At 35.6% G+C, this 144,179-nt stretch overlaps 3 protein-coding genes across 7 annotated transcripts in view; all 3 read right to left on the bottom strand.

The window, feature by feature from the left end:
* Positions 1-50,527, bottom strand: part of LOC131930693 (microtubule-actin cross-linking factor 1, isoforms 1/2/3/4/5) — a gene marked incomplete at its 3' end in the record, with an annotated part of 54,045 nt that extends 3,518 nt beyond the window's left edge. Inside the window, exons 1-39 of the mRNA XM_059287278.1 lie at positions 50,402-50,527; positions 46,467-46,550; positions 30,284-30,412; positions 29,494-29,544; positions 28,233-28,304; positions 26,417-26,527; positions 25,612-25,707; positions 25,245-25,367; positions 24,813-24,959; positions 24,572-24,634; positions 24,346-24,437; positions 23,789-23,894; positions 22,931-23,090; positions 22,409-22,479; positions 21,934-22,055; positions 20,999-21,558; positions 18,179-19,938; positions 17,664-17,771; positions 17,159-17,338; positions 16,109-16,282; positions 15,528-15,611; positions 14,981-15,186; positions 14,553-14,701; positions 13,315-13,497; positions 12,624-12,780; positions 11,651-11,876; positions 10,584-10,769; positions 9,977-10,096; positions 9,206-9,532; positions 8,467-8,676; positions 7,977-8,096; positions 7,518-7,617; positions 6,974-7,206; positions 5,743-5,967; positions 2,763-2,864; positions 1,823-1,990; positions 1,484-1,639; positions 991-1,191; positions 1-53 (exon numbers count right to left, since the gene is read on the bottom strand). The exon at positions 1-53 is cut by the window's left edge and continues 76 nt beyond it. Coding sequence (XP_059143261.1) covers positions 1-53; positions 991-1,191; positions 1,484-1,639; positions 1,823-1,990; positions 2,763-2,864; positions 5,743-5,967; positions 6,974-7,206; positions 7,518-7,617; positions 7,977-8,096; positions 8,467-8,676; positions 9,206-9,532; positions 9,977-10,096; positions 10,584-10,769; positions 11,651-11,876; positions 12,624-12,780; positions 13,315-13,497; positions 14,553-14,701; positions 14,981-15,186; positions 15,528-15,611; positions 16,109-16,282; positions 17,159-17,338; positions 17,664-17,771; positions 18,179-19,938; positions 20,999-21,558; positions 21,934-22,055; positions 22,409-22,479; positions 22,931-23,090; positions 23,789-23,894; positions 24,346-24,437; positions 24,572-24,634; positions 24,813-24,959; positions 25,245-25,367; positions 25,612-25,707; positions 26,417-26,527; positions 28,233-28,304; positions 29,494-29,544; positions 30,284-30,412; positions 46,467-46,529 — 7,394 coding nt within the window. The remainder of the gene's footprint in view (positions 54-990; positions 1,192-1,483; positions 1,640-1,822; positions 1,991-2,762; positions 2,865-5,742; positions 5,968-6,973; positions 7,207-7,517; positions 7,618-7,976; positions 8,097-8,466; positions 8,677-9,205; positions 9,533-9,976; positions 10,097-10,583; positions 10,770-11,650; positions 11,877-12,623; positions 12,781-13,314; positions 13,498-14,552; positions 14,702-14,980; positions 15,187-15,527; positions 15,612-16,108; positions 16,283-17,158; positions 17,339-17,663; positions 17,772-18,178; positions 19,939-20,998; positions 21,559-21,933; positions 22,056-22,408; positions 22,480-22,930; positions 23,091-23,788; positions 23,895-24,345; positions 24,438-24,571; positions 24,635-24,812; positions 24,960-25,244; positions 25,368-25,611; positions 25,708-26,416; positions 26,528-28,232; positions 28,305-29,493; positions 29,545-30,283; positions 30,413-46,466; positions 46,551-50,401) is intronic.
* A 16,411-nt stretch (positions 50,528-66,938) lies between these two features.
* LOC131930695 (serine/threonine-protein phosphatase 6 catalytic subunit) lies at positions 66,939-75,175 on the bottom strand. The gene is made up of 10 exons (XM_059287279.1): positions 75,065-75,175; positions 72,119-72,214; positions 71,694-71,759; positions 71,506-71,573; positions 71,313-71,386; positions 71,079-71,158; positions 70,738-70,855; positions 70,229-70,320; positions 69,169-69,226; positions 66,939-68,004 (listed from the first exon to the last, which is right to left on the bottom strand). The coding sequence occupies exons 1-10, from the start codon at positions 75,131-75,133 to the stop codon at positions 67,814-67,816; spliced, it is 912 nt and encodes a 303-aa protein (XP_059143262.1). The 5' UTR covers positions 75,134-75,175; the 3' UTR covers positions 66,939-67,813.
* Positions 75,176-79,688: 4,513 nt separating this feature from the next.
* On the bottom strand, positions 79,689-141,901 carry LOC131930696 (sodium bicarbonate cotransporter 3). 5 transcript variants are annotated; one of them, XR_009384156.1, is made up of 26 exons: positions 141,877-141,901; positions 119,963-120,015; positions 111,304-111,568; positions 110,778-110,918; positions 109,935-109,961; positions 105,401-105,536; positions 104,320-104,480; positions 103,086-103,340; positions 101,712-101,878; positions 101,269-101,301; positions 96,355-96,597; positions 95,494-95,640; positions 94,963-95,069; positions 94,504-94,678; positions 93,916-94,049; positions 93,249-93,426; positions 90,948-91,307; positions 90,567-90,680; positions 89,982-90,143; positions 89,446-89,624; positions 89,211-89,283; positions 88,693-88,938; positions 88,118-88,249; positions 87,514-87,743; positions 85,707-86,948; positions 82,778-82,889 (listed from the first exon to the last, which is right to left on the bottom strand). XR_009384156.1 is itself a non-coding variant. In XM_059287280.1 (25 exons), the coding sequence occupies exons 3-25, from the start codon at positions 111,410-111,412 to the stop codon at positions 82,619-82,621; spliced, it is 3,780 nt and encodes a 1,259-aa protein (XP_059143263.1). In that variant the 5' UTR covers positions 111,413-111,568; positions 119,963-120,015; positions 141,877-141,901; the 3' UTR covers positions 79,689-82,618. The 5 variants fall into 5 exon arrangements, 4 of the variants coding, with proteins under 4 accessions (XP_059143263.1, XP_059143266.1, XP_059143265.1 ...); XM_059287280.1 differs by lacking the exon at positions 85,707-86,948 and having other exon boundaries at positions 79,689-82,889; XM_059287283.1 differs by lacking the exon at positions 85,707-86,948 and having other exon boundaries at positions 79,689-82,889; positions 103,134-103,340.
* Positions 141,902-144,179: the final 2,278 nt, after the last annotated feature.

Below are 144,179 nucleotides of genomic sequence, written 5' to 3'. Positions count from 1 at the left end.
AACTCATTGACTTTGGCCAGCTGGTCATCTACCTCTCCCAGGAACTTTTTCACCTAGAGATAAAGACATTCATTTTAACAAGCGATCAATCAATAAGCATTGTTTTTATCACAATCCCAACTATTTAAATCACCCAACTCATCCAGGAACTTTTTCAACTAGAGATAAAGGCATTTATTTTTACGCCCGATGAATCATAATGCATTATTTTAATCAAAATACTAGCTATTAAAATTATCCACCTCATTCAGGAACTTTTTCACCTAGAGATAAAGACATTCATTTTACTAAGCGATGAATCATAATGCATTATTTTAATCAAAATACTAGCTATTAAAATTATCCACCTCATTCAGGAACTTTTTCACCTTAAGATAAAGACATTCATTTTTAAGAGTGATGAATCTCTTTATTTTAAACACAGTCTTAGCTATTTAAATTATGAAGAAGAATTTTATAGGATTATTAGTTCTGTTGAAAACAAAGGTATTTATAAAGAAGATGGAAAAAAAAAAAATTCAAAACGAATCAAAATAGGAGCTTGAAGAAGGCCTCTAGCTGAAATTATCTAAAGACCCCAATTACTTTATCCCTAGGCTGATTATATTTAGTTCAATCTTGTTATCCCTCATAGAATATGACCTGCAACAAACAACATAGTGCCCCTGACAGTAGATTTTTGAAAGGCATTCTGCAATAAACCTCTGCCACCCTTGTTAAAAAAAAAACTGTCAAGTCCACGTTTCCCTGAGTAGATTATCAGAAGCCAATTACTATTACGCAGGTTAAAATACAGCATTCAATGGAGTTTGGTAAGAAAATTTAGGTAATATTGTAACCCTGCCAGACTCCTGGTGAAATCACCCATATAAATCCTAGAACACAACAGCCCAGCCAACCTCTCCTGAACACAGCAGCCCAAGAAGCCTTTCTCCATAACAGCAGCCCATCCAACTCCTCTCTACCAGCAGATCAAAGGTCATCACCAACCTGTATCATGGTGTCCTGGAGCTTGTTCTCCTTCTCCCTGGCCGTGGCCTGGGTGCTGCGGATCTTCTCCCTCATCTCCTGTCTCTTGTGGCTCAGTGGCGAGCTCTCGGGGTCAGCTCCCGTCTGCTGGAGGATCTCATCCACGGCTTTGGTCAGTTTACGTGCAGTTTTGTCTTTGTTCCTGATGTCTGCTTGCATCAGCTAGCAAACAAAATAAATAATTTAATCTTACAATTAATATTGAAAATATTACCATAAAAGAAATATGAACTAAGGAGAGTCACTTATTTATTCTAAAACTCTTTTACACATGATGATGAAGTGAGGACTTAACATGTTTAACACATTCACTGATAAGTGATTGGAGAATATGTACAAGATTGCAATAAGTTATTACTGGTGACTTCCTTTGAGTTAGCTCAAAAAATATTAATCTCTTTTTATCAATAATTTTAATTATATTTTAATTACATTCCTAGCAGTCTGAACAAACCTGCAGCTTTCTGAGATGTGTTTCCAAAAATTTAGGATCCCCTTTAATATCATCTACACCACTTAGCTCATTTTGTGTTTGGTCAAGGGAAGTAATTATGTCTTCCATTGCTTGATTTACTTCCCCTACTTTAAGTTGCATATCTGTGAGCTTAGTCTAAGGAAGAAAAAAATTCAAATGCATAGCTTTATCACATTATTATATTATAATAATTGGAAATCATCTTTTTAAAAAAAAATTACTAAAACATTTTCATTAATTTTTCATTAAAAATAATGACAAATATGAGTTTATTGTATAGGAATAGAGTTGTAAATAAGCAACATAGTCTATGTCTACCTCTCTCTCGGTTAACCCTCTAAGCAGCTCTGTCCACTTCTCGTTGACTTGTTTGACTGGCTTCTGCAGAGATTCCGCAGCAACAGGCGACAAATCACACAGTGCCCCCATCTCCTGGTTCAGCTGCTGCATCTCAATGATGTGGGGGTGGACCTCACCCTTGAACATCTGCCAGAACAAGAAATAAAAAAAATATCACATCAACAACTACCAAAAACAAGACATAAAAAATATCACATAACCATATATTAGAACAAGAAATACAAATATCACATCACCATCAACCAAAACAGAAATAAAATACCGCATCAACAACTACCAGAACAAGAAATAAAAATTTTACATCACCACAATGTGAAAAAAATATGAAGTTGGTGATATGGCAGATGAAGTAGATTTCAATTTATATTGGTTTTTTAAAGGGATTGTGTGATCACCACTAATCCCATCTATCTTTACTACCCCTGTCTCAAGTTGTCTACTCATCTGATCTTAAAGATGCATTTTGCACTTGTGGATTTTACAATCATCAACAAACTCAGTGGGCCACAAAGAATGGTTCACTGTCAAAAGTGCGCTACCAAAATGGTATTTTTTACAAGCTTTTTTTGTACATTTGTTTTCTTGGTCCGCTTGGATAGACCAGTTTACTTTCAGCCTTACAGACATGAGCCCAGAAAAAATGAACTTAAGAATTTCTGTCTAGAGATTATGTGCTTTACTACACCACCTCCGATGGAGATGTGTGGCTGCAGCCCTTTGCTCCCCAGGGGCCACAAAGGAATGATGATGATGACTACACCACCTCCTAACCTCATAGTAAACAGTGCTAATGTTTACATTGTCAATTTCTGGCACACACAAAAAATGACAATTAATAAATACGAAGTAAAAAGCCATAAAATATAAAGTAAATAAAAAAAAAAAGAGAGAGACTAACCCGCAGCTCTTCCAGTTGATGTTGTAAAGTGTTGGGGTCAGTGGATGGTGGTTTCATTGAGGCAAGCTTGTGCTCAGATGTGGGTAGCCAAGTATTGATGGACTGGATAAGAAAGAAGAAATTTTAATTTATGTGAACAAATTAGATTTTATGCAAAAGTTTCAAACAAATTTCATATTTAATATTAATTGTTGTATCATAATATATATTTTCAATATATGTAATAATGTTTGCCTTTTATGAGTACATACTTTATTTGTTTTAACATGTACACAAATTTGACCATAACAAAACAGAAGAGGTTGTCTTAACGAATATTGTAATAACCAAAACTATTTCAAACAACCACGGATTAAACACTTTTAAAAAAATGTACCTACTAAAGAAAGTAAATTAAAAAGAAAATAGAAAAAAAAAAGTATATTTAAAGTAGGTGAAAATTTTTATATTATTATTTCAAAAGCTAAGTATTAATGAGATGAGAAACGATATTTTAAATAAATGATTTCTTGAAAGCACAGTCTACGTAACAAGACAGAAAATCAAAAGCATAATTTTTTTTTAATAAAATGTCAAGATGCAGTTAGTAGAACAGCTTTTCAAACACAATTATTTGTAGATAGCAGAAAAGAAAAACTTTCTAATTCACACACTGGAAAATACACTTTTGTTCGTAATATAATTTAGAACAATAGCTCATGAAGTAGGATAGAGAAATCTTACATTTGTCATACTGAAAAAAATGGGTACTAACATTATTTAAAAAAAAATTAGTTCAGTATTTTAAAATTTGTCCACAGTACCTAGTGTAGACTTATGTATGTTGACTTATATGCTAAGATAATATTTCTTTATTATTAATTTTAAACCAAAGGCTAATTTATTTTTATAATTGTTAAAAAAAAATAAATAAATAAATAAAAACTTAAAAAAAAAACAATGGTTAACATTTTTGTTAAATTTTATCCACTATGTTGAAAAGAAAAGGTATAGTCTAAGTGGAAATATTTTTACTTCTATTTGCTTTAGTTAGGTGACTACAAAACTATATGGACTTTCAGAACAACCATCATCAGGAGGTAACAGAGTTTAGATTATAGAAGTGACTAATGTCTATTCTACTTGATCAAATTTTTACCAGCCTAAATCATCTACCTGTAATAGTTCAGTGCCATCCTGTGTGAATATCAGCATCAATATTTTTAATAAGAAAGCTTCTCTTATAGCCAATAAGGTTTCAAAAAAACAAAACAATAAAAACCACAACAAACAAAATGCTTTTAAGATATCAGAATAAATATGTTCAATATAAAAACAACAAAACTCAATGCCAGATAAACTGTCACATCACACAACAGAATGAGTATCAAAAGTGAGAGGCTTGTAATATCTCACAGCAGTAAATATGACTCAGGCAAGTATGAATAAAGCAAACATAACAGATCACACACAAAATTAAAAAGTGCATTCGCATATGTTACACAAGAAACCAAAAAAAATTCTTTAAATAAAATATGATAGATGAAATGACATTCTCTAAGTTTAAATATAATTAAGAGAAATGTACTTTAATGAATCCAATGAATACAGATTCCCTAAGTGCTTCAACATCCTGCACATGGTTTTAAATGTTCTTTTTTTTAAAAATGTACACCGCATAATTTACACAAGAAAAATATATATTTAAAAACAAACACAAAAGTCCTTGTTATTTATTTTGATACTGATGTCATTTAAGAAAAAACATATAAAAACGAATAGTGCACTATAAATCAAAATCAAATGTAACACTTAATAGTTTGAATTTTTAAGTTATAAAGATTATAATTGTTGGTAAAAATTCCACTAGCTCACTTTTAAATTGCTAAACTAAATCTATTGATATACCTTAACCTGATTTTGTTTTCTAATTAACATATTTTTATACATAAATTAAACTGAGACAAAATAACTAAGGACTTTTGTTTCAAATTTTACTGACAATTTAAATATCAAGTAGCCTCCCTTCCTTACCTCCTTCATGTTTTTACAATTCTGTTAAAAAATAAGCAACCATTTCCAATATAATGCAAGTAGTAAGTTAAGACGCTTTTCAAAAGAGTGGAAAATTTCAAGAATTTATACAGACTGGTTTATCAATGGTGTAGATTTAGATAAACATTTCTAAAAATTTGGAATGAAATAAGGAGTTATTACCCTTTACTAAATTTGGACAGATACAGTTTTATACTGCGGTCAATGTTTTACAGAAATCTTGAACAAGGTGAAGATGGGAACAAAAGCAATTATTTATGGATATTAATAAGAAACAACTTTTCTATTGAAAAACATAATATCAGCTAAATAGCAATGTTTTTGTTTTAAAATTTACAACAGAATTTCCCTCACTAGAACTAAGACATATTTTGCATAATGAGCTTTCTTTAGGCAGAATGAAGGTAGATTTATAAAACTGACTTTTTAAACATGAAATTTTAAAAATATTGGAACCTGTCATTATATACTGCAAAGAGTTTTCAGTATAAATTTATTTCCCAAAAAATAATATAAGACATGATAAATAGCAACAACAGGCTGAAATTAGAGTCAACAGCCTATTCAGGCCCGCTTAACACGTTGACATGAAATACTTAATTTTGTTGGAGGGAATCCCTCCAGCATTAAAATTAAGAGTAAAAGAAGAAGAAAAGACACATTTTCACATACACATCTGAAACATAATTGTTTTTTTTTTTAATAAACATTGACTAAATACAAATTTATAAAAATTATATAATGTAAAAGCCAAGCCCCCAATTTGATTGATAAGCTTTAACTGTGTGCACTGACTAGGTTTATAAGGGTGAGATAGTACTTGAACAATAAAAACAAAATGATTTTTAAAAAAACAAACACAAAATTTTAACAAAACTATAACTCAACATGACATAAACAAAAAAGTAAACAAACGCAAACTAATTTATCTGTGAACTCTACTGACCTCATAAAGCTTCTTAAACTGGTCAGCATGCTGATACGCCTTCCTCAGCTCATCGCCCCTGTCCCTGATTGTGTCGTTGACGTCGTCGGTCATGTGGGCTAGGTCCTCCAGACACTTCATGATCTCTATGGAGCCAGGGTCCCCACACACCTTACCCAGCTCCCCACCCAGCTGGCGACACTCCCCCACCAGTTCTCTGGCCTTCTCCAGCTCTTTCTTCAGACCCTGAGCAACATTTGGTGGCACATTTGTTTAGAGAACTAGAACATCTTGAAACTAATAAATTTGGTGGCACATTTGGTTAGAGAACTAGAACATCTTGAACCTAATATATTTGGTGGCACATTTGTTTAGAGAACTAGAACATCTTAAAACTATTTGGTGGCACATTTGGTTATAAAACTACAACATCTTGAAACTATTTGGTGGCACCTTTGGTTATAAAACTATATCTTGAAACTAATAAATTTGGTTGCACATTTTGTTATAAACTAGAACATCTTGAAACTATTTGGTGGCACATTTGTTTATAAAACTACAACATCTTGAAACTATTTGGTGGCACCTTTGGTTATAAAACTACATCTTGAAACTAATAAATTTGGTTGCACATTTGGTTATAAACTAGAACATTTTGAAACTAATAAAAGTATCATTTTCATTTAACTCAAATACTAAAGAATTATTTAAAATGAAAAACAATTAAGCTAGTCAATTTTTTGTTATGATTTATCACTCAGTAGTGAGATTAGAAATAATGACTCAGAACAAAGGTCATTAAATCTTTTTTCAGTTAAGATCCACTGTATGTAAATTTCTGCTCTACATTTAAGTTTTATTTAATTTTTTAACATTATAATTGGACTATCCATATAAATAGTTGAAAATACAAAAATCACCTTAATGTATATTTTTTGCATAACAAATAATATGAAAAGAGCCACATTTATTATTAAAATGCCCTATAACTATATGAAAAACAGGAAACAAGTATCTATCCTACCATCTGTGTCTTCTGTAAAACTTAACAATAATTATTTAGTATATAGATCTATAGAATTTTTTAACCTTGTGAGAAAGAACTTTTAAAAAACTTTCTTGTACTCAAAAAACTAGGTGTAAAACTTCTTGTAATAAAAACAATATTTGTAATAAAAATCTTGTAATATAAAAACTAGTTGCAATAAAAACCTGGTAATACATTTTTTTTTGAGTAAACACAAGCACTTACAGCCAGCTCTGCCTGCTGCTCCTTGATAGCATCAGGGTCAATACCCGGCGGCTCCTGGTTGTACATGCTGTCTTTAAGGTCACGCATGCCCGACATGACATCAGACGACAGGTCGTAAAACTTCTCCGACAGCTTGAGGGCGGTTTTGAGGGACTTGTCCCGAGCCTCAGCTTGGAGCCTGATCTCCTTAGACATGTCACAGATCTGTTTGTGCTTCTGCTTGATCTCCTCACCTGCACACAACATAAACAAACACTTCAGTTTATTAAAAAGATGAATCGGATTGGTGTTGTGAGTTATTTTTTAGAAAAGATAATTATTGTGTAAATCTAAAAGAAATTATTAAAAATTTATTTGTACACAGTGATAGTTTTCAGATCAGAAATTAGAATTTTAAGTGTTTAATGCAATTTTAACTGAAAAATAGTTAAAAAAAAAAATTTTCAATTTAACTTGTATCTTTAAAAATTTTTATATTACTAAAATGAAATAAAACTTGAATAAAAATTAGATTGGAAGTTTTAAATGTGGGCAGGCAACTTACCATCTGCTGGGTCTTCAACTCCATGAGCCTTAGGATTTTTGGCCAGCTCTTCAGCTTTAGCTATGGCCTGCTTTTGGTTTTCTAAGTCTTCAAGGACAGCCTGGTTAAAGATTTCACATTGTTATGTAAATGTTAATGTACGTTAAACACAAACAATCATGATAAAAGCTACAGTACAAATCATGTTTTTAAAATTAAAAGTGATCTTACTTTTAACTTGAATGTAAGATTTGGTTCAATTTATAAATAGAAAAATATCATCTTTTGTAAAACATGCTTGTTGTATAGTTACCATTCAGTATTTTAATCTAGTTAGCAACTACATCAATGATGAATAGATAATCTTGATTTATATAAAAGTTATCAATGTTTGTAACTTATCAAAAAGTTACAGTGGGCTCATAAACTATTGTTTTACCTTGTTTTAATCAATCTAACAGAGAATAAAGAAACTCTTACCTTGTTTTCATCAATCTCATTCTTCAGTTTATCTGGCGAGGCAGGGATGGGGTCAGCATTGGCCACTGTGCTGTGGAGACCATCCAGATCATCCAGAAGTTGATCCAGTGTATCCGATGCCTGTGGATTCAGAGTTAGAAAACACAAGGTCTAAGAATACTTAGCCAAAATTTCATTCAAATCAAACCCAACTGGCTCCTTCGAGTTAGCTCGTTGTTTTCTGTACAGCTAAGTTAATTTTATTCATAACAGTGGGTCATAGGCATAGGTTTGATGTTTACTAACAATACTTTTCTCTCAAGCATTTTATCCTTCACCAAATAAGAACTTATTTAAAATTTAAATGATAATATGGTTAAAAAAAATATCTCTGGTTAGAAAAAAATCAACATAAGTTTTTTTTAAATTTAAATGTTTATCCTTTAAATAGATAAGTTTTTAAAATTATCCAGATTTGTCAGATATAAAATAAGAACAATTTTTTAATGACCTCTTGAGTAAACTTCCTCTTAGCTTCCACCAGATCTCTGGCCTTTCCTCTGGCAGTAGACTTGAGTCCTTCATAGCGTTTGTTGATGTCCAGTAGCTTGTTCTGGATGTCCACTGCATCACTTTCAGCACACACGTCCATCAGTTCCAGTCCAGTGGAATTTAGGTCGTCTATAAATAGCTTGTGGTCTTCGATTATCTGCTGTGTTGTCTGTGAATATAACAAAAAAACATTTAACTGTTTGCACAACACTAAAGATATTAAAGTATGTGTACAACAATTTACATTGACAATCAGTAAAATAAACTAAATAAAAAAACTAAACAATTTTTTTACAACATTTTCCTACCCAGTGTGTTAATTATAGAGACAGATATTTTTTGAGCCAATCTAATACTGGCGCCTCTAGTTTCAAGTGCTACATCAAGGTAGACATTTATGTAGCAAATTAAATACTTAGAGCATTACAAGCTTTACAATTTGATTCAATGAACATAAACTTTCCTATTTTATTATGTAGAATAAAGTTTCCCTTCAAACATGATGGTCTATGAGGCAAGTGTAGTAGCCTTCACCTGTTTCTGTGACCTCAGCATATGAAGGGATAATGTGGTCAAAACTATGACCAGCCGCTTTTACTTTCCCTAACTCAGAGTCGTTCTATAGACTTGAACCTGAATTTGAACTTGAGACTTTTGGGTTAGCAGTCTGGAGCTCTACCACTAGACCCCAGTCTTACCTTGAGATTATCATGCTGTTTTTTAACTTGCTCCAGGTTCTGCCCCGGGTCGCCCTGGGCATTCATCTCTGCCTCCATCTCCTCCATCCAGGCAGAGACCTCCGTCTGGTTCTCCCCGTAGTGCGTGGCCAGGGGCAGCGCCGCCTCCAGCTGCTGAAGACGTTCAGCGCTCAGCTGGCATACAACGTCTGCTTGGTTGGTGATGCTGTCCAGTTTGGACTTGATCTCATCCGTGTGGGAGTTAGCCGTCTCCCGCAGCATGTGGGTGCACTTGTCGATGATTTCTTTCACTGCATTTCTTTTACTCTTCAGGTCTTCATCAAATGTCTAGGGGAGTTGAAAAATAATACATTCTGTTAATTCTTTATGTAAAATTTAAATCTTTGTTTCATGAGAAACAAACTCCTTTTTCAAAAAGTTACATGTGAAGGGAAGCTATTTATAAATACTAATCTATGGGTGTACCCACACTTCCAAAAATTTAAGCATAATAAATAAAATTAAAGATATATTGCCAAATTTCTTTATTTAAGAAAATAAGAAATATCGTTATTAGTTACGTATTGAAACATATCTGATACCATTTAAGCTACAAAAAATTAAAAAGTTTTTTCTTGCATTGTTTTATGAAATAATTACAAAATTGTTTTCAGCCCTTGTGTCTAAACAAATTCAGCAAATTACAGAAACGACAGGATAATTAACCTGATTATTTTTATCGCTTCAATTTTTAAAAATTGATATAACCATAATTTGTTAGTGAATTCTCACCTTGTGTTCCCTGAGCTGCACCCCTAGTGTCTCTGGGTCTATGCTGATTGGCTCAGCTGTGTTGATCTCATTCTCCGCCTTGTCCAAGTATTTTAGCATCCCATCTATCTCAGACAAAGCCTGAAGTGAAGAAAAAATATTTTCATATCAAAATTTGACCACCAAAACTACAAGTATCAGCCTATCCTAGCTATTCACCTATGCTGCTACTTTTTAAGCTTGACACAATTGATTCCAGTGAGTAATTTTGGTGTGGTAAAGTAAAAAAGTTGTAATATAAAAAAAAGACTGTCAATATTCTTTAATTTTAATTATCTTTTGTTTTAACCAACCATATTCACTTAATTCATTAAATGATGTTGCAACTGTATATTCAATGAATTATCTTAATTATATTTCAACTGTAAATATACTATCAATTATTTTAATTATGATTCAACTGTATATCTACAATGACTAATTTTAACAGATCAAACAGTAAATACTAAATGACATTTCAATAAGTGGATGGTCAACGTTAATGGTAAAATTTATATTTAAATCTTCTGAATATTATTAAAATTAGCCAAGAACCCAAAGAAACAATGGGAAAAAAAACATTCCCCACCTCCAGTGACATATTCTGCACCAAAAGATCAGTCATGTCATTCCATTTACTCTCCACGTCTGCTAGGGTTTCCTTGACCGCGTACTTGTCCTTCACCCCCTTCTGGTCTAGCAGTTTCTCACACATTTCTCTCAGGACATCCAGGTCAGCTGCCTTCTCCTGTTTGGCCTCGTGTAGACTGTCCACCTGGTGATTCAATGATTGACCACATCTCAATACAAATCCTACAACTTTGGACCATAATATAGTTTACTGGACCATGGAACACAAAGTTTTGGACCATAATATAGGCTGTTCACAGTTTCTGACTATAATATAGACTTTAATAGACCATGGAACATAATGCTTTAAAAGTTTAAGGTAAGAATATTAAAATCTAAAATTTTCATTCACATCTAAAGTTAATTTGTAAAGAGTTAAAAGTAAAAATCAGTTGAGACAGTCCAGCCCCCTTATTTTAGTTCTAGTGAGTTTGGGGCTCCAGCTTTAGGGTTCAACACCTGCTTGGCCTCCATGAACCCTCTTACCATAGTCCTAGTGAGTTTGGGGCTCCAGCTATAGGGTTCAACACTAGCTTGGCCTCCATGAACCCTCTTACCTTAGTTCTAGTGAGTTTTGGGGCTCCGGCTTTAGGGTTCAACACCTGTTTGGCTTCCATGAACCCTCTTACCTTAGTCCTAGTGAGTTTTGGGGCTCCAGCTTTAGGGTTCAACACTTGCTTGGCCTCCATGAACCCTCTTACCATAGTCCTAGTGAGTTTTGGGACTCCAGCTTTACGGTTCAACACTAGCTTGGCCTCCATGAACCCTCTTACCATAGTCCTAGTGAGTTTTGGGGCTCCAGCTTTAGGGTTCAACACTTGCTTGGCCTCCATGAACCCTCTTACCTTAGTTCTAGTGAGTTTTGGGGCTCCGGCTTTAGGGTTCAACACCTGTTTGGCCTCCATGAACCCTCTTACCTTAGTCCTAGTGAGTTTTGGGGCTCCACCCTCTTACCTTAGTTCTAGTGAGTTTTGGGGCTCCAGCTTTAGGGTTCAACACTTGCTTGGCCTCCATGAACCCTCTTACCTTAGTCCTAGTGAGTTTTGGGGCTCCAGCTTTAGGGTTCAACACCTGCTTGGCCTCCATGAGCCACCCATCCAGCTCAGAGGACTTGGCCTCAAACTCGGCAATGTTGGCCAGGACGTCCTCCAGCTCCTGGGTCCTCTGGTCAGCTATGGCCTGCAGGGTCTCGGCCTGCTGCATCAGGTCCTTCAGTTTCTCATCACTGCTGCCCTCAACGTCCAGACACAGCCTGAAGGAAACAGCGGGGGTTAATTTTGTTACAGCGGGGGTTAATTTTGTTACAGTAGGGGTCAATTTTGTTACAGTAGGGGGGGGGGGGGTAATTTTGCTACAGTAGGGGGTTAATTTTGTTACAGTAGGGGGGGGTAATTTTGTTAAAGTAGTGGTTAATTTTGTTACAGTAAGGGTTAATTTTGTTACAGTAAGGGTTAATTTTGTTACAGTAGGGGTCAACTTTGTCACCAGAGTGGGGGGGGGGGGGGGTCAATTGTCACCAGAAAGTCAAAGAATGGAAGCAGCACTGTGCTTTTACACAATACAGTTTGTATATATAATTATAATTAAATCTTCTGAAATTTATTAAAATTAACATCTCCACCAAAGGTTTTATAAGCTACATATCTATAAACTTCACTTGATTATTCAGACATAAACATTACAGTCTTAAATGTAGGTATAAAATGAACTCTAAGGATAACAATATAATATATGAGGCCAATACACTTTTATGTCCAATGCAAAGTTCAATAGGAAGAACCAACAAGGCATAACATAAACCAACAAGGCAACAAAAAGGAACCACCAAGACCTACAAGGGGCCAACAACGCACCACCAAAGAACAACTAAACACAACAAGGAACTAACAAGGAACCAACAATGCACCCACAAGGGGCCAACAGACACCTACTAGACCACCAAGGAACCACCAAGAACCCAAAGAACCAAAACTGCACCACCATGCAGTTGAGCCCTCACCTCTCTAACATAGTCCTGTGGCTGGAGATCTTGGCATTGAGCAGCCTCTGCTCCTGGATCTGCTGGGCCAGCTTCTCCTTGTCCATGCTGATGTCATCACTACTGTCCAGCTCACTCTCCACTTCTCTTAAGCTCATCTCTATGTCATCCAGATGACCTGGGCGGGGGAGGAATTCAATCGCAATTTTTAAAAATGGAAATTTATTCATCTCTTTTATCTGATTAATAAACTAATACAAATAAAACCTAACACTACAAAGAACTAAATAGATTTTGAAAAAAAAATGTAAGCATTAATCATTGCAAAAATATTTCACATTTGGATTGTTTAACATCTTAATGTGATTAAAGAATAACTTTGTTTAGTATTGGGGTGGTATGATTAATGTACTATGATTAAGTCAAAAGACTGAGAATGTTATTTAACACCATAATGGAAAAGTATTTTCTTAAATTTAAATACATGGAAATATTTGTACAAGGGCTTCTCAATAGCCTACTATTTTTTGTTTTTACTAAAGCCACAATTTATGCCAAATAAAGAAATGGACTATGTTTAAAGATTAAGTAACACTAATTGGAAGCAAAATTCCCTCTATTTTAATCACTAGAAACTATTCTATTTTTATCTCAAGGGAAGATACTCTAACCAAACTTTTAAAATAAACTCTCACCACAACAAAACACTTACTGATCATATTCTGCTGTTCAGCCACTGCTGCGTCCAGCAGCTGCTCGTGCTCCAGGATGTCGTCCATCACGTACTGGTGCTCATCCCGCTTCTGGTCAATCATCTGGTTGACCAGCTCAGCCTCTTCTTCCATGCCAGCCTCCAGCAGTCCAGCAACCAGCCTCTCCCCTGCCACTGTTAAATCTGTTGGTCAGAACATCCACAGTTAATTAAAATTGAAACCGTTTCTGCAAAAGCTGACTTGTAATACCTACAGGCAGTATCTCCAACAATGATCCCATTGCCTCAAACCTAATCCTAAACTTAAATAAATAATTACCTTATATAAGCCTCAAATTTAACCTTAACCATTAAATAGAAAACCCCAACAAAAGTATATTAGCCCCAACCCGACCCATTACCTTAAATAAAAGACTCTTCTTCTTCTTCTTCTTCGTTCTTAATTATTAGTGTTGAAGGGGATCGAGATTTATCTGCCAGTGGGTTTGAACTCGAGACTTTGTTCGAATTTATCAACCATGAGCTTTTTGCCGACTCGACCACGCCTCCAACACAATTAAGCGTTACGTGTCAACTGGTTATGCGCCATTGAGGCCATTGACTCGGATTTCAGCCTGCTTTTCTTTTTGGATTTGCTTCCATAGCCTTTGTCCAACCAAGAACAAACTACAAGGCAGCAGTTGTTTGATTTTGGAGTTGTCTCTCCTAGAAGAGTGGCTGTCCCCAGCTAACGAGCCTCATCTGCCCGAGGGTTCGAACTCGAGACTTTTCGGTTTAGCAATTATGAGCTTTACCGACTCGACCACGCCGAACCCTAAAAGACGCTAATAGTGATAGATAAACCTAGAACCTAATGCTAATCTAAACTTAACCTTATAAAAACTATACATAAACTAAACAACTTATAAACTATACAAACACTATCCTTAAGCCAAACGCAAGTTTTAAGACAAAAGTCAAGCTCTGGCCCTAATCTTAGCTGAATTGAAATATCACTATCAACGATACCAGCCATGCTAAAAAGACTTACAAGTCAACCAAAAAGAACCACTTAAACCTAGATACTTATGTCAAGCTTACAATTTTAACAAAATTAAAACTTCAAGCTTTATTTTAGTCAAATATTTTTAGATCAATCCAATAATGAAATAAATTTAAATATTCCAGGTAATATTTTAAACACAATCAGCAAACATTTGGTTCATCTTCACATATGTTTATCAAAACATCAAAACTACCTTTCAGTTTCCTCTCCTGGCTTATCAGATCAGCCTTGATGTTCCTCAGGTTCTCTCTGTCCTGGTTGGCTTTTTGTGGGTCAAGGCCAAAGTCCTCATCAACCAGGCTGTTGAGCTTCTCCTGTAAGGCTGGGAAGCTGACAGACAATCTGAGGACAGACAACACATTCAATCTGTGACTGACAGACAATCTGAGGACAGACAACACATTCAATCTGTGACTAACAGCATTCATAAAACAAAAAAGGATTTTATTTCATGAGTGATTTTGTTTTTAAATACACATAACTGAAGTTGCAAAAGTTTTAAATAACACAACTTTAACTAGTTATAACAGGAAAATATTATTTTAAGATATAAGATTAACTAAGTCAAAAAGAAATGGAATCAAAATCACAAGATACTTGTCTTTTGAGTAACATAATTACTTTTCATGTAGGTCGTCAAAATTTTTCTTAAGTTTGGCTAACGAGCCTAAACGCTCCAGATGTTTGGAGCACTCCTTGGAGATATCTTTAAATTTGGCTTCAATAGATTCAAGCTCTTCGTCAAGAACACCTGTCTCGCCTTCCTCTGGAATTGTGGGTAAGATCTCCATACGTTTCCTGAAGCTATCTACATCTTTTTCCACTTCCTAAGATAAGAAAAGTAAAGAAAAATGAGTATAATCCAGCTTCTGATAATGAGGTGCTAAGGTCACTGATAGTAAACTATAAACTAATATAACATGCTAATGTCAACACTAACCCTACCCATAACCAAAGTTTTATCATAGCCTTAACCTTAATTTCTGTTCCTTAAATTAAACCTGAAATTACAATATTAACATCCACATACAAATACATTTTCAAAGTCCAAGAGACTCAAGCAACCTATCACTTCACCCTAGATTTTAACTTATGCTAAATCACAGCAGTACTAAACTCTAGTATTAAACTAGAACTAGCCAGGTGCTAAAACAAAATGTGACCAAACCTGAGCACTGTCTTTAAATGAATCAGCTGACTTTATAATAGCACTCAAATCTTCTTCTCTTTCTTTCATTTCCTCCACAAATTCCTGGGGGTAAATAAATTTGCATTAAAATTTTTTAAAAACAATAATACAAATAGAAATCAATTGGCAAGTATAATTTCATGATAGTAATACAAATAATTAAATGTGTAACACAGAGCAGTCAATAAGTTCATGTCTAATCTACATGGACAGAGACAATGCTTTAGTCCATGACAGAAAGAATTGTCTTGTATTGTCAATACAGAATAAGTATTGTCTTGTAAATGGCAGTTCAACATAAACAAATATTGGAATGGAAATACAAAGAAACTGTAACTAGCGCCCCCAACAGATTAATATAAGGTGATTTTGGAAGTGTACTTACAACAATAAGAAGATGACCACCAAAAGAAATTCCCCTCCCGTAACGAACAGAAGGTGACACAGAACAATAATCCCCCAACAAACAGAACATCACAGTGATTCCCCAAAAGTAAAGATGAACCCAAAAGTGAACCCCAACAAAGAGATAACCCCAACTTTGAGGAAAATTATCTGACCTTAAACGTGGCGTACTGCGTCTCGACGTCTGTGTTCTCTGACTGCAGGTCCTGTGTCTTCTCTATGGCCTGGTCCAGCCACTGGTCAATGTCCTCCATCTGGTGGTACAGCTCCTCCAGGTTCCTGCCCATCACTATCAGCTTCTGGCTCCTGCTGTCAGCCTCGGAGCTTACCTGGAACAAAAATTAAGTAAGTTTTAGATGGGTACCTGACTCATCTTAGGGAAAGTAAAGGCGGCTGAACATAGTGCTGACCACACAATCCCTTCATATGCGAGGTCACAGAAACAGGTGAAATCTACTTCACTTGCCCCATGGACCGTCAGGTTAAAAAAGGGAACTTTACTTTTTTTTACCATTTCAGACCAGGCATAGAGTAGATGAAGTAGAGCTGTTTTTGTTGTCAGTTCTATGACCTGGTAGCTTTATTTCCCCTAAAGTAAATCAAGTACCCATCAGAGCTGGGTGGACATCAGACTTCTTCTTCTCCTTCTTCGTTCTTAATTTTTAGTGTTGGGAGGGATCGAGCCTTATCTGCCAGAGGGTTTAAACTCGAGACTTTGTTCGAATTTATCAACCATGAGCATTGCCAACTCGACCATGCTTCCATCACAATTAAGGATTACGTGTCAACTGGTTTTGCGCCATTGAGGCCATTGACTCCGATTTCAGCCTGCTTTTCTTTTTGGATTTGCTTCCATAGCCTTTGTCCAACCAAGAACAAACTAAAAGGCAGTAGTTGTTTGATTTTGGAGTTGTCTCTCCTAGAAGAGTGGCTGTCCCCAGCTAACGAGCCTCATCTGCCCGAGGGTTCGAACTCGAGACTTTTCGGTTTAGCAACCATGAGCTTTACAGACTCGACCACGCTGGCCCCATCGACATCAGACTCAAATCCTGGATCTGAACTCAAGACCAGGCTAGAAGATAAATAAATTATATCAAACAGTCCACCTCAACTCAAAGATAAAAGAAGAAGGAACACAGAAGAAGAAGAAGGGACCAAAGAAGAAGAGACTAAAAGAAGAAGAGACCAAAGAAACAGGAACCTACCATGTCAAAGCGAACTTTGAGGTCAGTGGCGCTGGACTTGAGTTTCTGGAACTGCTGGGTTATCTCATCTTTGATTTGGTTCTGGCCTTGACCTTTGGCATTCTCCTGCACCAGCTGCTCAGCCTGGGTGATGACAGATTTGAGCTCTGGTTCCTTTCTGCTGATCTCTTCTTTCAAATCCTGCAACAATTAGCTCCCATTTAGTCACAGTCAATTTATATACTAGCTTGAAGTAACTAGAAGAGTTATTTGAAAAAAATATTTCCATTTGGCCCAGAGATAGTAAATTAAACATTGAAAATAACATTAATTCCAGGAGATTTTTTGTTTTTAAGAAACCATTTTAATAATTTCTGATTATATTCACTAAGAATATGAGCATTATTTTTTCCATAGTAAAAGTTAAGACTTAAAATATGTAAGATTTATACATTGAGAAAAAAAATTGCCATGGCAAATCTTTAAGTCATAATTAGCATAAATCATAACACAATCAAAATCTTACCAAACAGTCATCTGTTTGCCTCCTAAGCCTGTCCATTTTTTCACTGGGTCGGCCCTGACTGGCTAAAGCTTTGGTTACATCAGATAACCAATCAGATTGTTCCTTGACCTGTAGCCGATTCAAATTTTTTCATCATTTATGTATAATTGTAACGTCAGTATGAAAACAATGAATATTAAGTATTTTTATACCATATATGTGTATGTATGTGTGTGTATGTATATATACATATATATAGATAGATATATGTATATACATAGGCCTATATATATATATATATATATATATACATATATATATATATATATATATATACATATATATATATATATATATATATATATATATATATATATATTCTTTTAATTTAAAAAAATGTATTTATATAAAAATGAAATAGATGTATGCAAAATCTTGTGGTTGAGAAACAATAATTTTTAAAAGGTCAATGAGTTATTTGTATGTGAACATTAAAAATAAAATAGTTGTAAGAACTTCTGATCAGCCAGGCTTACCTCAATAAGTGAGTGGACCACGGCCTCATCCGAGACCAGGTACACATCCCCGGTGTCTGGGTCCACCTTGACCTTCGACCCCATGATCAGGAAGCCATTGGCCAAAGCGTCCCTCAGGGACATCCTCAGGCCATTGGCGGCCACAAACTCCGTAGACCTGGGGTTGACTTTGCCGGCGTCAATCAAATCTTTGAGAGAGGACGACAGGTCGACGTAGCGCTCTGGTTCGATGCGGGGGGTGATCAACCCTTGGGCTATGGCGTCGCTGACACTCATAGAATGATTTGTTGTGTCACTGTTATAGCAGCCTGACACAGGGTCAAACTTGCCTTTGTCGGCCATTGCACCAAGGGAGGTAATATTTCCAGTCTCCTGATCCACAAGATAAACGAAATATGGATTACAGGCCCCGGATTCCTTTGCTTCATCCAAGCTAACTTTCTCTTTAGTTTTCGGATGAATAAATTTCCCAGATTTAGGATCAAACGCACCCTTTAGTATCGCCTCCTCTAACGAATGTTTATCGAAAGCTGAAAAAAGAGCTAAGGCGACTTTGGGTTCCACTCGTTCCATCTGAACTGAGAGCTGAAGGGGTACAACTCCGACCGTCTGCTCATCAACGTATGCAGCTTTTTGTACCTGAAGCGCACCGAGAATCACCGCCTCCTCCACTGAGGCGGTTTCGCTAACATGTGGAATTTTGATTCCTCTGATGCTAGTGTCCATATTATTCCTCAGTAAAGCCAGACTCTCAGCTCTTTGAACAATCTCATCAGCGTTAATTTCTGCATCGATCTGCCGGCATGTTTCAGCCTGGGTAATGCTTAACCTCTCACCAGTTTTAGTTTTGATGATTTTACCAGATACTTCGTCCATACGACCAGATTTAACCGCCTGGCTCAAGCTTAACACTCTGTTCTGTGCCAGGTCGTAAAAGAACACCTGGTCAGGGTTGATGGTGTCGTTCTGTATGGCAGCTTGGAGAGTGAAAACTTTGCCGCTGTTTAAATCCGTAACCAGGCTGGTCTCAGGGTCAAACTGGCCGTTGTTTATAAGACTGGCCAAACTGGCATCTTGGTACATCTTCATGATTTCTTTTAACACACCGGGCTCTAAACATCCCTGAGCGCAAGCTTCTAGCAGGCTGATCGTATCACCCTTCTGAGTCTGGAAACTTCCGTCTGTCAAATTTAAAAACCCGTTTTCTACAGCTTCTTCAAACGATACGGGTTTACCGGTTTTAGGATCAACGACCATGACCTTTGCCACGTTGAGATTTTCCCTTAACTTGTCTAAAAGAATATCATTCGGGGTCAGTTTGTTGACCTCACCATTGACCAGGCCCGGCTCTCCAGCATTGAAGGTCTGTTTCCTCACCTGTAGCTGCTGGTAGGCCAACACACTGTCATCCTCCTTGTCTTTCAGGGGATCAAACTCTCTCCCCTTGATGTAACCACGTTTCATTGCTTCCTCCAGTGAAATAACCTCCCCTGTCTGGGGTTTTTTGAAAACCCCCAGCACGGGGTCAATGATCCCGTCTCTGATGGCTTGCTTGAGAGAGATCTCCTGGCCAGTGGTGGGGTCAACAACCCCTGAGACTTTGTACTTGACGTCTTCTAGAACAATGGACGTGAAGCTGCGATATGAGGGTCCATCAGCCTGGTCTTCAACCAGCAGGGATGGGTCTGCCATTAGGTAACCAGCCCTAACAGCTTCAAAGATAGATAATTCTTCGCCCGTCACTGGATTATGGAACTTGCCTAAAAAATATAGAATTAGTTAATAAAAATTAAGAACAGTATATTTATGACAAATTTCAAAACCTGTATACATAAAAACTGTGGAGAAAGCATAGAGAAGGCATTTAATTTCTTTTGGAGCAAAATTTAATAAATAAATGGCCCATCATATTTAATGGAATACACAAGTGGTTCTCAATTCATGTGGTAGCAAGGGTACAAAGTTCTTTCTACACAGATTTAAAAAAGTGAAAAATATTAAATTACAAAGAGAGTAACAAAGCCTGTGGCTTTTAACTTTAAAATGTCAATACCTTTATCATACAGAAGATAGTTTCACTTTCAAAAACTCTTTTTGTTTGAAACATTTGTACTGATTGATCTATAAACAAGGTAATTAAAAAGTCTAGTGACAATTCTAGCGCAATTTCCTTATGTTATCTAAAAATAGCTCTGTCGTAGTGTAAATCAAGAGCAGGTTTAGTAAAACCATTGGTTAAAATACATGTTTTATTTACAATAGAGTTACATGACTAAAAACCATTGCGCGCCTAGCTACTGAACGTGATGACGCAGCCATTGAACGTGATGGCGCAGCTATTGAACGTGATGACGTGTAAGGTGTGGTTGGAAAAAAATGGCTACTAATTCAGTCCAAATTTTAATTAATTAAAAAATTGTTTGTGACCGAACGAAAGGATATTTTTGAAAACTTTCTTCGGCAATATTGTTCTAAATTATGGCAGAAATCGATTGGTACATGTTTCAAGTCGCTAAGTGGTCTGGTTGCCGAGATATGAGCCAAAAACTGCTTTTTTTTAATGTTTTTTGGCTTTTCCGGGAAATCCATGAAAGAAACCCTTAATTTTTATGGCCTATGTTCATCCTCGTAACTTGCTTAACATAATTGCTTTTGTAACTAGTCATCGATATTGCTTCGTTGAGGAGGAGATACGACTTAAAGCCCGGACACACATTCATACATCCATTCATTCATCCATCCATACATTCCCAGAAATGACGAGTTAATAAACGCAATTCTCCAGAATGGAAATTGCGCTAAAAAGTTAAAAAAAATTACCTGATTTAAGGTCCAGTAACCCAGCAGCTATCGCCTCCTTAGCACTGATAGTCTCCCCTGTTTTAGGATCCACAACCCCAGAGATGGCAAACGTTTTTGTCTCCATAGAATTCAATGCCTCTAGTGAGTTACTGCCCTCGCCTAACCCTCCATTACTGAGGGAGTCCCCATACTCTACACTGATAAGTCCCTTAGCTATAGCCTCTGCGATGGTAATGGACAGTCCAGTCTCAGGGTTTTTGTACAACCCTGTGTCTTTATCAATGATCCCGCGGGACAGGGCTTGTGAAATGCTGATTTTCTGTTTCGTCCTGGGGTCTACGATGCCGCCGATGGAAAAGTTTTTAACAGACGAGGACACGGTTTGGTTGATGGACGAGGTCATGGGAGAGTCCACCTCATCCTCGGCCTGTAAGACCTGCAGACCGCGCTGCGGCTTGACGAGTTTCTGCTGGGGAGATGCGTGGCCTCTGTGGCGCTCGTGTATGTACAGCTCGGATTTGAACCCGGTCATTTTAGTCTCTTGGGTGATTGTGTCAATGTCCACTATTGGAATAACTCTGAAAGTTTCATTCACAGATAAAAATAGTTAAAAATCTATTTCAAGTTAAAAATTTTGATACAAAGCCAAAAAAAAAAAAAAAAACCAGAAATAATTTACAATAATCATTTTTTTTTTAAAATCTTTATAATTTGTTTTCCTAACCAAATATTAAATAAAATAAATAACTACGACAGGATAAAAAGTTCCATAAAATATTATTGATAACAGTGTAAACAAAACAAAATCTCTCAACATAGACAATGTGTAAGCAAATTAAGTTTTTTAAATGTACAGGTAATCAAAATTTTGAAAGCTATAAAAGTGTTGTAATTGATGGATGAGTTCTACAAAAAAGAACATGACAAGTAATAAAAAATAAATAAAAACAAACCTTTGAAAGTAAGCTTTCGATGTGTAGGTATTTTCATGCTTGAGTTCAGCAATGAGGACTGTCTCTTCATTGTTCCTCTTGTCACATTCCTCAGTGAAGTGATGAGAATATGCTTGGAGTTCCTGGATAAAATATTCAAAGTTCATAGGTTACATCTTACATGAGGAGCACACAAAAGTATTTAATACACACAGATTGAGTCATCCAACTGAAAAAATAAATAGGTGAAAAAACAAATATCTAGCTTACACCATGATGAATACGCTAATACAGATAAAAAGGTTATTGAAAAACACTGGTGAAAAAAATTTCTAATATGTGATATGTAGCATATGTTAAGATTTTTTTTCACCACTAAAATATTGATATACTTAAACTAAAAAACAGATAAAGAACTAGTTATTATTGCCAAGACGAATAAAGATAACTGTAAAATTCAAACAAATAATGAGGTTAAAATTGGACTATAACTCACAGTGAGTTGACGAATGATTGTTCCAGTTTTTTTCCATTTCTGGACTGTTGGGTTATTTACATCTTTCTGACCTGAAATTTGAGAAGTCATCAGCCAATGTGATTTATCCACACATTAAAAAAAATACTGTTTATTTTATCCAATGAATTAAAAATGCACTACCATCATTAATTAAAAGATGATTAATTAATTGTCACCCTCTACTGAATTAATTATGCAGCACCATTTTACATTTAATGATGGGCTACCCCCCCCCCCCCCCCCTTTTATTAAACAGGTAAAAACCACCTACTCTTTATTGACAGCCACTTAAAATTCAATGTATAAAATATACCATGGATTTTGTCACAGACTATAGTTTTACAAGTTCTTTTACTTAACCAAAGGCCACCTCATAAGGACAAACTTTATTTACCTGGCTTTATCTGACTAAGTAGTTTGCGGAATGAAACTAAGCTGCCTTTATTAAAATTTTATTAAAGTAATAAACTAAAGACAAATATTGTTAAATGTGTTGTTTACCTGGCTTTATCTGACTAAGTAGTTTGCGAAATGAAACTAAGCTGCCTTTAACGTGTTCGTATTCAGGATCCACCAATGATGAGGTCCCTTGTAAGATGGTTGTTGCTTCATTGATCATGTTCATATAATCAGCTTTTTGTTTGGCTGATAAACCTTGAAGCTGAAATGATAAACAATCTGATCCATCAGCAAAGTAGTTAAATTATAATAAAGATGAAGATTAAATTTCTTAATAGTTAAATTACCATAAAGATAAAAATTGTTAAATGTGTTACGTTATAATAAAGATACATACTATTAATTTTGTAAATAGTTAAATATTCAAAAACATTATAAATTTTTGGTTTTAAGTTAAGCTGTAAAACCCAAGGTATTCTATTTAACAAAAGGTCCTTAGGGTAGAAAGAGTAGAGTTCACGTTTAGTGTTTGATTAAATGTCCACAATTAATGTCTTTGAGGTACTGCCCACAACATTTGTGTCATTAGTCTGTTATATGTGGGACGGCATGGTTAGATTGTAGAGCTTACAACTGCTAACCCTAAAGTCTTGAGTTTGGTTCCTACGCTTGAGTCTGTGGGTCATCCCCGAGTCCAGCCAGCTCTAATGGGTACCTGACTCAAGTTAGGAAAACTAATGTGTCTGTGCTGACCACAGTATTCCTTGTATGCTGAGGTAATTGATGAACTCTACTTTATCTGCCCCATATGTCTTGGCCAAAAATGGGAAAAATGATGAGATGAGTCTATTAAATTAATTATGTCATTAGTGTGTTAAGTTAATTGTGTCATCAGTGTAATCAATTAACTTTTTTCATGAGAGTGTTAATTAACTGGGCACAAATGAACGAATCGCTTGCCTCTTTAGCCTGTGTCTGGGCTACCATGATAGACAAAAATTGTAGAAGATGAGATCGCAGCCTGCCATAGACTGTTGTGTTGTGTACTTGCATTTGCTCCCTCAATCTGGAAACAAACACAATGTAAATAAATCCTCACCTTTTAAACTATTCACCTTTTAAATTATAATGATTATTCAATATAACACAAAAGTATATACAAATTTGGAACAAAACAAGTAGAATCCACTTCATGAGAGTATTAAAAATTTACTTTAAATAATAACAATAATTTTAATTTTAAAAAATTGTGATTCAAACTTAAGAAAAAATGTGCACTTATATCTATCTATAATGAGGTTTTTAATTAGTAGCCATACCCACATGTTCACCTCACTAGTATTTCATTAGACAATACTTAAACCTCAATGCTAAATTATGTTTTAAGACAGTATTTTAACACTTAGGATTTTAATAGGATGTTGCAGTCCGAATGGAGGCTATACACGCATGTGCCTATGGCTAATTAGTTCTTACAAATAATTCTACAAGTGATCTTTTAAGGGCAGAGAGCTTACCTGGTCACCTCTTGAAAACAGGTGGGGTCAGGTGGAGGGATAACTAAAACTATGCCAGGAACTTCTGTCTCTGTACCTTTTGATGTTCTAATCTAGATATGCCAGATTAAAAAAAAACATTTTTTTAAATATGTTAATCAATGACCAAAAAAGTAGAAGCAGTTAAATAAAATTAGTAAAGCAAAAAATAATTTTGAATTAATTAGTGATAGAATGACGTCCTTACTTTCCATTTTTCTGCATCAGAATTGTCCAGTACAGTTAAAACTTCATCTTTCTCTAAATTAACCTAATAAAAAAATAAAGGAAATAACATAATTAAAAACTTATTAACTTCTAAAAAATAAATAAAAATAAACCAAAAAATGTGTAATTAAATAATTTAATATATTCTAAAAAAAAAAAGGATTTATCTCAGACATCAAATGGAATAGTATATATTGTGACCAGATTTTGGTAAGGCTAACCTCTTTGTGTTGATAATTGACTAGAACTTTGGCTTTAACAGGCCAATCTGGCAACTGTTTCCTGTAATGTATTGGGTGAACCTCCCTACTTCTGTCTGACAGACGTTCAACTCGGCCTTGGTATTCCAAAAGTGTATTCATAAAATGCTGTAAACAAATCACAAAACAATTTTGATTAAATTTTCACATAATACATTATACACATAATACACATAATACACATAATACCCTTGGTGTTGAAATATCACTTCCTGTTTACATTGCTACATAATACATTGCCAGTTTTTCTTCATGATTTTTTTTACCATAATGGCCATAGTTTATATAATTAAAGAAAATCATATTTGCTGTAGAATAGTAAAACATAACAAACTACTTTGAAACACTAGACAGATGATACATAATTAAACAAAAGATTGACAGGCAGCTTACCCTAAACTGTTGCAGGATGACTTCAGGGTCAGATGTTTTCACTGGCGCCTTGACCGTCGGACTGTCCATCCACTGGAGGAAGGTCTCCATATCTGACTCCAGATGCCGGACATCATGGTAGAACTGCAGGAGACATTTTATAATTTAAAATACAATTTATCTGGCAAAACCCTTTTTTTTTCCGTTTTACAAATATGATATAGAATTTTTTTTTAAGAATAACAGGCTGTTATCAAACGCATCAGAAAGTTAACATTTGGGTAATGGATTCTGAATCTCAATGATATCATACTTTACTTATGCTTAAGCTAATTAATTAAAAACTAAAATTGAATGATGAGTGGAGGGTGAAAGACCGGGTACAGACCTGATGATAACCAGCAGCATTTTCTGTGTGTATGGTCAAGCATTTGGTCAGCAGCTGTAGCCATGTCCAGGTTTCCCTCACAGCATAAACACAGTCCTGTGGTCAACATGGGGGGAGGGGGGGATGGGGGAGAGGGGGGAGAGAAGAGAAATAATTTAACACAAAGGCTTAGTCTTTAATACAACATTTTTCTCTTCATTCATTGCCCGTCACCCCTACTGGGGGGATGGGCTGCCAACCCAAGATCTAAATATCCTGTGTTCTTTGCCATTTTTTTTTTTCAATTTGACTCAGGGTGTAGCCCAACTATGAGGAGTCCAGGACATTACCCCCAGTATCAATTGCCCCAGGACATTTCCCCCCTGACATCACCCCCTGGAGTCATTATCCCCCTGTTAATTGCCCCATCCCATCCTGAAGAACCCTGACCATGACCACAACACCAAACCACCACAGACCTACATCTATCCCTTACCCTGACCCTAACTGGGTGGTGGGGGGGGGGGGGGGTGGGGGGGAGAAATATGTCCGGGAGAGGGGGATAATGTCCTGCTCCCATCTTTAAGACTTTAAGATGTCAGCCTGGTGATTCATGGTGCACCTATTTTATTCTTTCCTAGGAAGTTCTCCCTTTAATGCCTGCCTGGTGATACTATGATTACTTTAATACAACACTATACAACAAAGTATTTTTACTATTGACTCAGTGTTGTGTTCAGTTTATTAACAAACAAGAAATAGCATCCACTCAATGATTTCCCACAGATAAAGTGAATTAAGTTACAGAAAGTTAAGATATACCAACCCTGTGTAGCCGAGCTTGTGTGTCAATGTCTTGTCCTCTGTAAACACTCTCAAAAACTTTAGGTCTCTGACTCAGGTACAGGGCTCTGTCTTCAATGTCTGCTTGAGCATTCTGGAGAAATGTTAAATTATAAGGAAACTGGTCTCTCATCTGGGTGGCTTAACAGATGAGGGCTTAGTTGTGGGCTTAGTGTTGGAGTGGGTTAAGATTGATCTTTGAAGTATGGGCTTTAGAGATTGAGAGTGGGCTTAGTTATTTGGGTGTGGGCTCAGTGCTTGGGGGGTGGGCTTGGTGCTTGGAGAGTGGGCTTGGTGCTTGGAGAGTGGGCTTGGTGCTTGGAGGGTGGGCTTGGTGCTTGGAGGGTGGGCTTGGTGCTTGGAGAGTGGGCTTAGTGATTGAGATGTGGGCTTACTTTGAATGGGCTAAATGCTTGAATATTTTGAGTGTGTGGGTTTAGTGCTTGGGATGTGGGCTTGGTGATTAAGGGTGGATTTAGTGTTTGAGATGTGTGCTTACTTTGATTGGGCTTAGAGTTTGGAGGTGGGCTTACTGCTTGGGGTATGGACTTAGTGTTTTGAGTGTGCTGGTTTAGTGGTTGGGGTTTGATGGGCTTAGTTCTCAAGGAGTGGGCTTAGTGCTTGGGGGTGGGCTAAAAGCTATGGTTCAATGATCTATGCAAAAGGTGTAGTTTTACAGTAGGAAATGTTGGCTATGTGGGTTCTAAAAGAAATGGGATATTGTACATGATAGGCAAACAAGACATTAAAATATAAATAGTACATTAGGATAAAAAAAAATTATAACATAAAATGTATTTTTTTAAAGACAGAAAACACCAAGCAAACCAAAACAAGAGTCAGAGTGACCCAGATGTGAAATGAGAGTTGTGTGTGTAGCAGCCACGCACCAGGTGTCACCAGGTGGTTAGTTTTTATAAACGTCAACATGACTAATCCGGGTGTTATATTTTCATGAGGTCAGATTGTAACATTTTAAACACAGACTACATACACAATTAAATTATGTTGTTTCTAAAAAAAAAAGTACATTTAAAAAAAAAAATTACTTTCTTTTATAAATATTATTCTATAAAAAAAACTATGTTCATTTATGTTCTTTTGTAATTTTATTAAATAAACATTTAATGAAACACAAAGGTAACAAGAAAAAAATGACAAGAAAGAAGTATTGAATTACAGTAAAGAGAGCCAAAAGTAATCTAACATAGGATGAGTAAGTGAAAAACATATCAATACAACTGCATCAAAACAACTCATGTATTGATTACTTTCTAACATTGCAGGGAGGCTGACATTAACTGTGAAGCAACATGAAAGGTGGGTGGAGGAGGGGGGGGGGGGGTGTAAGGACAGGCTGTGGCCTTGTGATACAATCATGCAGGCACAAACCTGGATAATTAATGAGTTCATTAATTAATAATTTAACACCTCGGTTAAAGCTACTTCTAGGAATTTTTATTTTAAACAATTTATTTAATCTTATTAGGATTTGGGAAGTATTATCATTTACATTTTGCAAATGAGCTTTTGTTTAATAGCTGATGATAAGATTTTTCCATGTGGTAGTATTGTGGTGTGGGTGGTAGTGTGGTGGTGAATGTGGTAGTGGGTTGGTAGGATGGAAGTGTGGTTAGTACTGTGGTGATGTGGGTATTAGTGTGGAGGGCACAAATGGTCATGTGATTGTGTAGTAAGTTGTAAAATATCAACTGGCAGTTTTTTAAAAGATCACAATAATTCTAGGATAACTGACATGTATTTAGACCTGTGTTAAACCAGGTGAACAGGTAACTCACCTGAAAGGTGGTCTCCACCTCTGAGATATACAGCAGTGTCTCCAGACATCTCTTCTTCTGTAGGTGAAGGTCCTGTAGAACAACAACACAACAAAGATCAGTTAACATCATTTTCAGGCAGCATAACAGAATATAAGTAACTGTGTGGCCTAGCAGTAGAGCAATAGACAACTAATCCGAAAGTCTCGACTTCGAATACAGGTTCAAGTCAGTAGAACGTTCCTGAGTCCGCTCAGCTCTGATGAGTACCGTCAGGTTTGAAAGGGAACTTTGCATTTTTACAGCAGAATATAAACACCATGCTAATACAACACTATAACCTTAAAACTTAACACAAAAGCTAAGGTAATAGAAATGACAAAACAAAGTACTGACATATTTGAAATAGGTACTTTTGTTATAAAATAGAGGGACTAAAGCGTGTGTCAACAAAAGAAGTAAGATTACTCTTGCTGTACCACAGAATATTTATGTTTACAGATTGTATTCACTACTATGTAACTACAGTATTGTGTGACGAATAACGCAACTATCATTATAATATCCAAATGCCATATTTCCACCCAACTGCCTATGTAAAGAATGTTAGTTATCTACCATAATGTCTATTTCATCATCATCTTTTCCCTGTTTGTGCCAAAGACACATGAGGTAGATGAAGTAGAGTTCATCGGTTTCAATGACCTCAGCATACAAGGGGATAATGTGGTCAGCACTATGCCCAGCCATCTTTGTTTTCCCTAATGTAAATTAGGTACCCAACAGAGCTGGGCGGACTCAGGGACATTCTACTGATTTAAACCTGGATTCAAACTCGAGACTTCTGGATTAGCAGTCTAGCTTAGCTCTCTACCGCTAAACCACAAATGTCTATTTAAACACTGTAAATTTTCCAAACAAACAATTTAACTGAAAAATGTTCTTGGTTTACATTTTGAGGACATAAAAAACAATTTAGACCCAAAGTAATGTTAATAACTAAATCTTCAGTAAACTTTACCAAAAATGGCATTGAAACTTGATCAAAACTTGCATAACAACTTAATGATTCTAGCTAATACTGAATATATGTTAAAAAATGATACTAAACCCACAAGCCAAACATACAGCTCTATTAGCAGCTATCCCATCAATTTTTCACACACATCCTACTGAAACAGGATCTTATCAAGTTCTACAATGTTTGCTCATTGCTGAATTATGTGGTGCTCTAGACCAGAAACTCTAGACAAAACAAATAGTGAGGAAATGTTTTCTGTACCTGGGACAAGAGAAGTTCACTCTCAGCATTTTCAAAATCTTTTGTGTGCCCCTGAATAGAGAAAAAATCATTCACAATTAAAGAATATCTGGTTTAAAAGTCAATTTAATTTAACTTGAATTATCTGTTTTGTCATGAATAGGGTAAAAACAAACACAGTTAAAGCACTTCTTGTAATAACATCTGTTTCTTAAGTTTTTTTTTTTACAGCAGGTGGAGAGTGAAAAAAATTAGGTCTTTTAAAAACTTTGTTTTATTTAAATATGCAATTCATTTTTTTTAGCAAAAAACAAAAAAAGAAGATACAAATACTCAGCTATAATAAAATGTGATAAGCATTTATCGAGAATAAAATATCAGAAACTAATATTTAAACTTCAAATCCATTCACAATTTCAAAAACAATAATAGACACTATGAGAGTTTTATGATTGTTGTGGTCCTTTAAACTATTCAATGATGGACATAACAAAATTTTTATAACTGGTGTGGTCCAAATCTATTCAATGATGGACAAAGAATGAGAAAGTTTTCAAAATTGTGATCCTTAATCTATTCAATGATGGATGCTGTGAAAGTTTTATAACTGTTGTGGTCCTTAATCTATTCAATGATAGACACTATGAACGTTTTATGACTGTTTATGTACAATAAACTATTCAATTATAGACACTAAGAAACTTATACTTTATCACTAATGCAAGTGATGGAAACTTGACCACAAAATTATGGACACTCTGACACCTGTATAAGTAAACCCCACAGTGAAGGACAATTGGGTTCTACATACCCTGGTCTTCTTGATCTCCTCAAGCTTGTTCTCCACTAGCTTGACTCTGGCACTCTGTTCTCTGGTCTCCTCTAGTGACTGCTGTATGGCCAGGTAGTTTGTGCTGAACTTGGACTCTCTCAACTCCCTCTGTTCAAAAAAATAGTTTTTATTTAGAACTGAAATAATGCGGAAAATACTGTTAAAGAAGATGATATATTAGGAAATATTATTATAAATTCATAATGAATAAAATTGAATCTTGCTTTTATTATTTTAAGAAAATATATTATGAAATATTAAGAAACTTGGACTCTCTCAACTCCCTCTGTTAAAAAAAAATAAATGCTTTGATTTAGTACTGAAATAATATGGAAAACTTTTTAAAAGTAGTATAAAGATGATGATATATTAGGAAATATTATAAATCCTTCATGAATAAAAGAGAATTTCTTTTATTTATTTTAGGAAGAAATATTATGAAATATTAAGAAAATTGATACAATTGTTGGCAGTCCATGGAGAATATAGAATAACTCAATTTCAAAAGGTTTTTAAAATAGTAATAGTATTCATTGTTAAGAATATGTAAGATAGTCTTTAAAAGTAGATCAAAAGCTTTATCTAATAGTTATTAACAAACTAGGTCAGGCGACGGTATTACCTCCCTTGTGTTTAGAAATTGTTGGGTTTTTTTTATCTAAGGAAAATCAGATTTACTTACGTAAATCTAGCTCCAATTTTAAATTAGCCCATCGTATCCCTCGTGTAGTTCCCTCTTCAAAACGAATATAGGTGCTATAGTGCTCAAGGGGGAGACCGGGGCGCCCGGGACACACGACCTCCGGGGGGGGGGGGGGAACGACAGAGGATGCCCCTGTTGTAGTTGAAGCATTGATTCTAGTAGTATCCCTGACCCCCCCCCCCCCCAATTGACGCCCAATCAACGGACCCCAGGTATTAAGTCAGCCGCTGGCGCCCAACAGAACACTACCGCCGAGGTGCCGCCCCTACGATATATTTATTTTTTGTCCGAAATCCTCTCTGATTAATGCACTCAACAACTTCTCAAAGTTTCCAGGCTGTCGGATCAATGGTGTAGCACTGCATGAAAAATAAACACACACACACAAAGAAACGAGACTACGTTTGTGATTTTTTTAAATTACATTATTGCAACAACATCAATTTATATGAAACAGCTAGCTTCATTTTTATCACGAACAGCTCCAGCGCTTTATAATCACATATTAAATACAACGTAACAAAATGTTAAACCACGATCCCAAAGACATAAAAAACAAAGTCTGGCTAAACGACTGTTCCTTGGCTACACTTTTAAACAAGCTTATTTAAAGTACTGAGAATTGTATGTGGGATTTTCAAAAGTATTATTTTATTATCGTCTACTTAATGTTAAAACAGCCTTGACCAAGTAAAAATCTCACATTTAATGTTATCATGTGATAGAGGAAAAAAGAATATCACATGACAGGACTATAAATAGACGGGAGGGAGAAATGGTTAATAGGTTAATGGGGTTTTGTAATTATTTCCTTTTATAATGAAGTTAATGACAACAATCCCCATGATACAGTTCATATTCTACAGAGCTATACTGTAACAGAAATCAGTAAAATAACCCCGGCAACTTCCTCGTAGTCAATGACAATTATATCCCACACCTTAGGTCTTTGGTCTATGATTTAGTTCCGTGTTATATTAGGTTGTGTGCAAGGATTGGAAAAAGAAAGTTACACGAATGCAAATTCTCCAGCCTTAGTCTCTGATATTTAGTTGAGTGTTCAAATGTGGTTATGTTCAATAGTTCAACAAAGTAACTTGCACAAGTGTGAATGTGATGTTTCTATCCAACATTAGTCTTTGATAATTAGTTGAGTGTTCAAATGACGTTATGTTCAAATGTTCAACAAAGTAACTTTCACAAATGTAAATGTGATGTTTCTCTATAACATTAGTCTTTGATATTTAGATATTTAACCAGAAGGTAAAGTAAAGGCGGCTGGGCATAGGACTGATCAATAGAGCTGACCAACCATTTGCTATGTATGATGTCACACAAATAATGAGTCGCCTACGTCAACAGATTGACTGAAAGGGTAACACATTTTTACACAGCGATGTGCTCAACGATACAAAATAAGTTTATTCAGGAATTAAAACTTCAACTCTATCATTGATAGTTAACGATGCGTGTATAACAATTCAGTTTGTTATTTTACAAGGCTGTTATTATTTCACGTAAACAATCAATTACATCCTACTCTGTAATCAGACTGCAACCATTCTTAAGTAGACTTCCATATTGTTGAATGCTAACCTCACTAAAACACAAAGCCCATTAGCTTTGGTTTAATGAAACTCAATCACCAGTTAAATGGGCTAAAGCCTTTGTTGGCCCATTAGGTTTGTCCACAGCCTCACGCTTGCAGGAAGATAAGAGAGCTTGGTGGGGGGGGGGGGGGGGGAGTGGCTAGCAGAGCTACCTGCCTATGTAAGGACATTAAGCAACTTGTTCAAACCAGATTCTCGGGAATCTGTAGCTACATGCCCATTAAGGAGTAAAAGCTTGCGTGCAACTTGTATTATGTGTGCACTATGCTGTAAAACGACGTGTACGAGGTTTTCTGTAACGAAATGACTGCTCAATGTATGAAAACACATATGAGGTTCTAATGGGCAGACTTTACGCAGTTCACCTTCGTTACTAGCTTAAAACCCAAGGACAGAAGAAAACAGGTCTCCAATATAATTTGTAAATGGTGGAAGAGTTGGAATGAGACTAGGTGGTGGTGTGGGAAGTTGTGTGTTGGTGTGAGTGGTTTGGTGGCGGTGTGTGTGGTAATAGTGGTGTGGGTAGTTGTGTGGTAGTGTGAGTGGTTTGGTGGCGGTGTGTGTGGTAATAGTGGTGTGGGTGGCTGTGTGGGTGGTTGGGTTATGTGGAGCTGTGGTGGTTACAAGTGTACAGTGAAGATCTGTGGTTGAAGGCCCATATCCAGCAGGTATGACGTAAACAGCAGAAGTACAGAAGTAGACCGATATTAGTAACGTGTCTTTGTATGTAAGCAGTTGGAAATTGTTATTTTAACAAATATCTTAAAAGGGCGCCACTCTACTGTCTAAGCCTTTGCAATTAAATTCAGATTTAAAAAAAAAAAAAGAAAAAGAAAAAAAGATTTAATACTGAAATAATGCAATGACAAGATCTAGCCGCATTACTTATCCAGCAATCGTTTGTCCCATCTTGTTCAAACCTTAAAGTAAATTTAAAAATAGAAAGATAAAACCATGCCTGCGAGTTGCGATTGCGTACAGACTGTGCTAAGCTAGCATACAGGATTATATTTTTAAGTCCAGGCTTTATGTTCGCTTTTTTTGACGATTTTTACCTCCCCTCCGTCACACGTCCTCACAAAAAGCCAGACCCCCCCCCCTTAAAATGACGTCACACCTCAACCTACAACCCCCCCCCCCTCAAAATTGCAGTTGAATTTTTTTTAAACATCGATATTTTTCCAAAATCTTGTCTAAACTATTACAATTTATTAAAACAGTTATCTAAAACGCGAAATAACGTCTAAAATTCGTTTTCTAACATTGCTTTTTTATAATGCAAAAATGCGACGTCGCAACATCTGAACCCCCCCCCCCTCCCTCTCATCACACATCGTCACAAAATACGGACCCCCCTCCCCCCTACGAGTGTGACGTCATTTATGGATGACCCCTCGGATTGACGTATTTAATTTTTTTGTGTGGCTTGTGTTATGATATTTCAATATTTAAACGGGATTTTTCGGGCCATCAAAAGGTCCACACTTGGGCCATTATAAACTGGACATCGTCTAGGGTCGTTTGAATTTTTTTTTTCATCGTACATTTCCATTGAATTCCTTCTTTCTTTAAATTAAATTTTTTTACACCTATAAGCTAATAACTTTGTAGGCTAGGCATTGGAAACTCCGTTGTATGCTATACCCGGCCCCCACAGATATTTACATATAAAAATATTTGCTACACACAAAAAGTCGTGAAAAATGGAAACTTTTTTAAAAAAGAAAGTATTTTCACATTTTTTCCTACAGGCCTACAATGCAGAAAACCTAAATACCGAGAACCATTTGTACAAAGTGGAAAACCTTTAAAAAAACTCATGTGTACAATGTAATAACAACCTTTTAAAACCGAGAAGACAAAAGTTCAAAAGCCCACTAAAGGAAGCCAAAGATCGCCTATGAATGTATAAAAGCTTACACGAGGGACGCCGATCTTCTGAGTGAGGTATTCTCGCTTCTCGTCCCCGTTCTGTACATACAGTCGACACATTGTCATTGTCACGTGGGTGGGGGTAAGGTTTAGTACATAGTGGAGGGGGGGGGGGGTACATGAAAGGTTTAATGAAGTTATTGTAAAGGGGAGGGGTGGAAGAGTACATAAGGGATTATCTACACAAGTGGTTAGCAGTAAAGTTGTCACCGATTTGTCAAGAAAGGTAGAGGTACTAGAGAAAGGTGGCGAAGAGCGAGAAGTTATTTTAGAACCTGTACCCCCCCCCCCTCGTTTCTTTAAATGACACAGACTAGATAAAACAACAGTGTGTGACGTAACGACACCGTTCAGCCCCCTCCCCTAGTCAAACAGCCTTGGGTTTTATGCATGTCATGTTTCAGTGTTGTCATTTGCCGTTAAGGTCTACCTAAAATCGACTGCTGTTTAGTAAAGCATCCATCGATTGTTAATTACAAATGTCATCTTGTATGGCTCAATATACTGTAAGTTCCAATCTACTGTCGACTAAAGTTCCCACCCACAGCTGCCAAAAGTTCCCATCCAGTGTTTCTTCCAGACTTTTTTCTCCGGGGGGGAGGAGCACTTGAAATTTTCGGGGGGGGGGGGGGGGGGGGAGGGGGGGACGCTGTTAAAAGTATATATTTTCTATATAAATTTCATTTCTTCGCCCCTCCCCCCCCCCCCCCCCGAAGTGATGCCTGAAGAAACTCTGTTCCCATCTACCTTTGCCTAAACTTGCTATGTGACAAACTGGGATGAACAAAACCAAAACCTCCATTAAAATACCTGCCACAACAAAATGTCCACCCCAGTATACCCTGACAGCAATACAACACTTGTGTGTACACCCCAAAGCCTAGTCTGTTTACAACACAACAACACTATTTTTATTTTGTTTATCTGAGGAACAACTCCCCACGTTCCTATTGTGTTGCTGTGTGGTGAAAATAGTGTGTGGTCGTGCATGCGTATGTTTGCTACAGTGAACAAAAATATACATTGGTAGTTAAAACACCTGTATTGAGTTTTCAGTTTAAAAAGTAGGGCAGGCATATCTGGTACTAAATAACAAGTTGATACAAGCATTGAGTTATATAATTTTGTTATATACATGTGTATTATGTTTTTTATTTTATTTTCTAGTTTAAGTTCGCAAATTGGAGACATCCCGCTCAACCCCTCTTAGCTTCGTCTTAGAGATCCCGCCCCTTTTCTTCCTTCAAATGCGTCATTACTTCAATTAGTTCACTTTTCTTTTAACCACTCCATTGTAAAAACATCTTAACAGAATACACAATTCTCATGTTTTCGCCGTGTCCTCGGTTGTTAACATCTATATCAATGTTACACCGCGTTTACACTTGCTACATGTATACTGTCTAGCATGTATGTATACTCTACATGTCTAGCACATAAGTATGCTCAACATGTCTTGTATGTATGTATGCTATACATGTCTAGTATGTATGTATGCTATACATGTCTAGCATGTATGTATACTATACATGTCTACAAACAAAAACTTGCAAGTGGTATAAGAGTAAATATACAAACGACACGCCCCGTGGGGAAAATGTTTTCAAATAACATTAGCATGTGATTTTTTTCTCCAAAACATGTATAGATCAAGTATACATGTCACAAGTGTAAATGCGGTGTTGTAATCGATACAACAAAACAGGTTCGATGAAATTATCCATACGATACTATACTACGGATGATTCTGCTGCTAAGGTTGTTCCCTTGTCGTGCATGTGGATAATTACAAACAGTATCGATTATGTTGGAATTAGTGACCGGAATGGGAAAAAAAAACTTGTAAGGATAAGGGGTTTGGAGGCTAGAGTTACAATAGCTATTGTTACCAAGCAATGATCAATGTAACCCTATAGCTAAATTAAAAATGGGATTAATTACTGTTAATTGTGTAATTTAAAAAAAATCCAAACACACTAAAGAATAAACCGATTCTAACTAATTGGGTGAAACGCTATATCCAGATGGATCTAGGTGAGCTACGGTAGTTAAACTTACGTCACACGACCGTGCACTTTGTTAATGGATCAGTGACGAGAGCCCTCATTAAAAGCTCATTGAGACTTGGGGCGCATTGTGTTATTGATTAGCCGACTCAGGGGCGATTACTCTTGTTGAGCTAGCGCACATAGGCTCACTGTCAGCGTCATTATCCCCCGTACACATAATAGTTACACTGTTTCTATTTGCGTACGGATGTATCGCTTTAATCACCACCACACCCCCCCCCCCCTCACACACACACTCACAACAAACGATGTTATGACATCTGAGTTCTTTGTGAACAGAAAGTGTGGACTTAAGACATTCAAAATACCACACGGACAAAATGTCGACATGGACAAAATGTCGACATGAACAAAATGTCGACATGGACAAAGGTTTTGTCAACATGGACAAAATGTTGACAAGGACAAAGGTCGATATGGATAAAATTTCGACATGAACAAAAGGTCAACAAGGACAAACGGTCGATATGGACAAAGGTCGACAAAGTGTCAACATGGACAAAATGTCGACATACAAAAACCGACTTTACATAAGACCGACAGACTATAAGGCCGACATCCAAAATGCCGACATCCAAAATGCCGACATCCAAAATGCCGACATTCAAAAGTCCGACACTCATAATCAAAATTTAGACAGGCACGTCCATACACAAATAACGGTGTTGTAGAGGTCTTGAGAGAGTGGTTTATGGTGTGTATGAGTGAGTAAGAGGGATGGATATGTGGTTATATTTTACTTCTAACTACAGGTATTGACTATGTGAAAAAAAAATCTCTGTGCCAAATTTAACTCATTAAACAAGGCCCGCTCCACTTTTACATCCCCTTATCGCCGTCTTAAGAGGCTCGGTCCGTTCTTTCAACTAATGTGGGCAAACAGACTTGGCCATTGGGCAAATCGTAGCGTGCTGACATGATTATTTGTGCTAATTGTTTGATGAATTCTTCTTCAAAGAGCATCGACAAGTTGGTGCTAATCTAGGGTGTGTTTTTTTCTTAATTGTTGAGTACATACTGTCTCCCATATTTAAATTGTGACTCGCATATATTCACTACCATCGGCACATTATATCGTCTTTTCCCGTAAGTGTCCAAGACACATGTTTCAGCATATAAAAGGATAGTGTGGTCAGTAATATGGCAAACCCCTTAGTTTTCCCTAACGTGTCGGGTGCTCATCATAGTAGAGTGGACTCTATGACGTCTTAAAACGGACGCGAGTCCGGGATCCGAACTGGGCACTTTCGAGGTTAGCAGTCGTGCGTTCTACCATCTGACCACCCCCATCCCAGTGTACACCACATAGCCTATCTATAGCATGCATATATCCAGGACACAGATATATGTAGTTGACGTCTCGGAGGTTCTCGCTGTTGAAACGTGTGATGCGGTCTCTACCACAGGTTAACGAGAGCTCATGCGGGTCACCGTGTGGCCGGAAGTACATTATTTCCGTGAGTAATTACAGCCTGACAGATAGCAGATCTGCATGTCCGTGCACGGCAGATCGATGCCGCTGACAGCTGTAAGCTGCTGACACGACTCCCCGTGGGGTGGGGCGGAGGGAAGGGGTTATTGTATTTTTTTTACAGTACGAAAATATCACCGTTTGTTTTAATAGATATTTTTTCTCTCGTTTAAATATAAAATTTTCCGATATGCAAATATAATTTTCCCTTTAAAAACATTAAAACTTGATCCTGATCACAGTGGTTCTTAACCTTTTTGAATGTACCGAACCCCACCAGTATAATAAGCGCGTTCACCGAACCCTTCTCGATACTTCTATCGTCCGCACTGACAAAATCCGATCGTGAATCATAAGTCTTGACCTCGGCCAAACCCCCGAGACAAACTCCCTGAACCCCCGGGTTCGATCGAACCCAAGTTAAGAACCACTGCCTTAAGATAAGTAGATACTCAATAAAACTAATACTTTTTTAAAACTATAACGACTTTAATTCATATTTAATTCGACTGCAATAATTTCTGCCCACACAAGTCAAGATAGGTAAAAAGTTAACTTTTCGAACCGGGTGGTCCATAGGGCAGGTGCTATCCGAACTCGAGACTTTGCGGCTAATAGTCGTACGCTCTAGAATCCGACCACATCGTCACAAAAATTAGACAGGTGTTTAAGAATTAATTATTGATTAATTTGTTCTAATGAATTAATATCTGACATCTTTATTTAATTAAGTTTTGTAAATACTTTTGTATTTTCGCTCCTTGCTAAAAACTCATGCTTTCAATAAGTGGTCACTTATTAACGTAATACTCGTTAATGTATGTCGTAAATATATCGCAGTGCGTGTAGCGAAATAGGCTATTACGTCAATGGATTATGACAAAATAATGTCTAGCCAACATATGCCTACATTTCTTTATATAGCCGGTAAAGGGGTTTAGGCAAATCTAATACACGATTGATTCGGTGAGGAATTTCTTTATCGACTCATTGATCTACACGTCGTTCCGGTCTTTAGATTTTATTTATGTATAGTTAATTAATTAGTCACGTGCATGCTTGGCTCAATCAGTCAGTCTGGGTCAACTAAGGCCCGCTACTCTAGCAGGCAAGATACGAGCCACAAACTACTTTGCGGTGTTGATGATGAAAACGATACCCGGTTTATTTTTACGCGGTTATTTATAAATGGAAAATACGGAAATAGAAATATTTTTTTAAAGTATTGATGAAACTGGAAGAAATAGCTTGAAATGTACACAGGCTAAACATGGAAATGGGCAGGTTTTTTAAAGGTAAACAATTAGGGGAAACAAAATTGCGTGACAGTAACGATTGGGGAAACAATTATGGCGGTGGAAATGTGCAACACTGGAAATAGAAATTAGAGAAACAAGAATTTGTTCAACTGAATATGACAAGGTTGGTTGAACAGATTATATTTTTTTTTCACCGCCATAGCTCTTTATGTAAAATTAAGTGTAATTTGTAATGGATTAATTCAAGAACTAATTATAATAGGATGTGAATAAAGTACTGAGAGTACTGTGAAGTAGACTTCACCAAGGACCACGTGTTACGGGTCAGTTGTAGGTTAGATAGAAATAGGTTAGAATAATCTAGAATTAGGGGAGAGTGCGTGTGTGAGTTGAGTTTACCCTAGAGAATTGTTAACCCTGGTGTGTTTATGTATTGTTATCCCAAGGTCGAATGCGGTATAAAAGCTGGAGTGAATGGTTGTCAGGGGTTAGTTGGTAGCGGTTAGGGCGAGGGCTACTCTGTTATGTGAAGAATTGAGTCCAAATTAAAGTTTTGAAGAAAACCACGAATCGTTTCCTGGGTTGAACCAAACTCGGACGCAACACCACGGCCGAGACTTTAAGAGAGAGTATACAAGACAAAGTATGCTAACCCAACAAGACAGACAATGCAGCCAACAAGTCTCAGACTTCTTCCACATCCAAACCTCTGCTGGTCAGCTTGACCACGAGGTATCCTAAAGAGATGTTAAACCATTCTTCTCTCTAAACAGGTCCATCTCTTAGACTAACCCACTGTGGCAGTTTTACATTGAAAATATAACCAACAACCAGTAGCGAGAGGGGGGGGGGGTGCAAATCGAAAGTTTGAGGGGGGGGGGGGTGCAAATCGAAAATTTGAAAGTTTGTCCCCGGGAAGGGTCGCTACGCATCTGGGGGTGACACCATTAAGTGCCGCACCTGGTGACACCCGACCTCGCTACGCCACTGCCAACAACTGTACTGAGTCCTACCTAGTTGTGTGAACCAACCATAAAAAACAATAATCTTATAATTTTGTTAGGAAAATACACGTGGTACGTATTTCCTATGACGTAAACAGTTACTTTTTTATTAGTTGAATACCAAGGGAAAACATTAGTTGATAGCCCCGTTGTCATCGGTCTTAAATAAAAAACCAATTAAGATAATTAATCTAACTTTAATTAGTGCGCGGACCGATGACTAATTCAGGCCTAACTGAATTCAGTGTTTTCACAGACCACTCCACAGTTAAAGCTATTTCTTGTTTCAGAATTTAAAAAAAAAAGTCTAGCCGACTAAACCAATATTTACAGTACAGTTTACCTGAGAGAAGGTAAACAAAAAAGTGAATGGAAAAGGTCCGGTTTAAAACAGCAGACCCGAGAATAGCCGTTTAGAAACGAGTAATTTGACCTTTCCACTGTGTGATTACTTTGAAAAGAAGTTATGTGCCGGTAAGTAGGTTTAGTTTATAGGGAGGCTACTGCGTTTTAAAGAGAGGCTACTCTATGCGGACACAAGGGAGATCACTGTCAAGTTGGTCAAAATTGCGTAGGGCGCGTCAGGGTGTCTTCAAGCCAAACATTCGTTTCTGCTCTCTCGAAGGTAAATAGCGAGGATGGAGTGTTTACCTGGGCCATGGGGGGGGGGGGGGGGTGAAAAAGGGGAGGGAGGAGTTGTCAACTGAATATGCGTCATCGACTAGATTTTCTGCCACACGGGGGAGGAGGATTTGACAAACAGAAGCTGGGGGATTACAGCACATATGAATAACATGAGCCTGCGACGATGCTTCACAAGCTGGGCCGTGGTTTGAAGAATGACACTCATGGGCCAATTTTTTAAGGCCAAAAAACAAAAGGGGAGTTTATAAATAGAAGTTTCTCAATTAACGAAATCCATATTTTTCATTTTTTTTTAAAGCCCTTAGTCCTAACTATTATTGAAACTTAAAAATAATTATAATAGCAATCAGAAATTAGATCCAGTAAAAAAATTTAAAAACATGATCGTTTCAATCTATTCTAATTATGATGGCAATTAAATATTTTGTTTATTTTTAAAGATTTAATCAAACAACTGGAGATAATTCGTTCGTAATTTTAAAGGATTTACCGGCTTAGTGTCACAATAATGGCATAAATAATCGACTCAGGTCAGTAAAGGATCGTGCACATATTAAATAAATCAAAATGATTTTTTTTATCCAACCCATTGCAATTTTGCTAAACATTTCCATGATATTAAAAGCAAATCATTTTACGAACCCCTACTCTACAACAACATAATTTGAAACAACAAAAACTGATTTTTGTAAAATAAAAAAAAATCGCAATATAAATAACTAATTATACGTGTATTTAACTCATATGTGCCTTATATGTGTGCTAAAAAGGAAACTGTAAGTGTAAGCTAATTGTATGTATGTATTCGCCCCATCATTCTAAATGACAAAAAAAAAAATTTAAAACAAGAATAAAGAAACTCAAAGGCAGTGTACATTGCTCTCTGAGTCGTAGCTCGGTGAGGGCGGGTTGGGCGGCTGCACCGGGCGCCGATCCTAGGGGGCATCAAATCCGGAGGGGGGGGGGGGGGGTGAAAAAACAAATTAATTAACAGCTCATCATTAGATACTTTATTGAGTTATACACAGTAGAAGTTGAGCGAGTGACAGCCACTTGACTTTACAGAAATAACTTTTATTTCTACATTAACTGAACGACACCAAAATAAAAAACTGCCGACTTTTCAAAATTGGGGAGGGGCACTTATTCGCCATTCTAATACAATATTATTAAATATAAAAAAAAAATTAATCACTAATACACCTCTTGCCTGTAGTGTATTTCGTACTGGATGCCTAACGTCGTATTAAATATCGTATATCCCAAGTCAGATGCCCAGCATGGTATTGTGATGATGTATATAACGCATGACGTCCTACTTAGACTAGACAACACAAAACCACAGTTAGCAACAAGCTATTATGTTTTCTTGTGCTACAGGGCGTGTCGTATGTGTAGGCGTCTCGTATTTCAACCTCTTGTATTTCTTATCTTGTAATAGTTCCTACCAACATAATCATGTGATTGTTGTCGTACATGACTGTATTTTAACTATTGGATAAATTAAATTGTGGGACGGCCCGTGGTAGGACGATAGAGCATACGACTGCCACCCGAAAGTCTCGTGTTCGAAACCCGGAGTTCCTGTCCGTAGTGCGCACTTGAGTCCACCAATATCTGATGGGTACCTAACTCACGTTAGGGAAAGCAAAGGCAGCTGGGCATACTGCTGATCACACTATTCTTTCATATGCCGAGGTCACAGAAATAGACGAACTCTACTGCATCTGCCCCGTATACCTACTACATGTTCGAAAGGGATACTTAACATTTTAGTAAAATTAGCTACGTGCTCTCAAGTTTCTTTCAACCACAATTTCACAATACAAATCAAGTGGGCATCTAACAACAGTTTTAAATGTTTAATTCGTCGTATGTGGAAAGAATGATGACATTTCTTTAAAAAACCGTTTCACGATGTGTAATTTTCCGTGTGAAATTATTTATTATGCAATTTTTTTATCTGTGGATTTTTTTCATGTTTTTTTTTATTCCTGAGTTCTGCGCTGTTTTGTACCGTTTCTGGCCTTCTATACAGTGCTCTCCATGAAAGTAAAATGAAACCGATATTAGCAAACGGAACACTTATCCCGTTCGTCACATTCAGTAGTACAAGTCATAAAATACCACTTATCAGAAAGTATATCTGGCATGGTCAGCGTGGGTCTGAATGGCGGAAATTGTTTATGCTGTGTTATAGAGGCAAATCTAATACACCGTTCAATTGTCAGTGATCAACTTGAAAAGAGCGATAGAGAGTAAGCTAGCGATAGTTTTTTTGAAAATGGCGTCCAAAGCAATAAATCACTCTACGGCGAGTTGGTGTGGGTTGGCCAGATTTTTTAAAACTGACAGTTTAAAAACAAATAAAAAAATACGAAACGGTAGTTGGCCAACAATGGAGAAGTGGAGGGTGTTTTAGTATTGATATCAAGTCAGCGCTCAGGTAAGGGGGTCGGGATTTTAGACCAGATGGCAAAAACACCGAACCCCCTCCGCCCCCCCCCCTCCCAAAAAAAAAAATTAAAAATAAAAAACACGACGCAAAGACTTAACCGAAAAAAAAAATCACTCCGCCATTTTCGAGTAATTACAATAACAACAAATCCTGTCGTGTTTAGCGGAAAAAAAGATGTTAAAAAATAATATTGTTATTGTTGTATGGTTATAGAAAATGTGTGACACTTTTGTGTTTATTTTTAGTTTCAAGAAAATAGTTTTACAGAAAGTAACGTGCTTTTGTTACGTCTATGTGTGTGTGGGAGGGGGGGGGTGATAATCTCATTACAATTCAATAAGAGTGAGTGACAGATCTCCCCGGGGGGGGGGGGAGAGGAAGGAAGAGAGGATCAACCCTGACCTCAGGTACACGCGATGTACGTCCCCTGTAGATTGAGTGGTTTACCAGCGTGGACAAGTTGCTGTACAGGTGAATCTTGCCTGTTTGGTGAGAACTTTTAACCCCGGAAATAAAATTTATGCAACTGGGTCACCAGTAAATGTCCGTTAAAACATCAGATTCGCACCGCGGGGCATGGAAAGTGACACGCCGGACCGGTGTAACATTGGTGCATTATTAGTAGGAATACGGTAAACTTTCAAAGCTCGTGTATAGTAAGAACTAAGTATATGAAGTTAAGATTTATAAACAAAAGTTTCAATGTGTAAGTGTCACCTTAACAGGAATAACTAAACTTATCCCAGTACTCTCCATCTTTAAGAGTGAGTACGGTATTTTAAAACAAAATTGTGTTATAATATTTTGGGGTGTCAGAATACAATTGTTATTTTATTTGCTAGACGACCTTACACTGTAGAATGCACATCATTAAAAAAATGCTGCACCTCCTTTTTCCCTTACATTTTTTCTTTACTGTAATATAAGGAAGGGTCCCTATACAATTTTCAACCAGGGGCTCGGCTCAAACTTAAACTTTTTCTGCCAGGGACCCCACCCAAACCTCTCGGACCCCTTCAGCCAGGGTCGTCCCTCCCCCCCCCCCCCCCCAGCTGAATTCCTAACTTCTTCCCATCAATTCTTATATTAAGTCTGTTAACAATTTACCAAGAACCTTGACTTTACCGACCAAAAGATCAAAGACACCAAGGCGTGTTTTTTACACCAGGTACGCGTCAAGGTACATTTTCCCACAACCCCCCACCTGTTCGTGTCTCATCCATCCAGTTTTACCTGTTCTACCGACTTGACCACCTATAGTCGTCTTAGTGCGATCTGAATGCAGATATACGCTACGACGCACATTAAAAACACCGTCATACCTGGCAGATTAGGTTCTATGTCCCCCCATTGTCGAAACACAACACACAAGAATTCTTGCGTAGATAGATACAAAAGGGGGATGTTAAAAACGTAAAAATTCCTACAACTGTAACTATGTTTCTAGCCAGTTGCATCGAACCGTGAATTCTATTTAAAAATATATTCGATTATGTAGTATCGCTGATAAGAGTATTCGATAACATACCACCCCCATCTACTGTATCGGTTTACCGATAGTGAAAGATGGGAATGAAGGTTTTATTACTTGTGATAATACCTACTGTTAGCTTCTCTTTATATTGGCGCACTTAACAAAATCAAGCGATTCAGATACGAAGGTAAATTAACCATAACTTGTTAAACATTACAAGACACTGCTATTGTCTATCTAATAATAAAGAAGAATGGGGACAAATTGTAGAGAAATGTGTTGTTTTGAAGTTAATTTTATTGAAAAGTTTTAATGAATAACCGCAATTTTTTTAATGACATTGGGTATGACATAAACAAGCCCGGTAAAAATAAGGGGACATGCTGTTTCAAACGTTTTCAGGTATAAATATAATGTTCAATGTAACGCTCAGACGTAACTGTTTAGTGGAGGGGGGGGGATAATAGCTTCCTCAAAGAGATAGAACGACCCCGGGGGTAAGGGAAATAATGGGTGGCTGGAAAGGCGAGTTGTAATGGCAACATCTCCACTAGTTGTTGAAAAGAATGCGGAGAAGAGTGAAAAGGAAATAGCAGTGAAGCTAAACAACTGTGGCGGACTATGCTTTCTTCTCCCCCCACCCCATCCACCACCAAATATTGGCTCCGGTCTGACCCTAGCCGCAGGCCAATAGCAATAAGAACGAGACCCATTAAAGATTCGACTTGGGGTATTTCAAGCAAACATTGTCCACGCTACCTGTAGACCACATCGTACTTCGTCACAATTGACCCTCTCTTCCCCCTTCTCCCCCCCCCCCCAAACGGATGACTCACACGGTAGAAGAAGGTAATTAATTTGACCAAATAGCACTTGGGATACATTGGGGTCAATTTCAAGTTTTTATTCGTGACTTTTGCCTGCGGTCACATATCTTAGGTAGGTCGGAAAGCGACCCCCTCCCCCCTTTCACACCCTCCCCAATAATGCTTGACGCCTTATGTAGAAGCAGTAGGATCCAGATGATTTTCAAAGTAAAATAGAAATGGGACAATGGTCTAATTTACAACTATAAATATAGGTAGATAATTAGTGGTATTCTGTAGGTTATAAACGAGATCACCAACGTAAACAGATTCACTTTAAATTGCTAACTCTTTTTACTATCATTTTAATCAGAGAAACATCGGGGAACAGTATTAGTAGTGAACATTGTAGATTTGTTTGTATAACATAATGAAATTACATTGGGCATAATGCAGAATTAAAGAGGAGTGTTTCTTTCAGACATTTTTCTTGGGCAAAATGGGGAAACTTTAAGTGAAGTGTGTATTTTGTACTTATATTAAGTATTTTTCTACCCCCCCCCCCCCCCACCTCAAGATATACATTTAAGAAACTGTTAGTGTGACTAAACTAAACCAAAACCCTCTGGTGTGGCTCTAAACTAAATCAAAACCCTGTGGTGTGGTTAAACCAGCAGTACCGACGTCCACCAAAACCCTGTGATGTGGTTAAACCACCGTCGTTCACCTACCTGGCTCTCCTTGAGTTTCCCAACACACAGGTCTATGGGTGTCGTGTCCCTCCGTAACGACATGCTGGTTACGGATGACCCAGCCTGAAACAAAATAAACATCACGGGATTAAACGTTTGTCGCCCGGAATAAGATTATAGGATTAGAGCTCTGACTCAGGTTTTGGATTACAGGATTAGAGTTCTGACTCAACGTTTAGATTTTAAAGTTATGAATGTAAATCGTTTCCCATCTTTACGGTTTCCAAGTATAAAGAGAACCGCCTAGGAGCAGAGGCGTAGCGAGGGGGGGGGGGACATATGTCCCCGGGGCGCCGACCTTAGGGGGGCGCCAAATTGAAAGTTTGAGGGGGGTGCAAATGAAAAGTTCGAGGGGGGGGGTGCAAATCGAAAGTTTGAGGGGGGGGGGGTGCAAATGAAAAGTTCGAGGGGGGGGTGCAAATCGAAAGTTTGAGGGGGGGGTGCAAATGAAAAGTTCGAGGGGGGGTGCAAATCGAAAATTTGCTCCCGAGGGGGGCGCCAAATTGAAAGTATGTCCCCGGGCGCCGGGAAGGGTCGCTACGCCTCTGCCTAGGAGTCGTCCATAAATGACATCACACAGATGGGAATGGGGGGTCAGACTTTTTGACGGTATGTTAGGTGGGAAAGGGCAGTGTAAGTAAAGTTCTCTTTCGAACCTGACGACCCACGGGCAAGTGAAGTAGAGTTCTGTTTCTGTGATTTCAATATATGAAAGGATAGTGTGGTCAGTCGCCTTTACTTTCCCTAAGGTGAGTCAGGTACCCATCAGAGCTGGGTGAACTCAGAGACGTACTAAAGACTTGAACCTGGATTCAAACTCAAGACTTTTGGGGTTAGCAGTCGTATGCTCTACCACTTGACTACGTTGTCTCATTGAGGAAGGCAGGAGGATGAAACCAGTATTTTGGTATTTTTGTTTTTAAATATTTTTTTTATTATGTGAACTGGTTAAATTTAGTTAGAATTATGGTTATTTTATAGGAAGATGTATACTTTATTTAAACAAGGGTGGGGGCTAGCTTTAGTGACGTGTTAAGATTAGTGGTTAGGGCACAATGTGACAACCATTCCTGTGAAGCCATTATATATTTCACAATCATGTAAACTTGGCACTAGGGGTAGGTTTTGTAGTTGAATTATTATTATGGGCGATATACTAGAAATAAAGTCTTTGCGCATGAACAAGCAGCCTGACAAGGGCTTCATATTCCTGCTGACAAATTGTACTCTAGGATTAGTTTTGAGAAATGTAGACCTACCTCGTTTAGTAGCTGCCTAGCATAACAAGCATTGCTTTAATTGCACACTGCGCTTACCGAACCATAAGGACCGTTCATAAATAACTCTAGTGGGAAGGGGATGGGGTTCGGATTTTTTAAAACGATGTATGACGACGGAGGAGGGGGGGGGGGGTCAGAATGTGTGACGCCACAATTTTCTACTAAAATAAAAAAAAAGGGTAATTTTGTTGGACGTACTTCAGTTAAGCATAAAATTTCAGAAAAAAAAATCGCTGTTTCAATGAAGAAAAACAAAATGTAACAGAGAGGGGGAGGGCTCCCACTGAAGTGTTACGTCATTTTAGGGTGTCTGACTTTCGGTGACGGTATAGAGATGTGTGTGGTGTGTAGTGGGTTTGGGGGGGGGGTGTAAAAATTGCCCCAAATAAAGGCCCGACGCAATAAATTGATGGACGATCCCTAATACGAACATTATCCTGAGATTAGCCATTCCAACAGCGTTATGGACAGAAAAAAAAATACGACAGAAATCCCCGGTTACAGGTGCATAAGCCGGATATAAAAACACGTAATAGGAATGTTTCTTAAGTTATTTAACCATTTTCTCCCACATATCTATTTAATCTGATCAACAAAAAAGAAATGTAAGGTATTTACTTCAACTGGAAGATCTACAATCCTTTATCACAGGAAATAGTTAGGCTACAAATTTGTTTTATGTAGCGTTTTAAATTATAGAAAACATCTCACCATGTTTGTTGGATTGGAACAAGTAAAAAACAACATTTAAACACAATTATGTAATGAGTAAAATAAGTTTTCATGGACTTAAAAAACCAAAGACTGGTAGCTTCTAAACAATGTAGCAAATCATACAGTAGTTTGAATCGATATTAAAAGCAATAAATCTACAACAGTACATTATCTAATAAATTATTGCTTTATAGCATAACTAGACTATATTTCAATTTATTAAAAGGAAACCTAGGGGATAGTGATCTGTATTTACACCTTAACACTACAGTAAGTTATTAATATTACTTATAACACTTAACATATTATCTTAGCCCTTTTTACCTTCTCATATTATATTAAACTATTAAACAAAAATGAATCATAAACCTTATCTAAAAACTAAACAACCCTAAACCAAATACAAAACCCACTTTTAAAAAGCTAATTAAAAGGTTTTATTCAAAATATTAAAGCTGACATCTAATATGAAGTTTTTACTTCAAAATCAACATCTGTTGTTTTGATACAAAACTAAAAAAGTATGATCAACACAATATAAATGAGAAGAATGTTAACAATGTTATCTATGTAACAAAAATGTTATTAATGTGATAAAAATATAAAACAAACATGTGGTTTGTCCATCATACAGCACAGCATTTCTGAAATAATCTTTGATAACTCCTCTAACTTGATTTCAGTTCACAACATAATATAACAAATCCCAGCACAATTTAATAAGATCTGGCTACTGTGGTATTCAGATGACTAGTGAAGTTATCTTAATGCAGAGGACAAGTTTAAACTTCAGTGTTAGAGAGGAATTTCCATGATCAATAACTGAAGTTTCCCAGCTGACTAATGCACTATTTTTGACCTAAATATTGATTGACACACCTATTATTTTATTTCTTTAGAAATGGGATTCACACAGATGAATTTAGACGTGAATAATATTATAACTTTCATTAATTATTGATAGACAAATGTATGGGTTTGTGTAATTATTTTCCAGTTGGAAAGAAATGACAATTTAAGCAAATAGCATAGTAACCTATGACAAATTATTCTTGAGAAAAAAAAAGATGGGATGGAATGAATGCAAAATGTCATTATTATTAAAACAATCATTGTGTTTTTTAATGAGTTTCAATCATGAACAGGTGACAATTAATTATTACACAGTTGGGTCTAATTAAACAAACATTTTCTTTTAAAAATTAACATCATTCACAAAAAAACGTTCATGATGGAGATAAGAATAATCAGGGAACTAAAAAACAAAGGTAGATGTATCTAAATCACTCAGGTGGTGCTACACCTGTTACTTTTTAAATTTATTTTCATAGATTGATTACAATTGCCATTAACAAAAGACATTTGAGTAAAAATGTGTTTAAATAGTATTTTGCTGTTCAAAACAGTGTGTCATACAATTTGTAACAATACATTGGCCTGGGTTTGAATTTTTGTTATACAACTAATACTCAATATATATTATTATATAGATCTACATCTAGTAAATCTAGTGTTGAATCTGTTAAAAATTGAATCAATCTCATAAAAATTATAAAACGCCATAAAAAGAGTAATCTCAGTAATGAGTCGCGAAGTGGCTCATTGAAGCCATAACACATTTTTATAGAATGAATATATTTGTTAGTTTCTGAATAGATCTGCAGTCTAATCTAGTAACACATGTAGGCCGAGATCTACATATTTTAGACTAAACGGTAAACGTCACAATACTAACACGGCTAATACTAATACATACTACGATAGTAATTATACTGCTGATACTAAACTCTAGTACTTGTTCCTAAATTTCCAATTAAAAAAAAAAAAAGCATGTCAGTAGCACTGCTGTCAATCGATTATTTTATTATACCAAAATAATTTGCATATTTCTAAATCTATTATCCTATGACTTAGTTTTACCTTGTTTACGAAAATGTGTTATCCTACACGAAAAGGAATAGCAGATTGACCCAGATAAACTTCGTGCGGAATGCCCCCATCGCGATCGTCACCGCTAGTTCACGGATGGGACAGTCGCAAGCTGTGTTGTGTTTACCTGAGGGAGAAGCCATTATTATTCTGATGGTGAAGGCGGGGATTCCGGGTCAAAGAGTAGCTAATTTTAGAAACTGCAAAACTATGTCATGATTCATGCACTTTCTGGCAGATAATTTTAACTAGACGTCTAGATCAATGGCAGTCAGTTTAAAAACAGTAGAGAAAAAATAACTAGAATCTATACAATTTATTCTATAACTTTTTATTTACATAAAAAATAAATAATAAAAACGAATCGCTGTCGAACTTTCCATTTTTCCGATCGATAACTGTCACCGTGTTAATCTGGTAGTGAAACGACCAAGCAAATATGAATTTGCAAGCGGTTAGTTTTTTCAATGAGAAGGCGTTTACTTTTAAAGCAACTTCACATTACGCTCCTCTTTATAAAGCTTTACATCAACACGGGTTTCGTTGCTCGTTGAAAACGAAGGCATGTTTTTATTATAGAAAACTTAACAAGGCGTAAGTTTCAACAAATCGGTGTTTTATTCACGTCTTAGTATTACCATTATGTTTACCTTCAAAGATACCAATTGCCATGCTCTTCACTAGATATATATATATATATATATATATATATATATATATATATATATATATATATATATATATATATATATATATTGACATAGAAAACTGGATTTTTTTTGTTTAAATATAATTGGTCCTGAAGTTTAATAAAAAAAAAAATTCTTGATTTTTTAAAATGTCCAGATTACTTAGATCTACGTGGAAAATGTAGGCTATATGTGTATGTGTGACCACCAGAGTTTCTTCCAGGCATCTCTTCGGGGGGGGGGGGGGGGGGGGGGGGGGGCTTCGCCCCACCGAAAAAATTCTACCCCCCCCCCCCCCCCGAACGAAATGAAATTAATATAATTTATAGAGAAAATATATACTTTTAACAGTGTCCGCCCCCCCCCCCCCCCGAAGAAAGTCTACCGCCCCCCCCCCAAAAATTTTAAGTGCCCCCCCCCCGGAGAAAAAAAGTCTGGAAGAAACACTGGTGACCACACCTCCATAACACATTCATGCCTACGCCACTGATAGCAGCCAATATATCATATTAGTCATATGTTATACATAAACATACGATATATCTTCAGAATATTCGCGCGCAGCATGGAGTATTAAAATATTCTTACACAGCTTGTGGTATTTGGGTGTTCGCATTGGGATACGACCATCGCGTGACAGACTTAGCATAAAGTCGATGATCGCATTAATAATATAAGCAAACACGCAAGCACACTCACACTACACACAAGTGACACACAACACACTGTGTCAATCATCACAAACTACCGCTGTAGTGTATTGACCACTTGTTGGTTACAATGTTTTAGCCAAACATATCAATGATAGATCTCTATCAAAACCTCCAGTGTCTGTGTTGTACTGAAATTTGCGCGAGGTAAGCTTATGGAGTCGTCAGTAAGTGACTTCACGTTATTTTGGCAAATCCCCCCCCCCCCCACCCCTCACACACACACATAGACTTTGAAAAAATGTCCCCAAATCCAAAATAAAACTTTGCTTCTCGACGATGTCAGAGTTTCTACCGCCCCCCCCCCCCCCCGAACGAAATGAAATTTATATAATTTATATAGAAAATATATACTTTTAACAGTGTCCGCCCCCCCCCCCCCCGAAGAAAGTTTACCGCCCCCCCCCCCGCCCCCGAAAATTTCAAGTGCCCCCCCGGAGAAAAAAGTCTGGAAGAAACACTGGACGATGTAGTATTGGTTCTAACGTGATGTAGATCTCTTTTTAAAAAAAAAATAAACAAAGCTGTATGCTGATATATTGTAACATTTGCATCGATATGACAACATAAATTATTCCTATTCATTAAATAAAATCGATTCGTTTCGGCCAATAAAACATAGTAATAAACTAACCACCAATGGCGAACTAGATAAAGTGCGTTTAATCCCAAGTATGCTACACATCGTCGTGTCGTGATAGGGTTGAAAGTGCTGGTATATGGTTTAGATGAGATCTCTGCTCCCAGTTGTCATTGTTAGTAAGTCAAACAATTGCTCACACCAAAATACTTTTTTGATAACTGTATTATTGTTAAATTACGTCACTTATTCGTTCTTAATTCGTTCTTGGACGGGTTCCTCCAACACAAGTATTACGTGTCAACATGTTAAGCACTTTATAATTGACCGTTTACCACGATTTCAGCCTGCTTTTCGTTTTTGGATTTCTTTCCATAGCACTTCTCCATCCAAGAACAAAGAAGCAATTATTTGATTTTGGAGTTTTCTTTTCTAGATGAGTTGCTGTCAACAGCTATCGAGCCTCGTCCAGAGTTTCTTCCAGGCATCTCTCCGAAAAAAATTTACCCCCCCCCCGAACGAAATGAAATTTATATAATTTATATAGAAAATATATACTTTTAACAGTGTCCGCCCCCCCCCCCCGAAGAAAGTTTACCGCCCCCCCCCCCCCGAAAATTTCAAGTGCCCCCCCCCCCGGAGAAAAAAGTCTGGAAGAAACACTGGCCTCGTCTGCCCGGGGTTCGAACTCGGGACTTTACGTTTTAGCAACCGTGAGCTTTACCGACCCGACCACGTTGACCCCATTACGTACTTTTTTGTATGCACAATTTGAACATTCAATATCTGAGCATTGTTACCTTTCTAAAATGCAAATATTCTAAGCCACTCCCCTATCCACTGTCACTCAAGTCTCCCCCCCCCCTTTCTCTTCCGCATCCCGCTTGTCATTCATTGTGTATAGGCTAAGCAACAACTTCAAATTAACAGCAAACACCTGTTTTACGTCGCACACTTTACGCTGTACATATTTTGATTCGTATTGCTCAATGATCGTCTTTAAAGATGTGGCCTGGAAATCTAAATTCCAGGAATGTTTTTTTTCCTCGGTCTGCATGTGGATAGTATGTGACCACTAAATTGATTACAGACCACCATTTTGAGAACCCCCGTCATAGCCCACTTATCACATAGTGCTTGTATATCCAATTCATGAATCTATTTTTATACAAATACCAGCAATCTGCTTGTGTACATTTTTACGTTTTATCACCGACAGGAGATATAGACTAAGTCATGTAAATCACACAAGAGGATTCTAATTTTAGAAATCGGGAGTTTCTTTTTTAAAAAGCGTATAAACTCTACACAAGACATGACCCATATTTTCCAAAATAAAAAATCAAACATAAATGTTCCTTCGCCGCGTTGAAATGAAAAATGAAAAGTTTTTTCTATAGCGTCACAGTCAAGTGCACCTTACATTCTAATGCTGAGTCCTTGAGAATCGTCTATCTGTTTACATGAGTGTGTAGTACCTAGGTACTTTTTAAAACACGATCGAGAAATAGTACTAGTAGGCGGAAAACGCCCCCCCCCCCACACACACACCATACGTTTTACAACGGTGTAAATGGGGAGGGGGTGTCCGTTTGAAATAATAAAAAGAACACACAACAAAATATTACTAAAAATAACAACACCAAGATCTGAAGTTTACATAATTTGATGTTATTAAATGATAAGATAATATTTAAAATGCGAATGTTTTTTTAAAAATATCATTCATTGTTAGACGACTAAGTCACATTAATCTGCCCCCATCCCCTACACATAAAAGACGAAATCCTACTGGCGCCTGCCATTATGATTATGGATTCTGTGTGGCTATAGATAGTAAAGAGCGTCTATTGCCTAAATGTGCACAAACGAAATAATTCTTGGTCCTTCATTCGTAAAAAAAAACAACTGTGCAGTCTATGTTGCGGGTTGTGTGTAAGAGGTAAAGTTAAGATTTATTTCTTTAAATGCCATTTAAAAAGTCGCTGTTTTCGAACCGTATCGCTAAATGTCACCCACTTAGGAGTTTTCTAAACACCCTGAAAAAAACGAATATACAGCCGCTATTTCTAAGTTTAAATTTCTTTTTTATCATTTGCTCGTTAAACATATTATTATTTTTTTGCATTACGTTACATATACACATATAAATACTAACACACATAAGGCCTACTTATGCGGAAGTTCATTGTCGAAATGAACATACACATACTCAACCGGCAACCTGTTTGTTTTTGTTATTGTTGTGAATACTGACTAGGATGTAAATTAGAAACAGTACGTCATAGCCTGATTTGAGCCCGTGTAGTTTGACCAAACAGTGCGCGGGGCGTTTGGAGATATTGACGTTATGTGCCGAGGTTTGACAAAAATAGTAAAAAGTTAAACATGAATTGGATTATAAAACATCATGATCCTAATTCTATGTTAGGAGAATCATATTTAGACCAATGGGTCCATTAGGATGAAGAAGAGTTCATGTTTCTTGACCTCCGCATATGAACAGAACGTGAAGTAGAGCTCATCTGCTTCAGAGACCTCGGCATATGAAGAGATAGTGTGGTCAGCACTATGCCCAGCCGCCTTTGTTTCCCTAACGTGAATTAAGTACCCATCAGAGCTGGGTGGACTCAGGGACGCTCCACTGATTTTTGAACCCGGATTCGAACTCGAGACTCTCACTCTCGGATTAGCAGTCTAGCTCCCTACAGCTTAGGCCATGTGTCCCATCTAATGCTACGTTAGCAGAGTCGTGTTTGTTTCGAAGAATAATTATCTCCTTCTCCGGGGGACGCGACTAACTCAAACTGCCCTCGCCCTCTCCGTACGAAATGGAAACAAAATATTTATACAGAAAATGTACACTTCATCCAGTGTCACACCACCCCCAACATTATAAATGCCCTCCGGAACGGAAGTTTTAAGCCCCCCCCCCCCCCCCGTAGAAAAAAATAAACTAGACATGTTAGTGTTATTACGACAAAGAAATTAATTCACGCAACTGGTATAGAAACCTACTCCCATCCCAAAACTTATCCCTGTTGTCTGGTACGGTTAAGCCCACTGTACTCATAAGACCAGACTCTAGTTAACTAACAGCTAAAAAAAACACAACCAGAATATTTTAACATTCCGCCTAAACTAGGACTAACACGGCGTTCGATAAAACAAATTAACCCTATGTACACTGTCAATCCTAGCGTAGCCACATACCGACGCAGATCTTCATTGCTGAACTCAATGTAACAACAAAGTAAGTATTGGAGCTTATCTTTAATACAGCTTCAATCGTCAGACAGTTAATTCAGCGATTACAGCTCGGTGTATTGATTGAACAATTTAACGTTAGAGGACCGAGTTATTTTTTTTTCTTTTGTAAAACAGTAATTTACACGGCTTTATCAAAATAACTATTAGTTAAATCATTAGTAAGCTAATTATGTTAATATGTATATTTTTAATGCTTCAATAGAAGTGGTATAGTTTCTGAATATGTGTCTAGGATTGCATGAGTTAAGTCTTCGTATTTATGAATTGTGGATTGGAGTTAATCAGTTTCTGTGGCCCACAATTTAATAAATACCCAAATGTTTTTTATTTTAACTTTTCCAACTTTGTGCCGGGTACCCAGTCAACGCTGAGTGGACTCAGTGACGACTTACAGACGGGCGCTGATTCAAGTAATTCTCTTACATATCAGTCCCATTTTCCTTGTTGTATTTCTACTTATCCATGCGCGCATTTGGCAAAGTACTATATGTGTGATATTCCGCATGCGGTTACGTTCATAAATTTGTACGTTTTTATTTTAAGCGAACGTATTTTAACTAATAACAGAAAAATCAAATATTTAGCTAATTTTGACAGACGGTAAATTGTTCTACAATGTAGCGAGTTTTGCTGACCCAATATAAGCTACAATAGGCATACAAAAAAGTATCATTCAATAAGTCGACGTTGTGAATTTCAAAATGTTACGAAGATAGTCTAACAAATATCGAGATAAAGAGTCCCTTACCCACCCCCTTTCCCGAATGTCTAATTTTTAAAAAGAAACTTTGTTCTGTCTGCAATATTTTTAAATGGCATATGTGTCAGTTGTATTATGTATAGCTATCTGCGCACAGATGTCAGCTGCATGCGCGAACACTCGCTGACGGCAAAATGATCCCTTTTAACGAAATAAAGGTGTCGCTCTGACTTTTTATTTTACCGTCTTTAGCTCCGTAGACATCAACTTTTTTTTTACTTTCAAGCCTGCCGCCACACATCGCACCGAAACAATTATTTAAAAAAAAAATAACAATACGGAAAAAGACGAATTCAAGGCTATATTTAACCTAACTGTTGACCGCGAATAACGAAATGTAAACTGGGCACGCAAGTGGCGGGACAGTCAAGAAACGTGAGATTTGGCCAGACGAGAACTGACCAGGGTTTTTTTTAAACGAAACTATTTAAAAGAGTTAAAAATATATATTTCTGAATCCAAGACTGTAAACGTACAATTTAAGACTCTTGGATAAAATTATTGAAATCTAAAATGAAATACAACGACAAACATTTATTTTGCAACAAGACAATTTCTTACTAGTTCAATATTTCCTTCCTTCGGGGGGGGGGGGGGGGGGGGGAGAAAGAAACACTGCTACGGATGTGGTATACTGATCTCATTAAAAGTTTGCTTAATTTGCTTATTTCTAGTACATTTAAAAGCTTATTATTACAGTTTTTTACAGTGTTTTATTTATTATCCTTATTCTTTTTCTTCGTTCTTCACTGTAATATTAAAGGAGATTTCCTACAACACGATTAAGTATTACGTGTCCAGATTGTTATGCGTCATATGGCCCGTTGACTACAACTTCAACCGGCTTTTATTTCTAGATGTGGTTCCATAGTCTTTGCCCACACAAGGGGGAAAGGAGTAGTCTAGCGGTAGAGAGCTGGACTGCTAGTCCGTAAGTCTCGTGTTCGAATCGGGGTTCAAGTCAGTAGACCGACCCTGAGTAAGTAAAAGCGGCTGGGCATAGTGCTGACCACACTATCTCTTCATATGCCGAGGTCACAGAAACAAGTGAACTCTACTTCACTTGCCCTATAGATCGTCAGGTTTGAAAGGGAACTTTTCTTTTTACTTGTCCACACAAGAACAATCTGCAAGGAAGTAGTTTGATTGCTGTTGGAGTGTTCTTTCCTAAATGGGTAATTTCCCCAAGTTAATGAGTCGCATGTGTCGGGGAGTCAAAACTCAGGACCTTCGGTGTTAGTAATCAAACGCTCTCCCATCCGACCACGCCATCCCCCCATTCATTATCCCAGAAAGTAGGGATAAAAGGTGTGTGTCTGTCACTCACTGTTTAAGGGGCGGGGGTGATTTCGTAACCAGGTATAAATTAACGTTTCATTGATCTTCGCACCTGTCCGCAGGTTTCATGTTTTAGAAGTTCAAGGACACACGTGTCCGACACACAAAGAATCGACCCTAAATCTGTCAACTACTCGCTAACATCCCGACGGTTAGAAAGACGGCCCAGCCCCCAGCCACTCAACTCAAAACAAAGCGATCTTTTAAACTTCTTTAGCCTCTACGCCCCCCCCCCCTTTCCCACCACCCAGCAGCAATCTTCAGTGAAAACTATAAAAATATGTTTTACCTAGCACTCAGTGTTTAAGCTTCCATAAAGAACTCGACTTTGTGTTTGCCCGATTCGTGTAAGACCAGACACTACGTGAAAGTTGCGGAGAACGATTAAAAACAGTCACAGGGAAGTCATCTATATATATAATTCTCTTCTTCGAGCCGTTAGAAAACAAGCTGCAAGCAAGCGCCTTGCAGTCCCCTCTCTTCCTCTCTATCGCTACCATCCCCGCCCCCCCTCACATGGTCAGGTGAGTTGTAGTTCACGCTGTTTACATTTTACAATCGGAGACCGGGTTTGGTGACGGCTATTAGGGGCAGATAATTCAGTTTGAAACTATTTTAAACTTAGATGAGGTAACTAAGAGGAAGCTGCTTTCACGGGGGGGGGGGGGGATGGGAGTTTAGTGTTTTAAAGCAAATATTTTCAGTGGCAGCATTGGTACTGTCGAATTCACAAATTATGAATTACTGAAAAGTAGAAAAAACAACTAAATAGCGGTGTATGATACACCGCGGGTCGGCTCGTATAAAATAAAAAGGTACCACTAAAAACAACGGTATAATGTTTTATTTTCTACCTAACCCATAGGAGTGTGCGTGTAATTTATTTATTTTTACTCACCCATTCATCCGATAATACACTAGATAACATTTTCACTGACCACCTCCAATTATTTATAACATTTTCTTTAGACATACATGTGCGAAAAGAGCAAGTGCGCCTTTACCAAAGAAGTTGACCAGGGAAACTACATTTCTTCCTAGATCTATGCTTTTTCTTTTACGGTTACCAATACATTGTAGAAACGATGTAATTTTTGCCAATTTTTGGCTAACCCTCCCGTCCTTGAAGTTCACGCACATTAGGGAGTCGCCGCGAACATGGACAAATAATCTAGACGCTGACTATACGGACATAAAAATAATGAATTGAGCCGGGGAAAAAAGAAAATGAAGACCTAGCGACTTCTACACTTCTAGTTCAAAACAAATGTTCACAAATCCAGTGCCCACATTTAATTTTTTCTTTTCCTTATTTTTAATGTCCAACAACTTAGTTCGTGTGTTAGTTATCATCAAGTACCTACACTACAAAGTAAGGTTATCTAGACAACAACTTATCGTAGAGAGTTTATCGCACAAAATGATACTGTAAACACAGAGAGATAATCGATAAAATGTTGAATGCGGTGGTTATCAAATGTATGTACTGTCGCTGTGGTAAGGTAACTAAAAAAAGGGAGTCACGGCCACACCCGCGATAACAGTTCAAGTATGATGTAAAACCAAGCCATCAGCAAGGGTTCTCAATTGTGACAGGTTGTGGCGTTTGGGAGCAACGTTAGTTCTCAGTTCTGACCAGTGGGGGGGGGGGGAGGAGGAGAAGAGAACGTTATTTTTGGTCAACCAAAATGGCTTGATTTTTATATATAAAATTTACCTTAATTTTAAACATAAGGCCAGCCTTGCTAGAAAGGTATGTAGTAACTAGTAGGTAGATCTAAAGACGAAGTGTGTATGCAAAATTGAGACTGGATGTCCGATTAAAATAACTTGTATACCGAACGCCTTCAATAAACAATAACATCATAAAATAATTGATATGGAATACAGAAATGTTAATCGATAACCAGTTATAAAAAGACACATTGCTACTGTTATATAACGTGTAGGTAGGGGACCACACGGAGACTGTCAATGCTGAGACACAAACTACCATAAATATATTGAAATGGTGTAGTGTCTTCAATATTAGGCGGAGGCGTGGTCTACTTTCCCATAATTATTTGTGATAGTTACCTGCATAAAACAACAAAAGAGCTACCAGTCTTCTGTCACGACCCGTAAATCCTTACATTGATTGATAGTGTATTACAATTAGTGGTTAAGTAAAGGCTCAGGTAGGTTAAGGGGGGTGGGGGGTATGTTTGTTTTTTCAATTTGTTGTGTGAAATTCGGGTAAATAGAAAATTGCACTTTGTATACAAAATGAGTAGGTTTATAATTGAAGCTGGAATGGGGATTTGATTTGGTATAGAAATCGTTAACGACCATTAATTAATTAATTATTGTTTTAATTGTAGGAAACTACCACTGGTTAGTTCCAATCAGCGAAGCGTCAAATTTCGCTAAATCTTCCCCCTATTGTTATAGTACTACAGCACAATTACGTGTATATATACACAGCCAAGTGTCGCATGTAGGCTACACAAATTTCGCTAAATCTTCCCCCTATTGTTATAGTACTACAGCATAATTACGTGTATATATACACAGCCAAGTGTCGCATGTAGGCTACACAAATTTCGCTAAATCTTCCCCCTATTGTTATAGTACTACAGCACAATTACATGTATATATACACAGCCAAGTGTCGCATGTAGGCTACACAAATTTCGCTAAATCTTCCCCCTATTGTTATAGTACTACAGCACAATTACATGTATATATACACAGCCAAGTGTCGCATGTAGGCTACACAAATTTCGCTAAATCTTCCCCCTATTGTTATAGTACTACAGCACAATTACGTGTATATATACACAGCCAAGTGTCGCATGTAGGCTACACAAATTTCGCTAAATCTTCCCCTATTGTTATAGTACTACAGCATAATTACGTATATATATACACAGCCAAGTGTCGCATGTAGGCTACACAAATTTCGCTAAATCTTCCCCCTATTGTTATAGTACTACAGCACAATTACGTGTATATACACAGCCAAGTGTCGCATGTAGGCTACACAAATTTCGCTAAATCTTCCCCCTATTGTTATAGTACTACAGCATAATTACGTGTATATATACACAGCCAAGTGTCGCATGTAGGCTACACAAATTTCGCTAAATCTTCCCCCTATTGTTATAGTACTACAGCACAATTACATGTATATATACACAGCCAAGTGTCGCATGTAGGCTACACAAATTTCGCGACATTGCTGTATCAGTAGACCTACACCACATTTCTACAGTAATCAAATGTCGCATTCACACAAATTTCGCGATATTGTAGTATAAGTAGACCTACACCATATTTCTACAGTAATGTCAAATTCACACAAATTTCGCGACATTGTTGTATAAGTAGACCTACACCATATTTCTACAGAAATCAAACGTCGCATTTAGAAGGTACGTCTTAGCCCGACCACCAGTGACTAAAATTATTTGCCCTCGCGTGTGTCGAACTGACCTCGCCCATCTGTGTAGTGGTCAACACTCGCGTGTCGCGGTAGCTTACAGGTGTGTTAGATCGCTGACATCAGCTCCACCAACCTGATGAAGTCATCTCTAATGACACCACTAGGCTGAAATAATCAGTTATCTCGGCTTATCTAGAGCCGATCGTCAACGGATAATATCACTGATGTACATGAAAGGTTTATTTACATACGGCTACAGTTGTCGGTGTTAAATAGTCAGGAGTCGTCGGTTATAAACAGAATGGAGTTGTTGGTGTACAGTATACACTGTAGTAGTATACACAAGTTGTCGGTCTTTTATAGACTAAAATCGACGGTCTAGTAAAGATTATAGTTGGTCTTGTATAAACTAAAGTTATCGTTCTTGTTTGTATAGACTTCAGTTATCGGCCTTGTGGCTACATGTTAATTAGACCCTGCGTATGGATAAAGTTTTCGGTCCCGATCTCATTTATAAAACCACAATTCACTCAACTCAGAACGGTATTAATCACAAAGGCGATGAGGCAACCCCTTCATTATTTATAAATAGGTCATAGTAGTAACCAGCTCATGATCACGTTCAGTCAGGCGATGGCTAGTGGTTAGTTATGGTCAGTGTGTTTCCGGCAGGTGGCTGGTCGTCTGATGGACAGGGGCGTGGTTGGGGTTGAAGGTGAAAACAGAATACGATTACTTAGAATGAGAGTTTATGATCACTAATCAACGTGTTATTGGCTATTCGGACCCGGGTTCGAATAGATGCAGCCCATAAACAACCTTAGCTTACAGTGTTTCTTCCAGACTTTTTTCTCCGGAGGGGGGGGGGAGGAGGGGGCGGACACTAGTATGTTTACTATGTAAATTCCATCTCGTTCGGGGGTGGGGGGAGGGGAAGAAAGTCTACCACCCCCCCCCCCCCCCCGAAGAGATGCCTGGAAGAAACTCTGCGTACAAAAATTTACAAGATTCTTTATTTAAAAATTCACCAACGCTAGGTAGGTTATTTGTAATGTTTCCGCGCCTTTCAATGTTAGTAACAGTTGTTCGTTAGCAGCAAATAAATTACTGTTTGAAACGCTCACGTTACTTTACCAAGAGTTTAAAACAAACATACATAGGTCAGGCTATGTGTAAACACACTAAAGTGCTGGAGGGATGGTGGGCAAGTAAATTGACCCACACAGATCTATAGGCTACACACATTGATTGATGAATTGAATGCTCGTGATAAGCAGGAAAAAACCCGGCTATACAGTACAGTTTGTGAATGCATGTGAGATGATCTAGCAAATATTTTGAGGTATTGGAATACATAGTATAGTAGTTCTATAAATTATGCCGAAGTTTATAACATTTTTAAACATTTGATCTAAAGCATAGAATCTAGATCCAGAGTTTCTTCCAGGCATCTCCCCCCCCCCCCCCACGAACGAGATGGAATTTATATAGTAAACATACACTTTTAGTTACTAGTGTCCGCCCCCCCCCCCCCCCCCGGAGGAAAAAAGTCTGGAAGAAACACTGTCTAGATCTAGATCTAGTATTAGTATTAAGTCTAACCAGAACTAGAAAATCTAGATCTAAATCTACAAGTAGATCTAGATCTAGATTCTAGTTACTGACTCAATGGACGCTGAACAGCATTCGACTTGGTCGTAATTTCTGGCTCTAAGTTTAACCTACCTAAAAGTTTCCCGGAAAAAAAAAAGTTATTTTTACTTTCAAACTTTATTTTTAAGTTAGTCCTATCTTAAGCATTCTCTTCTGAGTCTTCAGTTAAAGGGCTGTCGTACTTGAAAAAAAACTTTAAAAAACTTACCGTTAACTTTAAAGTCGTACCCTCAGCCTAAGTCATCCCAGCTGCGTAATCCAATATTTTAGAAAACAACTCTCACACACGCGTAAACACAAATTAAAACCACATCAATGAAAAGTTAAAAATCCGTTGGGAAAAAAAACAACAACACTTTAAAAAGGCGGTTCCCCCACCTGTTGCTGGTACTATCGAAGTGTGTTATGAACACTGGAGTTACCTGTCTACCGCAGGAAGTTAGGTCACGCACACAACGCACACAGCAGACGTGTCGCGGTGTCGTGTAGTCACGGTCAGGCGGGCCTCACTTTCCCGGCTCTATTGGAAAAAAAACGAACGAAAAACGAGGGGAAGGGGTGTGGGTTTAAAGGGCATAATAGCCTAAATGGGCGGGGTAAGGGGTGAACTGGACAAACGAGTGCATTGTGTTTTTTGTTTTTTTTAATGGCGGGGTTTTTTCTACACGGAGGAACATACCTTTACAAATGGTCGCTTTTAGTTAGTTATACCCGTGCAAACTTGCTAAGCCTGTTTTTGTGGGTCTTTTTTTTTTAAATCTGTTCGTAATCTTTGACGTTTGACTTTATGAAAAGAGCTATTGAAACTTTTAAGGAAGGAGAGAATAATATAAAATGTATCGCATAGCATTCCAACTGATCTATAATGTGATACAGATGGAGTAAGTTCAAGTTGACTTTGTTATCGTCTTCACAGACGAGTCACAAGGTGACAAGGAGGAGGCCCGGGGGGGGGGGGGGAGGAGGTGCGGACTGCGCCGGGTGTGTCTATTTATGGGGGGTGACACTAAATTGAAAAATTGTAAAATTTACTGTCAACACAAGTTAATACAATAAAGTCGTATGGTGGAGGGGTGACACCAAACCGGAAAATGCAAAACTGTTGAAGGGGGGTGGTGACACCATCTGATTCTCTCCAGAGTTTCTTCCAGGCATCTCTTCGGAAAAAATCTACCGCACCCCCCCCCCCCCCCGAACGAAATGAAATTTATATAATTTATATAGAAAATAAATACTTTTAACAGTGTCCGCCCCCCCCCCCCCCCCCGAAAATTTCAAGTGCCCCCCTGGAGAAAAAAGTCTGGAAGAAACACTGATTCTCTCTGTTCACTTATTTTTTGTTTAAGCTATTTGCTAAACAAAACTTGGGTTCAACACATACATTTCATCGCCTATTACTCGTGTTTATCATCTTATTGGTGTCTTAGTTCTGATTGATTAATTTTAGCTATTTAGTTTAAGGTTAACTCTTTTTTTTTATCTAGATCCTCTGTTTAATTTTTTTAAAAGGTTTAAAAAGGAGATTGTTTTTAATGTCATATCGACATAAAATTCATTTACATTAGATTAATATTCACTAAAATTTGAAGACCTGTACATTTTAAATTGTTTTTTTTTCTATTATAACTAAGATTTTATAAAACCATAATACAATTTAATTTTATTATTTTCTTGGTCTTGAAATGTAAACATACTGTATGTCTATTGTGGAGTTGTCACACAAAATACCAAGGACATCTGTGACAAAGAGTCCGAGACTGGTTGAAATATTTGTAGTGAAACATTCAAAAGTATCACTATCACGTTATATTTGGGTTTTTCCTAACCAATTAAAAAAAAACACATTCACCCTTGAAACGAAAAGCAACAATTTTATTTTCCTCTCTCTAATCTTGCTCTCTAAATCTATTATATTATTGTTTTAGTTTATTGCTTTCGCTGATTTTTTATGATGTTCATGTATTTGTGCTCATGAGAATTCGCTCTTTCAAACCAAGAGGTCTTATGGCAAATGAAGTGGAGTTAACCTGTTTTTGTGACCTCGACATAGAGGGTGATATCTTGGTCGGTGATGATTTTGGCGGGGTGGATACGGGGGCTACTTACGGACCCGGAATTCGAACATGCGACTGTGGGGTTAGCGGTTAGCGCCGTCACTTGTCACATTGGTTTTGATAAAGATGTTCCATAATTATTTGGGATCCAAAAAAAAAGTTTGAGACGGTTTATGACAGAAATTGATATTTGTTGAAAGATTTCTCAATTGTCTGAATTAATTTTTAAATAATTTTAAGGTTTTTATATTTTCAAACAACATACTGTGTTAAGTATTTTAAAATTATTTTTTTAACAAATACATAACTGATATTAGAAGATATTTATTCTTATCAACTACAAATTGTCAACCTTGTATTTTGTTTATTATGCCCGTCTTAATTTTGATAGTTAATTTTACCTTTTCGCTTAGTAGTTATCTCCCTTAAATTGCCCTTTTTTTAATGCAATAGATTATCAAACAAGTTATAATTCATTGCCAAATTCCACGTTCATATCAAATTCCTTCACCTTAGAATATTAGATAAAATGCTTACTTACAGATGAAACTCTAAGATCATCATCGTTCGCCTTTAAACATAATATTAAAGATTCGTTAGGTTCAAAGTGTTGTTATCATCATTATCTAGATGAAAATCTTGTACATTATGAGCCGTTGTAAATTTTAATATTTAATTTTAGTTGACATAGAGCATCAGATAGTGCATGTAACATACGAAAAATAATTAGATTAATTAACAAAACAGCGGGTCAATTTAAAACATGTTTTAACATCTCCCACTTTTTTAATATGTATTGTTGGCTGCACAGTGTATAATATTCGCTAGTATTTTTTTTTAGCCAATTACCAACTCAAGTGTGAAGTAGGAAAACACAAACACTACTCTGCTTGTGAACCTCATTACGGACCAGTGGCGTAGCCAGGATCGTCTCAAAGGGGGGGGGGGGTTCCAATTTTTACCCGGGGACAAACTTTCGATTTGCACCCCCCCTCATACTTTATATATATATATATACCGAGGGGTCTATGGGGTGTGTGTTAGGAACCCCCCCCCCCCACACACACTGTTACGGACATAATGCTGGTCATTGTGTAAGGTCCATTCACAAATAAAGTCACGTATTAGGCTTCATCCCCAATAATTATAGTTTTTAAAACGATTTCTTTAAAATGTATGAACTGGTCGCATTCAATATAATATAACTGGATCAATTTTAGTTACAACGAGTCTACCCGTGGCATATCATACGCCGCTATTTGGTTGTTCATAATTTGTGAATTCGACAGTACCAATGCTGCCATTGAAAATATTTGCTTTAAAACACTATCAGTAGGTTGTTAAGGACGATACTACCCTCACCCTCCTTTCCCCCAACCCTACACACCCCCCAGTGAAAGCAGCCTCCACTTAGTTACCTCCCCTAAGTTTAAAATCGTTTCAAACTAAATTATCTGCCCCTAGTAGCCGTCACTAAACCCGGCTCTACGATTGTAAACATTTAGCATGAACCAAAGCTCACCAGGCCATGTAGGGGTGGGGTGGTAGGGAGCGCGCTTACAGCTTGGTATTTTCTAGCCTCTCTAAGAAGAGAATTATATATATAGATATGCAAATTAAGTGTTTCATAAATGTGAAAACTAAATTTCAAATATTACGTTTATAACAGAAATGTGCCATCACTTAAGTCTTACCTCTCACCCCCAAGTTTAATTCAGGCGTAGCGACCCTTCCCGGCGCCAAACTTTCGGTTTCCAACCCATAACCCCTTAAGGTCGGCACCCGGGGACTAATGTCCCCCCCCCCCCCTCTGGGGAGAGGCTCCCGAACGAAATGGAATTTATATAGAAAACTTTTTAACACTGCCCCCCTCCCCCCAAGGAGTGGGTCGTTGTTTATGTACCCCATACAACGATGGTTTCTCTGGATTGTTGCTCAAGGGGCCACAACCTCAATTGCCCAACAACTTAAAATTACGACTAGCTAAGCTACTAAATTGAGTTCTGGCAATAAATAACTAAAAAAAAAACAAAAAAAACAACACCAAGTGCATGTTTGGAAATTTTGTTTTTCTCATTGATGAACATTTACAAAAAAATTTGGTATTTTTTATGCTTCAACAAGTTACAAAGAAATATAATCAGCACAAAGTACTGATAAACTAATCAGCACAAGTACTGATAAACCAATCAGTACAAAGTACTGATAAAAACCTTTGTTGGTTGTCAACACACTCACTCATTCACAACTTTAAAAATGATTACAAACTGTAAAATATATTACATAATATGTAGCAGTTCAATGTGTTTAATTTATCCAACAAATCTTTAACCATAGGTTGACCTGTCAGTTATTTACACACACATAAGAAACATGACCTGTGTCTTAATGTACACCAGCTGTTTAAAAATACTGACTGCTGAGAACTACATGTCAACTAATCTTATTCCATTACACAGTGCAAGAAAGGTTAAGTACAGTCAAGTACACCACCTTGCATGAAGTGTACTATAAAAATATGACAGGCAATTGATAAACTATAGTTCACAGTGATAAATTAATGCTTGGCCTTTAAAAATGTCTAAAAAAATTATTTAGTATTTAATTTGTCTTATTTAACTTTTTAAAAATAAAAATGTCTAGTAAAATTAAATACACAGACGTAAGTGTATACCATTCAGAAACATTTGATCATTACATTTTCTCCCAAACTGTTAAATTAATGCTAAATGACATTTTTACAACTTAATGAAATGCCATTTCATACATTTTTTTTTAAACCTTTAGTATTTTAACATTTTAAAATATTGATCATATTGCATTAATGAATATTTTCAAACCATCTCTCATGTTGCTAAAAAATAATGTGCAATATTTTCATCAACAATTTTAAATCTAATTTAAAAAAAAAATATAAAAACAATGTTATAAGAAGTAGGGTGTTTGGTTTCTGGGAGGGATGACGCGCTCGCTGTCTGGCACAGCGCGGAAGAGTTTGGCCTCCCTGTGTTCTGAGTCTGTGAAGGACAGCACGGCGGCAATGTTGCCACACCTGTAGCAGTAGTTGGGTGCAGACCACACTGTGACAAGCTTTTCATCAAACATAAATTTGTAACCTAGAAATAGATCAGAGATGAACAATAGAAGCTTAATCTTGGTGAAGTATGAAAAAAAACTAGGGAAACAAAACAAATTGTTGTCTGGAGCACAAGAGAGTTAAGAATGAAAGTTTTCAGTTTTGGGCAACATAGGGATAATAATAAAAAAAGATTTGCCCTTTTATAAAACAAATTACCTATAAAAATATAAACTATGGGTTCCATGACACATGATCTCTGACAAAATGTGTATAGTATAAGAGATTATTTTAGTCCATTTTAACATTTAAAATCTGACTGTCTTTAGGATTTTATTTATTTACAGTTTTTACACATAATAATTGTGAGAAAAGTTTTGTCAAATTGCATTAAGCATATTAAAATTACAAATATAACATTTAAACTAATTTTGTAACTAATTTTTTATATACAGTGTAGTGGACTTGCCGATCATTTGGCAACACCTTAGTGCTCAGTCGACACATGCTTGTTTAACGACATTGTTCATTTCGGAGCAAAGTTATTTATAGTTTGCATGCAAACTAAGCACTATTAGTGGTGATTAGTCAGCTCTTTCTTTTTATTGCAGATGGCATATGCACATTTTTTAAAAAGTCAGATTACGCTGGACAACAGAAAGCGTTGATGATACAACAAAAACACCAATTTCATATAACGAACATGTAGACAAAAATTATTTTTTTGAAAACTATTTTACTTGTTTTAACATTAATGTGGTTAATTTAATTATATCATAATTTTATTTGTCTTTTGCATTTTTTTGTCTAATACTTTCATATAAATTGCTATTTTTTTTTTCAAAAGTAAATTTACTCAGTCTTTTGATTTTTTATTACATTTAAGTCATTCCTGTAGTATATCTAACAATAATTATGTGTAAAAATATAAATGAAATCCATATGACATCCATTTTAAAAAAATATTAAAATCAACTAAAATAATACTAAATACTATACATATTTTACTGTAAGATATTTTGTCTGAAATCAATTGCCCATGGTATCTTTTGTCCATGAGATATTTTGTCTGAGATCAAGTGTCCTGTCACCCTGTGGATGTCACACCTGACCAAACTCCAGCCTTCCACGACCTATAAGCAAAAGACTGCATCTAAAATCAGAGAAGCAAAAGACTGCATCTAAAATCAGAGTAGCAACTAACCTTCATTAACCAGCTGATGAGCACGGCATATCAACTTTAAACCATTCAGTGTGACAAACTGCAAAGAAAAAATTATTAAAAAATACACATGACAGAGTGCCTTATTGGAAGATAAAATAAAAATAGCATAACATTAAAATAATATAGTTGTTGTTTTGTACTTAAAATAGCATTGCTTGATTGTTTAAAAACTTTTATTATATTTTATAATAATTTTTTTAAGTAACAGTGATTAACCATTAATGTCCCGTAACGCCCGCTGCCGCCCGACACCGTTAATGTCCCGTAACGCCCGCTGCCGCCCGCTTACAATACGCATAGAAAAATTAAATTTGTTTCATTAAAATTTGGCCTACAAATTCTAATTTTTAACTAAACAGGAAGTCGGATGGTTTCAGCATCCTTTTCCGGTCTTCTAATTTTAATGGCGCTTTTGAAAGATAAAAAATATTAGTTTCTTTCTATCTCGAAATTTTCGACTCATCTGTCGTATTTTTAGTAGATTTAATATTAAAAATTTAAAAAATTAATGCCTCTAAACGTATCTAGGCATGTATTTTATGAATTATATATGTTAAACATAACCAAATTGATATTTAACTGTTAAATTCGATGCATAGTTGTTTAGACAAAAATAAATAAAGTTGACTACCGAAAATGACCTGTTTTGAATTTTCTCCGACATTTTTTATTTTTATACTGTACTTTTACCGAATATAATATATTCTATTTAATACTGTTGGAAAGAAAGGTTTATTCCCAACATTAAGCAGTAGTTTTTATCTTAATTTTCAATTTCATTTAGACAAAAACAAATATTTTGTGAAACTATTCACTTGATCATACAGAGTTATGCTCCTTACATTGGGCCGTCATGGGTGGAGTTTTGGTAGAATGAATGGGACATTAATGGTTAATAAATCATATATTTCTAATTTTCCCCAGATCAATTTGAAGAAAAATAAAAGTGTAACATTAAACAGGATGAAATAAGGCACAGCATTTTTACTGAAGTACAGAGCCATATTTTTATTATACTTTTTATAATTTAATTATCTACCTCATTTGTGACTTTAGCACCAAAAAGCCACCCAGCTCCCCGAGGGCTCATAGCCCAGGAATCCACATCTTCAGGGTCAGACCAAACTAAATCTGGACAAAATAATTGGTTTTATATTACAGAGAAAGAAACATTGAAGATATTTATGTATGAGCAGTATGAATATAACACATGCTATGTCAAAAAAAAAGAATCTAAGATCTGTACACAATAACCTGTTTATCTATCTATCTATCTATCTGTCTGTCTGTCTGTCTGTCTGTCTGTCTGTCTATCTATCTATCTATCTATCTATCTATCTATCTATCTATCTATCTATCTATCTATCTATCTATCTATCTATATATATATATATATATATAAGCTGTGTGTAGCAGATATATTCTCAACCATTAAGCACAATTTACTGAGATTATTTATTTCAATAATATTTTGTTATTAAATAAATAAATAAATTATTGATTCTTTGAGTAGTGCAAACATAGTAAATTAAAAAAACAAAATCCTACCACAGAATGCTCCTTTGTGAGGGATTTCTTGATTTCTTTCAATCGTTCTGATCTGGTCAATAGTTTTTATGTCAGGAGAGAGACCACCGTGTACACAGAGTATAACCTCATCAATGATCTATAATAATTTGTAACAACTACATAATAGATACATACAATTTTTAAAGAATTTCAATGATCTAGAACTTTTTCAAAACAACAACACATTGAATATACAACCTAGAAATAAAAGTATTTTTATAAAAACAAATAAGTCAGAAAACTAATACCACAGACTAACATCAAACTAATCAAGTGTATCAGCAACTAGTTAAGTTATATGATAAAAAAAAGTGACTTACAGCAGCTATGGTCAGCAAATCAAAAACACGACAACAGTATCTCCAAGCATTGGCATTCCCATATTTAGACTGGCATTCATCTGATAAATAGTTGCAACAAATTTTTAATAAATAGAAAATGTATTGCTGTTAAAATAGTTTATGTGTAAGTAGGAATGGAAATATTTTGATCTAATTTTTTTATTATAGTAAAATAACTATTCTCATGAACATACTTTGTAAAGTAGTACTGACCATAAAACCCATAAATCTGTGTGATTTGCCTGCTTTCATGGTTACCACGCAACAACACAATCTTATCTGGCCATCTAAACAAAATACATAATTAGAAATAAATGTAAATAAAATAAATATTTTAGAGTTTAGCGAACAAAACAAGAAATCTTGAATCAATCTAATTTAGACTAAAAGAAAAGGGATCACTTACTTGGCCTTCAGTGTGAGTAAAAGTGTGAAAGTTTCTAAACTGAAATAACCCCTATCTACAAAATCACCCTGAAAGAAGATTACAACAGAGCCATGATTAATACAAAATTATCTTATTAAAAGATGTAGCCTATTAAAAATAAATTGTAAATTCAATAATGAAGTTAAAAATAATGGAAAGTTGCTCACCATAAAAACATAGTTTGTGTCTGGCATCTCTCCCCCAGTCCTGAACAGTTCCATTAAATCATAAAACTAAATCAAGGAAATAAAATATACAACTTAAACAAGGATAACCTTGGTTAGAAGAAAATCTAAGAGGAAAGAACAGCTACAACACATTGCTTTTTTTACAGGTAATACTGGTTAAAACAGCTTTAAATAAGGGGTCATCCATTTATGACGGCCACACGCTGGGGGGGGGGGGCCCCCGAAAAAAAACTGACTTTTGTGGACGCATATGGACTTATATAAGGAAAAAAGTGGATTTTCGTGGACGGGGGGGTCCAAAATCCCAAAAAATTGTGGACGTCATAAATGGATGACCCCTAACCAATAAATAATTTGTCGCCTATTACTAACTAAAATCTAAATACAGTATTTAATTAACACACCTGGCCATGGATGTCACCACAAACTGTGACAGGTGACTGGACTGGTTGCACATTAGATTCTTCAAGTAGAAGTTCACATACCATGTCACAAAGTTTCTAAAAACAGAAGAAATCGTTAGTTTTCTCATTAAAACATAAGATCACTGTGATTAGGCCAATTTAATTAGAACTAGATTTTACTAGACTAGCTAGACCTTTTTTCTCAAACTTGTGTAAAAAAAAAAAAAGCAAAGTAAGTAGGGTCTAATGAAACTATGATACATTTTTGAAAGCTTTTAAACATAAATCCTCCTATAAATGTAAAATAATTACTAAAATTTAATGAGTCACCTTTTCTTTTCACATTACGAACCTCGGACAATTTTATGTACCTAAAACGATAGATTACTTTGAATTCAAATCATTGCTTAGGCCCTACCATTTGCTTAACATAATAGGTAGGTATTTTGATAAAAATTTCAAAATGATGTTTTTTATTAAAACTTTATCATTAATTGCTAGCACACTAAACTAAGCCAATTTAGCATATTTTAACTTTCTGTGCAAAGTCAATATTACTGAAAAAATTCCAAAGTAAGGTCAGCCTGTGGCACCCTCCACTGAACTTGACCTGTGACCTTCATTAAAACATAATTTACTTTGTTTTTTTTTATTAGTAGTAAAAATGTGCTTAATTTTACCCAAATAAGTAATACAAATTTGAAAATTAATTTTAATTACGGTTGTAAAGTGCGATAAACAGCTTAATAAACATGTGCTTTTTGAGGAGCTGTGACCCGGGTGTGGCACATCGCAATTGAAACTTTATATTTCTGTGTTTTATGACTATATTTGTTACAATCAGCATGCTATGCTTTTATAATTGGCTGGTTTATTATCGAAGCGATAGGCCTATTGTAGAGTTATTTAATTTGAAAGACAACAATACATAGAGCTACTTTCACTAAGGCGCCGCTTGCGAGATTACCTCATTGTCAAGGCTTTAAAATAAGTATATTTTGTTATATTTGTGTCAAATATTATAGATAAGTGAATAATAAATCTAAATCAATGGCTAAATGTATCAATATAAGCAAGAAATTGACTTTAAACAGCAGTGTTTGCGAGCAGGATTTGCTATATAAAAATCAGCCATCTGTAAGTTAGAGTGGCTTCCCCTGAATCTTGCGCTACAAGTATGCAAAAAAAAAAACTTAAACAAGATGGCTGCTATAGTAAATGAGCATGGTTGCATCTGTTGGAAACATCGCTAGTCTTCATTTATTACTGAAAAATTTTAATTCAATTGTTTAAAAACAGGTAGGCGTAGGCCTACATAAATGAAACAAGGAAACATTTTTGTATTTTTCAAAACATAAATCCTCCTTAAAAGTGTGAAATAGGTATTAAAATTTAAGGATTCACCTGTTTTTCACATTAATAGTCGCGGGCGATTTTACGTAGCTACCTAAAACGTAGGCTGTTTGATGAGAATTACAGAATGATTTTTTTATTAAAAATGTATCAATAATAGCTAGAACACTAGTAAACTAAGCTAATTTAGCATATTTTAACTTTCTGTGCAAAGTCATTATTACTGAAAAAAATTCCAAAGTCAGGTCAGCCTGTGGCACCCTCCACTGAACGTGACAGAAGGAAAAAAAACTTCACCCGTGACCTTCATTAAAACAGAATTTGCTTTTGTTTTATTTTTATTTTTTGTAAACATGTGCTTAATCTTACCCAATAAGTGATAAAAATTTGAAAATTAATTTTAATTACTGTTGTAAAGTGAGATAAACAGCTTAATAAACACATGCTTTCTTGAGGGGGTGTGGCCCGGGTGTGGCACATCGCAATTATAACTTTATATTTCTGTGTTTTATGACTATATTTGTTCACAATTAGCATGCTATGTTTTTTAAATTGATAAAAGGTAAGTATACCAAGTTACAAAATCCGCAATCTAACTAATAATTCATACTTTCAATTTAAAAAATAATAAAAACGATCATCAACGAAGAAAGCGTAAACATTCTATTTTTAGGTATGACATAAAAAACAGTCATAAATCTAGCCAAATGATTGGATTCTTGCGCGGCACACATTTTCCCGCGCCTCGTTTTCACCAAACAAGAATATAATAAAATGGCATTATTGAGGGGTGATCACTTACACCCTCAAATGTATTGTTTTCACCCTAATTTCATTAAACAATTCAATTTTTATTTGATAGTAAAGATGTTATAAAAATTGTAAAAAATAAAAAAGTTATTGTCGAGCGCACCTGCTTTAGTTAATTCGACTTGAAACGCAAGCTAAATAAGCGTGACTTTCTCTCGACGGCCTCGTTAAATACAAACAAAGAAATTAGGCCAAAAGTAGATCCGACAATTCTTAAACAACAGACTTAAATAGAAACGGATAGTTCCGATGTCTAAAATTAACGATGGCTTCGTAATCATTAGTTTTATCCCTCTACCCATTAGTGAAAGCGAAACTGGTCGCCATTTTTGGTAAGCGCATGAGCCGTGAGATGGCTTCAAAACAACAAACCCGGAAGCTGTGAATTCGAACGGCCTATAAAACGACAGATTACGTAGATTCTACTTTTTCTAGATCTGACATTTTTTGTTTACCTTCTTTTTCTGGCATTTTTTAAAAAACGACAGGCCAATGTAAACAGCACGCTATTGTACACAGTTTACAAAATACTTTTTATAACACGGTAAACAGCTTGCATTGGTTAGAAGCTCAGGTTTCAGAATTCTAATTGAAAATTTTACAATTCAAATAAATTCTTGCCTGGCCTGGATCATTCCGGACCAGACTCAACTGAGACTGTGATGTCAAAAATTTAAAAACTGTACAACACCTTAAAGCATTTGTAATAGAATATACACCATACATTAAATAAATAATCAAACTATATAGTGAGCGGAATAATAAAATGTAACTAAATGCAACCTTTAAGTCATTTTCTGGCAAATATTTGCATTGTTTAGCGACTTCTATCCAATGATCGATGTCCGCCATTTTCCATCTACACCCCGATTTGACTCCCCTTTAATCCGGTGGTTTATCAAAAAGTAGTTCCAAGTAAGGAAGTGAAAAAATAAAAATTTAATAGAACTAGACTATATGCCAGGACTGCTTATATATACGGTATACATCGGCGTAAAAGCATACGCCCTAAGTAAGCCTACATAATAATACTTTGCACCCCCTTGGTATATAAATACTTAAATAGACCTATAATTTATCTAAAATATTTAGCTATTAGAATTAATATCTTAGATTCAAGTTAACGGTAGGCTGCTTATTGGTTTTTTCGACAGAACTCGACAGACTTTAAAAATAAAATAGACTCATGTTTGCACTTCTCAATCAAAACAAGATCTATGTAATTATTCTAATGTATCCTACATATTGAATTCTACATTGCATAGTATTTGTAGATCTTCATGCATAATCTTGATCATTCTTTTTTAAACCAAATACAAATTACGTAACATTTCGTCACCATCCCTTCCCGTGTGGCTACAATTTATGAACATCCCTCTCTCAATATTTTTGGCCTCAACGCTACATCGGAACGGGGTAACCTAGAAAGTTTTTTCTTCTTCAATGCATTGGATCGTTAATAACTCCTTTGTTATCCCGAAACACGATGTTTTTTTTAAAATTATACATTGAGGGGGGTCATCCATAAATGACGTCACGCTTTTTTGGACGATTTTTACCTTACCCCCCCCCCCTCCGTCACACATCGTCGCAAAAAGCCAACCCCCCCCCCCTAAAATGACGTCACACCTCAGCCTACACCCCCCCCCCCCTCAAATTGCAATTGCATTTTTTTTTAACATCGATATTTTTCCAAAATCTTGTCTGAACTCTGTCAAAATAAAGTATTTTAATCAATTCCTATTACAATTTATTAAAACCGTTTTCTAAAACGCGAAATAACGTCTAAAATTCGTTTTCTAACATGGCTTTTTTATAACGCAAAAATGCGACGTCGCGCCATCTGAACATCCCCGCTCCCTCTCATCACACACCGTCACAAAATTACGGACCCCCCCCCCTTCCCCCTACGAGTGTGACGTCAATTATGGACGATCCCTGAATAGTTATTTTGTAGACCTGTTCAGGAGTCTTTCATATTATTTTAAAGCCCCCCTCCCCCATACTGTTACATAACCTTGCCTTCTTACCACTCCCTTCCCTTATTGTAACACAACATACCACCGCACCTTAAAACGGCCCATGACAAAACAGATCCGTCATAACTCCCCCGAAAAATCAGCCCGCCCCCCCCCCTCCCCCGGCAAAACGATCCAATCAAAATAACCTGGTCAAAAGGGGCCCGAAATGTAGGCTCCCGATAAATGGGCCCCCGGCATATTGGCTCTCGATTAAAAGTTTCACATCATAATGATCATATTGGCTCCCGACAAATAAATCCAATGACCATGACTTTTGCCATACACCATTTTGTCCAACCCACCAATTTTTTTCATGAAACAATAGCAATTCACGAACAAATAGAGCTTTACAGCTCAATTCCACCAATTGAATTTTTAAAATAATGTTTTATTTACAACAGTGAACATCTGTTGCTTAATTAAAAGCGAGCGCAGAGGATTAAATGTATCGTATGCTGCAGTGGTCGGGTGTCACCCGGTGCGGCACTTAATGGTGTCACCCCCAGAGGCGTAGAAACCCTTCCCGGGGACAAACTTTCAAATTTTCGATTAGCACCCCCCTCAAACTTTCGATTTGCGCCCCCCCCTCAAACTTTCGATGCACCCCCTCAAATTTTCGAGTTGCACCCCCCTCAAGTTTTTCTCTATATATTTTGCTATTTTTTGCCTTGGTGTACCCCCCCCCCTCTAAATGGTGTCACCCGGTGCGGTCCGCACCCCCGCCCCCCCCCCTTGCTACGCCTCTGGTATACTGGATGTTTATATGATAAATGACGTTTTGTTTTGATAAACTACAAGCATACTGCACATTCAGTGTGGACCTCTCTCCCGACACAATGAATTGGAACAGCCCACAACCGACTCATTTAAAGGAAGTCATAGCTAGATGACCCTTAAATTCAAAACATACCATTTCTTATACTAGATAAAATAATATAAAAATAAGACCTGCCAAACAAGAGATGTATACGTTGTATTATTTTAAGGTGTTGGCTAAGCTAACTCTAAATATTATTGATAAAAATGTCACAATGGCAGGTGTCATATTCAACGAGTCCGTTTTGCGGGAGACTTAGTCTCTATGGAAACCGTATTTGTCAGGAGCCCTTTTACCGAGAGCCAAAATCATGGTAGCCGTTTTGTCGGGAGTCGTAATGACAGGAGCCAATTAGCCTAAATGACGGAGTTCCATTTATCGCTGGCCCTTTTGACTGGGTCGATTTGAGGGGGGGGGGGGGGGAGGGGCTCTCAAGTCGGGACCGTTTTGTCGTCACACATTCATCATCCGTGCAGTGGCGTTACTATAACGACGTTTGTTGTTTTTGCTTTGAAATAACCACAGCCGTCACCGAGCCTATCTTCTTACCCTTTTACGTTGTTTTGTGATTTATAGAGCTGGTGACGCCCTTTTAATGGTGCCAACCGTAACCTCGCCTTGTCACACTTGTGAAACCGCTCAGTGTTTCCCGACTTTTTTCTCCTGGGGGGGGGGGGGGGGGCAGACATTGGTTAAAATATATGTTTTCTATATAAATTCTATCTCGTCCGGGGGGTGGGGCGGTAGACTTTCTGCCTAGAAGAAACTTTGAAATCGCTGCCTTTGTTTTACATAAAACGTGCACGATTCCATGGGTTCCCTTTGTACCTGCAGTCCAAATCCTGGTCAGGTGAGCCGGCTCCAATGAAAGCTTTGGGTCATCTAATGGAGGTTGTGGTATTTCCCCAAGTATCTTATATTGGCTTTTGGGGATCCCCGATCAATATATTATGTCAGTATGCGTGTAGATTGTATATCAAGCAGTGTCACCCGCCGTGCTATTTCATGGTGTGTGTATAGGTCAATCAGGTCCAAACAGGCTTTGGATGTAGGCTACTAAAACCAACGTGGTATCACCCTCATCTCAGCAGAGGTCACTCGATGCTTGAAAAGCTACTTAAGTTAAAATATTGTGGAGTTAATCAACCAGTTAATCAGTAGTCAAAAGTTTTCATTTTAGAAATTTTGGTGAACCCAACCCCCTTCTCGTGTAGGTAATCTGAAAAACCCAACATTGTCAGTGTATGTTGGACTACCCGATTACTTGAGTACCATTTCAGTTAGGTGGACGAAATTTCATGTACACGTTTTAGATTAGATTCTTTCAAATTTTGAGCAATTTCCGGTAACAGGAATTGGTACTTTACTTTATTTCTGATTTCTCAATATACCCTAAGAAGTTTAAATTGATGTGTATATATATATATATATATATATATATATATATATATATAGCCTATATATATATATATATATATATATATATATATATATATAGCCTATATATATATATATATAGCCTATATATATATATATATATATATAAAACCTTAGTTTAGTGTATATATATATATAATATATATATTATATATATATATATATTAAAAATATATCCCCTATATATGCAATATATAATTCATCATTATTGCTTTACTGGCTACCGTATACAAATATGTATATTTGAGTCATTCGTTTATTATTCATTAGTAGTACTAGTTCTACATTTAAAACTATGCCCATATGGTAATTTAATATAAAGAAGAAATAGAGTTTCAAAACATAAAGCAATGTTTTAGTTTTGATAAATTCTATTTTTAATGCAAGAATACAAAGCAGCAACAGATGTTAAAAATGCACTGGTAACTCCTATGGTTTGAGTTCTGAATCACATTGTTATCACACTGAGGTTTGCCAAAGATATCTTGACATTTTATTTCTCTTCACAGAGATAAAACATTATGGTTGTGCAAATACAACATCGCAAAAAGTCATCTTGTTTACATTATTTTCTGATACATGCAAGTAACATTTGTAGAACTAATTTTTTAAGAATCATAATGTTTTCTAATTTTTTTCCCTTAGTTTGTATTTCAATCCTGATCTTTATTTGAGGTATGGAAATAAGATAATTTTTTTTTAAATAACCAGTTGGATAGAACAGGGATTTGATGATGATGAAAACATACCTCTATAAAAAATGTTTTAGCTGTTGACAGTATTAAGAGTTTTAGAAACCTCACTTAAACAAAAACAAGTACCCCAAATCAGTGCCATTATAAAATTTCATCTCAATACCTCCATTGGCACTAACTAGGACATGATGATATGACAAAGATAAAAATTACAACACATAGCTGTATGATGCACTATACATAATCTCTATAAAAATAAAATTCTGCATTCTACACATTGCAGAGCACTCTAAACTTATCTGGCATGTCCGTTACTTTATAATACTTTTTTAGGTTAAAAAAAAAATTCAGCCTCTGACATAAACATGATCAACTCTTAGTTAACAAAACTATGTCCAATTTAAAACAAAATAAAACAAAGCAAAATTTCTTACTGTATGTGTTTCAGAACAATTGCTAGTTTTATTTCAACTCATTTGATATAGATTTGGCCAACAGGGTTGCAATGAATAGATTTGTGATATGGACATTTGAAGTGGATAAATGTAACATGTTTGTTTTCACATCAGCAACAAGGGCTCTTAACCACGCATGCTCGGATGATTCCTTTCAGATGTTGTTTCAACTCTTTTTCACATTGCAAGCATTTTTTCATAAATAGACGATGCAGTCACAGACACACAACACACTGTCTCAGAAAATAGTTTATTTACAAGATGATAGCTTGAACATACCTCATCAGATGAAGCCCCAATGCTGGAAAACATGAAAGAGTTCTATGCGAATGGTACTGATCACATCTAAATAAATAGCACACACATCTTTTCACATACTCTAGGACAAAGATGTCTACTGTTGTCAATGTATTTCAAATCATGCAGTAAATTATATCATTAACTGTTACTACAAACTAGTATGCTTTGCATTGTTTGGAAAATGACAAAAAAAAAAAAAAAATCTAACAAAAAAAAACAACGATTGATTATTAGATATACTAAGACAAACAATTTTTAGCCTTACAAATCAGCAAATTGAGTTTTGTTAATAAACAAAAAAGAGATAGAATCCTTGATTTGTCTTGAAAGTATTACAGAAGGCATTGAGCTACTTCTCATGTCAATAGTGGATTTTAATTACAAAAAATAATACATTACATTTTAGTATGTACAGCAAGTCAACTATACAACTATGTACAAGATAAATAGTTTGCTATAAAACAATGTATTTCCATTCATAAATTGCATACTCTTTAGTATTACTAGAAAAACTTTTTTTTTAACAAACTAGTAATTTTTACATTAACACTCTACATTTAAGATGAGAATGAAATAATGTTTCATAATTTAACTGAAAGTACAGATCCTTGATGGTAAGGTTTTTGATATAAGTATCAAAATGACTGCTACTTTTTGAGAAATGAAATTGTTAAACAATTATATGCTTGTTATTGTACACACTATACATCATGAATTAAACTACTAAAAACTTCTAAAAAAAAGTCAATAAATAAATTAGATATTATTACATCACTGCACTGTTATTTAGCCGATCTAGCACTTTATTTTACGCATATCTATAATACTACAACAATATTGGTGTGGCGTGCATTTTAAAAGCTTGGTAAAGTAAATGCCACACAAATCATGCATTTTATGGTACTTATGCAATCCAAAATGAAAAATGATTTTACGAGACTCAGTCATTCATAATAAAATTATTAAAAACATATTGGCAAAAAAACAAAAATTACAATACAATGGAAAAACATTAAATTAACTCAAATGTGACTGCTTTTCATTTTGTTATGCAAATAAAAGTAACATGACTGGTAATGATGACTAGTGTAATAAATGTTTATAAGCCATGTTTTCTTTAAGTTGTAAAAGGAAATTACATTTTAAAATCCAGATCATTAAAAAACCACAGCAAGTTTCCATCAAATTTATGGATTATGGAAACGAATTTATGTAAATGTGTATCCAAAAAAACAGGACCATTAATAAATAAAAAAAAATTGATGATAAAAAATAAAATGATGCAAGAATGATAAAATATGGACAGTAATAAAAATGGATTTTCCAGAAAAACAATTATTATGCATAAAAAAAAAACATCAAACAAGAAAGTTTGAATTTATTTTCCAGTCTTGTTTCAAATAATTTAAAATTAAAGCCTTGCTTGCAGAAACATACAACAGCTATTACACAGCTTGTCTATGGTGATATGTTAAGCTTAATAAAGTTTTCTTTTTAATTTTGAGTTATTTGATAAAACATTTTAATTTAGTTCAACAGTAAAAGTTAAAACTATAGTCATTCTCGATAAACAAAAGTTAAATGTGAATGGAAAACAAAGGCAATAAATGTTTATGCTCTTGTCCAATATGAAACATTTCATTTTTTCCTAGTAAGCACAATTACAAGTTTGGTTAAATTGATTGAACTAAATCAACAACTACGACTTCATTTTAAATAAAGTGAACTTTGTATCACAGTACAGCAGATAATGTTTGATTTAAATACACAATATGTTTTCATAGAAGACATTTCTCTCCCACTGCAGGAATACATAATAAAGTGGATTTCATCAAACTACCCTGATTAGCAGTGATTTTTGCTCGATAATGGGGAATAAAAAAAAAAAGCTTTTGAAGATTGTAGTTCATCATGGTATAATACATGATGAAAATTTTGGATTTTAAAAGTGGATTTCAAATAGTGATAGTTTTTGGATTATTTCCTTTTAATAAAAAGTTACAGAAAGAAAACTTAAGACCTACATTTTTGGTCATATCTTGCTGCTATAAGAGGTAGGAAGCTAATCACAATTAGATATCTAACAAACTATTTACACACATATCTGCATTCAAAAATTTTAATTTAAAAAAATGTTGTATGACACCATATATTTGATTTATTAAAATCAAGGTAGTTAAATATTCAAAATGGAGGAAAAAAGAATTCATAAATAAAATATAGATGTGTAAACAAACATAAGTAGCAGTATTGTTACAGAATAAAATAAAAAGTTTTCTCCCCCAATGAACAGATGTATAAAATAACAGAAACATTTTATGGACAATAATAAAATGGACAAAAACAAAACTCAATCATGTAAATATAATTGCTGATTATAAAACAACTAATGGTATTGATTAACCTCACAAGACTTGTTGAAATCCAAAAAGCTCATGATATTAGTGTCCCAAATAAGCAAAAAAAAATCTAGATATAACTCAACTAAAAAATAATGCGCCTAGTGTGACTGGTGACACAACAACTTATTGAATTTCCATGCATTGAATGTATGAGCTGAGACTTAGATAAATAAATGAAATGGCCATATCACAAATAGATCAATGTCTGGGTCAACACCTGCGATCCCCCAACGAGTCCCTGTCAGGTGTCCTGGCATGAACATCACTAGGGGGATCCACCACAATTTCAGGTGGTTTAATCAAAGCGTCTTTTTCTTCATGATCGTCGTGTTCTTCAATGTAAAATTTCACTGGTGTTTTCTTCTTGGACGGTGATGTCGACAGCGGGCTGGCAGGGACCCCGTGCTCCTCTGATTCTTCTTTAACCCCACCCAGCTGTGGTTTGCTGCCATTTCTCTTTGAACTATGCTTCTTCTGTTTTCTGGAAGACACAAATTTAAAGGATTTATTTTTTTAAATAGATGAAAATTATTATCGCTAGTTTTATAAAAAACATTTATTATACTTATACTTAATTTTAAAAAATTATTTATTTATTTAAAAGGTGACTTTCCCCCTCTTTTTTTTGCAATAAAATATGCTCTTTAACATACATTTAGAAACATGAAAGCACATTCATCTGCCATTAGCTATTTAAATGAAATTCCCTTAATTCCAAATATGTTCAGTTATAATATATAAACAAAGGTGTTGCTCTGAAATAATTCATCATCACTTGAAAAGCAAACATTAAGAGTAATTTTAAAATGCTGGTTAAGGTAACAATAGGAAGATTAGGTTAATCATATTTTTAGGCATATATAAACATATATATATATATATAATGATTCATCATTATTAATTCAAATAAAATTTCAAACCCAACATAACCTTTATATATAACTTATATTCTGTCAAAACATAACATCAAGTCATTAATGAAGATTTCATCAAAAGCTAATTTTTGAAGTACAATATATATCTAAAAATAATAATCACAGCCTATTTATTTAAGGGACTTTGTTTTTAATTACTTTGAATCTTGATTTTACAAAAGGACATAGACTTCATAACTAAAATATTTGGATAAATTGAAATAAATAAAACTTTGGCACGGTAAGATTTTAGCGACATAGCAGTTATCCTATCTTTGGAAAGTGAAAAATTACTGATTTTAGCCTACTTAAAATTATCTACTAGATTCTAAGCTACTTTTAAAAATATTTCACAACTAAAATTCTCTGTTAAAAATCTTCACTCAAGATTTCTAAATAAAAAGTTATAAAATTTAAAGGCTATGTAATAGTACTATTAGTATAAACATGACTGAAATACAATAATAGATTTAAAAAGATGGATACTAATATTGTGAATGAAATAATTAATTAATTATTATTATTAAGTAGGACCTACTTAAGAGTCAAAAATAAATATAAAAAAAACTCAGCAGTCAAAAAGAAAAGAGCCTTTCTTTTAAAAAAAGTAATCATGTTTATCCAATTTCTTTGAAAAACAATCAGCCCATGAAAAAAAAAAGATTTTCTCATTGTTGATTATATCAATGTCCTTTAGGTACAAGTTACTTTTGGATTAAAATGTAATACATGTATTAAACATTACTGGACTAAGAACGGAATCAGGCAGGGAAAAAAGTAAAATTGAACATGCATGGTTAATTGAGTATATTCTTTGTTAGAGTTGACTCCACATACTTTGCATCCTTTAATTTCTATAAATAACTAATATTAAACTTACCTCATAGTGTGACCATTAAAATAGGCTTTATAAGCATTTAAATTAGTTTAAAAAGATTGTATTCAAAACTGCTTTTAAGTACTAAATTATATAAGCTTTACATGAGATAACTGCTAGAAAGATAATTTAAAAAATGACCAATTGGTGGTTTATTCCCATTTTTAAAAAAAATTAGGAAGAAATTGAAAGAAATAATCACTAGAAATTTAATTTTTTAGAACTGTATCTTAAATGCTGATTTTGGTTTTAAGTACAATATTTGACGGCACAACATGTAGTTCATGTGGTAGTTATAATATGTTATAATAAGTTATTGAATACAATATTATAAAAATAAAAATGACTGTATTTTTGTTAATTTGCTATTGAGGAAGAATTATCCATTTGATATCTACTCTCAAAATTTATATTTTAGTGGTAACCCACTAGCCTACTGGACCTTTATCTAAATAATATATTTAAAATCACCATTATCAGCAAATAGTAATTTTTTTACATCGAACATAATAAGGAGTAGGCCTACCTTATTGATAACTGAATTTATTTACTATACTCAAACGAAAGATTTTTTAAAAGTGGAAATTCTTCCGCAAAAGACAACTTCAATGTTAAAATGAAAATGTTGTTATTAATGTTATATAAAATTCAACAAGCAAGATATGTAATACAACAGGAGCTCACCTATATTCATACATTAAGTAAGGATTTCTGTAACAATTAATACACAAATTCAAATTAAAGTTTTAGTATGTCTACATGTTTTTTTTCTTATACCTGATACATGGGTGAATGATTTGTTACAACACTTTGTTGTGAAATAACATTCAAGCGGAACAACATTAAAACATTCTTTTAATTAGTTTTAAGTTATTGAATTTTATTTAGATTTCCATTTTTGAAAAAATGTATCAAGTACATTCACCGATGTAGTAAAATCTAAAACATGCTTTTCATCAATGTCACATTTATGACTAGACAAATAATGCTTTGAACAGTGTAATGCTGTAAAAACAAACCAAAATGCAATTATTTTCAAAATTAATATTTAGCATCTTAATTTTAAATTACACCATTTGCTTCCAGTATTTCTATTTTGTATCAAGACATGTCTCTTTCAATAAAGATACCCGGCCAAAATATTTATAGGAGGAAAAAGAATTTACACAAATAATGCAATATTAAAGACGAAGTTATAAGTATAGATAACCGTAAAACCAACACAGGAAACTAGGCTAAACCTTAAGATATTCACATAATTTTGTCTATACGTTAATAAAAAGAAAACAACCAAAAACAGTGTGGCTGGGAGATGGTTTAAAATCTCCATACGTAAAACTGAATATGTGCAGAAGAAGGCAGGCGGCCATCTTGTGTCAGGTGGTAACACTACATCAACACCTAGCCTACCAACAAGTGGAGTAAACCTTTGGATCAAGCAGACACCATGCAGATCCCAACAAAGTGCAACCAACGTCTGACGATGTGACTGGATGCACACACTTACCACCTCAAAGCTGATTGGCTCATCAGCATCCTCATAACTCTCATCAACATCTTTCAGCTGGTCAGGTGGCTTTTTGAAATTCCCCACAGACGTACGGGTGTGGGTGCACCTGGATATGTAACATGCGGTCAGACATCCGAGTGTACTTTGTATTTTTTTTTCCCTCAACGGAGCTAGTTCATGCTATCACTGAGCTTCTCTAACTGCAAGACTAGCTAAGCTAGTTCATGCTATCACTGAGCTTCTATAACTCCAAGACTAGCTAAGTGAGAGCTCTGAACCTAACATGACAGTAACTACAGCAGCAAGAAACACATGCTGGTCAAGTTTAAATGTGTAATGTCATGCTACTCCTGGTCCACCTTAATCTTACCCATGCCAAATCTTGTCAAATCACTTAGCTTTTTCAACTTTAAGAAAATATAGTAAGGATACATTCTCTATTGAGCAGAATAATTATGATTTTGTTTTTGTATAAAAAAAAAGTAAAAAATGAAAATCGAAACAAAATATTCCTTAAAGAAACTTGAAATTGTATGTGCTGGAATCTAAAAGAGGGTGTCTTTAAAATTTCTACTATTTAAAATACAACAGTCAAGTACTACTTTTATTTTATCTAAATATTTCACCAAACCCATATTATGTCTAAAATAGTGCATAAAACTATTTTGTGCAAAAATAATTTGCTATTTTTGTCTTCTTTAAGTTAATTAAAAAAAAAATAATATTTCAATACGTAGGTTTTCAGACCCATGTAATCTAATGATATGACTTTTAATCCTGTCATTCTATTAAGTCTAATAAGCAAATATTAGAATTTAATGATAATTTGTGTAGGTATGAACATGTATATAGTGCCAAAAAGTATTATTTGAATTTTTTTCCCCTTCTCATTGAGGGTAATATTTTTTATCGTGGATAGATATCTTTTAACAAAATAGGATAGATGTGTAAATTAAAATCAAATAATCAAAAGACAGCTATTATGGATGACAAATGAAGCATTCAGCCAATTATTAAGATATGGGGCTACCAGTTAATTAATTTAAACATTGTTTTAATTTGTAATAATGTTAGTAATAGTTGCCTTCAGGATATCTTGTAATAATTAGACTGAATATGTGACATAGGAACTAATACAAAAAGTTTTTGTGAATTTAGATGAATGAAACAAATAAATAATAAAATACATTATAATAAAATAGTTTCAAAATTAAGAAAATAAATGTTACTCACCTATATCTGATAAAATGGGAAAGAAAAAAAGAAAGAAAAATTGACTAAATCTGAACCACAAATTAAACAGCAAAGAATAAAATTAATAAAATGTTTACTTCATTGAAATAAGTCAGTTGTTTGACTAATGCAGGTCTAATGTTTCAATGTACTAAAATACTTATTCCTTGAAGAATCAAATACTTTTATTACTACTAATTCAATCCTAAATCTATTCTTGCAAATGAAAAAAAAATCAACATTTCACTAACAATCAGCCAACAATGAAAAATGTTTAAAAAACACTGAAGCAGAGAAGAGCATGTGAACTGTTTCCCTAACAAGCAAATTTCATTACTTACCATTTATTTTAAAAGTGTTGCTAAGTATCAGTTTTATTTAAAATTTTCATCCATTTTAGAATAAAGTTTTTAATAAACAGTGTGAATGTGTTTAGTAAAGGTAAGACATTAGCAACTAGTATAACATTGATAAAACAGATATCTCAAATGCACTGGGTAAAACAAAAAACAAACAAAAAACGGATCAAATTAAGAACAAAACAAAACAATTAAAACCAAATTGTAATTACTTTTTAGAGCTGCTTCTGTGGCCACCTTCTTCTTCTCCAGGTTGATTGGCCAAATTAGTTGAAGATTCGTTGGACATGATAGACTTCCACATGGCTGTTTTAGACATTTCCTCAGAGATGTTTAGCATATCAACATCAGCTTTCACTGTCCAGTTTTCTCCAGAAATGCTGCCAAAGCCTAGCGCTGCCATCGGAATTGCTGTTGAGTCTTCAATTAAGGACCGACGTTGCTAAAATACAACATGATATTTAAAACTCACATGATACTACTTTCTTCGGGGGGGGGGGGGGGGGGGCAGACACTGCTAAAAGTATATATTTTCTATATAAATTATATACATTTCATTTCGTTCGGGGGCGGTAAAAATCCCGAAGAGATGCCAGAAAGAAACTCTGCATACAGATGGTTTTAAGTGAGAAAAGGTTACTGCAATTAATTAGCTCAATGTATGTATCTAACAGAATATAAAATAAAAATACTTTTATTTCATTTATTAGAGCCGATAAACTTTTCACTTAAAAAACATTGTGTTAACTTCTCATTAATTAATTCTGGTCTTCCAGAACTCTAAAAGTTAACCTGGGTAATTAATTAACTAATTACCTCTTCCAACTTCATCTCTTGATCTTCCTTTTCTCTCCTATGTGTCTCTGGCATAATGTCATCCAGCCACTTCAGTTCCTGCTGAGTGAAGATTTTATCCATACCCTTTCTCACAAAACACATAGCCAGCACCTGATTGAATTGAAAAATATTCCATTGGGTTAAAGCACAAATTATTGTAAGCAGTACCAAATTAATAAAATAGTAATAAAATAAGATTGCAGTAAGGAATTAGAACACAAATTATTGTAAACAATACAGCATTAAACTAAAATAATTAGAGAATTAGAGAACAGGAATGCTAACACATTTTCAGTTTTGTTCCCATGCGCATATCTATAGGACATCTTTGAGTCCACCTTACTGTGGTGAGTACAGGGATATTAAAAATTCTGATCCACACAATATCATCAATGCAGTCAAACAAGATTAACTCTAATTTTTCTGCTGTAAGCTCAATTATGTATGAAAGTGCACAAACTTATTTTACTGCATTAACCCCTAAATATTGATTAGATTATTGTTTAAATTAAGCCTAACCCAACTAACACAATGCAAGTTTTTAACCAACTTACCATTACAGGAAAAGCTATTGATATTGCTTTCACTGACTTGATGACCCACAAGATACTTAGACAAACCACCTGAATGGCGGTAAATATATGGACACGATTGGTCCTGACATGTCGCAGGTACATCAAGTCTGGCTGGTACTTGGGTGGCATCAGCATTATGATGATTCTGTCAACAAATTGCATTCCCCTCAGGGAGGACACACCCATGTATAAGAATACACCAAACAGAACGGGCATGGGGATGAACTGTAGAATTGAGAATAATATAACTATAATTGATAACAAGTCAAAAAAATTTTTTTTTTGGTGAAATAACATACCTTAAATTAACAAAACATATGACATCATTTTTCTCTTAGACAACTTCCAGAAAAAAAAAACACCTAAAATTGTTAAATATTACATTCATTTAAATATAGATTTAAATTTCCTTAAAAATGAAATAATAAATAAAAGTGTTTTTAAAAAGTATTTTTAATGTTAAGCATGTAGACAAACAAAAGCTGCAAATTACTTACTTTAAGAACTGTGGTTAAGAATACTGAAATACCAATAAACAGGAAAATTAAAGTTCCTGTAACTCGTTGCTCTCTGAAATAAAAAAAAAAACATTTAAGTCAATTTATAATGTTACTCTAAAGCAGATTATTTTATTACTTGTATCAGTTTAACTTAATTTTGAAATTTTTGTTTTTATAGAACAATTTTTTCTGTAATTAAAAATAAAAAATGAGATTTTTTTCCCCCAATCACCTGACTCCCAAAAATTTAGCACTCTCTCCGGGTGCGGAACACTGAGATTCTTTTTTCAAGCTGTTGACATGGTTGATGGACAGAACAGTGGCCGCCACAAACCAGGGCAGACCCAGGAAGGAACAGATAATGATCAGGGTGGCAATGACAAACAAATCAAGATGGTAGCCTCCACCTTTCTGTTATCAAGATAAAACAAAAACATTTATTGTTTAGGTCAGTCATAATATTAATTATCTAGTCTTTTTATTTTTATAAATTTTATTTAACAGCTGTTTGCGGCTCTGTGCTCACAAGTTTGTATGGCTAGTATTGTCAATTAAATTGCTTTAAAAACTTAATAGTTAGGGCTAAATCAAGATGGTTAGGATTAATTTCAGGGTTAATGATTAGTTAACTAATGTAGCTAAATGAGTGAGAAAATAGTGTTTATGGAAGAGTAATATTTCTTTATACTGTGCCAACTATTGTTTTTAAAAATAATTAAAAAAAAAAACGACTAGTTCTAAAACAAAAACAAGCAGAAGACTTCTCACCTGCAACTTGTTCTCCTTCCTGTTGATTATAACAGCTGTAATCTGCTGGTCCATGAAGATGAGGATTGTGGCCAGGAGGGCAGGGATCAGGCAAGCTATACAGGTCCACCACGGGTTGTGGCCAAATGGGCTGATGAACCACTCACGGTCAGGGTTGGTTGGCTGTAGAAGTATAATATTTTTATACTCAGTTTAATCTGGTTAGCATTCAAATAATATTAACAGTGGAATTTAGGCCTACATCGAAATACTTAAATTATCTTCTACTATATAAGGTAAAAAAAATTAAATTACAACTAGTTGGCATGTCTATGAAACTACTAATTAAATGATTCAAGGGGCAAGTAAGAAATTATTGGTAGGCCTACAAATAGAGAATAGGGCTGGTAAGTAGGTCACCAACCAGTTCTATGGCTCATGCAGGTTTTATTCAGCTGTAGAACTGGTTCGTGACCTACTTACCAGCCCTATTGGTAAAATATTGAGATAAAGAAGCTATAAATAGAAAACTAATTTTTTTTAAAATAATTGAGTTCACCATCATTTTCTTGGCAACTGGGAATATAAAAAAAACTTTGAGCTTACAGCAAATTTTTCTGGCACATGCAGCTTTGGTGTGTTTATGCCCATGAAGAAATCCAAAAGAACCATGCTAAGAATAGCAATAAGTACGGCAAAGTCACTCATGATACCTCTCACCTAGGATAAAGGAAAGAACAATCAAGTTAATTAAAAATGCTTTTAACTATAATGTTTAAGTACTTAAACTTAAAATAAAATTCAGCTAAAATGGCAATATGACAATTAGTACTTAAAAAAAAATCTATAAATATTTTGTAAAATAATTATTGAACAAATTATGGCTGTTATTCTTTCACATAAAAAAAAATAAATTTAAATAAATTGGATTAGTTGAACTATGATGCAAGAAATCTAGATTTGAGATTTATTTTCTATGCCACTTACAAATGTGGGAAAGAAAGACGCGTTTCTGGACATCTTCAGTGACAGGGCCAGCGTGAAAGTGCCGATGAAAAGTAAACAAGAAAAGAAGAACACGTCAGGAACATAAAACTTTGTGTCACAGCCCGGCCCCACTAAGGTTCCTGCCTGCAGCTTACACAGCTGTCTGCTGGCTTTGGTGCTGGCGTAGAACTCAGTGACATTATAAAAGGTTGAGTTCAAGGTTTCATTGAGTGCAGCCATTGTTACATTGAGTGTGGAGTTGTTGAAAGTTGAATTCACAGTCACTAGACAGGTGCAGTTGTAGTCCAAAATGGCATTGGGGTGAAGGTTCGGGGGGTCATCGCTTGCAATCTTTATCAGCTGTAAAAATTAAATTAATATTGACCAAAAAGGTCATTGGGTTGAATGTTTTGGGGAGGGTGGTCATAATAACAGCAGCTATCAGAGTAAAACTATTTTAATACAGTTGTTGTCCTAAAAAAATATTGCTGTATGCATTGCAAAAAAGGGTGTATGTTCACTAATTGTAATTGTTTCAGTACCAAAAATTTAGATATTATTGCCGCGGGAATAGAAGAAAGTCTGACAAAATATATACAAAGGGTTTCATCAATGTGTTACCAATCCTATATTCTTAGACTCGTGACCTTGTTTTTTAAAACTGAGTTATTTAAATGTAAACACTGCCTGAGCTTGGATGATAAATATCGGGACAAGGGTTTACCTACACTACTGCATGAAAACCTTGAGTGTACTTTAACCATTCACCGAAATAATGAGGTAAAACACACTTCTGTGACCGCCCACGTGTCAAGGAGCCCCTCGATTACACTACCACAGAGGCGCAGCGTATGGTCCTAGGCTCTTTAAAACTAACATAGGCATCATAGTGCTCACAGTATAACCCAGAGTGCCACATAGCATCTTGAAACAATGATGCAGACTGCGTCATTCGCTAAAGTTACACAAATCAGCAAGAGTTTTTCTCTTTAACATGTCCAAAAAAATTATTTGACTTGTTATAAACATCAATGTGACTGATGCAATTTGTTAGCGTTACTAATGGTGTATTATTAGAAGCTCGATCTCAAAATGACAAAACTGTTTGGATTTTTTTTCGGACAAAAGGAAACAACCCAGTTAATAATCTAACCTTGGTTAATATTTGTGATTATTAAAAACATGCATTACAGAGCCCTCAGCGGCTCATGTGAGCCTTTGGGGGCTGAAACTGAAATTTTTGTTTGCAGCCAAATTGCACCCCACCAGTGAGCATTTGCAACACCCCATCCTATCCATTGTCTATCACATTGTTTAAAACAAACGTAATCACCATAGCGCTCATAGGAAAGACCAGGGCGCCAAATAGCATCTGGCCTGGGGCTGCCCCACCCCCCTCTCACCCCAGAAACCTTCTCTGGAGTATTTATCAACTCCTTAAAGTTTTATGGCACTCAGATAAATGGTGTCGAACCACGTCCGACTTTCATTTTTTTTAATGTCGTATATAGAAGAGAATTGCATCCTCCCGAGGTGCCACCCTTGCGAAATTAAAAATGATTTTTTTTTACAGGAACCTCACCTGGAATGTTCTAATCAACTCCCCAATGTTTGATGACGATCGGATGAACGGTGTCAAACTGCAATCGATTTATTTTTTACATACTGTATATAGAGAACAAAAAACAAATCGCGCCCTGCTAGGGCGCCACCCCTGCGAATTTGACAAATGTTTTTTCCTTTCAGAAATTTCCCCTGGGATGTTTTAATCAACTCCCCAAACTTTCGTGGTGATCGGATGAGCGGTGTTAAACCGCAATCGACTTTTATTTTAATATACCATATATAGAGAAAAAATTAATCGCGCCCTGTCGGGGCGCCACCCCTGAGAATTTACATTTTTTTTTTTGCAGAATCTTCCCCAGGAATATTCTCAACAACTTCCCATAGATTAGATAGATAGATAGATAGATAGATAGATAGATAGATAGATAGATAGATAGATAAATAGATAGACAGACAGACAGATAAACAGATAGATAGATAGATAGATAGATAGATAGATAGATAGATAGATAGATAGATAGATAGATAGATAGATAGATAGATAGATAGATATATAGATAGATAAATAGATAGATAGACAGACAGACAGACAGACAGACAGATAGATAAACAGGTTATTGTGTACAGATCTTAGATTCTTTTTTTTAAATAGTATTTTATGCAGCTTAAGTTAAGAATCTGACCACAGGTTGATATGTGCCATCGTTACATGGTTCACTCAATAGGTCTGCTTACCTTCTGTAGGGACTCAACGATAAAAATAAGAGAGATGAGCGCAGCAAAGCTTTCCTCTGTGAAACGAGTTATAAATCTAACTAGAGCACTGAGGTCGAAGGCCACCATGACATACAGTATGACTCCAGTCCATATCCCAATCCACAGTCTCATCTCCAGGTAGTTGAGTCCATTATCTCTGAAACATTCAACAAATCTCCATGTTAAACATTAATCAATTTTAATGACTAGAAAATATAAATATAAAAAAAAAAACAGTTAAAAGTACATGATTATCAATATAAATCAGAGGCGTAGCGACCCTTCCCGGTGCCCGGTAACAAACTTTCGATTTGCACCCCCTCTCGAACTTTTCATTTGCACCCCCCCCCCCCCAAAACTTTCAATTTGGCGCCCCCTCAGGTCGGCGCCCGGGGACATATGTCCGCCCCCCCCCCCCCCTCGCTACGCCTCTGATATAAATATCCAAGTTGGAAATCAATGTTTTTTTTTGTAAATAGTATGTTACAGAGCTATATAACAAAAAAGTGACTAAAAAAAGCTAAATTGGTTTTTATAAAAAATGTATGAATTTAATTGAAGTTCAAATGATAATGAAAAAAAATTCATTTAAAAATATTTTTACTGATTTATTTCTTTACTTTTGGCCAACTTGTTTTAAACTCACTTGCAGAAATGATTCAAAATGGTCTCAAAGACCAAAACTGGACCTGTGCTGCCAATGATGGTCAGAGGTTGACCAGCAAAGAGTGAGTACAAAATTCCACAGATTGCCCCAGAAAGGATAGACTCTAAGGCTGCCTGCAAATGTAAACAAAATATTAGTTGTAAGTCTTCTCATGATTATTATATCAAAGTAACCTTTAACATAAATTGTTATATCCATAATTTAATTAAACAGCCCTCTTTTTTAAAAAGAAAAAATGGCTATGAGTAAATGTAGTTGCCAATTGGGGGGACAACGTGGCCTTGAGGTAGGGTACTAGACTGCTAAACCAAAAGTCTCGAGTTGGAATCTGGGTTAAACTCAGTGAAATGTCCCTGAATCCATCTAGCTCTAATTTGGGAAAATTAAGGTGGTTGGTCACTGAAACAGATGAACTCTACTTCATCAGCCCCATGAGTCTTGGGCACAAATGGGAAAAGATGATGAAGATGATTTGAAAATCAAGTAAAGACAGAGGCATGGCAAAAGAACTGTGGGATGTGTTCAGATAATTAAGTTAAAGTACTTAAAGATGTTTAAATAGCTTGCCATGTTCATGTCAGTGGCATCTCCCAGTAGTCCTCCAAATGTGATGATTGGGGTCAGACAAGCAAAATACAAGAACACAAACGAAGCAACACATTGAACATGAAGGGCATCTTTGAAATCACTCAGATACCAAGGTAGCTTTCTTTTCACATCATTGATTAAACCTCCAAACAATCTGAAAATTAAAAAATGTGAATTAAGTTTGGAAAACTATTATGCAGGTTTTAGTTTATCAAAATATACAGGGGAGCCAACAAGGGCAGTAACATTGTTAGAGTAGTGCCCCTGAAATTTTGTTATTTATGAGCTGTGTAAATCTGAGTTAAGAATCATGATCTGTACACAAACCAATAATATTCTTGTTTTCAAATATATCTGCATTATTAAAATCATCATCAACCAACACCATGAACATTACAGGGGTAAGATAAGTTTAAGAGAGTATAAATAAGTCTGCACCTTCCAGTTCTAACCAAAGTTGGGTCATGGTGGTCATCAACTTCATCATCAAACAAAGCCTTGCCATTAGGTTGTGGTGGGCCAGATGATGCTGTCTTTCTACCTTCCTATAATTAAAATAACAAATACAGGATGCACTTCCGGCTTTAATTTTTAAAATTTAGACCTGTATAATCTCAGATTTTTTAAACAAAATGTACAAATATAAATTCATTTTTAAAATTAAGAACTGTATAGTGTATAATCTCAGATTTAAAAAAAAGGTACAAATATAAACACATTTAAAAAAATTAGACCTGTATAATATCAGATTTTTAAAAACAAAAAGTAAAAATATAAATAAATTTTTTCTCTCAATAAAACAAAGTACCATAGCGCTTAACACATGATGGTCATTATAGCCAATATCAAATAAAGCTTAAAAATATGTATTGCAAGTCAAAAACTATGTTGTAAGTATACATTATTTTTCTGATTTAATTTACATTCGTAAAAATATTAATTTTCTCAACAATTTTATCCCCCTCTCACCTGGGATGGAACAGACTTTGGAGGTTCTATCCGGATGGATGGATCCCACTCTCCTGGTGGAAGCACGGTCACCTGATCCAGAAACTCATCAATGCCTGCCAACAAATCTTCCCGATTGTGAGCATGATACGCTACATCATGGAAAATCTGTAACAAAAAAATACTTTAGGCTTTAACTTTGAAATATTGGATAATAATTATTCAAATATCTCAAATTAAAAAAAAAAACAAGTATAAATACAGTATTTTAATGTAAAACAAAATAATTTTTTTTATTGTAACTCTTCTTCTTCTTCGTTCTTAATTTTTAGTGTTGAAAGGGATCGAGATTTATCTGCCAGTGGGTTTGAATTCGTGACTTTTTTTGAATTTATCAACCATGAGCTTTTTGCCGACTCAACCACGCCTCCAACACAATTAAGGATACGTATCAACTGGTTATGCGCCATTGAGGCCATTGACTCCGATTTCAGCCTGCTTTTCTTTTTGGATTTGCTTCCATAGCCTTTGTCCAACCAAGAACAAACTACAAGGCAGCAGTTGTTTGATTTTGGAGTTGTCTCTCCTAGAAGAGTGACTGTCCCCAGCTCACGAGCCTCATCTGCTCGAGGGTTCGAACTCGAGATTTTTCGGTTAAGCAACCATGAGCTTTACCGACTCGACCACGCCGACCCTTTTTATTGTAACAAAAGATGGGATTTTAGAGAAATCTGTCTTTACTTTTCCCAACTTGGTTCAACATAGTTGGGGGAACTTAGAGACCTCAACAGACTTTAGCTCAGAGCTAAACTAAAGATAACTCAACCCTCAACTACCACCCTGAATTTATATGTCAATATTTTAAACATAAAAGTACACTACCTCATCAGACATTAAAGTCGCAATGGATCGGCCGATTTCATGAAACTTGTTCTGGTTACCAACTGGACCAAGCAGCAGGAAAACAAAGCGAGTTGGAACTGGGACTTCTGTCAGGTCCCCTAGGACTTGAGCTCTGGTCAGTCGCACAAACGCCACAATCTGATGGTTGAGATAATCTACCTCCCCCACAAATATATTGGCAGCCTCGGCTCCAGCAGGGATTTTCTTCATGAAGTGCAGGTTCTGTGGATTAAACAAAATGGGAGCTGATACAAATTTTCTTGAATGTATGAAACACTTGGAAATCAAAGTGAATTGTTCAAAAAAAATCTTTTGAATCATAAAAATATCACAAAAATTTTAATAGTTTTAAAATATTGCCCAAAGCTAATGAGAATGAGAGAACCAGAGTAAATATTAATATTTTGATTTTAAAGGTATGCTTAATAATATCAGTTTTTTAACTTTTCATACTTAAATGCTTGAATATAAAGAAAAAAAAGAATGATAGCATTTTACTAATATAAATCTGAACAGTAGTGAATATTTTAAATTGTTAAAAAAATTGATAATAATTTTTAAAGTTCTTCAAAAATATACACTTTTAAGTCAGTGAAAAAAAATAGATTACAGAAAGTAGGTATGTAATATTGTTCAGCAATGTTAGTAATAAATAATCTCATTTGTCCCAAATAATATATGTTAGTGAAAGAAAACATGAAAAGCTATAATAATAATAATATAAGATTCAGAACTTGAAAGTCTTTAAAAAGTGTACACCTGTTACTAATACCTTAAGTAATGATAATATTTTATATTTCACAGATTTTAATACAAGATGGATGATCATATGTGTGAAAACAACATAAGAATCCATGTAACACAACTAATTCAAGAGTTATCTGACATCATATTCTGAAAAAATATTCAACTGTTATAAAGGTTTAGATTGATATGTTTATATTAAAGCTAGGTTGTTAACAGGTTAGTAGTGACTAATCAATATATGTCTACAGCAATAAATATATTTTAACAACTAACAATATGATATTAAGAATATAATTTTAAATGAAAATGTAACCAAATAAAACAAAATATTTATAAATTAAAAATTTGTTTTACAAAAAATAAAAACAAAAAAAATGTAAATACTAGGTTTAAATTAGTTATAGTTTTTTAAATTCTATTTTTATCAACTCCTTGAGCAAAGAGCAAGTATTTCAGTTTCTAAAGCAATATAATCATATGATTTTGTCACAAGGAATTAAACAAAGTAATAAAAAAACAATAGTGAAATTGATTTACATTTTTTCTAGATGAAAAATTTAGTTACATGTAACAAAATCAATATGTACGGCTATTAACATGTTTGGCTCTAGTGGGCTATTTATTTACATGCATGTTTAAAAAAGCGTTTTTCTGCATGCTATAAAACTTCATTTTATTCATACAAGAGGCAGGTCCACTTTTGTTCTTTCAAAGTTTTGAAAACAAAAATTGATTTATCGTGCTGAGGATGTTTTTCACATAAAACATATTTGCAATATATAATTTTTTTAAATAGAATTGTTCATGCTGGTCAGAAAATCATTATTCAACCAATTAATTATTAAAAATCAGCATAGCATGGTTAAAAAAATTAGAAAAACTTAGAGCTCAATAAAGTGTTGCACTATTCAATTTTAGAAGTGAAAACTTAAAAATAAGCAATTAAATGTTAAGTTGGATGGCATAACTAAAGAGGTTATAAAACAAGTAAAACCATTTTATCAAATTAACACTGTTAACAAAGAACCAGTATGTTTTGTTAATTTAAATAAAAATGAAATTTGAAAATTATACAAAATGTATAAAGTTAGTGAAAAAATAATGTTTAGTGAAAAAGAATAAGTTTAAAAAAAAATTGTTTGGTTGAAATGAAACTTCTACCTAATAAAAACATTATATTGGATACAACAAATATGGCCAGGGATAGCAAATATTTAGCCATTACATGAATATAAATAGTACAATTAATACGTTTTTTTAGTGTAATGGGGAAAATAAATTCCATTACTTTTTAAAATGTATTTATATATGTAAAATGATAGCCTAGGTTGACATTTGCTTCTCTCATTACTTGTTTTATTCTCCAGTTAAAATTGCTGAGTGTTATTTAGCATAAAGTAAAAGAAATGCTAATTTAAAATTGTCTTAACTGGTGTATATATAAATATAAAAAAAAACCCCAGTATTTTTCTTTGCTTGTCATGTATTTTATGTATTTATTTTTTGGTATAATTTTATTCTGTTTTTGGCAAAAAATATTATAAGCTATGGCTATTCAAATAAAATGTGTTATTGCCAATAATATTTAGTGTCAAAGCTGCTAATTAAAAAAAAATGAAAATGGTTATTTGATGAAAACTTTTTAGGGTGTATGTGAATATTTTAATTTTGATTTGAAGTTAATATAAATATATTTGATAATGCAATATGATTAACAATAAAGCAATAGAATAAAAATAATTTATCAGGCATCTTACCTGAATCTGCTACAATAGATAAAAATGTCAGGAGAGTATATTAATGGTTGTACAAACTATTGAACAAATGCTGTTATGAAAAGTATCATGCCCTAAAGAGTATAAACATTAGATGCTAGTGCAAGACATTAACAAATATACTTCATGTTTACACGACTATCAAAAGGCATTCAAAATAATTTATTAAATAATTTTGTGTTGATTTAGAAAAACATAATAAAAATGGCAGGATAAATTCAAGAGAAGACAAGTTATTAAACTCTATCGAGTAAAACATTTTGAAATAATAATGATGAAATTGATATAAAGCTATTTTAATAAATGAATGTGCAGTACTGGTAAACTACACATAGAAAAAAGGAAACATGCAGAGGTACTAACTTTGTAAGACTAACTATAGTAAAGGAGGATATTTTCTAATGTTTAAATTAACAAGCTGGCAAAAAGTGACCTATTCACGTAATTATGTTGACACTTTTCAACCAGTAAAAATTGTAAACCCATACTGCAGTAACTAGTACATAAGAAATCTAAAACGTTACCAAATGTACAGATGATGTGATGTTTTTTTTTGTGTCAGTTATTGCTTTATATCATTAAGGATACCAAAAACATTTCTTCTTGGATTTGAACTATGTGAAGGTTGAAGTTGAATCTAAACATTAGGTAAATTAAAATCTGTGTTGTAAAATATTTAACTTTTTCAAATTTTAAGCAAATCAAGATGCCTCTTTAAAATATAAACAGATGTTAGTCACACATAATTGCAAAATATTTTAAAAACACAGTTTAAAGAAAAGAAGAATCTTAGCGGGCAAAAAGTAATTGGTTTGAAGGCAGATATCTATTTGTCTGCGACCACACACACAACACCATCTTGTTGTACTAACGTAGAGACTGAGACAAGAACAGAGATACTGTACTGAAGAGTGGAAACTCTGCCGCTCAAGTGAAAGCTGAAAATATCACCCAAGGTCGAGTAGTGGCTTTGTAAAAAAATAAAACTTTTTTCATTTCGCGAACAAAATAAACTTTAAAGTTTTTAAATAAAACTTGCATTTGTGGTGGTGTAATTTTCTTGTATTACTAGTTCAAAGTTTTATGAGAATTTTTAAGAAAATTAATTAAAATACATTTGTTTACAAAATCAATCTCAACCGAACTATACAGCAAAGTGCAGTTAAGCTTAAATTACTCCACATTAATTAATTACCCACCTGTTATCCACATCAAAGTCAAAAAAGGAGTGTAGGCATTAAGGGAAAAAGAAACAAACAATTGAAAGGAAATTAAAAAAGAAAACATGTATCATGAGAGAAAGAACCATAACAAATTGGGAGGAATTTGGAAAGTGGCAGCATGTTAATTAAGGAAAAATTTCATCAAAGGAAAGGAAACTTATGACATTTTTGTCATGGAGAATTATAGACAGTTAACAAATTTTTCAAATAAAATGTTTACAATAAAACATGGCTAAATTTAGAAAGAATGTTTTCACAGCATTTTTTTTTATTTTTAAAAGATGGCATTCTTTGGTGTCTGTTGATTATGTTTGAAATGATTGTTTGAGAAAAATGATAAAGTGGATTTGTAATGCAACATTTCATACATACGACCTGATCTCAGATTTCATTAATTATATGAGTATAATTATCAATGTTATACATTTTGTTTTATTTATTAGGAACAAAAATCAAATATTTTTCCTATCATTAGTAACAATATTAACCATGTGCTTTTATGTTTTAATTTATAATTGCAAATGTACTAGTTTTTTTTAAAATACACCTTTCTATACTAGCCATAAAGTAATAATTATGGTACTATGGTTATATTTACCTTGCATGTTACACTGCCTATTTTACAAAGTACTATTTCATATAACTTTTCAAATTCACTAAAATTTCATTTCTATTCCATCTTAAACATGCAATTCCAAATTTATGTTACATTTCTACGACACATAAACTCTGAACAGTCACTAAATTTCCCATACCATTATGTGAACAAAAATGGAAGTGTGGTGTAGCGTATGGTATATAACAAAACCAAGAATCATGCTTTTAAAACATTTTTTTTTCTTTACTTGTTTTATTTAAATTTTAAAATTTGTAACATGTGAAGTAGTTTTTTTCTATATACCAGTGATGATTATGCATGCTATACATTAGTCATTAGAGTTAACTTTTAAAGGTGAAAAAAATTAATATTTTAATAAATTTGGAGTAGGTATGCAAGATGACTGAGACTTAGTCACAAATTAAACTGTTTTAGATAGGAAACGCATTTATAAGAAAGTGCAGGATCTGTAAACGGATGATGGATATTAAAATAAAAGGAGTGTGGGCAGGTGAGAGGTATGGATGTTACAAAAAATACCTTATCTTACCCTCATTGATGGAATCTTTGGAAAACTGCGATCCTTAAAAGCATGCAATTCATCGTTAAATCTGATATTATTAGATTAGAATTACCACCCATTTATACAAATCACCACCTCTTTGGAGATAAATGTCTTTTAAAACAAAAGTAATCATGTTAATTTTATTTTTAAATTTTTCACGTCACTGGCTTAAAATGTATCGTCTTATTTGGATTATACGCAGTCTGGGATAATATAACAATAAAATATACAGATACAGAATACATGTTGGGATTTACTTTAAGCTTGACATTATATGTGCTACAAGAAGTAAATAAATGTTAGTTTAAAAGAGCTTCATGAACTAAACAAAAGTACTACCATTAAAACAGACTCTGCCTACACATTAAATTACCACAGTAATACAACAAATCAGTATCATTTTAAAAAGTTTACAGAAAAATCCTCACTTTATGAGAAGCTGTTTCAGACAACTCCCCAGTACTGGGTAGAGCGGTTGAGAAGGAGTTATTGACAGTTAACCCTTTCTCCAGTTTTTCATCATCAGTCCTGCTAATGCCTGGGTTTAGACCCTGCATGTTTGGTGTGCTCTTGGCCGCAGGAGATAAGTCATCACCTGAAGAGAGCCAATTTAACAGCAATGGTAAACTGTATTTTATGAGTTTATTTTAGCTGAACTAATTGTCAGTGTTCCCTTTATAAATGTATTTTTAAAAAAGTTATGAGCAAAACAATTTCAAACAATTAAAAATACTTTAAATTTGGAATTAAAATGTTTTGTTTGTTTTACTTATAATATACTTTTTGTACAAATTATGTTATTTTGAATTAATCAAAATAAAATCAGCTATTTTTAAACTTCTACACAAAAAAAAACAACAACAATAATTTAAGTAAATATCATAAGACATAAAATAATCACACCAAAAGCACCAAAGGTAAAACTCTATAAATTATTAAAATGGCTATTCATCTGTTCAGTAAGCAGTAATATCAATCTAACATCTTCCAATATACAGAAATGAATAACTGTTGTATGAAATGTATAGAAGTTTGATGAATCATGTAAAATTATGTGTACTTATACACCTTACCAAGAAATTTATGTTCAAGGTAAATTCATCTTTAAAAAAAATTTATATATTCCACACAGTTATCCTTAAATCTATATACTTAATTAGTTATAGTAAGTGCACTGCATTCTCTAGAAAATACAACTAAATGTAACTAATGTTAGGTAAATATGTCAAATTAGTTGAATAATTGTATGCTAAAACTTTTTCATTTAATTTAAACTAATTTTCAAAATAAAAATATGTTGAAATACAGGTTCTCTTTGAGTAAATAGATATAAAATAAACATTTCTGTTAAACAGAACGGTAAGTTTATCAGGAAAATTTGGATAATTTATTACTAATGTTAGATATAATTTATTACTAATGTTAGATTCTATATCAAATTCTGGTATTATAGTTTTGTTAGAAATTTAAAAATGTAAAAGAAAAGTGACAATTATTCTAAAATTTTTAACATTATTTTTACTTTTACTAGCTTATAAATTGGTCATGGTATGAGCTTAGAAGTTAAAATATTTAACCTGCTTTTTACAAGCATATTTTTAATCCCCTTAACAATATAGCCTAGCTGTTTACTTTATACGATAATATTTTACCATTTGAAAAAAAAATTGGTTTTGTTTTAAATTAATTTAATCAAACACTGAAGAATTGAAAGCACTCTTAAGATGAAAATTAGTAATTGGAATTGATAAAAAGGCCTACACCCAAGCCTCAAAATTTTAAATTATACTTGTTTCCCTTACTTGTGACATGCAGAGAGTTAACTCCCATACTTTGAACATTCTTATTACCCAATGACAAAAGAGTTTTTGGCTCAGAGTATTTTTTGCCAATGTCTGCCAGGGACCTGACAAAAGGAAGATGCATCCTACTTCCACCATCTTCTTTGCGCCTCTTCTCGTTCAGATGTTTGTGCCTACACAGAATAGTGTTTCGCACCTGGTCTCGTAGGTGCTCCTCCAGGAGTTTTGCAGCTATCATGTTGTCGAGAATGAGATCTGAGGGGGAAAACACAATACACATTTACTGGTACATATAGAAATAAATAATATTTTATAATGTATAGGTTTTTTAAATATTTATTTGTATATTTATAAAAAAAATTTACATCAAGACAATAAAATGAAAAAAAAAATGAAAACATTTTAAGAAAATATCACTTAAATCAATAAATCTCATTTATTAATGAAGAAAATATGAAAAATAGTCATAGGGAAAAACCTAACATAACTATGATATCAGTTAATTAACATTGGCTGAGATAGAACAGGATTTAAATACTTTTACCTATCAGCCTGTGAAAATAAAATTAACCTTGACTCCTATTTTGTTGAATTATTTAAAATTAAGTTTGCTATAGCAGTTAGTGCTCAATCTATGATCTGATGTTACTGTAACCTAAAGGGCTACAACTACTTTACCATATTACTGCAGCTATAATCTAAGATCACAACGGGATGCTGTGGTCTAGCGGTAGAGAGCTAGAGTTTCAAGTTCGAGTCCTAGCTCAAGTCAGAAGAACGTCCCTGAATCCACCTTGCTATGATGGGTACCTAACTCATGTTAGGTTAACATAGGCGGCTGGGCATTGTGCTGATCACGCTATCCCTTCATATACCAAGGTCTTACACTGCTTGCCAATCTTAATGCAAACAATAACACCTCTATCTACCCATACTCACAAAGGCATGGAGTGGTCTAGAGGTAGAGAGCTAGACTATTAACCCGTAACTCTCAAGTTTGAATCCGGGTACAAAAAACTAGACCATCCGAGTCCACCCAGCTCTGTTGGGTACCTAACTCACAATAGGGTAAGTAAAGGCGGCTGGGCATAGTTCTGACCACACTATCCCTTCATATACCGAGGTCACCGAATCAAGTGAGCTCTACTTCTTTTGCCCCGTAGACTGTCAGGTTTGAAAGGGAACTTTACTACCTATAATCACACATTACTATAGTCCAAAAGTCTAAACCTACCTGCAATCTGCTCCATAGAGTTGGCCTCCAGCTCAAGCATGCACGTCCCCTGGAGTAAACTACACCTGAGCTCAAACAGAGAATGGAGAGACAGAGTGGCCACGTGAGGCTTGGACCATCTTTCACCACCTTCTTCTACATCTTCCTCAAACTTGATCCACCTGAAAAAAATAAAGCCACATGTAAATAACTTGACGACAACCAGTGTAATTTATTAAAAATAGAACTTGATGTCTTTGAGAATGAAGTAAAACTTTAAAACTGGTTTAGTATTTCTGCATTATTCAAACCAGAATCAACCAAACAATTAAACTATTTTTGTGTGTGATTATGTGCCTTTCATGGTAGAGCCTACAACTGCTAACCCATATACTTTGTGTTCAGATTCTAGAGTCAGTAGGACATCTATGAATATGCACATCTCTGATGGGTAACTGACTCTCGTTAACGAAATGGGTACCTGACCCTCGTTAAAGAAAGTTAAGCTGTCTGGTTATAGAGCTGACAACACTATTCCCTACAGCATAGTGACAGAAACAGGTGAGCTCTCAGGTTCAAAAGAATAACTTTACTTCTATCATAATAACTTTTACTTAACACTATTGACATCAGATCTCATATACACTGCACAGGCACTGAAGAGGAGTTATGTAAACTCTTATAGGTAACTTATGTCCATGGGGGAAATGGGCTAAATGAACTAACCATACATTGCTAAAACCTCAGCTATAAACTTTGCTTCATTAAAAGATCCCTATGACTTTGAATTAATACAAACTCACATTGATTTTGTTCATCAAAAGGAAAACAACAGCACTGGAACCAGTGGCGCCACTAGATCATGTGTCACTGGATAGAAATAAGAGTGTCACCCCACCCCCTCCAACAATTTTGCAATTTTCGGTTTGGTGTCACCCCCTGCCATACTATTTTGTTATTTATACTGCATAAAACTTTAAATTATTAATAAATTTTACAATTTTCAAATTGGTGTCACCCTTAAAACTAGTGTGGACCCCACTCCCCTGCCCCAGTTTTGTGACACCAATGCCAGGAATCACTGAAGAAAAGAATATCCAACCTGGCAGTTTCCTTCCACTCCATCTCATCCCCTGAAGGAAAAAGCTCAGCCATCTCACAGAAGATGTCATGGGTCCTGTGATCTTCATCCTCTTCCTCCCCAAGCAGGAACTGAACTCTCTGAGACGGAGGAGCAGCTGCAATGTAACACAAACACCAAATAAGTAATCCATGCATGTTTCTGGTAACATCTCTATTTAAAAAAAAAAACAATCCTCATCCATACAAAGGTAGAAGACTTAAAATTTACTTTAAAAAAAATATACTTGATTTAATCACTCGTTCCCCAGCTTGTCAATTATACTTTACCTGAGCTGCATAAGAGCTAATATGTTTGAAGTTTAACACTGATATGTGTAACAAGTGTAAATAAAATTTAATTATTTATTTATTAAAATAAATTAATTGTTAATTTAAATTTAGGTATGCCTTACATCAGATATTAGAAAAAATTTAGTGTATAATATTTCAAAAGCGTGATTTTAAAATCGTATTGTAAATTTTTTTAGAATAAAATGTTTTGGCATTTTAAATCAAATGGATTCATCCATATTTGATACTTATGTCAGTCATCATCAAGGTTAAAACACAATTATAAATAGTACATGAATACCAGGCAGCGTCATATAGCCTAATAGTGGAGGGGGGTGGGCACAAACATATCAACTTTTTTTATGAAAAACGTTTGAAAACATTTTGATCTTTTAAACAACGATTTCTCAACATTTAAATGATAACATTGAAAACTTAAGGAGCAAACACATTTGCGAACAAGAAGGATTGTTTGTTTCTTACATTCATACTTCTTTTTTTTTTTTGTTATCATAAACAAAGTTGATTACTGAGTGAGATTAACTATGTCGATCATGCTAAGCGATTAAATTCTATATACTGGATATGAAGACCTTTATGACAACATAATGAAAGGATACATAAACTAATAGAAAACAAAAAATTTGCTTTTGTGAAGTACATACACAAATCTGAGAGAAGATTTAGTTTTAGAAAACTAAAAAAAATCTTTGATGTTATATTCTAATGAAGTAAATTAATAAATGCTTTACAGATGAATACACAACCTTGCAGATTGCAGTATTTACTTTCAGCTATAAACAATAAATTATAATGACATTGTAACCTGTTAATAAACATATAATTATCAAATTGATTATTGTGAGCAAAAAAAAATAAAAGTACGTTGGAGATTGTATATGAGTGAAACACAACAGAAAAATAATAAAAGTAATAAGACAATAGTAAATTATTAAAAGTCTTTCTAAATGTGTGTAGAGATACAGATTTTAAAATAAATTGAACAGAACAGCAATTTGCTGATTGCGCAAAATATATTTGCTCTGTAAACTTTCACATTGATAGGGTCATGTCACGGTGACCAAGTTAATCAGGATTAACAAGGTAAACCTAGGCCTCAGGGCTAAAGCAAAGTGCTTTTGATCTTTCAATCACAAAAGTTTTTATTGTGGAGTTTTTAGATTATATTATTTTTTTCTCCATGGCTGATCTTCTCAGAGCTGTAGCAAAATAGTCCTACATTCGTTTCCTAAACCACAAAAATCTATTTCAACAATTTACGCAATCAAGTGTCACATTTTCTTGTACAGTTATCTCATTCTGCTCCTGGTGAGATGGATTCTGCTTAAAACTAATCCAGAGATAGAAATAATGAATAAAAATTAGAAAACTTCAGGATTACAACTAAATTTGCTCAACACATCTGGATTCTGTATTGCTAAGTGTTCTATAGACATAGTTTTAAAACATAATAAGAGTAGTAGCAAACAAAAATATTTTATAGCAGGTTTGTTAATAAATTAAAATATTTTTTTGGTAACAATATTGCCTTTTCCAAACTCAATTGTTTTCTTAAAGAATAAAAAAAAAATTAGCATGAATTAATCATGAATTAATGGAAATTGAATTTTTTTTATAAAACAGTTGTTGATTGCACTAGATGTAAAATGATTTTATAATATGCAATATTCAACACCAATCTCATCTTTTTTTATGCAGTAGCTTTAAAAACAGATTTTAGAAATTTAATTTATAACACAGTTTAATAAAATGCAGGGTCTCTGAATTATGGCTAACGTTCAAATATTTACCATGAAAATAGATCAATATTTTCAACTTTGAATTGTAAATAATATTACTGGCTTTCAAAAGGTTAATGCATTGAATTACCACAACCCAAAACAGTGTATCTTTAAAACTAGTTTATTTTCTAGATAGATGTATTTTTAAAATTATTCATTTAATTTTGAAATGTTAATACTTTTTTTTTATATGCCATAGAATAAATGGTCATTAGGCATATAACAAAACAGAATAATTATTCAGTTGTATAATACACCAAAAAGACAATGCAAAATGTTGATAAGCTCTGAGCAAGAGAGAACATGATATGACTAGACCTAGGACAACAGAACAAGGAACACAATATGCTGTGGCAAAATACCAGTTGTTTTTCTTCTTTTCCTAACTGAAACAACGAGATGTAGATAAAGGAGAAAATCAAGTTTTTTTTTTAAAAACAGAAACAAAATAAAAAATAACATCATACAGATCTATTTGGAAACTAAAATGAAATTTCTTCTAAATAAATTTAGGAACAATTCTATTGAGACAGATCTAACACAAATTTAGGCTCAATGCTGGATAGATGCAGTTACATAAAAATAAAGGAGATATACAGTTGCTTAGAAGTAAATATGACCATTGCTATAAAACTAAGATTTAAAATATAGACTAACATTTTAATGAAACAAAACAGACTGGCTACATTCTGACCTTTTAAAACAAAAATAAACTTAACAATTTAAATGCATTCATTGTATACATTAACACTAAATTAAATACATAACTAAAACTCATAGGAGCTATATCTTAAACAAGGTTAGAATAAACTAATAAAATGAGTATAGATGTTATAGTATTGAAATAGTGGCAACTATTTTGTCATGACGACACCATGACAACAATGGAAGATAGGAAGATGAGATAACAACACTAGAACAAGTATGAATGCTAGTGACAAAGACAAGTACCTTTTCCTTTATTGACTGCATTGAAGTAAGACAAGTCAAGAAAATAAACATCAACCAATAAAACATATATGCAAAACATAAGTAAAAAAAAAACACTTATGTTTGACATGTGGCATTAGGAAAAATGTAAGGAATGATGAAAACAAAACTTAAGTTCTAAATTAGGAGAATCTGGCTCAAAATAAAGTTGAATGTAAATTTGTCATTGCAAGTTATAAAAGATAGAATATTGATTAAGGTTAATTTTAAGAAAACTTTAGAACTGCATGCTATCACTATTGTTTAGTTTGGCTAAAGGATTTTCACTATTTTCATCAGCCATTGCTAAGTTATGTGAAGTTTAACAAAGGAACACAATCTGACATTGTCTAACATTCATGTAGTCAAAAGGGATTGTACATACTTTGATATTTAAACAAAAATCTTTATGACAGTTTTAGAACATAAAAACCAATCAAAGACTTATTTAAATCACAAGTAATTAGTTCCATATGACTGATAGTTTTTATTTAAATGTAAACCTGTTTGTGGCACTTTGCATTCAACATTTATATGCTATAGTATTACTAGAGAGTGTATTATTTGAAAAACTTGAAAAATCGTAATGCTATATTTAAAACAGATGTTTTTATCTGCCACATTATAAAAGCATGACATGAGAAATGAACAAAACAAAATAGCTTCAAATTAGAGAGATGCACTCAGGTCAAACAAGTGAAAAAAAAAACAACCACAATCACACAGACAAGCTAAATTCTAATGTCAAAGATGTGCAACAAAGTTTCTAATCCAAAAGAAAATCAATTACAATTATTTTAAAATTTGACAATTATCTTCAGACTCCACACTCCAATTATAAAATGTTCCCAAGAATTTTGACTGGTAGAAAATATTTATAATTTAATAACATATATTTATAAAAATAATCTGCAATGTAATTGATTTTGTTCTTTTAACTGACAGCTGTTCCCATATTCATTTATTTTTTAAAGATCTGATAAAAGTTTTTCAAAAATGAAAAAATAATAATTTCCAAACAATTCTTTTTCATGTGTTACGAAATGCGCCCAAATATAGAAAATCTTTAATTATGTCTAGAACCAGCAGTAAAACAGAATTTCACAAAAGTTTTAAAATCACACCTCATGCCTAATCTAAATATTTCATCTCAAACCAGTTAAAAAGTTGGGGCTGATCAAGTGATTAATCATTAGTAAACTTTAATTTCTATAAAATTATACATTTTTGTAGCTTAAGCTTTATATTATATTTTCAAAATAAACCTTCATTTCAGAAAAAAATATCTTAAATAATGAAATATTAAATTATAAGCTTCTGCAATTTCTTCTTAATATTTTGAAAACTTTAATAGATGATAAAGTGAGAAGAAGTTTAATTAAGAAGTTGAATTCATTTATTTTTTTTAGGTGGTAAATTTTTGTTTACTTTGTGCTTCAACAAGAACATTACCTCCTTCAACTTCTCCCTTGCCTGGGCCTTCAAAAGAGGTGGGGAGTGAGAGCAATATGGGTTAATTAAAAAACTGGATGATTGATGGAAAGATGAGCTTTGGCATGATGTAAGTCTACAGTTCTAACCTGGGTGGGTTCAGGTTTGTAAAATGTAAAAAAATAATAACATAATTGTAAAAGGAATTTTTTATAAAAAAAAAAGAGAAAGTTTTAACAAGTGTGCGTTCAGGTTTGTAAAGTGTAAAAAATAAAATAAAAAAATAATATAATTGTAAGAGCAATTTGTAAAAAAAAAACTTTAACACGAGTGCGATTAGGTTTGTACAATGTAAAAAGAAAAAATAATGTTGCGTAACTGTGAGACCAGTTTGTTTAAAAAACTGTTTTATCAGATTTATAAAAGTAAAAGAAATATTCTTTAATGTGATAAACATGTGTTTCAACTCTAATCAGAGGCATAAATCAAAGTAAAAGTGTGCCTTCAGAACAGGCTGAAAGATGTCATTGTTATATAAACTTCTTAAACATTTATTTTATGTTAATTAAACAGTACTTGGCTTTTTAAATTTGTAAATGCTAAAGGGAAATAACTAATTATAAAAAAATTATTTCACTCATATAATATCTTAGTCGGTAGAACATCATAGTGTAATTGCTATGTATAATATTGTTTGAATAAGGTAATTAAAAAAATATTGATACAAAAGGCTTCATTGTTGTTGTAATAAATTTCATACAGCAAGAGAATGTGTACTAGTGCATGCAAAGTGATAACAGGCTTATCCTGAATTTAAAAAAAATGCCAAATAGGTATTGTAAATAAGAAAAAATAATTATATACCTTCTGAAAATTGCTGTTGATTGTTTTGAGTGCGAGAAGAGTCGTTATTATCCTTACGATGCTTGTGTCTGCGATGTCTGTGCCTCCGTTCTTGGCGTGGGAGATGAAGTCCAATATAGACAGTGTCTTGTTTGCGATGATCTATCCAATAGATTAATGTTTTTGCATTATCACTATTGTTATAACTAACTATGTTAACTCTACTGTCTTCATGTTTTAAGACAAAATAATATTGGTGATTATTTAATTTAGTAAAATATTTAAACTAAACTTTCAACATAATTGAATTAAAATTAAATTTTAAATATCATAACAATAATCTGTATAATGTCCCTGAGTCCACCTTGCTCTGATGAGTACCTAGCTCATGTTAGGGAAAGTTTAGGTGGCTGAGAATAGTGCTGATCACTCTATCTCTTCATATGCCAAAGTTCAAGAAACAGGTGAACTCTACTTCACTTGCCCCATAGACTACAAGGTTTGAAAAGAGAACTTAACTACTACTACTAAACAGTGGTTTACTTACCTTGGATATCTGCTATACTCGGAGCATGAAATGAAGCATACGACCCATGATCCCTGACTGGCATCCCGGGATCCATTCTGGAGGGGTCTGGTGACAGTGGACTGCTCATAGTTTCAGTGTCCTTTAGTGATGTGAAGTGTGAGTAAAACTGTGGGTTATTTCCCTTGTGCTGTGATAGAAATGGTGACTGGTCTCTGTTGTGCTTGATCTCAAGCTACATCAAACATCTTATGGTGTCTTGGCCAATGGATTGTGTCAATGGAAACTGGTAGAAAAGACAACAAAACATAGAAGTCAGCACAACGGAGAAATAGTTTTAGATTTACTTCAACCTTTTTTTTTATAGGGATGGAGTGGCCTGGCAGTAGAGAGCTAGACTAATAACATATAAGTCTTGAGTTCAAATCCGGGTTCAAATCAGTCCACCCAACTCTGATGGGTACCTAACTCATGTTAGGGAAAGTAAAGGCGGCTAGGCATAGTGCTGACCACACTATCCCTTCATATGACAAGGTCACAGAAACAGGTAAATTAACTTGCCCCTTAGACCATCAGGTTTGGAAAGGGAACTTTACTTTTACAGACTGCTAACCCAAAAGTCGCAAGTTCAGTTCCTGTACGACGTACCTGAGTCCACCCAGCTCTGATAGGTACCTGACTCAAGGTGGCTGGGCATAGTGCTGACCACAATATTACCTTGAATGCCCAAGTCATTGAAAGGGATGAACTCTACTTCATCTGCCCAATGTATCTTGGGCACGAATGGGCAAAGATGATGATTTCATAACTTGATGTTCTCTACTATGTTTTCTAAATTGCATTTAATATATATGTGGTAAGCTTATATCTAATGTTTATGTCCATTAATTACATCATAAAAACCTTGTTCATTTAAATGTGAAATCATCTAAGCATAATCATATCTATTTATGAAGCACTTATAAAGACAAGTGAAGATATCTTAAACATAAAAAGGTTATACAGAAAAATATAAATAATTTCATAATAAATTTTAAAAATAAATCCTACAGACGAAATCCTGATTTAGCAGTACTACAGTATTGTGTTGGTTAAAAGCTTTTAATATTTATACACATTTATACTATCTGACCTAATTCTTGTTTGAAAAGAGATAAAAGCAATGGAAAATTTCCCTTCAAAGTACTGAGAAAATGAAGTAGATCTCTATTCTATTGTATTATGTTCTATTGTATTGCATTGTATTGTATTGTATTGTATTGTATTGTATTGTATTGTATTGTATTATGTTCTATTGTATTGTATTGTATTGTATTGTATTGTATTGTATTGTATTGTATTGTATTGTATTGTATTGTATTGTATTGTATTGTATTGTATTGTATTGTATTGTATTGTATTGTGTTCTATTGTATTGTATTGTATTGTATTGTATTGTATTGTATTGTATTGTATTGTATTGTATTGTATTGTATTGTATTGTATTGTATTGTGTTCTATTGTATTGTATTGTATTGTATTGTATTGTATTGTATTGTATTGTATTGTATTGTATTGTATTGTATTGTATTGTATTGTATTGTATTGTATTGTATTGTATTGTATTCTATTCTATTCTATTCTATTCAAGTGTAGATCTCTGTTCTATTTTATTATGTTCTACAAAAATGTAAATGTGTGGTATCTTAATCAGTCAATCAAAATTAACAGTCTTTAAAAAAGCTAAAAAGTTACAAATGTATCCAGAACGAGACAGAGGAGGATTACATTCCAGTCAGCATTTTTCCCTATAAAAACATGTCTAGCCCTTTCACCCTAGGGCGTCTAGCCCTTTCAACCTGGGGCGCCGTGGCACAGTCCCCCCCCCCCCCCCCCGGGAAAACTGAATAAAACTAAACAATAGAAATCCAACGTCCTGAAATAGAAACACCCAGCGGTAGCGCTGCATTGATGTGGAGAAATGTAATCGATGGAGAAACGATTTCAAATGTTGGTTTTTAAAGATTTCAACTGCAGGTTTTTAAAGATTCCAACTGCAGGTTTTTAAATACCGAAATACCGACAGCCCACTTCTTTTTCACCCCAAGCCCCCCCCCCCCTCCTCCATGCGATCACATCCGATTGATAGACCGGGATAATTTCATATCTCGGCTTTTTAAATGTCGACCCGCAGTAGTTTTTTTTTTTTTTAAATTCCTATATTTGTCCTATAGGCTACAACTTAAAAAAAAAATATGGCTGAGAACTATTTTTTTTTCCAAATATAAATTTCTTAAGACGGGGACACAACTCGTTGATATATCGAGATGCGGGTCTGTAATCGGTGAAGTTAACAACAACAACAACTAACAGAGACCAATACATGCTATAGAGTGAGGTATTAAACCTGTAGTATTATGAATGGAAGTCGTAAGACTATATGTTTTGAGTAGATGTCATACGCAGTTCTTATTGGTGGGCATTTGTTAATGACGTCGTAGTAGTGTTTTGAGTAGAAGCCATTTGTAAAGGCCGTCGTAGGTCTATCAGTCGTGCATATATTTTTTGCTTTGAGTAAGCATTTTAAAAAGTAATGTGAGTACGCATGCCAAAGACGCCTCTCTTTAAGTACGCATGTAATAAACGTCGTCAAGGTGTCGTAGATTAGCGTCCCATTGAAAAAACAAAAAAACAAACGCCAAACGTTTCAGTACACAACTAATCTAGTAATTTCATTACACGTTTTTATAGAAATATCAACACAAGACAAATCTGTTGCAGCTATTGTTAATTTAAAAAGATACAGCGTTTACAACTAAAAAAAACGATAGTCCGGAGATATAACGACAAAAAATACGACAGATACAACTAGCTATTATAAGCTTGTTATTTAGCAATGAAAATTCGCCGTATGTTGTGTAATTTATATCAAACTACCAAACACTAAATAAAATACTTAAAAAAAAACTTTTTAAAAAACCACGTTTTTCTTGTGGACTAAAAAGTAGAAAATAACTATTTACATACATTTGATGACAAAAAACGTGGGTACGTTCACTATCAAATTTCCCGACCCATCTGCCCGACCCACGTTTTTTGTCATCAAATGTATGTAAATAGTTATTTTCTACTTTTTAGTCCACAAGAAAAACGTGGTTTTTTAAAAAGTTTTTTTTAAGTATTTTATTTTCTCCTTTTTAGTCCGTTGCTACACATGAAAAACGTGGTTTTTAAAAAGTTTTTTATATAGTTTATTTTCTACTTTATCTAATCACTTGATTAAGTATGACTTGACTAAGTGTTTTTAAATACACGGACTAAAAAAATCTTGAGCGACCGATACGCTTTAAACAGAGAAAGGGTGTCATTTACGTTGCTGGCGTGGAGATCTACTCACGAATCACGTGATCAAATCTCCCATAAACAAACAAATAAACGCGAAGCTGAGTTAAGGAAAAACGTGTTTATGTGTATTTTAGCATGCCCAGCGTACCAACCGTGTCACCGTTAACAATGTGTTACCGTGTCCGTTCTCCTTTTTAGTCCGTTGCTACACATAAAAAACGTGGTTTTTTAAAAAGTTATTTTTAAGTATTTTATTTTCTCCTTTTTAGTCCGTTGCTACACATGAAAAACGTGGTTTTTAAAAAAGTGTTTATAAATACACGGACTAAAAATCTTGAGCGACCAGGATTCGAACCTGGGTTGTCGCGGCCACAACGCGAAGTACTAACCACTATACGATCACGGCCAGCGCGCTCACATCGATTGGGGCCGAAGTAACTGTGTCAATAGGACTGCAGTCTTGTCGGTATCTTTAGAAATCATGTCCTCAATTTTATGGTCCTTGGGGCGTAATTAAATTAAGCTAATTACGGTCACTAATTGCTAGTTTTTATGATTGCATCTGAAATTGTTAGGCGAAAGTAGCATGCATGCCAAATTTCAGGTCTCTAGAGCAATCAGAAGTGGGCTAATTTTCGATGTCAATTTTAACAACAAACATCCAAACAAACAAACGCGAAGCTGAGTTAAGAAAAACGTTTTAAAAAACAAACATTTACCACATACCTCTGCTTTTTCTGAAGCCTTAAACTAATAACTTTTACTTCTATAGCTGACTATCAACGTCCGTAACTAACAAAAATGACCATCTCTACACTCCCCCCCCCCCCTTTCCCTGAAAAAAAAACCCAGCATGTTCTCAAGAATGACAACCTTATCGTTTTCAAATATTTTCAGGTCAACGTTCACGTGTATAGGGGACCAGGGAACGAAGCCATGCCGGGGAGATTGGAGCACACGCACTAGGTATGGGAGTGGGGACATGATTAACGATAGGACCACAGGTACAAGGGAATGGAGGCCGTGATCAACTATAAGGTGTTGGTGTGTATGAGGAGAAAGGCCATATGAGATGGGTAACTTACTTGTCCGGGGATATTTCACAAGATTACTGCCACGGTAGGGAAAAAAAAACATGTTGGTATCTATATATATAATTCTCTTCTTCGAGCCGTTAGAAAACAAGCTGCAAACGCTCTCCCTACCTCCCCACCCCTACATGGTTTTAGTGAGCTGTGTTCACTCTAAATGTTTACAAGCAGAGCCAACGATTTTAAACGTAGGGGGGGGGGGGGGGGGAGAGGAGGGGGGGAGGGAAGGAAGGAGGGGGGGGGGGTTATGGTCCTTATCGAGCTACTTATAGTGTTTTAAAGAAATATTTTCAGTGTCAGCGTTGGTACTGTCGAATTCACAAATTATGAATTATTGAAAATTAGAAACAACTAAATAGCGGCGTATGTTATGCCGCGGGCCGGCTCGTTTTAAATAAAAAATATTTTTTGTGCATTGTCAAATCAAGGTTTCCTGAGCAACCCGCGTACATCTGACCAACCCAATATGTATTTGTACACCTAATCAACTCCCGTGTGTCTAGCCAAACCACGTGTATTTGATCAACCCGAATGTACCTGGACAAATCACATGTATCTGGCTAACTGAAGTGTACATGAACAAAGCACATGTATCTGACCAGCCCAAGTGTACCTAAACAAATCACTTGTATATGACCAACTCAAGTGTACATGAACAAAGCACATGTATCTGGCCATCTTAAATGTATCTGGACAAATCACATGTAGCTGGCAAACTTAAGTGTACCTGGACAAATCACATGTACCTGGACAACTCAAGTGAACCTGGACAAAACACATGTACCTGGCCAACTCAAATGTACCTGGACAAATCACATGTATTTGGTCAACTCAATTGTACCTGGACAAATCACATGTACCTGACCAACTCGTGTTTACCTGGCGAATTAATGTGTACTTGGCCAAACCAGGTGCAACCGGCAAATTAACATGTACCGGGCCAACCCACTAGTACCTGGCCAACCAATGTGTGCATGGCCTACTAACGTGTACCTGGCCAAACTAGGTGTAACTAGCAAAACGACATGTACCTGGCCAAATTACGTATACTTGGCCAACACACGTGTAACAGGCCAAACCACGTGTAACTGGTGAACATTGCCATACCTGACTAACCAAAGATAATACTCGTACACCCAACAGACTGACCATCAAATTCACGACAACTTCTTTTCTTTAAAGAACATCTATCCACAAGAAATCACATACTAAACTAATATAACAGCAATCGGTACATTCCATACTACACTGTCGTCATTCTTTCACTACACTATCCGTCCCTTACAGAACACTGAGTATTTTTGTCACTACATGATCGTACGCTGTGTGCCTCTCGGCCTATGTAGTCTACTACAATACAGAATCTTAAACCTTATGAATGGGAGGCTTGAGAACTTGTAAAATAAACTGGGAATATCCAATGAAACAAAGGAAGTAGTTGTGAAAATAGCTTATACTCTTTGCTAGAGTGTTTTAAAATAACATTGAGATACTTGTTCTAATCGTAGTATACACGGAATGAAACTAGAACGTAATTTTTTTCCTTTCTAAAATGTTATGTATTCTAGCTGTTTGTATAGGCTCACTAAATACAATACTAACGAAGGCGCCAAAATAAGATACATCTTTTTTCCATCGGAAAACTCTCGTGTAGGCTACATATCTTAAAATATGAGTAATGTTACACTTTATATGTGTATTTGTTTAATTACGTAGGCCTTAAAACATTAAAATAACTATATATATATATATATATATATATATATATATATATATATATATATATATATATATATATATATATATGTATATATATATATATATATATATATATATATATATATATATATATATATATATATATATATGTATATATATATATATATATATATATATATATATATATATATATATATATATACATACATATACATAGTGATTTTAATGCTTATTTAATGTTTAATGTTCATGTTTTAAGGCCTACGTATTTTAAAAAAATCCGTATATAAACTGTGATATTACATAGCGAAGGCGTAAAGAAAGTTTTACCTACATATAAAATTTATGTCTACGATTTAAGATAACAATTATCTTTACAACTTCGCTTTCCCAGTTAAATCTAGGAATGGTCACAAAAATCACGTGCTAAGTCGAATACAAGACTTACTCCATTAGTAATTCATCATTGTTTCTTGATGTTGAATACACTTTACCTTGATATACTATCCACAAATCCCAACATAATCATCCATTATCCAGATAGAAACGACCTTACACACTGAGCCTAGCTTAGAACTAACAAGACAGCCAGTCTCGCTGAAGCTTTTATATTTAAGAATATTTCCAATCGAGACCGTCTATTGGCTGATCGATAAGCCCAAGATCGATAATCAACTTTAGTCCCACGAGACAGAAACCTCGAACACGCTGCGGCGCCTTGCTATAAATAAATGGAAATGGAGAGGGTGATCCCAGCTGTATGCGGTGACCCGTGAAAAGTTCGAGGTCAAGTTAGTACGTGATATACGTGACATGACACACTGTATTACAATTTTGTGTGTGGGTTAAAAGTCAAGGTCAGTCGGTTGTACTCAAACTGGACACAAGTTCCGGAACTTGATGAACAGACGACGTGGATAATTTTGCAGGTGAATTTAGCCACTGAGGCAAATCTAACACCTTGTGAGGTGCTTTGATACGGTATACAGAGGAGACTATAGTTTGACCTTAGCTCTAATGTCACAGTACCTTCACCAAGCGTTCGGGCTGTTGGACAAATATTTGAACTGGTGTGAGGTAACGGGGGGGGGGGGGGGGAGGGAGAGGGGGGTAGGTGGAGGGAAGGGGTTAGGAGAAATTCCTGCACCTCTGTTAACTAGGACTTATATTCCTGTGTCTTCAGTTAGCGACCCGAGCCAACCATGCGTGTCATAACTTGGCACTTTTATCTAACACAGGGAGCAGGTCATCCGTGGTAGATTATTTTTTCACACAATGAAACTAGACGTCCAAAGTTTGTTTGTACGAAAGTAATTAAAACGCACAGAAATCTGTTTAAGAAATGTAATCTAACGCGTCAAATATTTTTCACTGAAAGTTAAACAGACGCGTGGACTACAAATACAGACCGGTGGGGGGGGGGGCGTAAAAACGGTAAGGAATTAGTCTACCTAACATACTTATCAATAGAGTATTGAATATCTTCTAAGTTGTGCTTTCCGCAACACACAAAAGAAGAACAAAAAATCAACGCATAACAACTCAAACAAGGCGCTTTCCGAACTGGGAGGCACTATTAGTGCTGTGGGAAGCAAGAGAAGGTCAACATAAATGTACATCTATAGAAATAATAGACGTTTATTAAATAAATACACTCTTATAACATAAACAACCTTTTGTCTGGGTGCTCAAAATAACGCTTACAATTTATCGACTACCACTTTGTCAAATGCCTGTTGAAATGGTTTAGCCACGGACGGGTTATTATTCGAAAGATTACGGCCCATAATGTTGTATCAGTACAACAAAAATGAGTAAAATTTACGTATAATATTATCAGAGAAAATGGGAGAGGCGCCTTAGTGTACTGGTTTTATAAGGGAAGCGTAGAGACAAAAACTGTGAAAATGCTGACACAAGATGCTTGTAATAGATTTTGGACACTCCCCCCCATCAGCGCCACCCTGCAAATTCCACTCTCCTGTGTTGTATTGAATCTTTAATTAGAGAAAATTTACCCGAATCAATCAATATTTGGCTCGAAAGCCATTTAGTGCGAGATAGTTAAAATCTACAGCACTCCTCATTGATAAACCCGCGTTTTATCGTTAAATTGATTGCGCACCGTTCATTTAGAGTGTTAGACCGTTTGATTATTGACAACAGGAGAGCCATTTGATGGTTTATAAATGTTTGTAAATCGCTTTTCATTAATAATGTACGTGTCGAGTTTTGTTAAACTTTGTCGTGTTAGCAAAAGAACCGCGGCTATGCGTTCAATTCTAAACACACAAAACATTTCAATATGGCGGTGGTTCCATATTTGGACAAGCGGAAGAGGCTATTAGTAAACAATAAAGCCATGTCATAGTTTTATGCCGAGCTGCTGGTCGAATGCATTACAGCGAAGTTACAATAGTAACATAAATGGAGCGCATTTATTTTTAAAATATCTGAAATGGCTTAAAAAATAATATAACAAAACAATACAGCTCAAAATAATGGAATTTTTAGATTTATTTGTAAAACGAATAATAGTCTCTTACCTCTGCCCATAAAACAAGAAGAACTATCTGTAGTATCGATGCCCATACAGTATCTGTAACAGAAAGATACACACCGATTACACAGAGACAAATGAGATAGTTTCCTCTGACATAAAGATACCCTGCTAAACATCGTCCATACCATCATTTGTAAACACACACTCGCTAAACAAGGCACACACAGTAGTTGGTTAGGCCGAGAGGAAAGACCAGTAAAAGGGAGATAAACATAAGGGAACCGGGGCGATTTAAGTGCCCATAAGTAAGGGAGATAATTCTCTCATACAATTATAAACCGACAGTGGAATATGGGAGATAGAGGATTGGGAAAATCGATGAATTGGAGGATGAAAAATACGAAGAAGAAATCATCCATTTAAACCCAAATTTCTTTTCTTTACATACAAGGGTCTCTACAGTAAAAAAAAAAAAAAAAGAAAAGGCGAATCACTACGATTCAACCTGAGGTGAGAGTGGTTAGCTATACACGTATCTAGCTAAAAGCATCAACTTATCTGTGAAATAACGACGAGGACCTTCCAAAATAAATAGTAAATTGAACAGGATGGCGAGGTGACGGGGGAGAAAAACAACCCCGCCCCATACAACAACGCCGACGTCCGTGAAATCGATGGATGCTGCCATTATGTAACTAGGGTTTGGGGTGGGGGATGGGTGGGGTGGGGTGGGGATGTGGGAGTGGGGTGGGGCTGGCTGTGAGGAGAGGGAAGAAGAGGAGACTAGTAGGAAGACACAACTTGGCATCTAAATGCTCTCAATTGTGATATCGTTTTATAAATGGTCAGCAGTCTATCGTAGTTTTTTTTTTTAAACAGCTGCGATATTTAGGGAGCCGCTCCAATAACTATAAAAAACTACATTAAAGTAATGTTACGTTCGATTTTTTAACAATCTTTATCCCAACTACAAAAGCTGATCTCAATAACAAGTGGTCTACACAGATCTCTATAATTTAGCGAGGAATTCATAAAGTTGTGGATTCACGATTTCAACCTTTGTACTTTGCATTGATTACAATCGGAAGGGTACTCAACGCAATCAACATTCAATGTACCCAGATTACGACGCAGTTCATGCTAGCACCACGCTCTATACATTCGTGTCTTTTAAAACCTTTTAACAAACATATAAATTAAAACAACTATGTCATTCAAATAATGAGTTTCTTTTGTGTTAACGATAAAACGCCTTAGTCACTGACAGCATACACCGAGGTTGTCTAGTAAAGAGACAGTGGAAACTTCACTAGTGACAAACCATACGCAACCAAAAATTCCGTGTCATTGACTTGAAGTAAGTTGCGCGTTCAGAAAGTTGTTTCGCCTTTTAGAAACTCTACCACACTTCATCCGGGAAATCCCGTTTTAGCACTGGTTAAAAATTCATCGTTTCGCACGAGTGTTCGTGCGTCGGTCTAAAAATAGAATAGACTTGCTAGAATTTTCTTTGGCGAATACAACGTAGTACAGACTGAAAATTAAACATGGCCGGACAAAGTAAAGTCTGATGTGAATCTAGAGCAACGGTGATGTTGTAATACAGGAAAATCGTGCATTAACAGCTACCTCATTTTGTTTTCTTTATGATAATAGCAAATCGAAACTAGCAGTAAAAAACAACACACTAACGTACTTTAAAAATTACTTGAACATTGCCTCAAGTAAATTCTAACCCAAGGCCTAACGCTATTCTCTAAGAGCCCAACAGAATCCAAAATAATAGTAAAATGTTTCTTTGTATTGGCCTTAACAGGAAATTACAAGGTTGTATTGTTATTTTGCAAGATGGGCATTTTTTTAATACTACATTATCGACAAATAATTTTATCACATATAATTGAATCTCTCATGGAAACATGTAATTTCTCTTTCTCACCCCCCCCCCCCCACCACGCTTTCCCCCCTCTCTCTCTCTCTCATTGCTTCGAAAGAAAAATCCATAAATATGACTGAATATGACAATTTTGTCACCCATAAAAATCTCTAAGTTGCCGTTCTATAAAATAAAACCTGACATATATTTATGAATATTGCAGTCTTGTCTAATACATACAACAGTAAAAGTTATCCATCTATATAAAAAACAACCATTTGTAAGCATTGCTAGCCTTTGCTAGCATAAAAAAAATCAGGTTCATTACTGTTCTTAAGACAAAAAAAAATGTTTTTTGTTTCCTGAAGAAGAAACTAGTTTTATTGATCTGGCAAGATACTGTCCACTAGTATCGCCGAAAGAGATCTTAAAAATGGCGATAAGCAAACGATCGATCAGGTAATTTGACAGGTTCTTGATACCAAAAGAAAAGCACACAAATTAACCCTTTAGACTACCCACAGCTGTTACAATTAAGAGATAGGTAAATTTTACCCTCATTTGCATAAGATGTACTCATTTACTGTAAAACTGGTTGACGACGGAGTAGACTACACTTATTCGTTCACTTGTTATCTTAAAATTCCATTTTTTTTGCACCAGTAACATAGTTACGTTTATTTACTTAGACAAAACCTAGAGCTTTAAACAATCGGTAAGTTTAACATCGAAGTCACCCAACGTTTTTCTATATTTCTTAAAAAACGATTTTTTTTAAAGCCTGTGGCAAAATGCTCTATCAAGTCTATCGCAATGTAAGACTCACCACTTTTATTGAGAGGGAAATTTCGCTGGTTGCGTAATTTGCAAAGACATTGTTTCTAAAGCGACTTAAAATCACTATTTTTATCAAGTTAACTAAAACCTAAGTTTGAAAAAAAATAACAGCGAAAAAAAAAATTTACATAATTTTTTTTTTGCTGGTCGAAAGGCAGATTTCCCCAGGATTAAAAAAATGATAAGGGGGTATGATATAAGGTGCATACACGTCTAGCCATTCATAAATCTAGGCGCATGATCCCAAAGGTGGAGCCCTGATATAACTTGTCTACAGATACTACTAAAAAAATTTTGTTATCAAACCTGTGAAAACACTGATAAAAAGTTATAACGCAGATACCCTTTTTTAAAACCCCGCAGCTAATGATGGAAAAATATGTTCAAAGCAGAAAACGGAAGTTTACTTTTTAAACACACACGCACACAAACGCACACACACGCACACAAAACACACACATATATATGTGCATGTGTATGTATATATAAGTGTATGTATGTGCATATGCATGTACAAGTGTATGTGTTTATGTATAAATCCTTTTAAAAAATAGAAAATGTACAATTATAAAAGGAATATGTGGTAGCATTTATTTAAGAGAGTGCATCTGCCATTTTGTTAAAAGGTTCATGGGATGATAGTGGTAAAAAAAAAATCGATCTGGTGAATTTTTCATCAGCTTGTTTGTGGAAACACCGGCGTTATCAGCTTTGGACAGAAATGGGCGCGTCCGTTATGGTGGTTTAGGTCAGTCAATACTGGGGCGACGTTTTATTCAGATGGGTTGTACCCTAATTTGTTTGTGTTGGGGGGTTGTGGACAACTTGACCACTACTGGCTGAGTGGGAGGTGCATGGATGGGTACTAGCTTAGTGTATAGGTGGGTACTAGCTTAGTGGGGGGGGGGGTTGATGGGTGGGTACTAGCTTAGTGTATAGGTGGGTACTAGCTTAGTGGGAGGTGTGTGGGTGGGTACTAGCTTAGTGTATGGGTGGGTGGGTACTAGCTTAGTGTATGGGTGGGTGGGTACTAGCTTAGTGGGAGGTGTGTGGGTGGGTGCTAGCTTAGTGTATGGGTGGGTGGGTACTAGCTTAGTGTATGGGTGGGTGGGTACTAGCTTAGTGTATGGGTGGGTGGGTACTAGCTTAGTGGGAGGTGTGTGGGTGGGTGCTAGCTTAGTGTATATGTGGGTACTAGCTTAGTGTATGGGTGGGTGGGTACTAGCTTAGTGTATGGGTGGGTGGGTACTAGCTTAGTGTATGGGTGGGTGGGTACTAGCTTAGTGGGAGGTGTGTGGGTGGGTGCTAGCTTAGTGTATATGTGGGTACTAGCTTAGTGTATGGGTGGGTGGGTACTAGCTTAGTGTATGGGTGGGTGGGTACTAGCTTAGTGGGAGGTGTGTGGGTGGGTGCTAGCTTAGTGTATATGTGGGTACTAGCTTAGTGTATGGGTGGGTGGGTACTAGCTTAGTGTATGGGTGGGTGGGTACTAGCTTAGTGGGAGGTGTGTGGGTGGGTGCTAGCTTAGTGGGAGGTGTGTGGGTGGGTGCTAGCTTAGTGTATATGTGGGTACTAGCTTAGTGGGAGGTGTGTGGGTGGGTACTAGATTAGTGGGAGGAGTGTGGGTGGGGTTGTTTGTGAAGGAAAATAAAGCATGAACACGTTTTTTTAAAGTGTAGTGGACTTTGGTGGAACACAGGCAAAGGCTTTTGTCTGATGTAATAGAAGCATACACATTTGGTTGATGGGACAGACGCAGACAAAATTAGTTTTTAGGAAAGAAGAAGACAATTAAGTTAGATGGAGGAGAAGCAGACAAAATTGGTTGATGAAACAATCTACTTGTGTGGGCGGGAGTGTGATTGTGGGGTTTGTTTTATGAGTGCAAGTATGTGGGGGTGGTGGTTGTGTGTGTGTAAGTGGGTTGTGTACGTGAGTAAGGTAGTAGGGTGTGTGGGAAGGGTTGTGTGTGTGTAGTGGTTATGAATGTGTGATTGTGGGGGTTGTTTTTAGGTATGCGCGTATGTGCGTGAGGTGGCTGTGTATGTATGTGTGTGTCGGTTTGATTTTGGGGTGAAAGTATGTGAAGATGGCGGCTGTGTGTAGGAGTCGAGAGTGTTTGGGTGTATGTTTGGTTTTATGTATGTAAGTATATGGAGGAGTGGAATGATAATTGTGTTTGTGAAGGTCGAGAGTGTTTGGGTTTATGTTGCCTCAATTAGCCAGTAATCGGATTAAGGATGCCTGCACCAGAGCCTGAAAAAAACAACTTAACCAGACTGTACCGGCCACTGGGTGTTTTCTACTTGAGCCAGTTGAACCAGACAAAACGGATTTAATGGTGGGGTGGGGGGGGGGGGGGGGCGTTGGGGAGGAAGAGAGGGAGAGAGAGAAGGGGGGCGGCGGTGTTAGTCTAATCCGTAGCATTGAAACGAATTGGATCGTCTCGGGCTTCTCATATCTTCTATTATTTTTTTTTCAGGTCTTTTATCAGGGTTATAACAGTTTTTCAAAGTCAAAAGGCTACAGGTTGGTGGGGATGATGGTAGTGGTGATGTGGGTGGGGGTGGGGGGAATTAAGATTTACGTACATACCACAATGCCCCAGCATGTCGCCTGATAGATAGGGACCTTCACCCTATTTAACCCCTAATCTTAGGGTAGTGCGTCGAAAAAATGCGAATTGATAACTGGACGTGTACAAAAAACCCAGAAGAGTAAAACTTTTATAATACGGTAAATTCCAATGTTTAAAGAAAAATGAATTTCATTTTTATTTAACCAGCCTCAAAACAACATTAGGATGATTGAAGCAGTAACTTATCACAGAGATGCGGGCTTCACATGAAAGAGCTGTGTAACCACGTCCATTGGCGAACAACGCCAGGAACAATTTATTATGCCGACAAATTGATCCAGGGCTAACTTGGTTAGCTTGTCATTTGCCGAGCCCACAGACGAGAAGTTTCTAGTGGACGAGTGTGTGAGGGGTAGAACACTCTATCCAACAATAAGCTAGTGTGAATGTTTGTGTGCCTTGTGTATATGCATATGTGTATTTGTTTATGATGGTGTTGATGTGTATGTGAGATGTTTTTTGTTTAAAGTATTACTCGCAGCCAAATTAACTGAAACCATATTGGACATATGATTATACATAATTTTACTGTTAATTACGTGTGAATAAATGGACAATTTAAATATTGTTATCGACATTTGCAAGCGTAAACGTTAAAAAAAAAGACAGTTTAATTATCAACGCAAATGAAAAATCATTTAAAGTTATAAAAGAAAGGTAAAATACAAAACCAACACATGTAGGTAAATTAAGTTTAAGGCCACAGAAATATGACATAACATTACGCTTGAGGGCAAGAGGGCGTGTTACGCAATTAATGTTTTTTTTTAAAGTGTTTTGCACACTTTTTTTCAAGTTTGATGCGAATGAGAAATTTATTCCATATCTTCTCTCGCACGACAGCTAATCCGCATGGTATTATTTCATTTTGAAATTTAAAAAAATGAGATTTTGTAGGCTGTTTGGTAGACCGAAGTAAGCTTAAGGCAAATTATGTTTTCACTTTTAATTATAAGATTTTGCTTAAGCCGTTCTTATGAACTTTTTGACGTTAGCGAACCAATAGAACTAATTAGTATACTGTGACGCCTAATTAGTAGATTGTTGGCATGTGTTAACGAAGAGCTTCTTCGTAATTAGCTCACATCAAAATGGCATGTTTTCCAATTAAATTACACGGAAATGAAACGTTTTCTAATTAACTGCCATAGACATAATATGTTCTAGTTTACTGACATGGAAATATCTGGTAATTACATTATTTTTTTTACGACATAAGATAGTCTTGTCCGTTAAGCAAATTACAATGCTCATATTTAATTAGTGATTGATATATACAAACAGTTATTCATCTTAATTAACCATGTTCATTTAACATTAAATAAAAATTAGCGATCGTTAACTGGTAACCAAGTCGTGAAGTCAGTGGTTCTCAATCTGCTACCACTTGGGGCAGGTAACCTCAATTTTTGACGAGATTTCAAAGAAAATTTCACAAATAAACTTTGACAAAGTCTCAATTAAGAGAGAAAAAAACTGGTTTTAAAGTTTTATCCAGGAAATGAAATAACGTTGAGTCCAGGACAGACTAAGTAAAGACGCAAAAACAATGTCTTAGGTTTAACTACAACGCACTTGCCCAGACGCCTAAAGCATGTAGTCCGACTGTTTGTATAGTAAGATAATTGTCAACATGTGCTAATCTAAAATTTGTTATTAATAGTACTTTAATTCTTCCATATACCATATTTGTTTTTGTAGCATCTACGACAAAAGAAATGAGAAATTTCTTACTATAAATTTACCACCATCTACCTTTAAAACTTCCCTCCTCCAAAGATTGTCTCCCTTCTTCCAAATATTCAAATTACCCACCGCTCGCCGATAATCAACGCGCTAATCTAAATTAAGTTTTCGGGAATCCCCGTTCGCGAGGATCACGCAGAGTGTATAATGCGAACCCCGGCGTCTTATGATTCATTAAATCTGTACGCCAATAACTTTCATTACGATTCGCGCGCACATGAAAGTGGTCGCTGACCAGGTCAAGCAAATAAAAATCAATCTCTGGACGTCTTTACTCTCCCTTCCCATCCTAGATGGCCCTCGTGAACAAAGATGGCCCTCGTGATCCTCGACGGCCCTCGGTATAGTCGTGACTGATGTGTTTCGTTTTTTTTTTGTTTCTTTAAATATTCTTTAACACCAGATTAAATTTAAAAAAAAATGTCCGATGGAATAGAAGTAGACAAAATTGGTTGATGGGACAGAAGCAGACAAAATTTGATTGATGGGACAGAAGTAGACAGACTTGGTTGATGGGACAGAAGCAGACCTTGGTGTAAGAAAAGCAGACAGATTGACATTGACCGTGCTTGTATTACAAGTAAACTTTCACCAATCTTTTCTCTGTTAAAATTACTGCAGTATTGTGGGTATAACTGACGGATCAAGAGAAAGAGTAACAGTGGTTCTCAAATTTTGTCTTTTTTACTTTTTTTCCTCAAATTTTCGGGGTACCAAAATTTTTTTTTTTACAACAATAACAATATAGTCTTGTGATAATATTGTCAACTAGGGATCTCCACTCAACCCCCCACTCAATCCACCCCTAGTGTTAAAGCTATGCGTTTCAAATAGGCCTACACAATTCACCACAAACTGTAATTACCTAATACAATAGTAGACGCGCTGACGTACTTGTAAAACACTGGGAGGTGGACTTGATGACAAAGGACCCTTCTAGTGGAGATGTCACAACAGCAATAGATTACACCCTCTATGAAGAATTAACAGTGCAATTATATTTACACTAAATATTATTATTTTTGAAAACGTATAATTTGATTGTAAGCCTATACGTTTCACCCCCAGCGGTTCGTTTGATGATTAGACGTTTGTTATTCCTAAATTTAATTGCCCAATGCTAAATGCAAATTTAAAACTAGGGTATTTTAGTTAAGACTGGTTTGTCTCGCCTCAATGGCAAGGAATAGAACTCTGTGACAGAAATAGTATGAAAGAAATATTTAAAAGGACAAATCAACTGCCAGTTGAAGCAGAGATCCTCCAGAGAAAATGAAAATGGATCGGCCACACACTCAGGAAGCTTGTATCCAGCATAACAAGACAGGCCGTCACCTGGAATCTACAGGGCAAGAGGAAGAGAGGCAGACCAAGAAAGACCTGAAGACGTGATCTGGAAAAGGACACCAAGAGGATTGGATACACCTGGGGACAGTTGGAGAGACTAGCCCTGGACAGAGACGTCTGAAAAGCTCTTGTCAGCGGCCTATGTCCCAGGAGGGGCGACAGGCAAACCTAACCTAACCTAATATTTAAAAAAAAACAAAACTGTGAAGACGCGCAGCTCCTTGTGGTTATGGTGTATAAAAATCACAAGTCAAAAACTTTATTTTCTACTGCTCTGACTGTTTAACGTACTTCACTATAACACGTAACTTAACGAATACAATGTAGCAATCCCACATTGTTATTTTTTTTATCCTTACGGCTTAAGCCATTCGACCACCCCCCTCCCCCCAACCCCACACACACCCTCGACCCCGGGAACATCTATCAAATGGGCTGTAATGACGTCACAGCGGTCAGACCTATCGATTATTGTTACCCCCGGGGAGAGGCTGTGAGTTGATCAGACCAAGTCCTGCGAGTCGACGGATAAGCAGCGACCGACGGAATATCAAAGATGTCGGACGTCGGTTTTGTAGGTCGCTGTTAGACAGCCGGGGGGCGGGGGGGGGGGGGGGGGGGCAGTGGGGTAGGGCGCTATTAGACCTCTGGGGCTGGGGGGGGGGAGAGGCAGACAGCCTGGGTCACGAGTCGCTAGCACTCTTGTGTTCACAAAGGAAGTTCTAATGAGATGGGCCATTAACGGGTGGCGGCGATAGGGGGGGGGGGGGGGGAGGAGAAGAGAGTAAGGGGGGGGGGGGAACAATGAGTGGACTGTCGTATATCATTCTATATCGAATGCTGTGACAATTTAAAAACTAAAATTTACCAAAGACAGTTTTTAGCTTATGTGAGAATGCTAACACTATAATAATTGTTTTAGCTCCACACTAACACACAGCAAGAAATTAGTTCTTACAGACAAAAGAGTACACAGTGGGGCATGTGGGGGGGGGGGGGGGGAAAGAGGAATGGGTGACTAGCGACAATAAGAAATATATACTGGAAAACGTGGACAGCTTCAAGGCCCATACAAAACTCGTGGAGTAAAAAATAAACTAAAATAAACAACATTATTGTTAGGTAGTTAATAAAACAAAACAATGAGCAAAAAAATATTTCCATTTTCTATTTCATTTTTTATTCATAGACTTGGGCAACTTATTCTCTCAAGAACAGCAATCCACTGCATTAACTAAGCAAATAAAACCATAATAATACTGTAAGTTTAAGTAAAAAAAAAATAAACTCTTTGTGAAGTTAATTAACTTGTATTTGTGGAATTGACCTGATTCGTGAAAGAAAACTAGCATCAAAAGTTTAGTATTTTATTGAACCCGTGTTTGTAAGATCGAAAGGAAGAAGCAGTTGCTAAGGAAGAGCGGGGCGCCCTCAGGTTCTGTTGAGATGTTTAGCATGGATACGGCACAAACCGAGGCTAACGCGAGTCTTCAATAAATAATGCTGAAGGATTGTGAATAGCGTCAAGAGCCTTTATGTTCAGTTATAATTAAACGCTAAAAGAAAATGTTTTGGCCATCCAATGTTACGTCTTAGAAGAAGAAAATACAGGGGTTAAGTTTAGGACAAGAGTAAAGGCTAGAGTGAGGGTTACGGTTAGGATAGTATCATTTGCTATACAAGTTAGATGTATATAATTACGAGTCATGATCAGTAGCGTAGCGAGGGGGGGGGGGACTATGTCCCCGGGCGCCGATCTTAGGGGGCGCCAAAATGGGTTGGAAAAATAAATTGAAAGATTGAGGGGGTGTAAAATCGAAAATTTGAGGGGAGGGGGTGCAAATCGAAAGTTTGAGGGGGGGGGTGCGCAAATCGAAATCTTGAGGGGGGTGCAAATCGAAATCTTGAGGGGGGGGGGTGCAAATCGAAAAGTTTGTCCCCGGGCGCCGGGAAGGGTCGCTACGCCTCTGGACATGATTATTCGCGGGGACATCGGAACGTATTTCAGGAAAGTACATATATTTTAAAATATCTTTAGCAAGGAGTTTAATCATGTACTTCAATGGAAATGTTACAGAGCTTGAACATCCTGTACAAAGTTATTATCGAGCCATGAAATATTAATAGGACTGGGCTACAAAAAAACGCGGCGTCGTGAGAGATATCAAACGAGGCTGAGGTCGAGTTTTCTAAAAAAACCCGAGAGCAGTGAAAGCGACAACACACAAATAGAGAAATTCTCTGTATTGATCTGCGATGCAGTGCCGTGCTTGGGATATCTACAAGAAATCGAAAGATAAGCTTACAAACTGGCACGCAAGTGGGCTGTCACAATCCGGACACGGCATGATCCTTGCAGCGGATTCTCATGTTCCCTAATTAAAATTATCGAGTTCCCTAACTAAAATTCTCATGTTCCCTATCTAAAATTCTCATTTTACCTATCTAAAATTCTCATTTTACCTAACTTAACATTCTCATGTTCCCTAATTAAAATTATCGAGTTCCCTAACTAAAATTCTCATGTTCCCTATCTAAAATTCTCATATTACCTAACTTAACATTCTCGTGTTCACTAATTAAAATTCTCATGTTCCCTAACTAAAATTCTCATATACTCTAACCATAATTATCAAGTTCCCTAACTAAAATTATCACGTTCCTTAAGGAAAATCCTCATGTTCCTTAGGAAAATTCTCATATTCCGTAAGAGAAAGCAACTACTTTTGTTCCTTACTACTTAGCCAGAGTTCCGCGTTTAAACAACCAAAAATCAATTCTTTTAAACTATATTTAGCAATTGACCACAACGGGTAGAGAATGTTTGTAGGGATATAGCTTTTCAAAATGTTAAGCCCATTGTGGTATAGGCTTTAAGCATTTACACTTGCTCGAAATTTTTTTTGAATTAAAAAGCCATGTTTACATTTACAAATAAATACGTTGAAAACCGCTTACATTTTGAAATGTTTAGTTATCGAAACTAAAAACACACACACACACACAATGGAAATGCTTATCCGCGCCTCACTATCCTTTTAAATAAAAACTCACATGGAAGATGTGGAAATAAAATATTCCATACATCAAATCAGACCCGACGTACTGTTCCTTGAAAGGGGCTGTTGCTTGCAAGACACGGCTGGTCACCCTAAAAAAAGGTTCCTGGGAAAAATCGATAGCTCCCCTCCGAGATTTCGCACAGGCTAGTGTGCTTGGATTGAGGGAAAGAGTTTTATCGGCATGCTTCATTCCCCAAAGCGTTTAGAAAAAAAAAGTGAAGTAAATTTATCGATTCAAACCACAGAATAAATTAAACCGCGGATCTAATTACAGTAGGATTTGTATCCACCCTGCGTGGTCGAGTGGTTACCATTGGTAGAGCAAACGACTGCTAACCCGAAAGTACCGAGTTTGAATCCGGGTTCAAGGCCGTTGAAAGTCCCTGAGCCACCAAGCTCTGATGGGTCCCTAACACACGTTAGGGAGAGTAAAGGGCGGCTGGACATAGTGCTGAACGCAATATGCCTTCAATGTCAGTGTTTCTTCCAGACTTTTTTCTCCTTGGGAGGGGGGGGGGGGGCGTACTTGATATTTTCGGGGGGGGGGGGGGGGCTGTCTACATGTTCCGGGGGTGGGGTGGAGTGGACACTAGTAAAAGTATATGTTTACTATATAAATTCCTTCTCGTTCGGGGGGGGGGGGGGGCTCAGACCCCCTTAAGAGATGCCTGGAAGAAACTCTGCCCTTCATATACAGAGGTCACAGAAACAGGTGAACTCTACTTCCGTTGCCCCGTGGACAGATAGTTGTCTTGTTATTAAAACTTGTGCAGGTCATAAACGTTACCCCAGTCCTGACTTCAGAGTTTCTTCGACCCCCCCCCCCCCCCCCCCGAAGAAAGTCTACCGCTCCCCCATCCCCCTGAACGAAATGAAATTTATATAGAAAATATATGCTTTTAACAGTGTCAGCCCCCCGAAGAAAGTCTACCCCCCTCCCGAATATTTCAAGTGCCCCCACCCCCTCGGAGAAAAAAAAAGTCTGGAAGAAACACTGCCTGACTTCTACCCTAACCCGAACCTTACCTTTAACACGGTCAAGGCCTGACCCAGTACATTTAAATAACTTATAATGTAGACGTCTTGTATAACCTCGCGTGCTCTCCAAATCAAACGCGACCTTGGGGCACGCGATTGATGAGATCGATATTGGTAGAGTTTAAAGGCGATCGGTTGTTGGAGATAGTAGAGTTTAGTACCAATCACTAAAGGTGATCAGTTGGAGATAGTAGAGTTTAGTACCAATCACTAAAGGTGATCAGTTGGAGATAGTAGAGTTTAGTACCAATCACTAAAGGTGATCAGTTGGAGATAGTAGAGTTTAGTACCAATCACTAAAGGCGATTGGTTGTTGGAGATAGATCTAGTAGAGTTTAGTACCAATCACTAAAGGTGATCAGTTGTTGGAGATAGTAAAGTTTAGTACCAATCACTAAAGGAGATCAGTTGGAGATAGTAGAGTTTAGTACCAATCACTAAAGGCGGTCGGTTGGAGATAGTAGAGTTTAGTACCAATCACTAAAGGTGATCAGTTGTTGGAGATAGTAGAGTTTAGTACCAATCACTAAAGGTGATCAGTTGGAGATAGTAGAGTTTAGTACCAATCACTAAAGGCGGTCGGTTGGAGATAGTAGAGTTTAGTACCAATCACTAAAGGCGGTCGGTTGTTGGAGATAGTAGAGTTTAGTACCAATCACTAAAGGTGATCAGTTGTTGGAGATAGTAGAGTTTAGTACCAATCACTAAAGGTGATCAGTTGGAGATAGTAGAGTTTAGTACCAATCACTAAAGGTGATCAGTTGGAGATAGTAGAGTTTAGTATCAATCACTAAAGGCGGTCGGTTGTTGGTGATAGTAGAGTTCAGTACCAATCACTAAAGGCGATCAGTTGGAGATAGTAGAGTTTAGTACCAATCACTAAAGGCGATAGTAGAGTTTAGCACCAATCACTAAAGGCGATCAGTTGGAGATAGTAGAGTTTAGTACCAATCACTAAAGGCGGTCGGTTGGAGATAGTAGAGTTTAGTACCAATCACTAAAGGCTATCGGTTGTTGGAGATAGTAGAGTTTAGTACCAATCACTAAAGGCGGTCGGTTGGAGATAGTAGAGTTTAGTACCAATCACTAAAGGCGATTGGTTGTTGGAGATAGTAGAGTTTAGTACCAATCACTAAAGGCGGTCGGTTGGAGATAGTAGAGTTTAGTACCAATCACTAAAGGCGATTGGTTGTTGGAGATAGTAGAGTTTAGTACCAATCACTAAAGGTGATCAGTTGGAGATAGTAGAGTTTAGTACCAATCACTAAAGGAGATCAGTTGGAGATAGTAGAGTTTAGTACCAATCACTAAAGGTGATCAGTTGGAGATAGTAGAGTTTAGTACCAATCACTAAAGGCGGTCGGTTGTTGGTGATAGTAGAGTTCAGTACCAATCACTAAAGGCGATCAGTTGGAGATAGTAGAGTTTAGTACCAATCACTAAAGGCGATAGTAGAGTTTAGCACCAATCACTAAAGGCGATCAGTTGGAGATAGTAGAGTTTAGTACCAATCACTAAAGGCGGTCGGTTGGAGATAGTAGAGTTTAGTACCAATCACTAAAGGCTATCGGTTGTTGGAGATAGTAGAGTTTAGTACCAATCACTAAAGGCGATCGGTTGGAGATAGTAGAGTTTAGTACCAATCACTAAAGGCGATTGGTTGTTGGAGATAGTAGAGTTTAGTACCAATCACTAAAGGCGGTCGGTTGGAGATAGTAGAGTTTAGTACCAATCACTAAAGGCGATTGGTTGTTGGAGATAGTAGAGTTTAGTACCAATCACTAAAGGTGATCAGTTGGAGATAGTAGAGTTTAGTACCAATCACTAAAGGAGATCAGTTGGAGATAGTAGAGTTTAGTACCAATCACTAAAGGCGGTCGGTTGTTGGAGATAGTAGAGTTTAGTACCAATCACTAAAGGCGATTGGTTGTTGGAGATAGATCTAGTAGAGTTTAGTACCAATCACTAAAGGTGATCAGTTGGAGATAGTAGAGTTTAGTACCAATCACTAAAGGCGATCGGTTGTTGGAGATAGTAAAGTTTAGTACCAATCACTAAAGGCGATAGTAGAGTTTAGTACCAATCACTAAAGGCTATCGGTTGTTGGAGATAGTAGAGTTTAGTACCAATCACTAAAGGCGATCGGTTGGAGATAGTAGAGTTTAGTACCAATCACTAAAGGCGATTGGTTGTTGGAGATAGTAGAGTTTAGTACCAATCACTAAAGGTGATCAGTTGGAGATAGTAGAGTTTAGTACCAATCACTAAAGGCGGCAAGTCGAGGTTAAAATTGGTCAGAGTTAGGATAATGAATAGGGAGGGCTAGAGTAAGGATTATAGTCAGCATTAGTAAAAAAAAGTCAGGATTAGAGTCAGAATTAGTTATAGGTTTAGAGAGTCAGTATTGAGGCTAGAGTCAAGGTTAGAAGTAGGGTTAGAGTCAGCATTCGTAAAAACGTCAGCGTTGGGGTTAGAGTCAGAATTAGTTATAGATTTAGAGTCAGCATTAAGGCTAGAGTCAAGGTTAGATGTAGGTTTAGAGTCAGGATTAAAGATTCGGGTTAATATTACGGTTAGGGTAGCAATACTAACAGAAACAATTCAAGAGACACTAATAGCATTATACGACACCAGTTTCAAGCGAAGTAAAGTTCCCATTCGAACCTGGGGTAGGTGAAGTAGAGTTCACCTAGTTCAGTGAACCGCGGCATTTGAAGGGATAGTGTGGTCAGCACTACGCCCAGCCGCCTTTAATTTCCTTTACGTGAGTAAAGCTGGATGGACTCAGACGTCGAAGGAACTCGAGCACGGGATCCGAACTCGAGACTTTCGGGTAAGACGTCAAACCCTCTACCATCCGACCATACCGCTCCTACCATCCGACCATACCGCTCCTACCATTCGACCATACCGCTACTAAGCTTTGATATCCCGGCATGCACAGCACACCATAGATGACCGTACTTTACACTAACCTAACCCATACTATTACATCCTAGCAATGAACCCATAAACCCTGGAATATAGCTGAAAAAAAAAGTATAAAGCATCACATCCAGCCGGTGAAGGTGATAGTGAGACGCTGTTACGTTGTAATTTCATTGTGCTACTCCCAGCCGAGTATTAATAATATCGGCTGTTTATTTATAATCTAATATATAAAGCTCAGTTCTGTATGTAACGCATATGTTTGTCGTTGGTCTTGGATGGATTTAAGTGTTAGACAATTATCGTGCGCATTTGTCTAAATTTATGAGTTAAAAAATTACTATTGAAAGTGTTGGGAAATAATTTTCATTTTTCAAATTATAGTAATAATTGTCGGCATGTTCATTAAACACAAGTTTTAAAAAAATATCATCTTTTACAACAATTCTAATTATGTCTTTTTTTAGTCCTATAGCTCTTACTTCCCTTTGATAAATTAGGAAAACACAATTACTTCCCTTTATAAAACCATTGCATTTGTGGAAAAGAATTTACTTTTTAATTACTTTGTTTTGGTGTTGGGAAAAAAAGTAATTACATAATTAGCGGGGATTGATCAAGTGCAAATGTTGTAGGTATTTTACGGATAAGCTTGGAGTATTAAAATTGTTCATTAAATTGAAACAGGCGCGTTCGTTTAAGTGAGTGCAAAAGACTATGAATAAGTTGGGGTACTATAGTCGTTTATTAAGCTAAAACAGGCGATTCCGTTGGGTTTGCGTTAGTGGTTGCGGTTTGATTTGGTTCGTTTTTGTTCTTTCCTTTTTCGTTTTTGTTTATGTTTTTTTCTTTGGGTTTGTATTTATGTTTTTGGTTGGTTTTGCGTTTGGATTTGGTTTGTTTTCGTTTGCTTTTTCGTTTTTTTGTGTGTTGTTATTGGTTGGTATTGGTGTTTGTGGTTGTGGTTGGGTTTGTTGTTAGGTTTTTGTTTTCGTTTGCTTTTTTGTTTGTTTTTTCTTTGTGTTTGTATTGGTGTTTGTGGTTGTGGTTGGGTTTGTTGTTAGGTTTTTGTTTTCGTTTGAATTTGTAATTGTGTTAGCGTTATGTTTGCGTTTAGTTGTTTTGGTTTTGGTTGGTTATGGTTTGGGTGGGCAATGCCGGGTTTATGATGATTACTAAACACACAGGTGATGGTCTTTAACAGAAAGGTTTTTCACAGAAGCCAGAGCAGGGCCTGGCAGGGACGGCTAGTCTAATATATAAAGCTCAGTTCTGTATGTAAAAATACATATGTTTGTCGTTGGTCTTGGATGGATTTAAGTGTTAGACAATTATCGTGCGCATTTGTCTAAATTTATGAGTTAAAAAATTACTATTGAAAGTGTTGGGAAATAATTTTCATTTTTCAAATTATAATAATAATTGTCGGCATGTTCATTAAACACAAGTTTTAAAAAAATATCATCTTTTACAACAATTCTAATTATGTCTTTATTTAGTCCTATAGCACTTACTTCCCTTTGATAAATTAGGAAAACACAATTACTTCCCTTTATAAAACCATTGCATTTTGTGGAAAATAATTTACTTTTTAATTACTTTGTTTAGGTGTTGGGAAAAAAAAAATTACATAATTAGCGGGGATTGATCAAGTGCAAATGTTGTAGGTATTTTACGGATAAGCTTGGAGTATTATAATTGTTCATCAAATTGAAACAGGCGCGTTCGTTTAAGTGAGTGCAAAAAGACTATGAATAAGTTGGGGTACTATAGTCATTCATTAAGCTAAAACAGGTGATTCCGCCCCGGGCGTTTATGTTCGCGTTAGTGTTTTCTTTGTGTTTAGGTGGGTTTGCGTTAGTGGTTGCGTTTTGATTTGGTTCGTTTTTGTTCTTTCTTTTTTCGTTTTTGTTTGTGTTTTTTTGTTTGGGTTTGTATTTGTGTTTTTGGTTGGTTTTGCGTTTGGATTTGGTTTGTTTTCGTTTGCTTTTTCGTTGTTTTTTTTTTTGTTGGTATTAGTGTTTGTGGTTGGGTTTGTTGTTAGGTTTTTGTTTTCGTTTGCTTTTTTGTTTGTTTTTTCTTTGTGTTTGTATTGGTGTTTGTGGTTGGGTTTGTTTTGTTGTTAGGTTTTTGTTTTCGTTTGCTTTTTTGTTTGTTTTTTCTTTGTGTTTGTATTGGTATTTGTGGTTGTGGTTGGGTTTGTTGTTAGGTTTTTGTTTTCGTTTGTATTTGTAATTGTGTTAGCGTTATGTTTGCGTTTTGTTGTTTTGGTTTTGGTTGGTTGTGGTTTGGGTGGGCAATGCCGGGTTTATGATGATTACTAAACACACAGGTGATGGTCTTTAACAGAAAGTTTTTTCACAGAAGCCAGAGCAGGGCCTGGCCGGGACGGCTAGTTGTATATAAAAGATTTCTAAACTTTTATCATACACTGTAGCCGTAAACACAATTACAATAAGCTTCATAGCACCAATAATAAGCCTAAACAAAACCTAGTTAGGAAAATTGTGATTGATCACTAGAAAGCGATTGTCAACTTCAGAGTCGAGAAATTAATGAATAATTAAATATTCCCTGAAATATTCTAACTATTCAACAACTGTTGAAAAAAAAATTGAATATAAAAGCAATATAGAAGGGAGATGACTACAAAGTCTATTGATAAACTGCGCTGTTGCATTTCAATTAGCTTACAAAGGAAAATTACCATATACATTTATGCACAAAAAAACATGTTCATAATTTGCTGTGTCAACAAAATAATCACAAGACACTTTTGTAAAGGAAATGAAGAGAGGCGCAAAAAATTAACAGGAATGTACCATATAAATTATAAAATATATAAGAATAAGTATATATTTGTCAATCTAATCTAATCTCATCTAATCCTAATCTAAGTGCTCATACTCCCACCCCCCCCCCCCCTCTCACTATATAATTCTTTAATGAGGAATAAGGTTAGAAAAAAATAGCAACTGTTGCTACGTTTAAAAATTTAAGAGTTAAAAAAAAAAGTTTTAGATTGAATATTAATTTGTTAGTTACTTCCCATTTAAATACTGGACATAAATAGGGGAGACAAGCAAAAAACTATTTTCCCGTAAGTGATTAAACATACAGAGCAGAGAACAACATTTAATTACATACATAAAATTGCGTTAATGATTTATTATTTAACATAATATGAATTTTAAATGATTTATATGACTGTCGATTCATCGATATTACATTTTTCATTTGGTTATAGTTTAAATTACGAAACACTTAGACCAATACAAATTTGTTTTGTAGACAAGTGAAAGTTTAGTTGAAACAAATGCTCCGTACTCACTTGAGATAGCCTTTAAAGTTTTAAATTTACCAATTTTCGTTTTGTTTCTGGCCATGTATCGCCTCAATGTCAAATTTGGATCACACATGAGGATGGGGCGACAGTTAATTATGCCGTCGGAAGTAACAGAGTTGCAACCCCCTAATGATTATTTTGATCTAGTTTTTATCAAATTTTACTTAAATCGTTTAATTTTTATACATACACCTAATGATATTTTTTTTTAAACTGTATACAACTACACAATAAATTATTTGTATTTGTTGTTTTTTTAAAATTTAAATATTTGTTTTTAAAAAAAGATACGTAGGAGCTCTGCTATGGTTATAGCAGTTTAAAAGGGAATAATGTTTGATTCATTTGTTTCATTTTACTCTACATATCACCCGTGCTGCTTCTAATATTTATAATAATATTCTTCTTTTATCCCAAAGATATTTAAGCTCTAGAGATTATCCAATACCCCCCATAAACCCACCCCACCGAAAAAGAAAATTTTCCTTTACATATTTTTGTGTACTTTTTTCCTTCGCAGAACATGTAATCACTATTTAATTACACATTTACATTTTCAGGTTTAAAAATAAAACCGAAGTTAGATTTTTTGTATTATTTATAATTAAACCATCTTCAATGAGTGAAAGTACATATTTATTTACGTAAATTTGACTGTGTATAATATTTTAAAATTAATTGTTCTACCCCCTTTAGCGCCCCTTTAGGGTTAGCGCCAGAGGAGGCCGCCCCACACGCCATCCCCTAGCTACGCCACTGAATACTAGGCGAACAAAGCTATACACTTTACAACAGTGCCTATCGGTTTAAAAGCACAGAAAAAAGACCCAACCTTAGATTATCTAAATTAGATGTTGATTTAAAACTAATGTTGAACTGAAAAATATTAGAAAAAAAAATCTGATCATCTATTTAATTAACAGTTGAAAATCTGGCCTAGGTTCTAAAGGCACCAAAACAAAGGTTGCGCGGTGGGTATCGCATGCAGAAAATCAATGACTGTGACCGACTGCTCACTCCGATCAAGCGAGACTAATTACTGTAGATAGGGGTTAATCACATTTCCAATCACTCGAGGTATGTGATTACCCGTGTTATTCAAGTTAAGTTTTTTTTGTGTATCGCTGGAATGACCAGATTGATTCGGTTTGAGGACTGGCGAGGGCATTCAGAACGAGGGCTTTCTTACAGTCAACTAATGAAGAGTTCCTTCAGTTCATGACGGCTGGCTGGTTTGTAATTTGTGATATCTTAAGTAAATGTAATTAAACGAAGTAACACCGTGTTAACTCTTGCCACATGTATATACATGACTAAGAAACAACAACTTGCAACAAGTTCATGTTATTTGAAAACATTTAACCACGAAAATTACTTGATGCGAGTTATTTTTTTTTCTTTCCTAGACATGTTAAGTATATATGTCACAAGTATAAACGCGGTGTAAGAATATTCTAAAACCATTAACATTAAAAAAAAACACGATACAAGTATTTCCATTGTAAAAAAAAATATATGGGTTCATCAATATAGTACGTCACACCAGTGGCGTAGCGAGGTCGGGTGTCACCCGGTGCGGCACTTAATGGTGTCAACCCCCTCAGAGGCGTAGCGACCCTTCCCGGGGACAAACTGTCAAATTTTCGATTTGCACCCCCCCCCCCTTAAACTTTCGATTTCCACCCCCCTCGAACTTTCCATTTGCACCCCCCTCAAGTTTTTCTCTATATATTTTACTATTTTTTTGCCTTGGTGTCACCCCCCTAAATGGTGTCACCCGTTGCGGTCCGCACCCCCCCCCGCCCCCCCCCCCCCACCCCTCGCTACGCCTCTGCGTCACACTCCCCCTCTCCCCTCCATACACCTCTCCTCCCACAGCAGGTGTCACACAGCAGTACTCGTGCAGGTTTCAACGACGACAACACAGGAAATATCAAAGTCCTACAGGTCCAGCCGAGGCTCGTGTTTCACCATCGAGTCACTTCTACCGCTTCTTCGAGACATGCGCGTCGCACCTTGCGATTCTTCCTGCTACGCACCATAATGGGTTTTCCCGATGGTAAAATTTTTCTTGTTTTCGTGGAGCATAGTATTACGTATTAGATCTAGATCTATAATATAGGTCTACATCAGTAATTTTGCTGTGTGTTTTATTAAGATGCCTGCTGCATTTAGCTATATTACAATCAGCTAACATTGGCTTGTAGGCCTACATTGGGATCGTGATAAAATAAAATCCGGAAAAAATGCCATAGGCGACATATTTCGCAGGAACAATTCGTGATTATTTTCAATCTAGAATGGCTTACATGATTAGCGCTATGTAGTTTAAAAGAAAATATATAATATGAATAGCTTGTACTGAAAATAACAAACATGTTTTTTTACTGCAGCAAAGTTGTAAATGCACCTTGTTCAACTCTTAAACAATATATATGTAGACTTCTAATACACGAAATAAAGGCCTATACTCAAACTAAGTAGCAGAATTTAAAATTATGATATATTTTTTTTAAACTGTCGATACCCATATAGACCTACTTGACATTGGATGTAAAAATTAATTCGTTAAAAAAAATTGTCAAGCTAAAGAGAAACATGGTCTAAAGTTTAATTTCCTAAACGGAATTACAAGCGCAAGGTCTTTATTATTTTCTTAAAAATCGGTTCTAGTTTGAAAAATGACAATAATAAATAAAATAAAAACAGCAACAAAAAACAACAAATACAAAAACACAAAAAAAAAACCTACGTGCCATTATGATGGGTTACCGAAGGCACGGAGTTCGATCCCAATCTGATCGCGCGAGAATCTGTCACTCTACCGCATCGACCACGTAGGCCTGTTCAAGTCCGGGTTAGATAACATCGGACAGCTACGAGGTACCTTTGAGGCTTCAGCCATCACATAGATCGCCGCCGACATCGTAAACAAAAGCCGCCCACTCAAACTACTTTGTTTGTCGGGGCTCTTTTTCAGCGTATACACGTTTAATCAACACACGAGGTATTGGCGAGGTCTTAATTCATTCGACGAGTGTGTACATTGACGGGATTTAAGATTAGTTCGAATAATGTGATTTTTATATTAAGTACACATAGGTTAGATATGATAGCCTACATTTGTGTATATCCTTACCTTTAACGCAGAAGTATTTTAAAAAAAGATAAATTAAAAAATAAAAATTAGCTGTAGTTTTTCAAAACATGTTTATTCTTTATTTTAAAATCAATTTCGTATTGCATGGTAGGCCGAAAGTTGGAGTGAATGTATTATTTATGATAATATGCAATTAAACAAAATGAACCAATTACGTTAATGATCTTCTAGTTATTTATAACCTACGCTTAATCTAGTGGAGTAATGCGTAGTTTTTGTTTTGTTTTGTCGTCCTAATCCAGTTGCTATTAACAGAACTAGTTTCCATTTTAGTTTTTATACAACCATCTGTTGTGCATTAGACTAGTGTTTCTCAATTTTTCCAAAATGTGGCACATCCTAATGTAGTCAACATTTTGAACGATAGTAAATTAAACTAGAGCTATATATTATCTACTTTTTTTTTTGTAAATAATTTTTTTGTGATCCTTAAGTTAAGTCACCGCGGTCACGTATTGGACTCACGTGTGACTAAACAGTTTGAGAACCGCTGCGCTAGACAAGATAGTTCACTTATCTGCTGTCTTAACTCGATGTGAAGCTCACATCAACGGCGGCCGCAGGGTAGGGAAACAACAGCAGGATTAAAGCATTCCATGCATGCCAGCACGTTGAGACAGCGGCCTTATCTACCAACGGCTGGACCAGTGACCAATCAGTGGTCTTGCTGGATGTAAGTACGGAGCTGGAACCTGCAGCTGTTGGTCAGTTTATCGTACGCAGCTGCCGGCTCCCGTGGGAAAAATGTTTTTAAAAACAACTGGAAGGTTGTAAGTGGAATGTAGGAAATGGTAGGTAAAATGATAATCTGGGTTATTGCAAAACTGATGTTTCATTCAGTGGATGATGTGGATTATAGTAGATGGATAAAGCGTTTTTGGATATCTATGTTGATAGAGGGGTGTTGAGGTATGTGTGTGTGTGTGGGGGGGGGGGGTTGATTATATGATTACTATGAGTCAATGTTTGTTTTATTCGTTTAAAAAAAAAGACCCAAGATCGATCACATGAGACCAGAGTGATATATTTAGATGGAAAAGATCGTCTGGATTTTGTTTACAATATTGCATTCGATTTTCAAATGATTAATTCCCATTTTTTCTTTAATTTCCACAGTCTTCCCCTTTTCTCCATACGTTTAAAAACCCTATCACACCTACACGGTAACACAACACACGAGAAGCTTTCTCATAACATTCATACCACCCCTCATCATTTTTTTCCAAAGTGAGTGACGCCAATTTATGTCATCACATAAACGCCTCTTATGAACGTATCATTTTTAGCTGTTGTTAAGATACAAACCCAAAATAGACTATTACAGCGAGATTTTACTTCATTATTTCACAAGCATTGCACGAGGTAATGGATACCCGGTATTTAGAATTAGCAGTATCAAATATAAATCAAGGCAAACTTTTTTTTTGCAATATATAAAAACAAATTCTAATAAAATGAGCTTTTTGCAAATTTTTATAATTTGAAAAAAAAATGACTATACACTTCATAATCTTAATATACATTCAAGGAAGAGTAAAACAATTAAGGAACAGTAAAACAATTTAAGGAAGAGTAAAACAATTATCATTTATACACCCCCTCCCATACACCACCCCGAAAAACTTGGGTATTTTAAACAAGAAGGAAGAAAAGATAAAGATTGAAGCAGGTAGGGCGAGTGTGTATTAGGTTTAAAGAAATCAGTCTATACAGATATATAGACAAACAAAAACAACTGCAAACAGCCATGAGTCGACTCAGCTGTAATTAATACCAGGTCTAATTTTGGGAAAGTAAAGACGGCTTGGGATAGAAATAATCACACTATCCCTTCATATACCAAAGTTAACGAAACAGAATGAACAATGAATTAATCAACACTATTTAACAACGAGGTCAAAAGGTGTAACTTTACTGTAACCGTTTCGTTAACGTTTCTCTGATGTGATGTATCGATTAGTAAAGTATCAAGTTTTAAGTTTTTTTTCTGATTTATGCCCTGTCAAAGTGGTTGGTTAATGTTAGCACATGGTTGTGCTAAGAACAAAGAATACATTGATAAAGCCGTATATTAGCTACAATGTGATACGGTGCGTTGATTGCATTCAGAGGAACCAGCTACAGCTGTCGGCATAAACGGCTGTAGCTGGTGTCACGGCTGTACAGAGGGCTGATAGTGTTGGCTACATTACTAGTGTAATGTCTACAGAGGGCTGATAGTGTTGGCTACATTACTAGTGTAATGTCCTATAGAACATCCACAGCTGTGACCGACAGATGTA

Source organism: Physella acuta, unplaced genomic scaffold (genome assembly GCF_028476545.2).
Source record: "Physella acuta isolate Inbredline_101_S28 unplaced genomic scaffold, ASM2847654v3 ptg001825l, whole genome shotgun sequence".
NCBI lineage: Eukaryota > Metazoa > Mollusca > Gastropoda > Physidae > Physella > Physella acuta.
The sequence above is the reverse complement of the archived record's forward strand: the minus strand, read 5'-3'. Positions and strand labels throughout refer to the sequence as shown.

What these genes read in the sequence shown, in the direction of transcription:
- LOC131930695 (XM_059287279.1), bottom strand. Translation starts at nt 75,133, where the DNA reads ATGGCGGACATCGATCATTGGATAGAAGTCGCTAAACAATGCAAATAT. An exon ending in TCACAAAGGAGCATTCTGTG is followed by an intron (nt 70,321 to 70,737) that starts GTAGGATTTTGT and finishes TATTTTGTCCAG; the next exon opens with ATTTAGTTTGGTCTGACCCT. An exon ending in TCATCAGCTGGTTAATGAAG is followed by an intron (nt 68,005 to 69,168) that starts GTTAGTTGCTAC and finishes ATCTATTTCTAG; the next exon opens with GTTACAAATTTATGTTTGAT.
- LOC131930696 (XM_059287280.1), bottom strand. Translation starts at nt 111,412, where the DNA reads ATGAGCAGTCCACTGTCACCAGACCCCTCCAGAATGGATCCCGGGATG. An exon ending in CGTCTTTCTTTCCCACATTT is followed by an intron (nt 90,681 to 90,947) that starts GTAAGTGGCATA and finishes CCTTTATCCTAG; the next exon opens with GTGAGAGGTATCATGAGTGA. An exon ending in ATGTGCCAGAAAAATTTGCT is followed by an intron (nt 90,144 to 90,566) that starts GTAAGCTCAAAG and finishes ATACTTCTACAG; the next exon opens with CCAACCAACCCTGACCGTGA.